The sequence below is a fragment of the Plectropomus leopardus genome, chromosome 17 (assembly GCF_008729295.1).
Source record: "Plectropomus leopardus isolate mb chromosome 17, YSFRI_Pleo_2.0, whole genome shotgun sequence".
Classification (NCBI taxonomy): Eukaryota; Metazoa; Chordata; class Actinopteri; order Perciformes; family Serranidae; genus Plectropomus; species Plectropomus leopardus.
Window position 1 is genome coordinate 26,539,689 of NC_056479.1, and position 121,896 is coordinate 26,661,584.

General features: G+C 39.2%; 7 protein-coding genes across 13 annotated transcripts; 6 read left to right on the forward strand and 1 right to left on the reverse strand.

Annotated features, from left to right (window-relative positions):
- Positions 1-3,548: 3,548 nt before the first annotated feature.
- On the forward strand, positions 3,549-23,122 carry zmp:0000000896 (caspase recruitment domain-containing protein 10). 4 transcript variants are annotated; one of them, XM_042505868.1, is made up of 24 exons: positions 3,549-3,602; positions 8,765-9,007; positions 9,930-10,067; positions 10,833-11,019; positions 11,659-11,797; positions 13,135-13,350; positions 13,461-13,580; positions 13,697-13,822; positions 13,988-14,167; positions 14,260-14,364; positions 15,332-15,368; positions 15,495-15,532; positions 15,618-15,706; positions 15,814-15,860; positions 16,118-16,238; positions 17,343-17,520; positions 17,734-17,857; positions 18,002-18,242; positions 18,982-19,048; positions 19,162-19,264; positions 19,404-19,562; positions 20,227-20,339; positions 20,549-20,664; positions 21,949-23,122. In XM_042505868.1, exons 1-24 carry the CDS (start codon positions 3,566-3,568, stop codon positions 22,154-22,156), a joined length of 3,132 nt encoding a protein of 1,043 aa, XP_042361802.1. In that variant the 5' UTR covers positions 3,549-3,565; the 3' UTR covers positions 22,157-23,122. The 4 variants fall into 4 exon arrangements, with proteins under 4 accessions (XP_042361802.1, XP_042361801.1, XP_042361803.1 ...); XM_042505867.1 differs by lacking the exon at positions 3,549-3,602 and adding an exon at positions 5,344-5,444 and having other exon boundaries at positions 8,705-9,007; XM_042505869.1 differs by lacking the exon at positions 3,549-3,602 and adding an exon at positions 5,344-5,444.
- A 1,317-nt stretch (positions 23,123-24,439) lies between these two features.
- Positions 24,440-47,817, forward strand: LOC121956140 (trinucleotide repeat-containing gene 6B protein-like). Its single transcript, XM_042504263.1, has 21 exons — positions 24,440-24,719; positions 27,339-27,426; positions 28,050-28,071; positions 29,043-29,489; positions 30,799-33,612; positions 34,152-34,304; positions 34,462-34,652; positions 35,275-35,337; positions 35,575-35,730; positions 35,915-36,052; positions 37,743-37,952; positions 38,166-38,282; positions 38,913-39,120; positions 39,349-39,501; positions 39,720-39,887; positions 40,905-41,051; positions 41,259-41,351; positions 41,615-41,830; positions 42,041-42,111; positions 44,526-44,665; positions 45,771-47,817. The coding sequence occupies exons 2-21, from the start codon at positions 27,370-27,372 to the stop codon at positions 46,366-46,368; spliced, it is 6,162 nt and encodes a 2,053-aa protein (XP_042360197.1). The 5' UTR covers positions 24,440-24,719; positions 27,339-27,369; the 3' UTR covers positions 46,369-47,817.
- Positions 47,818-50,802: 2,985 nt separating this feature from the next.
- LOC121956210 (casein kinase I) lies at positions 50,803-66,151 on the forward strand. Its single transcript, XM_042504343.1, has 11 exons — positions 50,803-51,020; positions 56,470-56,560; positions 56,783-56,893; positions 57,906-58,054; positions 58,764-58,992; positions 62,076-62,246; positions 62,452-62,600; positions 62,771-62,966; positions 63,080-63,219; positions 64,094-64,159; positions 64,265-66,151. The coding sequence occupies exons 2-10, from the start codon at positions 56,485-56,487 to the stop codon at positions 64,124-64,126; spliced, it is 1,254 nt and encodes a 417-aa protein (XP_042360277.1). The 5' UTR covers positions 50,803-51,020; positions 56,470-56,484; the 3' UTR covers positions 64,127-64,159; positions 64,265-66,151.
- An 871-nt stretch (positions 66,152-67,022) lies between these two features.
- LOC121956852 (transmembrane protein 184B-like) lies at positions 67,023-85,372 on the forward strand. 2 transcript variants are annotated; one of them, XM_042505255.1, is made up of 10 exons: positions 67,023-67,474; positions 71,888-72,121; positions 75,475-75,640; positions 78,428-78,518; positions 78,644-78,719; positions 80,032-80,123; positions 80,494-80,663; positions 81,098-81,292; positions 82,259-82,285; positions 83,276-85,372. In XM_042505255.1, exons 2-10 carry the CDS (start codon positions 71,888-71,890, stop codon positions 83,503-83,505), a joined length of 1,281 nt encoding a protein of 426 aa, XP_042361189.1. In that variant the 5' UTR covers positions 67,023-67,474; the 3' UTR covers positions 83,506-85,372. The 2 variants fall into 2 exon arrangements, with proteins under 2 accessions (XP_042361189.1, XP_042361191.1); XM_042505257.1 differs by lacking the exon at positions 82,259-82,285.
- A 2,256-nt stretch (positions 85,373-87,628) lies between these two features.
- LOC121956193 (probable ATP-dependent RNA helicase DDX17) lies at positions 87,629-99,663 on the forward strand. The gene is made up of 13 exons (XM_042504329.1): positions 87,629-87,988; positions 88,916-89,075; positions 90,358-90,454; positions 90,557-90,690; positions 90,791-90,856; positions 90,988-91,129; positions 91,232-91,392; positions 91,567-91,739; positions 92,038-92,148; positions 92,452-92,513; positions 93,228-93,287; positions 96,937-97,173; positions 98,368-99,663. The coding sequence occupies exons 1-13, from the start codon at positions 87,939-87,941 to the stop codon at positions 98,868-98,870; spliced, it is 1,956 nt and encodes a 651-aa protein (XP_042360263.1). The 5' UTR covers positions 87,629-87,938; the 3' UTR covers positions 98,871-99,663.
- Positions 99,448-110,371, reverse strand: LOC121956192 (ADP-ribosylation factor-binding protein GGA1-like). Its single transcript, XM_042504328.1, has 17 exons — positions 110,302-110,371; positions 108,862-108,946; positions 108,358-108,433; positions 107,938-108,036; positions 107,283-107,406; positions 106,998-107,098; positions 106,739-106,819; positions 105,736-105,873; positions 105,540-105,621; positions 103,973-104,086; positions 103,700-103,849; positions 103,506-103,579; positions 103,179-103,366; positions 102,459-102,691; positions 102,201-102,370; positions 101,924-102,034; positions 99,448-101,063 (listed from the first exon to the last, which is right to left on the reverse strand). Exons 1-17 carry the CDS (start codon positions 110,342-110,344, stop codon positions 100,953-100,955), a joined length of 1,980 nt encoding a protein of 659 aa, XP_042360262.1. The 5' UTR covers positions 110,345-110,371; the 3' UTR covers positions 99,448-100,952.
- Positions 107,442-121,357, forward strand: LOC121956191 (MICAL-like protein 1). 3 transcript variants are annotated; one of them, XM_042504326.1, is made up of 15 exons: positions 107,442-107,836; positions 112,820-112,868; positions 113,513-113,654; positions 114,267-114,355; positions 114,468-114,610; positions 114,872-115,488; positions 115,630-115,675; positions 116,823-117,372; positions 117,485-117,607; positions 118,389-118,515; positions 119,064-119,154; positions 119,305-119,378; positions 120,630-120,744; positions 120,848-120,894; positions 121,081-121,357. In XM_042504326.1, exons 3-15 carry the CDS (start codon positions 113,570-113,572, stop codon positions 121,203-121,205), a joined length of 2,232 nt encoding a protein of 743 aa, XP_042360260.1. In that variant the 5' UTR covers positions 107,442-107,836; positions 112,820-112,868; positions 113,513-113,569; the 3' UTR covers positions 121,206-121,357. The 3 variants fall into 3 exon arrangements, with proteins under 3 accessions (XP_042360260.1, XP_042360259.1, XP_042360258.1); XM_042504325.1 differs by lacking the exon at positions 107,442-107,836 and adding an exon at positions 111,793-112,300 and having other exon boundaries at positions 114,270-114,355; XM_042504324.1 differs by lacking the exon at positions 107,442-107,836 and adding an exon at positions 111,794-112,300.
- Positions 121,358-121,896: the final 539 nt, after the last annotated feature.

The following is a 121,896-nucleotide window of genomic DNA, read 5'->3' on the forward strand; positions in this document are numbered from 1 at the left end:
ATACTCTGCTGCCATAGTTTTGGGAAACAGGGTTACTTATTGGCTGGCTATTGTTTAAAGCTTATGTTTTTGATATGTTGATATGAACCAGTAAAACCTAAACTCAATAAAGCAGTTTTCCACATTGAAAAGTCAGGTTTTTTCCAATGCTCTTGTTGCAGAGGGGATTGCTAACTATGGCATGGTTTGTCTGTTCTGGGCTGCTGTAGAAACATGGCGGTGCAAGTATAGGTTTGGATGCAGTACTTGTACTTGTAATTGAGTATTTTAAAGGATGGTATTAGTACTTTTACTAGGTCCACCACTGCTGATTTGTATCAAGAAGGATCAGGCACATCGTCTGAGGTTTCTTTATCATGGCATGGCTTCAAAAAATATTCCATGCAGCAGTTCATGAAAATTAAACCTTTCTTTTAAAGCTATTCAAGTTCATCTGATGATAAATAAAAGTGGCCTCTGGTTTAAATGTTTTCATATTTTGGTCCCAAACATTGTTTGTTCAAGCAGCTTGTTTGCTTCAGTTAGAATTTTTCTCTTCATTGTGACCCTCTGGTGTTATTAATGTTGATTCCATGTTAAACAGGAAACTGCATGGACTTACTCTAGGATATTTATAAGATCTCATTAAGCTGCTGCTATTGCTATACATGACATAGTTGCAAAGCTGAAATGAAGAGGATATATTAACTGCAAACACCACAAGTAGCATTTTCAGCAGAGCTACCTTACAATTACATCTTCATCTGTAAAAGTGGAGAGGGGGAGAAAAATATGTATATTCTTTGGTGCTTGATGTTCATTTCTTTCTTACAATTTCAACTTTGTCATAAAGCATCAAGGGTATCAATCTTACAAATGAAGCATAAATCACATGGTAAGATTTAAGTCTGTCTCATGCTCCCATCCCTCTCTTTCTCTGCCTCTGTTTTCCAAAAAAACACTCAGAAAAGACACATTCTTCACAGACACAAAGGGGCGATTCTGTGCAGCCGCCAGGCTTGAGTCATAGACGGAGCCACGGGGGGTCAGCTGCTGGGTGAAGAGCCGGGCCTGTTGTGTACCGGGCAGGACCGGAGTGGAACAAACATAGAAATGAAACCCACAGACACTGGTGCTGTTAAGCTGTACATTGTTAAATAGTTACACATGAAGGCGGGTGTGAATTCATTCTGATCATGTGTTGAAGACTGTTGCATGTGGGGAAGCCTTTTGAAGAAAACAAATCCAGCACTTTGTCGAACATGCAAACAAATACACAAATATGAAAAGCAAATGTAACTTGATTATTCTACTAAGTGCAGCAGAGATGGTTAAGAGTCCCATCAAGTTTATTTGCCTTGAAGCTGCAGGCCAAACAAATAAACAACTGGATGAAAACTGTCCTCAAGCATTACTCAAGACAAATCACTCAGCTACAGTGGTGAGTATTTCTCATACAACAGCCTTTCCTTTCCAAAAAGACACTGAACAGCTGCTCAGTCATTTGTTGTCTTGGGAGAAAAACAACAGAACTTAAAGAGCTACACATTTAATTGTGCAATGCACTTAAAGGGCCAGTTCACCGCAAAACTGAAAATGCATATTTTTCTTCTTTACTTGAAGTGCTCTTTATCAATCTAGATCATTTTGGTGTGAGTTGCCAAGTTTGGAAGATATCAGCAGTAGAGATGTCTGGCTTCCCTTCAGTATAATGGAACAAGATTGCGCTTGGCTTGAGATGCTCAAAGAACCAAACGAATACATTTTAAAAACTCAACAGCAATGTCTCTTTTGAGAAATTATGAATGAAACTGCTCACAACAAGGTCCGCAGATTGTCTTGAGTAACCACGTGATCTTTTTAAAGAGACAGTGCTGCTGAGATTTTTAAATGTATGTTTTTGATGCTTTGAGCACCACAAGCTGAGCACTATATTTTAGAGAAAGCAAACATTTCTACGGCAGATATCGCCAACACTCTGCAACTTACACCAAAACAATCCAGATAGAAAAACAGCACTACAGGTAAGGAGGAAAATGTGGATTTTTGATTTTCGGGGGTGAACTGTCCCTTTAAGCAATTCTGCACTGTCTATTTCTGTGTGATCGAACTGTCACGATATCACACATTCCAGCATGAGCAAACTGTGGGGGTCCAGTGCTGCCGTCAATGGCCCCTCTGTGCCGCCGTCACCTCAGAGACAACAGGAATGCTCATCCACTACAGTCTCCCATCCCTTCCCACAACAAGGCCTGGACTGGCCCGCCAGAGGATGGATTGGTCTGTCGAAGGAAGAGGCGAGAGTAGATGACAAAGAGTGAGGCAAAGAGAGGGAGAAGAGATGGAGGAAGAACAAAAGAAGAACAAGAGGGAGCAATGAGTTGTGAATCATAACCAAAGACGGAGCCAAAAAGAGACACAATCAATAATGATACAGCACAAAATACGACATTTTATATATGTGTGTGTGTGTGTGTGTGTGTGCGTGTGTATATATATCAGAGGGATCAGAGTTATAGTACCCTGCCCTATTTCCTGGCTGTACATTCTCACATTTAAAATCAATTACATACCAGATAAACAGATAAAAGGTCATAAAATCACACCGTTAACACTGCACAACAAATTTGTTAGGTCTTTGTAATATTCATACATCTACAGTGAGTATATAAAATGATGTCATGCTATTTTTGTACAGCCTACCAACCACACACTATATGTGGCAAAGGCCTGATGCAAAGTCTGTATTTATTTTCGCACAAACATCGACCGAGGCAGTTTATTCAGAGGACATTTACAGAGAGAGCATCCTCACGTAACCACACATCCTGTAGTGTACGGGTAGATATGAGAGCATCATCTCTGTCTGTATTAACCCACACTGTAGCTACGCTGCAGACCCCAAACAAGAGGCCTGTTAATGCAGGGGAGGCCCAGAGACAAAGGGCAGGCTGACATTTCCTGTCCATATGCCAAAAAATAGACACATTCTTCTGCTGGGTACTTTGTACATCCTGTCTGCCTTCATAGCGTGAGGCAAAACACATAAACCCTGTATTAGGTTACATCCCACACTCAAGAGTTAAGCTGCTTGAAAGACAAAGAGGAATGATAAACATCCATTTAGTTCATCATTTTAATATATATATATGTAATTTATACCTTTAAACTGTACATAATTTAACCCCTGAAACACCTGCATCGACATCAGTTTTCTTGCGCTACATTCAAATACCTTTACTTAGGATTTAAACCTCTGAAACCTAAAAAAAAAAAGGTTTGATTTCTTTCAGAAACATGGGAATAAAACATAATGAGCAACTTGGCAAGAAATTGCCTGCAAACTGTGAAATATTAGGAAAAAGTAGAAAGGAAATTATCAGAAAATTAACTGGCTTTGTTATATTGTTCTATTCAAAACTTAATATGTAGGATTAGCGGCATCTAGCGGTAAGGTTGCAGAACTTAAAATTCTCTGTGGAGCGAGCGTGTACAATAACTACTAAAGTGGCCGATGCGAAAACGTGAACGGCCCTGTCTGAAGAAAGTGTGTGGTTTGTCCCTTCTAAGCTACTGTAGAAACATCATGGAGGAGGATGTGGAAAGAAAGATCTCATTTAAAGGTAACAAAAACGCGACAGTTCTTACTTTCAAGCGATTATAAGACGAATGAAAACACAGTTAGGAATATTATATTACATTTCTTTCTTTATCAATACCCCTAAATCCACTTGATATTTTCATACCCGGAATTTATCCACTCATGAGATGAAGAAGTTAAATTCCCTAAAAACAACAGCAAAGTAACAGCAAAACTACATTAACTGTTCAAAGGAAAACATGTATTACCAAATTCATCTGTAAGACTGAGAATATGATAATTATAAATCTCTCTGGGACCGTTTAAGAGGTTTAAAAGGTGTGTCATTGTGTTTTGGTTTCCTTTGGCAACGCTGGTGACTAACCCGCTCTGCTGCCACAAAGTCCTGCAGCACAAAGCTGTCTGTCTGTCTGCTGCAGATTTACGGGGTGAGACACTATTCTTTACTCCTCACTGCAGTAAAACACCTGTGACTACTGAGACATTCACAGTTCATGAGTCCTATTTTTATTAAGTCTTTGACCTACCTCTGTGATAAGCCTTCATGGCCAAAACTTACAATTTAAGAAACAGTCCTGAGAGTTTGGGGCTCAGGGACTGCTCTTTATTTGTCTTAGGAGGGGAGTAGCTTTTCAAAAGCTACAAATATTTTTATATATTATTTTTGTTTTTGTTTTTTTCTGACGTCCCTTTATAATGTGCTCGAGAACTATTTGAAATTTCAGTTTAATTCAGCTTTATTGTCATTTTGCTATGCATTTACAGGCAGAAAGGCCGTTTCTCTGAGACTTCAAGTGCAATAAATAAAATATATAACAACATTAAACTCCATAAACATCCTCACTGTCAACAAAAACAACCCTAAAACAAACACAGTCCCTAAAACTGTTAAAATAGTTAAAAAGTGCACAGTACAGATATAGATTACATATGCAATGTACAGTTATGGGAGTTAATATTATGGGAAACTCATGGATATTTCTCTTTTTAAAGTCTCTGGCTATGATAAATTGTGTAATTCTAATGATTTTCTTTTAAAATTGGTGATAAAATGAATATGAAATACATACATTTACATTTGTATGCCCCTCCTTTACACAAAATTAAAACATTAAGTCCCTCCCCAATGCTTAAAAACGAATTAACATGCCTTTCCCTTTGTGCACCATCCTCTCACCTCCCATAACTACCAAACAGTCCCTTAAAGCACCTGTGACTATCACAGTGACTCACTGTGATAGTCACAATGAGTCACTGTGATTTTCTTGAAGATATTTCTGTGACAAGCCCTTATGGAAAGATTCAAAAATTAAAATACAGCTCTGAGATGAAATAAAAATAATGATAATAATAATAATAATAATAATAATAATAATAATAATAATAATAATAATAATAATAATAATAATAATAATAATAAAAACAGTATTACAGCTCCAATGTAATGCGCTTTTAGGCGACAGGTTTGAGTGCACAATTATTGGTACAAAGCGCCATCTAGTGCTTAAAGACTCTATCATACAGACATTATCGATTTATTTGGCGCTTCCCTGCACAGTAAAAATTGAGAAGAAAGTTTTAATAGAGGAAATCCGCTGTGATGAGTTTATCAGTGGGACTTTTACCCAGTGGGACTTTTACCCCTGTTCTTCTCAGCTGCTGATTGGCTGGTTTTGGTTGACTGAGGGTGGAGGAGCTGAAGGTGTGCGTAAAGGAGGACGTCCAGTCAGGTGGCGCCCACACACTCTGACCTCACTGCTCAGTTTCACTGGCTCGTCTCCGGAGCTGGATGGGATGTAGAGGACTTGAATTCTGCGATTTTCTCCTTTTCAAAACACACTAAAGGAGGTTTAAGACATGAGTGGTGAGTAACACTAGCTGTGCTGTTTGCGATCATATTCGAGATGTGCCTCAGTGAAATGACTGGCAGCTGTTTTATTGGTCACACAGTCGTTATAAATAGGCGCTAAATTGCAGCAACGCTGTGCCATGGCTTTCATATTATCAGTGATAAGGTTCTCAGGTTTTTTCCTGTAACAACTGCTCCACAGGGGACACACAGAGCTACACATGTATGAGGATTGTACGTAATGTGGTAGATTGTTTGAGATGTAAGTTAAAAATGCAGTTTTTATACTTGAGCTTCAGGAAGTGTAGCAACTTAAAATGTAATAAAAGCTCATAGCAAACAATGTAGTACTTTAAATCACATTGCAACAAATTAGGTGTAATTAAAGTATATAATATAATAATTTAAATGTAATAAAATCTCAGACTGAAATAATTTTAATTTAGTAAAAGCTCATAATGTAATTGAATGCAATTAAACTCATAATGTAATAATGTTAATATAATTAAAGGTCATAGTGAAATGAATGAAATGCAATTAAAGCTCATTATGTAATAAATTTAAAAAGTAATAATTTTAATTTAGTAAAAGCTTGTGATGAAATTGAATGCAATTGTAACAATAGAACTGTAAGAGGGGCTTATACTGCAATAATGTAATTAAAGCTCATAATGTAATCAGTTAAATATATTATATATGTAATCAGTTAGATATATTATTATTATATTATATATATTGATAATAATAATATAATAATATAATATTATATATTATATGTTATAGTTAAATGCACCTAAAGCTCAGTGTAATAACTTAATTGAAATAAAAAGCTAATTGTTTCAACATTTAAATGTAATAAATACTTATTATGTAACCATATAAATGTAATTTAAGCTCACAATGTCATGAAATAAATGAAATAAAATATCATAATTTAACAATTTCAATGTAATAATAGCCCATAATGTAATTAAATGCAAGTAAAGCCTGACAGTGTAATCATTTAAATGCTAAAAGAATCATGTATTATGCATAATTTAAATTTTAGCCTAATAATAGCTCACAGTGTTTAAATATTGTATGTCAGGTTAGTCCTTCAATTTGTTTTCGACCACTTTGAGTGTAAGGAGGAGGCGATCGGTGGTAATCACATGAGAACAATGTCTCAGTGGAGGTGTTCATGGGTAATGACCGAGATTCCAGAGCATCCAGACCTGCCTCGACCTGCCCGTTCGCTCAGATGATCAGCTGCACAGAGCAGCAGGCGCCTGACGCTCATCAGTGGTAAATAACACTGAGGGTAAATACTTAAGGAGTCATTTTCATGCCCTTTAAAGGCCCTTATCTGAGAAAAGAGGGATGTCTTAACATTTCTTTGTTGAGGCTGATCAGCAGCCAGAAAACCCCAAAGCATTAAAGAAACTGGTGACCTGGACCTCTCTGTGATGATCAGTGCATTTGTTAAACCAACAGATGTGACACAGTGGGTTCAGCCTGTAGAATCAACACAGCTTTGTGTTTTTATAGTGCGCCTTGTTCAGCAGTTTCTCACTGGATTTGGAGGGCTGGTAAAAGTTTTCCCCTCTTGCATCACTGACATGGGTGGATTATCAGAGAAAAAGCCCTTGGGCACAGATATGCAAAAGACCACACTACCTCTCCTACACAGGAAAAAAGAAACAAACTTTGTGGTGGTTTTGCCTCATTTTGTTGCTGTTTTGCATCTCTTTGTAGTCATCATGCACCTTTTTTGTGGTTTGTTCTGTGGCTTTGCTGTAATTTTGTGTCATTTTGTGTTTCTTCTTTTAGGAAATTTTGTCTTTTATGGTCATTTCATGTCTTTTTTTTAAGGTAATTTTTGTGTGTCTTTGAGGCAGGGCTGGGAGATATGGAAAAAAGTCTTATCGCAGTAATTTTTTTCATATCAGTCAATATCGATATATATATCACGATGCACATCAAAACACTGTTTCTGTCAAGCTAAAAGGTTCCCTTTTACTCATAAGTGAGATATGAACAGGCATCACCAAATGGCGGACCTATTCAACTAAAATTCAAAGAGATCCAGTTACTACAGTGTCCTCCTAGCAAAGGTCCGAACCTCATACCTTAAATCAATCTCACGATGAATTGAACATTTTACTTCAGTTACGATAAATGAAGGATTATTTTGCTTTTTGTTCATTTTATTTTGTTATTATTAATATTAGATGTAGTCAGAAAATAACTTGCAGTCAGTGTGAGTAACTGTTTTTTTTTGTTTTGTTTTTTTTTTAACAAATTCCTGTTGTGGCAGAGTTATTAACTTTCTCCCATTGTCTCCTCCACTGTGTGAAGTGAATGGGACTGAGAAAGCTTTTGTCTGCAGTCCACTGATGTGTTTTTAGGTGTGCGTTATGAGTCACGTCAGTATTTTCATTCCAGCGCTCTGAGACACAGACCCATAAAATGTCCTCCTCATTTTAGTTTATGACCCTCGTAACAGCAGACTCGTTGCTCCACAGGGATTAAACTGCTGCTGTTAAATTAACTCCCACTGGGTGTAAAGTTAAGTTTTTGTTCATTCATGCAAACGTGTATTGGCTTTCAGCTATTCAAGCTGTCCTCTTTATGTGAGATTTAACACCATAACTGCTCTTCATGAGGGAAATGGTATTTTGTATGGAGTAAATCCCCCTCAGCATTCCTTGGTAGATTTCCAGTAAGGCGCTCCATGACTTTACTGTCCCGTGAAGCAGAAAACTCAGTCATGCATCCTAAAAATGACTTCTAATATACTGTTTGGCATTTATAAATAAATAAATATGTTTATTTTTACAGCACTTGAAAACCAATGTTACAAAGTGCTTTACACTTAAAAACACAAGAAACACAAAGGGAAAATCTTAAAATACAACACAAAAGAAAAATATAAAAACAACACATGGAGAAAATTTAAAGAGCAAAAAATACAAGCCAAAAGAAAAACATGGAAACATCTCATATCATGTAATGAATCTTATTTAAGAGGAATTTAAAAATATTTTGCATCAGATTCTGATGTCTTATCTTTGAGAAGCAGACGGACTGCAATTGTTTAGAAACAACAGTAGCAATATGCTGAAATGACCCACTTTTGATGGTTGAGAGCTGCAGAGATGCAGATAAGGGCTGTCAGACAAAAACAAATTTCAGTGGAATTTTCCTCCTCGTCTCCTCTTGTCTAGGGCTGGACCGTAGCAAAAACATTTCTGGACTCACTTAAATTTTGTCTTCTTGTCTCCGTCTATGCACAGTCCTTTTTACAGAGCTCACACTTCCCTGTAAACGACCTGTAAATGTCCGGTCCCCTGCAGGTGTCACAGTTTGGGCAGAGGACGGGGATATCGCCCAAGAGGAGGCGCGTTCTTCTCCCCCCTGGTCAGAGGAGCGCTGTGAGGAGCTCTGGGATCGGGTGGAGGGGGTACGGCACAAGCTGACGCGCATCCTCAACCCGGCCAAACTCACCCCATACCTGCGGCAGTGCAAGGTCATTGATGAGCAGGATGAAGACGAGGTGCTCAACTCTACACAGTACCCACTGCGCATCAGCAAGGCCGGTGAGAGGAGGATAAGTTCAATTAAAAACATCAGTGTATATTTGCTCTCTGCTATTTACTTAAGATTATGTTGTTATTTGATGTTACGTGAAAGACCATGCAGGTGGTGGTGCATATGTTACCTATCAGTACAATTATGCTCTTTTATATACTCCTTTAATCATAGTTTAAAGTCATGAAACTGCAGTTTGAGATCAACTTTCAGAAAATTAAACCTTGCTTGTGATACTCCACTACAGTTGAGGCAGTGATGTCATGAGGTATAAGCTTAAAACCTGAGAAAACTGCCTTAATATTTATTTTTTCAAAAACATGGGAAGAAGGCATGTAAAGACAGACAATTGGACAACATGCAATATGGTCTTTTCTAAGATCAGCCAATACAAATAGCTCCCTGGAAGACAAGAAACTTATCTGCAGTTGTACGACATGCTTTGGAAATAGGAGTAGTACAGTAAAACTTCCAAAGAAGAAATGTGTGTGATTGCGCAGTAGGTTGTCAGAGAGAAACAGATGTCTGAAGATAAATGTTGCAGTGAGAGAAACAGGCAGGAACTAAGGAGAGAGTAAGATGAAAGACGAGGCTGAGTAAAGGGGAGTGTAAGACAGACAGAACGAGGAGTGAAAGACGATAAAAGATGAAGATGTTGCAAGTAAAGACTGGATGATGACAAACACCTGAACTCCCAGTTCATATCGCTGTTGTCTCATTTCCAGTGAGTTAGCTCATGCTGGAGACACTCATTCATCACGCTTGTGTTTGAAATGCCGATGTAACTACAGCGTAAATGACACTCACATCAAAGAGAAAGCGTTTTGTGGTTTCAGCTTTGATAGTTTACGGTACCAGAATGCTTACGCTTGCTTGCACAGGTTTAACTCTACAGCTTTACAGACTTTTTAACCCCTTTTCATTACACAGGTCGCTTGCTGGACATTCTGCATGGTCAAGGCCAGCGAGGCCTTCAAGCCTTCATGGAGTCACTGGAGTTTTACCACCCAGACCAGTACACACAGCTGACGGGACAGCAGGCCACGCAGCGATGCTCCCTCATACTGGGTAAGCAGGGATTTCTCTGAATGGAGACAATGTTAGAGATGAGTTTGACTCAGTCCTTTAAGGGAAATTTGTGTATTTTTTAAGCGGGACCACATTTCCCCATGTTTTTGTAAGTGGCTAATATAGACAACCGGTTTTGAAACTGGTGCGGTATTAGGCGAGTGCTGCAGTGCTTGTTTATGTCACTGAGAGGCTTAGATTGTTACTGACAACATAATTATGGAAAGGATCCCTACAAAGACATAAAATAGTTTTCTGTGCCTTAATCTGTTCTGTTTGTCTCACTGACGGAAAGATCACATTGTCAGAATCAACTAAATGTGTTGCTGAGCACAAAATTCTTTGTTACTATGATGCTCAAGAGTATGGAAAGGAATGAAGGGAATTTTAAACAAGCAGAAGACATTTGAGACATTTGGCTCTAATGTTAGAGCCAGTATGAGGTACAAGGTACAAGTTAGATTTATTAGTCATTTTTTAAACGTATTTCAAGTGGTGGCAGGGTGAACACACTGTGGCTGGCAGTTTGGGAACTTCGGGAAAAAATCTTTGGACAAAAGTTCTCTCGGTAGATTTGGACCTTTACTTTCATAAAGAAAACAAAAGTTTTTAGTGAACACAGATGTTTATCAGTGTGAATGCTTGGACTAAGACACATATAAATACACCTGTCCCCCCTCCTGACACACACTCTATGCATGTGATCGTACCCTGTCCATTCAAGATATTAAGCATCTATAATCTCCGCCTGTCTTTACTCGCTAGATGAGGAGGGTCCGGAGGGTTTGACACAGTTCCTGCTCCTGGAGGTGCGTAAACTTCGAGAGCAGCTTCGAAACAGCCGCATGTGTGAGCGACGCCTGTCTCAGCGCTGCCGCATGGCAGAGGAGGAACGCAGCCGTGCTGAACGCAAAGCTCAGGAGTTACGTCAAGACAGACTGCAACTTGAGAGGTTTGTCTCACTTTGTAATTCCTCACTTAGCTACTTCAAGGCTGCATCCTGCTGTTCTGTTATCAGGCTGTGAATGAAAAATGATCCTTCTCCAACTCATGATAAGAGATGAGTCATGGATGAGTCTTTCACCGACTTTCATTGAACTGAGTAATTGTCTTGTTCAATAGCTTCAAAAGGGCAGTGAGAGGTAACATTGGGTTTCTACAGAGAGCTTATCAGCTTGTTATTGATATTTACAGGTTCAGTTTTTCACTTTTTTGGGCAAATATTTCCTTCAGTTTAGAGAATGAGATCCATTTAGAGTGGGAATCTATTTAGCCGTGGCAAATTTTTCTATAGGCGGGCACCAGAATTACCCACATATTTATTATTTAAAAAATACTTATATAAAAAATACTTAATTTAGCACAAGGAAAAACGCCATGGAACTTCTATGTTCTCAATAAAGTAATTATTATTCTTATTAATAATAATAATAATAATAATAATATTGTTGTTTGTTAGCTTACTGTCTTGTGGCAACTATGTCGGTCCGGCACTGAATCCAGGATTTAGTCACTTTGTTTAAATCGTGTTGCATTAAAATGAAAAGATAAAGTAAGAGAATATGTGCACTTTATGACTTGTGATCTCAAGGCTGCGGCAGGACTGGGAGTCGGCCAGCCGAGAGCTGGGCAAGCTGAAGGACAGGCACCTGGAGCAGGCTGTGAAGTACTCCAGGGCCCTGGAAGAGCAGGGCATGGCCTCCACCCGTGAGAGAGAGCTGCTGAGGCAGGTAAGTCGGCCAGGAGCCACATAAGTAAAAACAAAAACTGTACTGCTTCTTAAGGTGGTCTTAATTAACCTCAGATGGGTTTAAGAGAGTGTATGTTTTGTTAACCTTAGTCAGGTTTTAAAATCAAACAGGAGTTACCTAACACAAAAGGTCCTTCACCGAGAAAGAGGATGAGTCATTCCCTTTCTACCACCACATTCCTCAGACTATCGTGCCTCTAAAACAGCTGTCACAGCTGTATTCCTGCTGCACAAAGCGTGAATTTGCTAATGACAGTGATCGTCTCATTACAAGTCTGTTTCCCCCCGTTGCTCTAAACTGAAAAGTGCTTTGTTTGGACCAGAAGATGCAAAGATGTAGAGGCAGGTTGTGCTATTTTAAGTTTCAAGAGATTTAGGGCAAGATTTTTTTTGTTATGGATGGTGAGATAAGCCAGCAGACTATGGCACCCAAGGGAGTCCAAGTGAAACTGCTGAAGCTCGCATGCAGCTGCAACCAGAGAACTGAAGTGAGCAATCCAAAACAACTGTGTAGATATTATAAGCCTCCCTTTTAATGAGTTTGTGTCCTGCCACAACATGTCGATCATACCACTGTGGTATCAGCCACTTTGTTGTGAATACCTGGGAATATTTGTGGTTATATAACCCTTAAAAGATGGTTATGGTTAATGACCCACTGCATTATTTGCACAAAAGCCTTGTTATCTCGTGTAGTGGGCATGCCAATATAGGAATGTCAAAGGTAAAATAAACATGTTTAGTTACCTTTAATTTATCCTTAACTCGTCGAAAGATAATATGTGTTTGCACCACATCTTTTTTTAACAGTCCAACATTAACAGCTTATTGTTAGTTATAGTACAAATTGGGGCGCCTGGTATAGAGGCTGTTTCCTCGCCACAGCGACTGCAGGTTCGATTCCAGCTTCGGCCCTTTGCTGCATGTCATCCATGTCAAAGGGTGCACGCTTCTTCTGCACAGTAAGACAGGTGGCGGGTGTAGTTTACTACAAAGAAAATAGTTCCTACATGACACTGCTCACTACAAGGTCTGTGGATTATCTTGAGTGACCAGGTCATAATATCTAGAAAGAGGCATCGCTCTTAACGTTGTGAAATCTATTTTTTGGCACTTTGAGAACCACAAGTTGAGTGTTGTCTAGTTCTGTTGTATTGGAGAGAAGGCAAACATCTCTACAGCTGGTAGCACACACCAGAACAATATAAACTGATAAGCATTTAAACATGTTTTACAACAGCATAACTAATACCTGGTGTGGAAAATGAAAAGCCTATATTTAAAAAAAAATGGATGTTTTGCTTTTTCTCTGTACAGGTAGAGGAGCTGAAGTCCAGGTTGGCCGAGACAGAAAAACAAACAATCAATACTCCAGGGAATACCACGCCAGCAAAACGGAACAGTTTGCTCTCTAATGGAGTAAATGATTCTCCGCCTGCTTTACCAGAAAAGCCGTTGCATCGTATTCACATTAAGAAAGCCGAGAATATAGAAGCTCAGATGAAGGTCTCAGCTCCCACCAGTGGAACCGTAGTATGTCTACAATGTTTATCATTTGAAAGCAAATGTTCTTTCTCTTTTTGTGTCTGAATCAACTGCGCTGCTTTGTCCTCATAGTTTTTTCCCTCAAAATTTTCCTTCAGGCTCTGATGGATATCTTGCAGCAGGACCGCAGGGAGGCTGCAGAGCAGAGGCAGGAGCTCTGTGATATCATCACCAGACTACAGGGGGAGCTACAGAGCACTGAGGAAAACTGGGAGAAGGTGAACAGTTGTCAAAAATGAGCTTAATGATGAGAAGACTGATTCTTTTCACTTTACGGGTTTCTTTGTGTTTTATGTCTTTGGGTAGCAGTTATAATGATGAACTGTGTTTGCAGCTGGAGTCGCAGTGCGAGCAGCTGCAGCTAAAGGTCAGAACTCTCCAGCTGGACTGGGAGACTGAGCAGAAGAGGAGTGTGTCCTATTTCAACCAGATCATGGAACTGGAAAAGGAGCGAGACCAGGTCAGTGAAAATGGTGGGCCAACACAGTCTAATATGAACTTACAGAGTGCATCGAGGCACATTTGTAATTAGATGTGTTGTAGTTTAATTAAGGTAACTTAGCATCCCTGGCTGACAGTTTTTACACCATGCAAACTTCTCTTTCTTTTTCCATCTTTTCACCAGGCTCTGCGCAGTCGAGACAGCCTGCAGCTGGAGTACACAGACTGTCTGCTGGATAAGAACCGTCTGCGTAAACGCATTGCAGAGCTGCAGGCCAACCTGGAGCAGCTGGAGAGGGAGCAAGAGAGAGAAAGGGAGAGGGGCCGCGAGCAGATGGAGCAGAGCAGCACCTGTCTGCACTGTGTGAGCTAATATAAGAAGTTATGAATACAGCACTGTCTGTCCCACTGCAACCACAAAATATTTTATATTATCCTCTGCATTTGCTCCCCAAGTCTCACCTGTCCCTGTGCAGCGAGGACCAGTGCTACGGCCCCTGCTGTTCCCTCGGCCTGGACCTCAAACCTCAGGCCAATAGCACTCGCCCGCTGCTACGAAAGGTCAGGCTTGGCTACCACTACCACTGTTTTACTCACATTCACAATAGAACAGTACACTGTAAAATCTGATGAGCTGATTTTACTTAAAAAAAAAAAACAAATTAGGAAACCGACTGCCTTGGAAAATGTAAGTAAATATAAATAATAAGCGTAATTTATGTATACTTTATATCTAATTGTTAAGTTTAAGTGTAATTGTTTGTTATCTTTACTTGATTTTGTGTAGGTGTTGCAAATTGAAAATGACGAGTTAAATAAAACAATATGTCTAGGTTTTAGCAACTTTAATAAACCAAGTTTATCATATATATCATATCTGTATTCTGCTGGTTGCAAACTAATCAGTTATATTTGTATTTTCTTTAACATGCTGACAGAACAGAACTTGCAGATCTCCTAATTTCATCATTGGCAAAATTATCTTTTTACGATCAAGTCAGACTAACTTGCTTTACTGAAGTTGCCAACTTCATTTCACTCATCACTTTTAAGTTGCAACAACTTCGCAAAGTAAAGCTACAACTAATTCTGAGTAAGTTAACAGTAAGATATAAAGTAAAGATAAATTAAAATTATACTTTCCTCACTTTTTCAAGGCAGTCATGTTCCTATATTACTGTAAGATCAACTTGTCAGATTTTACAGAGTAGAATAACAGTCACCCCAGTCATGATTTAAATCAGAATTAGTAAAAACCTGGTGCTGTTTTTGTTGTGTAACTACTTCTTTGTGCACTGTAAGAGATCATTTTCATCTTGTTATGGACATGTTTTCTCATGTTGTTGTAGCTGTATGTGAGGAATGTAGCTTTTGGAATGCAAAGAACATTTCTGCAACTTGTCTTATATCTTATTATTGTCTTAAGTCTGAGATGCTGTAAATTCTTATGCAATGTGTAGCCTGTTAGTACCTGCACAATACCTCTGACTAGGTCATCATATATTTACTCATCTTTTCTGTACTACAGACGCACTCTAGTGGTCAAGCTAATGAAAACTCAGGGGGTAAGTTGTGTGCACTGACACCTGGAAAATGATTCTCAGATTTTGCACAGTAGAATACTTGTGCTTATGTACTTTATTTACTACACATGCTTTATTTGTTAAAATACTCTTTCTGCTCCTTCACAGATTCTCATTCCAACTCCGAGGAGAATCTCCTTTCATCAGTGAGTATCACAGCAAAGACCGAACAAATGAGAGAAAGAATTAGAGTCAGAATCAGTGTATTCATATTTATTTCTCTGCCCACAGACAGAAGACAATGAAAAAGAAATAAATCGTCTCTCCACATTCCCCTTCCCGCCATGTATGAACTCTATCAACCGCAGATTCAACACAGAGTGAGTAAATTAGCCCCAAGTAACGTTACACATTTTCAGTCTGTTTTTGGTAGTTTCTTCACCTTTGTGTCATTTTCATCAATATTCATTTTTTCTGCTCTGCAAAGGTTCGACTTGGAATCGTGGGGCAGTGATGAGAACGATAACATTACAGGTATATTTGATTCTGTCGGGTTTTGCATGAACAGTCATCAGTCTTTTTTGCGAACGAAATAAGGTTGTGCTAAATTTTTACAGTTTTCTGAGTGTTTTCTTATTGTTTTAACCGTTAATTAAACATCAGGGAAATAAGTCGTTCAGAACATGCTGGAAACAAATTAAAGAATGCAGTTACTCCAGTTCTGGTTTTCATTCTTTTGCACGTATATAATCATTGTGAGCCCAAGTTATGAGGCTCTCTGGTGTTTTCAGGTGAGCAGAGTGAACCCTCTCTGTGGGATTCCTGTAACTCCTTACACTCTCATCTCTTCCCCCCTGACTTGGTTAACCTGCCTGCAGTCTCTTCACACCAACCCAATCCCAGTGTTCCCAGGTACAAACTTTAATGAGGGTCACGAAATATATTGCTAAAGCATTGATATATGTGGTTGTTCTTTACCTAACAGCCAATAATGTCACTTATACACAGCTTGCTGCAGCATCTAATACTTTCATAGAGAAGATAATGTTTATGCAGCTGAAAGTCCTGATTTGCAATCTACACTATAAAACATCTGAGGGAATTTATTTGACTTTTTCTACTTCAAATAATCTAATTGTGTCGGTACATATCATTAGTACAGTTCCTTTTGTCTTAGATGTCTTAAATGTTGTTGTTCTTCACCATATAAGAAAAAAACACATTGTGTGCATAAAAATTTAAGTGGGTAACAGGACAGATATGACTAATCACGTTCAAGCATCCACATATATAAAACATAACCATAATTGAAAAGAGACAATACAAAATACCTACACAATAATTTTATATTTCTGTTAATATATATAAAGTATATGGTTTTTCACATAACAATAATACACTATAGATTTTAACAGATTAAAGATAAGCCCAGTTCATAGAATATTTGTGTAGTTATATAGAGGATGAATTTAATAGCTCCTTTTCCGACCTGTTAGTAAGAGGTACTTTAAAGGGGGAAATCAATTATTTTTAAGGCGTTTTAAACTAAATTAAAAGTGCCATTTTTTTTTGTAACAATGTTTCGTTCTCATTGATTCTGTGAGTTACCTTTGTCCACACTATAGTATAATCTTTACTGTTTTAGCCCTTGTTTACCTTGGGAGGTTCCAATTTTTTTATTGTCTTGTTATCTGCTTGAGCACTGTAATTTCTAAGAAGCAAAGTTACGTTTACAGATTTAATTTGTTCATGGAAGCCTCAATATGCATCGAAATTTTTTTTTCTAGAAGATACAGAAATAAGTGATTTACATCTCATTAAACATTAAGAACTTGGTCACACTGACAACGAAATGTGAATATATAATTCATCGAGTACATAGCAAGTATAAACGTTAACTTTTTATTATATAAAGTGAAAAAACTTTTGAAGTTGTACTGCTCTCTGCTAAATATTTTCAGAATGTACATGTCACACTATCCATATCTATTGCTGCCCATTCTTGCCTTCCCTTAGGATACCCTCCCGCTCCCCATCCTCAAGCCCCCCCATCTCACCAAAGCACGGGAGAGCAAGTCTAGCTGACGATATCACGATAGTAGGAGGAAACCAAACAGGGATCTTTGTCCGCCATGTTAAAGCCGGTTCCCCAGCTGAACAGTGTGGACTGAAGGAGGGCACTGAGCTGCTGGAGGTGTGTGTCTGTATGGCAAATAAATCATGTGGAGGACTCTGTGTATATGCATATGTCAAAAAGAGAATGTGTGCTTCAGCCTGTGCTTATTTTTGTAGATGTGTGACTTTTTGCAGGCTCCTTGATTGCAAGATTTGTAAATGAAAAAAAGGAGAGAAAAATTAACGTATTAAGCTGTAACTTAAAATGCTGTTTTCTCTTTATGTTGTTTAGCTGGAGCGTGTCCTGTTTGGTGGGGGCAGCGTGCTGCTGGGCCAGTGCACTGCTGAGGTAGCCCATTTTTCTCTGCAGTGGTGGACCGAGCCTTCAGCACTCAAACATAAGAGCAACCCAGAGGGTGAGTCACTTTTCTCACACATTTTAAATATTAATGTTAAGCAGTGTGTTCTGGAAACCTCCCCACGATACACAAAGCCTCCTGTTTATTCATGTCTCAGAGAGGTGAGACTAAGCTGTCCCCTCTCCTGCTCCCTGTCCTCAGCATACTCCAAGCTGTGCTCCCAGCTCTCATCGCCTACTTTTATGGGCGCTGACTCCTTCTATGTGCGTGTTAATCTCAACATGGAGCCTCGGGGTGACCCGCCGTCTCTGGGTGTGTCATGTGATGACATTATACATGTCACAGACACAAGGTACAATGGAAAATATCATTGGAGCTGTTCCCTGGTGGACCCACTCACAGCTAAGCCTCTGCAGAGAGGAACCATGCCCAACTACAACAGGTACGCCTCTCAGACCCTCATTTGACTACTTTATTATTTAAGGTCTCATTCTGATTCTGAAAGAAAGGACTTTTTTTTTTAAAGTGGCTTTAAAAGATCAATATTATAGAATGTAGTATGTCAAAAGGAAGCTAGTTAGTACCATATTTGGGTGTATAGGGGGAAAAATTTAACTAATATATACCGCCATTAAACTTACATTAGGAAAATTGTTTTTTTTATTACAATTTTTAATGCAAAAGGTTATAGAAATCAGGCTAGACATGATTTATAAACAAACCTTTCTGTAAACATCTTCAAAATATAGGTAGGAATTAGGTTTGGTATGTAGAAGCTCAGAGTATGAGAAAAAATCATTTGAGAAAATGGTCCTTCAATGTATGTGTTGTAAAATTCAATGCATTTTTTAGACAAAAACTGGCATCACCATGAAACTTTCACAGTTGTTTATTGGTATTAATAAAATTAATTTATTGTTTTTAAAGTGAAAATGTATGTCTAAATATGCAAGCAATGCGTTATCTAATTCAACATGTGCATTTTGTAAGAAACTTGACCCAAGTTAACACCTAAATGTGTATTTTTGATGGGTTTTTTTCCCACTAGTTTGAAAGAAGACATTTTATGGAATCAAAATAGCCCAAAAACTAAAATTCATGAAAAACACTGTTTGCACCTGTAGTGTCTCTCCTTAACAGAGTTTGGAGTGTAAATAACAAATAAATATTTTCTATCTTAGGGCCCAACAGCTGTTACTCGTCAGGCTACGAAAAATGGCCCTGGAGCAAAAGGACTTCAAGAGGAAGGTAACTCTGCTCATATCAAAATGACATAAACAGAAGGCTAAGTTTGTGCTTAACCAAATGCATCTAGGAACTGGTGACACAACTATTTAATAACATTTTTTTCCTACATGTAGTTCTTAAGGAAAGCATCTGGGCGTGTACGGTTGGTAAAAGCAGTGGACCCCAGTTGCCGTGGGTTTGGTTCCACACAGCAGGTCCTTTACACACTCAGCAAACGTAAGATCCCGACATAATGTTAATGCAATGCAACACTAAATCTGTGTGATGATCTATGTGATAAATCACATTTCAGTTTTCTTTGACAGTCCATGTAGATGTGCGCTTGCATTAATGTGACCCTCGTGTGTCCCCTCAGGTCACGAGGAGCACTTGATCCCATACAGTTTAGTGCACCCGGTGCAGGTGCAGACTAAGCGGCCGGTCATCTTCTCCCCGTCTCTCCTCTCACGTGGTCTCATAGAGAGGTTGCTGCAACCAGCAGAGTCTGGTTTGAAGTTCAACACCTGCCCAGCAGGTACACACACTTTTTCACACACACAACGCCCCAAACACTGATGAACTCAGTGAACAAAAATGGCTGATGATTCTTTGTTTGACCATGACATGATACACCACAGTTAAGTCAGATATATTTATGATGCAGCTGAAGCTAGATGTTTCAGGGAATATGTGATTTTAAAATCCTGTGATCCAAGATGTCATGACAAATAAGTACAATACAAATGTGAAATGTTGCATTTTGTAGTTGGTGGTTGCAAAACAAATTTTGTTTTAGCTCAGCTTCTTTTACAGTAAAATGTAGTTGTACATTTCAAAATGTTCAGTGATAGAAACTGTACTCGTCAGTGTGATGTATGATTTCCCTTGTTGATTTAATAGCTGGGATTGAGGCATTTTATTTGATTTTGAGGGTAAAAGAAGTAACGCGATAGGATGGTAACTACAAATACATCATGCAGGTTGGACTCAAGAGCCTGCCCACTCCGGATGCAAGTTATCAATAAACAAAAAATGTGTGCAAAGTACAAATGGCAAAAAAAACTTTCATAAGTGAAAAACTGTAGAAGATGTTAACTAAAAATTAGGTCCTTTGTTGATAGGCATTGTTTAAATTCACAAAATCATCTGCTGGCCTACCATCTGAGTCTCTATTTTCCTCTCTTTCCTGTGATGTGCAGAGCCAATCCAGGCTTCAGAGAGGCGAGACAAGAGAGTGTTCCTGTTGGATTCCTGCAGTCCAGAGCAGGCTCTGGGCATACGGCTGGAGACAATACAGGATGTCATCAGCCAGGTAATGCAAAAAAACAAATCTTTCTTGAAACCAGGCGGCAGGCCAGAAGGCAGGCACAAACATGTAAACAGGAGAAGTAAGGATATTTGTGGGTGAAATCAATAACCAATCATAGCTAAAGCCTATATCACCTGTTGTTTTTGGAAAGAGAAGATGTTTGTGGTGATTTTAATGAGCGCACATTGTCTCAACCTTTATTTATGCCCCAGGACAAACACTGTCTGCTGGAGCTGGGGCTACCCAGTGTTGAGGGCTTATTGAGACAAGGGATTTACCCTATCGTCATCTATATTCGCCCGAAGAGCAAAAAGCACAAGAAGCTAAGGTAAAGACGTGTTCCTCTGGTTTGCAAATACAGTCAATTTAGTACTACAGTAAGAACACATCAGATCACAGCAGCATTGGGTGTCTGCAGGTCCTTAAAAAGTCAATAAATGTCCTAAATTCAATTTTACTATTATTATAATAATAACTGTATTTATATAGCACATTTTAAAACAAAGTCTCCAAAGTGCTTTGACAAACAAGGCAAAGCAGAAATGGGATACACAGATGGTGATACAACAACAGAAAGACAAACAGTCCAACATAACACAAGCAAGACAAAACAAGGGTAGAGTTAGGATAAAATCAAAAACAGTGGACAAATAACGCAAGATGCAAGATGACAGTGTAAAATAACAAAAGAAATAGACCAAAAACAACAACAACAGAGGCAATAAAAGCAGTAAAACCACAAATAAAATAAAATAAATAAAACATAAATTAAAAAAGTAAAAGAAATATAAAGAATGTGTCACATAAAAGAAAATTTATAAAACGAGGTTTTAAAAGTCATAAAATAGTCTTAAATTTGAATTTGGGAGGTATTTTATCCATCTTTTAATATATTTTTGCCATATTGAGTCAAGCTCTTCTGCATAAAAAGTCCACATTACTGATGTTAAAAATCTTTTAACCTGCCTCAGAACTGAATACTGTCTTTTTACCATATATATATACTTACCTATTTGCAAAATGTGGAATAGTCCAACTTATTCAAATAACCATATTCCCATGTGAAACCAACCTCTGCACAGGACCACAAATTATAACCTTTAAACTTAATTAAAGGTTTAGAGGTTGATTTTTTTCTTTAAAGAGGTCTTAAAAAGCTTTAAATTCATTAAATTTGTAACACCATCCCACTTTCTGCTTTTCCCCTCTCCTCCTTTTAGCCTTAGCATTTTGAGAAAAATTTCTTCTTAAAGATATTGTAAAATTCCATACATTTTTAGACGAAAAAATAAGACCCCACAGGTGAATATGGTCGAAATTTAAACTGATATCGCCATGAAACTTCCCCAGTTGATTACTTATATTGAGACAATCATTTTTTGTATCTCAAATTTTTGAAAATGTCTGTCTAAATACGCAATTGAGGTATTAAATAATTCAGTATGTGCTTTTTTGCATACATTTCCATGGCAGAAATCTGAACTAAAATAAAAACGTATGGGTGGTAAATAAACGTTTTACTCCTCATGTAGTGTGATGTGCAAAAAGTCTTATTTTGGCTGATATTTTTTGCTCTAATGTGCTGCATATGACCTTACAATACTTGAAACAGGAAGTTTTTTCCTCGGTGTGGAGAGGACAGCGTCATGGAGGAGGTGTGCCAGGCCGAGGAGCTGCAGCTGGAGACACTACCCCTGCTCTACTACACCCTGGAGCCCAGCACCTGGAGCTGCACTGATGAGCTGCTGGCAGCCATAAGCAACGCCATCCAGAGCCAGCAGAGGGCGGTGGCGTGGATCGAACTGGACAGGTTGCAGTAGAGGAGAGAAACTGAAAATGTATATTCACAAAGAACACTAGATTCTGCTGTCTTTAAATAAGGATCTATAGAGGATTTAGATGCAGTGTTGAATCATCCTACTACTAAGTGAGTTGACAAAGATCAATTTGGGAATTACTTGTAATTTCAAAAGACACTTAGCTCTATGTACATGCATGCAAAGATAAATGTCATACTTATGTCCTATATAGCCAAGCTGGACTTGCTAAAATGGGCGGATAGTGAAAACATTTACATTAACCCACACAAGAAATGTCACATGACCTACTGGTTTACCTGTTTTTATTAACAAGAATTATGTCATGTTACTGTTTTCCATTCAAACTAAGTTTTATTGAATAACTGTACTTTGAATATATTTCTCATGGGATCACACATTTTAAAGGTATTTGAATCACTGGTCATACATGAGTATAAATGTAAGCTGTGAGGTCACAAAGAGGGGTGAAAGGTATCTAGATATTTTTTTTATGGCTGCATATGACAGAGTCAGCAAGTCTTTATTTACACTACATTGTACAACAGCATGGAGGGGAAAAATGACTATCAATAGATGTATAAATACATAAGTAAATACCTAAATAAATTTTGTAACATATGTTGAATTAATTTATGTTCAATTAAAGCAAGAGATAAAGGATAAGTGCATAAATAAAAATAAAAAAGTTAATAAATAAAATGAACAGAAATAAATATAAACTAAAATGTATTTTGGCATTTTTGGACAACTACATTTCTTATGTATGTTAAGGGGTTTGGTGGTCCTAATCTCAGCATTTATTATTTCCATCTTCATTTTGTTCTTTTATTTATTTATTTCTGAATATATTTATACGTCTATTCATTGATTGATACTTAAGTGACTTTTAGCCCTCCATGTAACAGAGGCTGCATCAGTATGACAAAATTATCTTGTTTTTGTATCTGCCATTTATTTTCTTGTGTAACCACTTTCCAAAATAAATGTTATACAATAGATTTGATCTATTGATTTCTTCATTCATTTTTTGAATATTACACCAGTGTTCATTTAGACATTAATGCTGTAGCTAGATTCAATGAGGAATTTTTACAAATAATCTCTAGGACAACTATAATTGAGTTAAAGAAACAGAAAAGAAAAATAAATTGTTTTTCATTCATTTATATAATGTTATGGAATACACAGCTAAAACATGGAAAAAGACTCACTGTGTCAATATACTGCTTTAAAATTGCAGTTCAAGGAAAGAATCATTTATAAAGCCACTTCCAAGCTTCAAAGGTTTGTTTTTTTGTTTTCTGCCATTTTATTTAACAAAAAAAATTTACAAAGTAAGTCAGGTAAAAAAGAACACAAACATACAGGTAACTGACATTCTACAAAGAGCATAAATAATACTAATAAAAATAAACCATAATATCTATACATAAATCAATAAAAATCGTAAAATAAGAAGGAGAATGGACATGGACAGAAACAATAGCAAATGAAAAAAAACCCTCTTTCTGTCTTTTCTTGATTGATTTAAACTCAACACTTTCCTCTCTTAATCTTATAAATAAAAACAAAAAAGTTTTTTTTAGATTATTTGAGTGATTTTATACAAAAATATATATAGAATATTCCATGTGCAACATATTTACATTGTTATTTAGAAAAAGAAAAAAGTGCAGAAGATAGAAATAATAATAATACTAAGAAGAAGAAGAAGAAGAAGAAGAAGAGGAAGAAAAAAAGAAGTGCTTCAAATCAGTGCAACACCATACATTAATCCCTGTAAACACCTGGTGACTGTCAACCCCCCGTTTTGCCCATGTATCTACAAAAAAAATCTTTAACTCTGTTTTTAATCTATTCCATAATTTAACACCACAAATTTAAACACACACAAAAAAATTCTTTGTTGTACGCACCCAGTGAATTTTAAAGTTAGAATTTCCCCTCAGTTCATAACCCCCATCTCGATCACAGAAAAACCTTTGAATATTAGTTGGTACTGAATTATTGTTATTATTTCAAAAACTTATTTTGAGAATGTGATATGAATATGTATTATTTTTGTTTCTGTCTGGATTTTTATTTTTATTTTCTTTTATTTTTTTGACCCGTTTGTTTACTTATTTGTACCCCCGTGCGTATGACGTCATGTTTCCATTGATAAAGACGCCCTCTGGTGGCCGGTGCCTGCACGCGCCCCGCTCCTCCTCCCCTCCGTGATCAACAACCAGCCCGGTGATATCATATGCTGGCTAAACCTCCACACAGAAGCAAAATGGCCGATAGTAAACTAACCGATCATACAGCGTCTGACAGTCATCAAGGGGTTATGCATGTTTTGTTTACAGCCTGAGAACTATAGTCGCTCAAAAAGGATACTCGCCTTTCCTCGTTTTTTTCTACGATTAACATTTCGCCTTTCGGTGATGTCATTTCTTATTCAATTTAGCCTTGAAAGCCTCGAAGAACTAGCTCGCTAGGCTAGCTGCCTTGCTAGCCTGCTAGCGGTAGGTCTACAAGAATTTTTGCACAGAAGCACTTTATGTCCTATGTGATTCCCGAGGTGAGTATTCGTCGTTATTGTTATGAGTTTCGGCAGTTTTTATAAAGTGTGTTTATGTCGATACCGTTTGTGTTTTCACATTTACACGGCTAACAACGTTTGGGTTTCTCAGTTTTAGAAGAGCTTGTTACGCGATGTAATGTTGAAGAAACGTCACTGAAGTTCGTCGTTTAATTTGGCCCTGTCGACTGTCGTTACTGATAAAACACGCTAACACTCTGTTCGCTGACTTATTCATACTGTAAAGTTAGTAATTATAACTACAAAGTGTATAAATCAAATGCTCTGTGTTTGAAACGAAGGGGCACGTCGTTGGCTAACATGACGTGCCTGATGTCTGCAGTTAACTGCGTAGAGGTTAGATTGGTCGCGCGGAGCTACAGAGACACCTTGCGCTGGGTCTACAGCCGCGAGCTCAGGTCATGGCACGGTGCTCACCAGCTGCTTTAAAGTCGACTAGCATTAGCTGGTTGCTCACCCGAGTCAAGCTCCTTTAGGGGTCCATAATAGCTGCACAGCTATTCCTCACTGGCCCGTATATTTACATGAAATCCGCACTGTTTGCTCCCAATGCTGCTGCAAACACCTGCCTTGGAGGGGTTTGCATGCATTACATAAACCGATTACTGATGGTCTTGTCAGCCGGTGCATTTATAGAGGTTACAGTGAAGGGTTAAAGCTACAAGTTGTCCAGTTAGCTTGCAATAGCGCAGTGTGACATGATGCTAATTACGTGCAGCTTAGCTAATAGAAACACAGGGCCCAGCCGTATTTACAGTTCTCTGGTGTCAGAGATCCCTTTACGTTTCCACACAAAACTTTTTTTTCAGCCCACTGTGGTATGTTTGGCTCTCCACAAAAATAGGCTCACATGACTGGGGTATGAGTTGTGTATTTGCATTTTGCATATGTACTTTTGGCAGTGTGGTGTGTAAAGTGTGTTATCCAGAATAGCATAAAAAAGTCATGGTATGTCGTCCAGAATAGCATGAAGCAGGTATAGCATAATATGTCAACCAAAAATGTATTTTAAAAAATAAAATCATAGTATTGTAACGTGCATTAAAAAAACGTCATTTTAAAGAATGTCATCCAAGATAGCATGAATAAGTCATAGTATAGTATGTCAAACAAAAATGTGTAAAAAAAAAATCATAGAATCATATGTGGTCCAAAATAACACAAAAAAGTCATAGTATATTATGTTGACCAAAAATGTATTTTAAAAAAATCATTGCATTGTATGTAGTCAGTGAGAGTGTCATTTTCTCCACACAAGTTGCTATCTGTGTATCATGCTGCCATTACAATCTCGACTGTAATGTAGAAGAACTTGACATTTTATTGAGTAGGATCACTTTGCAAAAATCATCATCAGCAAATATACACAGACAAAGAAATTATTGGTAAATGTACAAATGCAGCATTAAGATAAACAGCACATTTACAAAACTAATATAGATGGTGTTCTCCCTTAGGATGAAAAAGAAAAAAAAGGTTGAAAAAAGAAAAGAAACAAAGCCCCTAACATACACACCCAAGACTAAATCAAGGGATCCTACATTCAGTTGATAGCAACTTTTGCAAATGGCATTACGCTGTTGTTTTTTCAAATATTGAATACAATTTTGCCATTTCTAATATATCTTAACCTCTCTAGATGAAGAGTTTTGACCAGATTATCAAGCCACATTTTAACATAAGGAATGCTTTTGCCCTTCCACAACATCAGTGAGCATTTCTTAGCTGTCATAAGAAGATGAGTCATCTTAGAGCTGATGTGAGGTAGTCAAAATGTCTCAGAAATATTAAAAACAACAGTTTTTGGCTAAGGCTTTATTTTTGAAAGTATATGAAAAATGTTGCACCAGTATTTTTTGAATCTTATGACACAATATATATGAGTTAGGGTTGCAAATTGAAAGCACTGTCCTTAATTGGATATTGTAAGATATTGGTAGAATATTGATTAATTGATTGTTATTTAATTTTTTTTTTTTGGTATTTTCACAATACCTAATGGGTTTTTTCCTCAATCAAAGCTCACAGCAACATATTGAATATAATTTGACAGCATTGCATAGCCATAGTCAATTAATTGATTAAATTTCATATGTTGATTATATTTCATATGTTCAAATAAATTCTTAATGACCAATTAATCGATTATTGATTAATTGTCATCCCTAATAGGAATGTATTAAACTGGCTTCATTAGATTGACACTTGTCGCACAGAGAAGAGACAGACTTTACTTGAGTAAGAACTTGACTTTTTCTGAGATGTTGGAGAGTTGGAAGTCACTTGTTTGTTTGGCTGCTGCCCGTGTTGTCTGCTGGTTGGAATTGCAATCGTTTGCTGGTTAATGAATTATGCAATGAGAAGCTAGTCTACCAAGGGCTGTTGTCAAGCTGTCTGCCCCTGGTTAACATTACAGTCTTAAAAACATAAACTGTGTAGGAGAATACTTGGGAGTGATCTGATGAAATGTATATTATTCATTTTGAGTCAAAGTCTATACATGTGTGTGAAAGGGTATGCTTTTGTGAGCATTAAATTACTTTCGGTGTGCCATGAGGTTCAACATAAATAATTGAATGTGTACATTTCTCTTCGCAGACAGGAGAATCAGAAAAGGGAACAGTAGTTCATGGAAGACAAGAAAAAGAAGAAAGAAGATAAAAAGAAAAGGGAAACCTCTCAGAAGGTAAACAGTGTCTCGAAAAATTCACAACTGACTTTGCCTGTATGTTTTGCAGAGAATCTGTGTGATTCTCCTGCTTTCATATTATTGCCACATACTCAGCCAGGATTGTTTATTGTTGAATTTGAATATGTTAAGTAACTAAAGTTTGGAAGGACTTTTTTGTGCTTGTAACATGAATATCCACCCACTGAGCAATAGATGTCATTAAAAATCTTCCCAAAGCTTTAGCCCTGTTACAGATCAGGATTTATCAACTAAATATAGCCCAATTTCAGACCATATTTTAAAATAATCATTAAGTATAATAAAAATACAATTAAAATCTGTAAATAATTAACCTTTTTTTGTCATTTACTCAAATACTGTTTACTCTTTAATATAGGTTTAGGCTACGCGTCTTCTAAACTTTCACTTTTTAACTTTGAATGAAATCTAAACATCTAAATATAAATAAATCTAATATTATTAATATTTGTTTAAATAGTCCCTTGCTAGTATATTTCTCAGTTAAAGTGGCAAGACGAAAGCCTAGTAAGATTACAATATACCTTTTTTTAATCAATTTACCACCTATAAATTATCCTCCTCCCTTATATCTGACTCACTTATTCTTTCTGTTTTAGGTGCCAGAACAGAAAATCAAAGGTATGTTTTCTTCCTTTGTTGTGGTCATCATCAACACCTTTGTCTTCCTTTTATTGCTTACTATACTATATGATCATGTCTGTCATATGACTTCTCTGTCTTGCTGTTAAATGTCCTTTTAATTAGCTGTATCATGTTGTTATAATAAACTTCACGTATACTGATGACCGTGAGAATTAACATGTAGAATTGTCAATAATGCATGCTCATACTTAAGACACAAGGTCCAGACACACCATATTGACACCAAAGAATTAGAGGTGACAAAGGCGCCTCATATGGCCTGTGTCTCAGCCACAAAGTTGCACCTGCACATACCGCAAAAACTACAGCCAACGGCCAACTAGTATGTACGCTCTGCACCTGCGTGAGAGGAAATAACTCTCCATTGCAGCAGGCATTGGTAGTCGGTATTATTTATTCAAAAAGGGAAACTGGAAGCTCAGCAGGACAGATTTAGGATGTTAGTTAACCAGTTAGCACATTAAGAACACCTGATGTTGAAAGTAAAAATAATATTGAGGGTGCGCTAAAGAACAATAACAAACAATGACAAAGTGATAAAGAGCTCAATGGCTAAAACATAATCCTGCTATGGTAACAAGTTTGTTTTAATTACCCTTCCTCTTGAATTAATTCATTTAATTGCTTTTCTCACCTGTTTCTGTTCTGGTGTGCTGAGCTGAGCTGCCACTGAGAGTGATTTTATTTACCAGTGGGCTCCACAGTCTCTCACGCCAATTTCACATGCCAAAAAAAATCAGACCAGGTCGACTCATGCCAAAACTAGGGTGATAGATACTCACCAATGGCTCCACATTGACCAACAGTCAACCGTCGGCTTGGTGTTTCAGGTCCTTAAACTGTTGGCTGTAGAGTAGCAAACCCAGTAACATACTCTCTCTGTTTTTCTCTTTTCATACTTACGTCTACCACAAGTTCACACACTTTTCATTATCTGTGTATTTCAGTGCCAGAATCAGCCAAGCCCTCGTCCTCCCAGCCGCTCGCCACCCCAGGCTCAGTGTCCCCCAGCCCTGGCCCTGTCGCCCCCTCATCCCCCAGTCCTGGTGCAGCCGGGGTTTGTGCACAAGTTCCTCCTGGTGGCGGGAACAATGCAAAGCAGCGGACTGCTGTGGCCAACGGACAGCCCTCCTCCTCCTCTTCCCCCTCTGGAAGCCAGACCTCCCAGCAGCAGCGATACATGTCCAGAGAGGTTCCACCGAGATTTCGCTGCCAGCAGGACCATAAAGTGCTACTGAAGAGGGGCCAGCCACCGCTGTCCTCCATGCTGCTGGGGGGAGGCGGAGGGGAAGGGGGCGCAGGAGGAGTTGGAGGAGGGAGTGGCTGGGCAGCCGCCCCATCTCTTTCCTCACAGGGAGGAGATAGCCCCAATGCAAACACAGCTGGAGGCACAGGTGAGTTAATCAGTATGTTTACATGCACAGTTAAGTGGAGCTACAGTTAAAGCTGGATAAGGCCATTAAATTGGACTACTGTCCTTGTCCCAGTATACAAGCACTGGGGGAGAATCCATGTATTGACCAAAGTATGTCCGCTGCAGTAGGTGGCGATATGCCCCCTTTCAGCTAGTTCCTATTGGACCTTCTTCCAGTTGACCTTTTATATCACATACCAAACAAGTTAGCAAGCAGCAAAGGGGTTGCATGTCAAGCGGTGACAACATGGATACCTTTGTCTTGTTTTGTTTTCTTCTCTTCGTCTTCTTTTTTCCTCCTGGCTTTCATCAACAAATTTAGGCCATGTCCATATGGAGACGAGTTTAGGTGTATCCGCAAAAGTTTTTTATCATATGGACGTTTCGTCCACAATAAAACCGGATCCCAGAGGGAACAAATGTGAAGACGCCACCCTTGCGTTTCCGTGTTTACAACCCATACGCATCTTAACTGTACTGATGACCCTATAGCCCCACCTCTTCCTTAACCCGCATGCTCTAACCCCGCCAACAACAACAACAACAACATGGCGGATTCATGGTGCAGAAGCTACTGAGCATGATATGGCTTTTACAGCAAAATCTTCTCCACACAAATGTCTCCTTTCTAGCTCAATTCTCCGCCATCTTCTTCTTAGTGTGTTTGTTTACATCGCACAAGTTTTATATGCATGCTCCATGTCTTATTCTCGGTTTTTGGTGTATTTCTGTGGCAGCGTTACAGCGCCACTTACAGGCCTGGCATATATACTACAGCGTTTTCAGTGGTTTTGTGTGGACACACACATTTCTTGAGACGATTCTGTGTTTATGGAAAACTTTTTTAAAATGAAAAAGAAATAGATTGGTTCTTTCTCTGTATGGACATGGCTTTTTATTGTTCAATTTCCGGGTCAAAGCCCGGCATGAGGACTATGGAGCATGTGCAAAATGCTTAGGCCAGTTCAGGTTCAACTGAGGTGTTTACATAATGTGTCCAGGTGTGTTAGTCCGACTTTGAAAATTCGATGTAGTGCAAATTTAGTTGAACAAACAACTTAACATGTATTTTTAAAAGTCCAGTTTTAGTCAGACTAACACCATAATTTGATTTTTTTTTTTAAATCATGTAAACATACTGGTTGTCTCAAGACAAAAAAAACACCATCAGCTTCAGTATGTAGCCCACTAAATACCACATTTTCCACATGTTTAGAAACAGTTCTGCAAGTTATCATTTAATGCTTAAATTGTCAGTTAAATGAATGCTCTCGCTTTTGTCTGTATAGATTCCAACCTGGGTTCATCCTCCGCTTCACCCCCAAACTCCTCTTCATCCTCATTATGTGTCGCTGCTCTGTCGTCTTCTTCTACTACTACTACTTCAACTTATGCAAATTCCACATGGGGGGCAGGCTCTGGCAGCCAGTCCTCTTCTCAGGGCTGCGGGAAGGTGATTGTGGATGGGACTGACCTGGGGGATTGGCCTAGCATCCTAGGAGGGGCCAAATCGAGCTCTGACGGGGCTGGAGGAGGAGGAGGAGGAGGATCGCAGGAGCAAGACTGCCCTGGTAACAACAACAACAGTAGTGCCTCATGGAGTGAGAGAAACATCCAGCAGAAAGGAGGAGCAGTAGGAGGAGGAGCAGGGAACATGGACAATCCTTCCTCACCTCGTTCTTCTCCTCTTTCCTCCTCTTCCTCGCTTAATGAATGTGTTCAGTCAAGTGGCAGCGCATGGGGCTCATCCTCCTCCTCTCAGGTGGAGGCGGGGCTAGGATCAGCAGCATTTTACAATTCCAAAGTCTCCCATCTTCTTCCTGGGCCTCAGGAGAGCCCTGTGGGTGGCAGCAGCAGCAGCAGCAGTGTCTCTGGTGCCAACTTCAACCCCAACGTGAACCCCTCCGCCTGGCCCGCCCTGGTGCAGGGTGGGACGTCAACTACGGCCAGCGAAGGCCTTCCGCTACACTCGTCCATCACTTCAGCTTCCTCGTTCTCTGCCAGCACCACACCCATCACCACTCACTCTCTTTCATCTGTGAATCAAACTGGTCTCCATCAGCAGCACACTGAGACAGCTGTGGGAGAACAGCAGCAGCACTTAGGAAACGTAGGGCCAGAGATGGGTTCAGGTGGGGGAGCAAGAGGACCAAATCAAGAAGGCGGTGATGAGAGGGACTGTGCTAGTGTTGAAGGAGAAGGGAGCGGCAATCTTTCCGTCTCTTCGTCTTCCTCCTCTGCCGCCTCTTCTTCTTGGAGATCCATGCCTCCAGTGTCGGCTGACCTGTGTGCGGGTGCCTCACAGGCAGACGGGTGGGGTGGGGGAGAGACCGGAGCTCAGGGGCAGGAAGGGAATGTGTGGGGATTTGGAAGCCAGGGTGACAAGGCTGGGTGGGTTAGGGGAAATGATGGTAGCTCAAATACCCCAGTGGTATCTCAGGGAGCGTGGGAAGGAGGCAGTTCAGAAGCAGAGTGGGGTGGCACAGCGGGAGGTGTAAGTTCGAGTAACTTAGCAATAGGAAGTGGAAGAGGAGGAGATGGGAGCAGCAACAGCAGCAGCAGTGGAGGCAGTGGAGGTATTGGCGGCAGCGTCTTACAGGACTCTGCCTCACCAAAGTTTGCAACTATGACAAAAGCTTGGGACAATCAGAAAGGGATGGAAAGTGGGGATGGGGCAGTTGGTGAGTGGGGTGCAGGAGGAGGAGGGCAGGGTGGAGGCACTGGAGGTGGGGCACCTTCATCCTCTAGTGGGGGAGGGTCCATAGCTGGAAGTGGCGGAGGAGGAAGTGACAGCGGACATAAGCAGAAGCGAGCATCATCCGGAAACCAACCATCGTCCGACCAGACCTCCAATGCTGATGTGGCCTTACTCAGCATGCTCAATCGATCTGACCTGGATCCCAGGGTTCTGTCTAACACGGGCTGGGGGCAGACCCAGATTCGACAGAACGTGGCGTGGGACCTGGACGCAACAACAGGAGCAAGAAACAGGAATGAAAGAAGCACTTCATCTTCCTCTGCATTCTCATCAGCAACCATGAACACTACCACTAGTCGCGGTCCTGGGTACCCATCTAACAGCGGTTCAATAACTAATGATCCATCTGCTGGCAGTCACACGAGCAGCCTGAACTCTGGCCCTGTTACAGCGAGGGATGGCTGGGATGGTGGTGCATCACAGTCCACCTGTGGGCCTCACATGCCTGGTAGGAAGCCAGGAGCGCCAGAAGAGGATATGGAGAGCAACCAGGGGAAGGCAGCTGGAGGCTGGGGTGACCACCCACCTGAAAACCCAGGCAAAGCATGGGGGAGTGAAGAAAAAAAATGGGGTGATCACAGAGGAGGAAACTGGAGAAACTTTGGAGAACAGGGTAGTGGGTGGGGAGATGGTGCAGATGATAAAGGGACAGGGGGATGGAAGGGGAGTGGAAGAGGGGAGGCAGGTGGTTGGGGAGGAGACTGGGGACAGAGAGACTCTATACCTGGAGACGGGCGAAGCAGAGGTAACTTGGATGAGAAGGGATCTTCCTGGGGTAATTTGGATGAAGGGGGATCTCAGCGATGGGGAGGGGGAGATGTGGGTGGAGGCAAATCCCACCAGGACTGGGGGACTTCCAAGCCCCACACAGCAGCAGCACAGATACCAAACAGCCAAGTGGCACCAATGAAAGCCCCAAATCAACAGCAGCACCAATCACAGGGCCAGCAGCCACAAGGAGGTCCCGTTCAAGGAGGGTGGAACAGCCGGTCCAACGTTGGAGGTGGAGGTCCACCATCCAAGAATCAGAACCAAAGTTCGGGCTGGACCTCTGGCCCGATCCCCCAAATCTCTGGGGGCGGGGGTGACTCCCTGGAGCCCAGTGGCTGGGAAGAACCCTCCCCTCAGTCCATCAGTCGCAAAATGGAAATCGATGATGGCACTTCGGCCTGGGGAGACCCAACGCGCCACAAAAGCAAGAATGTGAATTTGTGGGACAAAAACAGTGTTACACCTGGCCAAAGCCACAGTCAGCAGGCCCCACCACCATCCATCCAACAACCACCAAGAAGGCAGCAGGGGATGCAACACAGCAGGGACACAAACCCTGGCAATGCTGCAGTGGGTAAGCAGGAGTTTTGCATTTGGCAAGCCACAACCAAAGTAGATAGATCATTAGCATTTGTCTTAATTTTTTAAGTGTTTGTAAATTATTACAATAATTTGTTAAACTTACCTAGTCTTTTTTTTTTTATCAGAATCAAACATTTAACTTGCTATTTTTCATTTGCATATTCTAAATTAGGGTTGCATAGATACAATGGTTTTAAGGTATACTGTGATATCAAAGTTTTCATACCATGTACATTTGCTTATCTGCAATGTTGGGGGGGGGGGGCAATTGTACGGAGAATAGAAATTAAAAAGGAGAATTTTTACACATACCTTATTTGGAAAATGGTTTTAAGTTTCAGTTATAGTAAAATGTTTGTTCAATCAAGACTAACCCTTTTGTTTACATTCCTTTAAGGGTCATTCTGGCTGACAATAACAATAATTCTGTGTCACTGTGAAACTGCAATATTTTGAGAAGGTTGTCATTTTATGAACATCATACCATTGCAACCTTTTGCTAAATGTTTTTTCCATTTCATCCATATCTAGGTCCAGGCATGTGGGGAGGAGGTGCACAATCTGTGGATAATGGTACGGCTGCCTGGGGCCAGTCACCAGATGCAGCAACAGGTTGGGGTGATCAAGATGAACCGGCGAAAGCATCTGGCTGGGGCAACCCTTCACACAACCCTGGTAAATCTGGTAAGAAGAGGAAAAAAATGTTATGTAAATGAAATACATTTTCTGCTTATTATTATTTTGAGACATGAAGCTCAAATCAAACAACATTTCTTAGTTAAAAACAGAAAGTCTACAGAAACCTACATTGTCATAACCATCTGCTTTGGTTTCGCTGCAGGCTCCAAGTCAATGGAGAGCTGGGGTGGGAAGGGAGAGGGCTCTGTTGCAGCCTCCCGTCACCCCAGCTGGGATGAGGATGATGACGGTGGTGGAGGGGTCTGGAACAGCACTGGCTCCCAGGGAAGCAGCTCCTCCTTCAACTCTGGAGGCTGGGGTCAGACTCATGGAGGAAAGAGAGGAAACATCAAGGTAAGGAGAAACAGTTCTAAGACTCTCTCTCTCTCTCTCGGTTTATTGTATCAAGACAGAGTAGCTCTTGTTTTCCTAAAGATATACCATGCAGGATTTACAATAAAGATTCAATTTGATTTATTTTAAACAGCAAAAAGAAAATAGTGACAAAAGAAATAAACACATGATGACATGATGAGTCACTGAATTTTAAATAACCAGCTTCCTTATTAATTTAAACCTATACTCTAATTAACTAAATATATATGCATATACCCACATACCCAAAATCAAATATCTAAGATTTTTCATAATCATTTGCATAAAAAAGAGGAAGATAAACTAGGAAAAAATAAATATTAAGTAACCAATTAAATAAACAGTAACCCCAGTAAACATCAGGTGACTCTTCATCCCTGTACCTAGTGAAAATCATGTTTTTATGTATTATTTTAAACTGATTTATGATTGGACATTGTTTTAGCACCACATTAAAACTGTTCCATACCTTGAGATTGTTTTACAAAAACGAAACATGCACACATAGAATACCTGTAAGTAGCTTTCTTCAAATTTGACAATAGTTTGCATTGCATTTTATGTTGTTTTTTGACTGAGTTATATTTAATTTTTCCTAAAGAGTGGAGGAGGGGACAGCTGGATGAACCCAGTGTCGCGCCAGTTTTCAAACATGGGTCTTCTGGTAAGATATTAATTCACTAAAAAATAATCTTAATATTTCCACCTATTGCAAGCAGAAACTTCAATGTATTATTGATATGTTACTTTAATGTTATATATATCATATTGCTTTTTTTCCCTTAAGATACTTGATTAAAAAATGTCAACCATATTGATAATGGTATCACAATGGATTGACTATCAGTAAGTCCTCTGTCACTGTCCTATGAACGTGTGTGTCTATGACTTTGTCTTTTAGGGTGATGACCCAAGTCTTGACAAAAAGATGGAAGGAGACAAAAGAGGAATAACTGACTATAATGGAGAGATGCGGAGGGGAGGAAGAGGTGGAGGTTACCGCATGCCTAGTTCCAAAGACATGGGTCCTGTTGACATGGGGCCCTATGGTGAAAAGGTATAAGTCTATTTATCCTTTAATAACATTTATTTTCACAGTTAGCAGTATTATTTCAACTTTTATGCCAACAGTACCTGCTACATGGGTTGAGATAAGGACTTAGGTGAAGAAATCTGAGAAAACCCATTCCAAGTTACATCACAAAATAGATTGGTATTTTTGTGTGGTTTCCATTACACAGATGGGTGGCCATGGGGTGTTTGTTGGCAGTGGCGGAGGGATGCCTCAGCCTCGGGGGATGCACCAGCCTGGCATGCATCCAATGAACCCCTCCCAGGGGTTACGTGCTCAAGTGCCTCATCAGTTCCTGTCTGCTCAGGTTTGTTGTCTTTTGTCTGTCATATTTTTAGTTATAATAAATGTTGTATTTAGGAGAGACTGAGGGTCTCCTGAGTCCTGCCAATGTTATGCCAACTTTACATAAAGGTTTTGACTATCTGTTTGAGGCTAGAAAGTAGCCTTTAATCAGCCATTAACACAATGTTTAGACATTAAGGAATAATTGTAATGCAGTAATAGTAAACAGTCAGCACTAGTATGTAAACATTTAAGTATTTGAGAAATAAAGTATATGTAATATTAATTAGTATGTAAGTTTGTAAAAATGTAAATGTAAAGAAATACAGTTTATTTGATGTGCACTGTATGTTTAGAGTTTATTTTATTGTTTCATTTTACAACATTCCTCGGTTCTCTGTTTGCCAGACATCTTGTAAAATTGCCAAGCAGGAGATGACTCATTATTCCTCTAGTTCATCTGGCCTTAGACAGTAAAGCAACATTTATCAAAGTTTATATAGACACACAGTACCATTACAAATATAGGTTATAGGCTCTCACCTGGGGAAAAAACTGCCAATTAAACGGGACCAGCAACTCTCTGGTATGCATGCAATTAAAGGTCAGTGAGCTCTCCAAATATAAAAAACCCAATATGATACTGTGCTCTTCAATCTGTAAGCATGTATAGTGAATTACAAATATTAAAGAAAGTAGGTTAACAACACTATAAAGCCCTCAAGGGACATTAGATAATCAGCAGGCCCATATTTCGGAATGGAGCCTATAGTCTTCAAAAAGTAGAAAAAGTCTCTAAAAGAAATTTAAAAATGTGTTACAGTCACAATACTTCAAAATATTTAATATCAATGGGGAGGAAATACCACACAGTGTATAAACAGGTATGTATGGTAAATCCACAGTAATACATTTTTGTTTTAAAATGCAAAACTATCTCTACAAATACGTCTACCATCCACACTTCTCTGTTGTTTTAGAACTCCTAAAATTGAAGCTGTTGAAAACGCTGTTTCAGTTTGGAAACTCTAGGGTTGTGTTGCATTCTGGATGGGCAAAAACTGAGACTTTTACATCTCGGGAAGACATCCCAGTTCACTTCCAGAATGGGTTTTCTCAGTAACTGCTTGTCAAAACATCATAGCTAGGTCTACAGACCTTTTATGATTTTATCCTTCTTGTGTGGGTACTCCTTTTCCGATTGCCGTGACTTTCTCCAGAATGGATAATACTTACTGTACCTCTCTAATATGTTGCGCCGTGTTTGCCTAGTAACAACTCCCAAACTGTTTTCCACCGCCTTGACCTCCTTATACTCATGGTCACTTTGAGTAACAGCTCCACCTCGTTGTCGGTCCAAGCAAAGACATCGCTGGTCTTACTTATACTGTTGGAGTTTCTGTAACTAAGCAACGCAACCGCAAAGTGGACAGTCTGCTTCCTGTTTACACTGGTACATGTATGCCCAGTGTACTTGAATGGCCATTTGATATGTGTTTTCAGCATCAGTGTTGTTTTCATTTAAAAATGCCATTTGAAAAAGAAAATGTATTAGTGTGGATGTGTGTGAGGGCTTCCCAGTCAATAGGTTTTGGTCTTTCATCTGTACCTGTCACTTTACATCCTTATGGTGTGCAAGAACATTTTTAAAACTGTTAACTAAATTGAAATGTGTGAATTGATTCATATATTTGGATTGAATGGACATGCAGGTGCCGGGTCCTATGCTGAAGCAGATGCCCTCTCCTGGTGGCAGCGTGGGTGGAGTGGTTGGAGGAGTAGGAGGTGTTGGTGGCGTCGGAAGTGTCGGTGGGGTCGGCGGGGTCGGTGGTGTTGGCGGAGGAGTGTTCCCTCCTCAGATTTCCCCACAGCAGCTTGCTATGCTCAGCAACATTTACCCCCACATGCAGCAGTTTCATCTGGTGCGTGACTATAATGATTCATCACATTTAAATAAATATTTCATTTTGTATTTTGTACAATGGTCCGCCTTTGTTCAACTTTGTACTGTATAACCTTCAGATAGACAGTGACTTGCAATGTAATGACATACTCGGAGTGTCTGTATGTGAGCACTAGCCTATGAATTCTTTGTTTACCTCCATCTTTGACCATTTCTGCTCCCCATCCCACAGGCTTGTCAACTCCTGCTCCAACAGCAGCAACAGCAGCAGCAACAACAGCAGCTCCTGCAGAACCAGAGGAAGTTCCCTCAGCCTCAGCCGCTCAGACAGCAGCCAGACCCACAGCAGGTGACCGTCATCATGTTCTATAACATACCATGCACTGTCATCAGGACAACATTTGTGTTGTATTTCTGTGCTGCAAAAACTGTGCCTTGTGGGTATTCTCAGGGTAGCCGCAGATCCTTAAAAAGTCTTAAAAGGCATTGAATTAATAATAATCTCAAAATAGGGCCTTAATTAGTATTAAACTGTCTTAAATCAGTCTTTGAGAAGTCATAAAAAATGTTTGGGATTTGGAAAGTAGTCTAGTGGAAAGTATGAATCCTTTTTTTATGTACGATGCATCGTAAAATCTCAAAATAATTGATAACATATGTCTCTATATAGCTTTGATATCTTTTTTTTCTTAAATAGTTTACCAAGTGCTTGCTTTAACTTTAGGCAGATCAGGGTAGTGGAACTGTCAAAAATCATGTTTTAAAATACAATAAACGTTTGGGCAAAATTGTCCATAACCCCAGTTTTTGTTTTTTTTTTCTCGTTTGTTTTATTTTTTTGGTTATTGTAAAATTGGTCTTAAATTTAATTTAGAAAGCATTAAAGAAGTCTTAAAAAGTCTTAAATCTATTATGCCTTAAGCTGTAGGAACCCTCTATTCTAATTGGGATTAATTTTCTTGAATGTTTTCTTTCTCAGCTGGCAAGGATTATGGCTATTCTGCAGCAGCAGAGACAGCATCAGCAGGGTGGAGTTGGAGGAGCAGCAGGAGGAGGGAGCTCCAAACTGTCCCCCTCTCACCTGGGAGGAGGCCTATCCAAACAGCCCATGGTGGACCCCCTTCCACATCCTGGAATGGGGGGACCCTTATCAGACCTTCATGCCAAAACACAAGGGATGTACTCTGGTGAGTCCAACAGATGAATTGTTTGTGGGTTAAACTCCACAGGCTAGATGAAATGTGATCAAAATTGCTACTGGCTTCATAGCACTCTTTTCTGATTCTGATAGCGAAGGAGTCTGATTCAGTCAGTGCCGAAGAAATACAATTACCAGCTCAGCCACATGCTGTTTTTAACTAAACATTTGTGGAATGCAATGTGCTCATGAATGTTTGTGTTTTTCTGCTTGTCAGGTCTTGCCCCTGGTGGTAACCTGTCAGGACTGGAGCTCAGTCCCATGATGGGAGGGATGAAGGACACAGGAGGACAGCAATCCCGCTTCAAATGGATGATGGAGGGACACTCCCCCGCTCCATCTCCCCCTGACACAGCCCTTCACAAGAATGGTAGGTCAACAGATGGTTTGGGACAGGATTTTTGCAAAGGCAAAATTCCCAGGTGGGAAAGCACACCTTCCAGGCTGCTGTCAATCTGGTTTTAACTGCCTCAGTAATCACCCTCATTCACAGTGTATCTAAATGAACCACTGCAGAACAAAGTGATTTGAGACATATTCACCCCAATCTGTTTGACCTGATTTTCTCTCTTGTGTGCTGTTCCTAAGGCCCTTTACCCAGTGCTATAAAGGTTAGAGGAGGATCCCCTTACTCCCAGTATGAAATGCTGGGCAGTGATGGTTTGGGGATCCCTCCTCAAGGCTCTGCAGACAACTGGCACCGGACCCCTGGGAGTAAAATGGGGAACAAACCTGCCACATCCAGCTGGCCTCCAGGTGAATGCGTCTTTCTTTGCTACGAGTTACCAAAAGACGATGAAAGATTACAGAAATAGATAATAGAAAATGTCAAGTCAGGCTCAAAGATACAAAAAGCCATATGTTGATAAGACTGATGTCAACCTGTCCTGTGTTTGTGTGTGTGTGTTAGGCATGTCACTATACCACAACAAATACCATGCACTTAAACATACATTGAAATGTATTTTATTTTAAATTTAAATGTTAATCCCTGATGATCCACCTCAAACAAAAACTACTAGTCCGCGTTGGTTTATGAGATTTTGCAAGCAAAGAAGCAAATTCACATATAGCCTGCAGCACATCAACATATTTCTCCTTCATCCTTCTTTTTGTTGTTCTGCACCCCTCTTCCACTGTGATTGGACAGCTCGGTAAAATGGGACAGTGATATGTGCAGAATTTTACACAAAGTAGAGCATTTTTCAACGCTCAGTGACATGCAAAAAAACCCAAACGTGCAGTGCTCAGTGCCTCGTTATGCTGCTGGCATTTGTAGCAGAGTAAATACACGGCGCTCCCATTGCGAAGAATTGTGAAAAAAAAGGAAAAAAAACACTTTCTTTTTCTTTTCTTTTTTTGAAGAGTGGAGGCAGAGCAGTCGATGCAGCTGCACTCACCAACTTCCACATGTTGTTCTTTGGTCACATTTTCAGAATTTTGGCATCAACTAGCTACCAAAGTATAGGTTTCTTGTGACAGCCCTAATGTGTGTGCATTCTCACTCAAGACTTCTCCATCTCAGAAGCTATTGTGCTGTTTTCATTTGATGCCATGCCAAAAAGAACAAAGTAATGAACTTGTTTTTATCATTACCGTGTGCGTACAAATGTTAAGTTAAAGATGAGGAGTCTTAATTAACTTGTCCCGAAATAAATCCACAACAATAAAGAGCCAAACCAAAGGATTCCAGTAATGGTTATTTGGTGTTTGGTTAAAAAAAAATAGCATATCTTTTCAATCTTGTAATACTTTTTTGGTCTCATATGACAGAGTTCCAGCCCGGTGTGCCCTGGAAGGGAATCCAGAGCAGTGGAGACCCAGAGTCTGACCCCTACATGACCCCTGGTAGTGTTCTTGGCTCCCCAGGACCCCCGAGCCTCAGCGACTCTGACCACCAGTTACTGCGAGACAACATAGGTATTTGACTCAATGAGCCAAATATTTTGATGAGCCTATCAGTTGTTTTTACTTGTAAACACGCTCCTGTGCCAGGTATTGACGAAAAGTCCAAGGGCAAAGGTTTGAGCCTCACAGGCTCTGTCTGCAGTCCAGCTGCACTGTGGTTGCATTGTCTTGTTTATCGCAGGATGTGTTACCTTTGGATGACCTTGTAATGTTTTGTAGGGCCAAACCCCTCCCTCAACACCTCGCTGCCTTCACCAGGTGCCTGGCCCTACAGTGCCTCAGACAGCCCCCTCAGCAATGCACACAGCACAGGTTTGTTTTGATTTGTTTGATTTTTTTATGTCCTTTATCCCTGGTTGAATTTTGAATCTCCATGTTATTAGCTCAGTCGTTATTTGCTTTTCAATTTCTGTTGTTAGTGTTACTATTATTGTGTTAGCACTTGGTGTTCAAATTCTGCCTGTAACGCAAACATGCCAAAGGAGTTAGCTGTACCTCCCCACTCCCATTTCTGTGGTCTGTTTGTCAAAACTCATTTTCCCCCTTTTTCTCCCACCTCCCCATTTCCTCTTCAGGAAAGTACTCGGAGTACAAGCCCAGCTGGCCCCCAGAGCCCATCGGACAAAACAAGTTGTGGAAGACCAATCGCAACAGCTCACAGCTGCCGCGCCCCCCTCCAGGCTTAACCAATCAGAAGCAGGCCTCGCCCTCCCCCTGGGGTAGCGGAGGCCCACGGTTGGCCCGGAGCTGGGGAGGGGGCGGGATGAATCAAGAGTCAAGATTTGGGCCAGGTACTGTGTACAGGATTTGGATTACTTCACAACCATTCGACAAGTTATTACATAACTTGCTTTTATTATCATGAAACCTGGCATCAAAGTTGTTTTTTTGTTAATAAAGTAATCTCTATTGTCATCAACAATGACTTCCTCACTAATTGTTTTGTCTTCTTTTCTGTTTGTCTCTGCTCCTCTTTCCTTTTCTTTTTGTGTTTTTAATAGGCTCAGCTTGGAGTGATGGCGTTGCCTCCAGAGGCAGCTGCTGGTTGCTGCTGAGCAACCTGACCCCTCAGGTAAGAAGTGGGAGAGGTTGAGGGAGATGGCAATCCTTAAAAGTGACTTATAATCTAAACGAACTACTCTCAGGGTAGCAAAAGCAACATATTTAAAACATTAACTATAGCTGCGATTACATGGACCATGTTTCTTTAACGAAGTCAGTTTGATTAGAGATTCTAACTTAAGTGTTTACATGGACACCAAATAAAGTGATGGGTTTACATGCCCCAAAGTTTTTAATTGGAATATAACTTAATTGATTTGTGCAACATGGTTTCACCCACTGTGAAGCTTCTGATTTGCCAGAAATATAACAGAAAAAGAAGTTATTTTCTGAGCTTATAAAAAGAATGAGTCCTTTGTTAGCATTTCAGCACCTCCAGTTCCCTCGTCTCAGTCACTTGGTTTTGAGAATGTTTTTTTTTAATTAGAAGCCTGAAGTAAGGTCTGTGGTTAACACAAGCTTAAAAGATGTCCACATTTTGTTCTAGGACATAGAATACATCCGTAAAAAACCCAGTAGTGGGCTTTTAAGCCATTGCTTCTTAAAAAGGGCAGTTGCTAACAAGTAGCTGAACGAGACTACAAAACATCATCACGCCGCACAGCGTTATAGCCTTATTGTGGCGGTGACGTGAAACAATGCAACTGTGTTGTTTGTTTGTAGCCTAACATTAGCTTTAAACTTCTGGCGATTGCATTTAGGCTTCAAAAATGTGTTATTCATTTGTGAAGATCTTGCTTAAAATTGTGTAAGTATCATAAACATTTGTTTTCTACAGAGCTTTTTTTTCCGATCTTAATTCACTCAACCCAGAGTATATAAGGAGAAGAAGCTGTTTTGCCTCTTTAAGCTATTTTGCAGTATGTCATCTAAATGTAACCCAGGCTATTTTCTGTAGCTATTACAGATGTTCCCTTAATACCTCAAATGTAGTTTCTTGGTAAAAATTTACAGATGTTCTGCACATCTCATCTCATACGCAATTCTACTGATACTGGTTGCTATAGACACTTTCAGCCTGTAGCAACATTACATGAGGCTACTGTTTCAAAGTCAAATACATTTATTTAAACTCACCCCGTATCACCATCTGTAAAACCAGATGTCTATAAACTGAGATCAATCAATCAATCAGTCAGATCAGTTGAGTTTAACTTCCTTTGCAGATGCACTATAAGAGGATGACATCTTTCCTAGTTCAGTTCTGATTTGGGAAATGTGAAGTAACAAACTATTCTGTGACTGAGTACCCAAATTATGTGACTTCAGAATCAAGAGGGATGAAATATAGGGAGGGAGCATCTGTTTCAAGGCTTGATAGATGAATAAAAACCAATGCTGGTCCCGCCTCCTGCCAGCCAAACTTTTGGTAAAGATGGCAGTGGTGGGTACTGTAAGGATCGCAGGTTATGAACCTTAGAGCTGAATGGTACGCAGCATCCAGTGACTATAACATAGAGGCAGCAGCTTTTCCATAAGTGACATCCCCATAATCTAAAACAGATTTAAAAAAATGGATTTGACTATTCTTTTCCTGTATAAAAAGGGGAAACAATTTTTATTACTATGTAAAAAGCCAGCTACAGTTCTCAATTTATTAGTAAGCATATCAATATGACGTTTAAAGTTGATTTTATCGTCAAACCAGATACCAAGGTACAGTATTTGTACTGTGCTACTCTTTCTGTGGATGTGCCATTTACAGAATGAATATTAAAAGACTGAGTTATTAGCTTTGGTGAACAGCATCCAATTGGTTTTGTCTGAGTTTAAAACTGAAGTGGAAAAGATAGACCAGGAGTAAGCTGTGTAAGCAATCTGGAATTGAAACTTTCTTACAACCCTTCAACACAGCAGAACTGATTATGGCTGTGAAGTAAAACAGCCGTCCAGACAGATTGGTCAGGGTTTGAATTCAAAAACATTGAGTCGTTGCACTCATTCATCTGTATTCCCCTTCAGTCTGTCTTATGCAAATGAGGCAGAATGATGCGTGACCCAGCTGTAATTGGATTGTGAAGTTGGATGAGCCATTTAATCAATTAGGGCTTACACAAATGACACTTGCATGACACTGCTCTGGGAAAAGCATAGAATTTAAAAAAAGTTGATGTCTAGACAGAGTTTTGTTTTTGGTTATATAGACTTTTTTTTCCAATAATCCATTCGGCTTAACTCGTGTACAGCATCTTGCACAATTTGTCAGTGTGACAGAGTTACAGAGTGATAAAGACACAGTGTACAGTCTCACTGCATTATTTATTGATACACAGTTCTTCATACACATAACCAGTGTTGTATAACCTCCCAGACTCCTTGGCCTTTCTCTGTCCCTATAATTGATGGCTCAGGATTCTCGACATTTACTTCACATCACATACACACTATCTTTTACACTTGGACTTTTTCCTTTTTTCCCTGTAGATTGATGGCTCCACGCTGAGAACTATCTGCATGCAGCATGGACCCCTGCTGACCTTCCACCTTGGCCTGACCCAGGGCAGCGCTCTGATTCGCTACAGCAGCCGGCAGGAAGCAGCCAAGGCCCAGGGTGCACTGCACATGTAGGTTAAAGTAACTAATACACATACACCGATCAGCCAAAACATAAAAAAAAACAGACAGGCAAAGTAAATAACTTCGATCATTATATTACAATGCAATTTTATGCTGGGAAACCTTTGGTCCTGGTATTCATGTGGATGTCACTTGACACACACCACAAACACAAACACTTTTGCAGACTAAGTACACACCCTTAAGGCAATGGATAATATCCAAGCACGATAATGCAACATGCCTCATCTCCAAAACTGGTCAGTTCTCAGTTGGGTTTGAAGTTCAGGTTTTCTCCTGCGTCCTGTTTGTACTAGGGTTGTCACAATACTAGATTTTATGACTTGATGCCGATACCCAGAAAAATGCACGATACTCAATACCATGGGAGGGAAAAATGCAGAAAAATTTAAAAATTAAAAGGCATAAAAAATGTTTTTAATTAAGACAAGAATGAAAAATCGAACATCAGTGACAACAATATTTTAAAATTGACTCAGGTAGTGTAAAAAAACCCAGCAAGCAATATTTTAGTCCCCCCTAAAAAAGCACTGATGATATGCATATGTACTCCGCTACATCCCTGTTTATTTTCTGTGCCTATGGTGACTTGGCACAAAGTTTTTGTTGCTGATCAAATAGAGTCGGTACGGAAGGCTGTGGAGTTTCTGTCTACTTGCCGGTCGACTTTTCTCAGCTTCAGTCTGGGTCTCAGAGAAACATTACATGTTTCAGACACAAATACTTGTGTTAACATTACAATTAACATTATAGATGGGCAGGACTGATAACTTTGGCTGCCTTACTCACACATTAACGTTAGTCCTTTTATTATTAGCTATTAGCTAATAACCCTAATTTGTACTCTAGAAATCTACTGTTCCATGTTTGCTTTCAGTTGCACAGGAGTTGTGTTAAGGTACTGCTAATAAAAACAACATAATTTCCTTATTTTGCTGCTTTACAATAAAGTCGTTTACATGCTAAATAATAGGGGACTTTTAATGTGAAGAATCTGTCAGGGGTTTTAATATTTTTGGCTGATCAACGCATACTCATTGTTGAGGCTGCTCCTGTTGATCTAAAAAGCCTTGTCTTGTCTATTTCTCACAGGTGTGTTCTGGGCAACACCACAATCCTGGCGGAGTTCGTGAGTGAGGAAGAAGTTGCTCGCTATTTTGCACATTCCCAGGCCGGAGGGGCAGAGGGGGCCAGCTCAGGAGGGTCAGCAGCCAGTGGGACGCAGGGTTCATCTGCAGCAGGCACAGCTGTGGCCAGCAGTGGAGGTAGCTCCCCGGGGAATGAGCGGGCAGCGGCGGGCACAACTTCAGGCGGAAATGGAAACAGCGGAGGAGGTGGAGGTGGAGGAGGAGGAGGAGGTGGTGAAAGTGGAACGGCGGTTCTAGGTAGTGTGAGGTCCTCCGGCTCTGCCTGGCAGAGTCTCGATGGTACAGGCAGTTCTTCAGAAGTGCCCTCAGCCCAAGGACCCGGGCTGGGGATATTTTCCCAGTGGAGCACCAACGGGGCAGGAGAGGGAGCAGGTGTCGGGGGAGTAGACTCTGGGAGGTCTGGGCTCTGGGGGGGCATGACTGCGGGATACCCCAGCAGCAGCCTGTGGGGAGCACCGCAAATGGAGGAAAGGCACCAAATGGACAGCCCTGCCGCATTGTTGCCTGGCGACCTGCTGGGGGGAGGCGCTGACTCCATCTGAGCCCCCTCCATTTGTATGTGTAGATTTGGACACACTGATACAAAAATACACTGGGATACATATGTACTTACTATAGCACACACACACACACAAACACATCTACATGGTATGCATATAAATGTAATACACATATACACACATGTGCATCCATGCATATTAATGTGCACACACATCAAGCAGAAATGTGAGACATGCTTACACACATTCTCGTGGCCAGACTTAAGCTATTATATAAACAAATGCAGGGACTGTTAGATGTGTATACAGCCTTTTTCCACAGATGAAGATTTCAACTGCTTAGACTTGAAACCTGAAAAAGAATGAAAAGTCAGTTGGTCTCAAAGACTTGACTGGATTGCAATGTGCTTAGTAAATAGGGGACTTTTCAACAGATTTACATACACATGCACACACCAAATACAGACAAGCCTTCAGACAGATGGGCACTGTAAACAGCATTACCTTCATCGTATAAGAGAACTTAAACTACTACATGATGTGAGGTTAAAGTGCAGTTTGTATTCACGTCCCCTTAAAAAACGGAGACCGAATCCAAACACATGCAAACAGCTCTGATTGAAAACAGAACTGTATCTTACTGTGTATGTTAAGTTTGTTTTTTTCTGTTTGTTTGTATGTATGGTTTTAATTTTTTGAACAGTGAAAATATTGAAAAATGTCATTGTTCTGTTTTCAAAAATGCTGACCTCCTACTGTTGTATCTCACGCACTCTTTCTCTGTTATTCTCTCTTGAACATGTTTGTTACTGTTGCAGTGATAAATGTTAAATTGCTGGCAGTTTGAGGCTACGTTGCATTTCTCCATGTGTCGACACTGTGCGAGGTGTTGTACACACTATATGGACATGAGTATGAGTGAGACTGAGACCAAGTAAGTGGATTAAACCACCACAGTTGTTGTGTGTGTGTGTGTGTGTGAGTGTGAGGATAATGTGTGTGTGCATGTTACTGCCTGTCATAATGTGGGCAAGGCTGCTTACTATACAGAAGGTCTATACAAAAATGTTTTGAGTGCATTCGGTATACTGCTGACTGTGTGTTAAGAAATATTGGCACTAATGCTTTTTTTCTCTCATTTGAAGTTGTTTTTTTTTTTTAGCAGACTTGTCTTTTTTATTGTCCGACCTGCAATAATAAAAAAGAACATTTTAATGACACAAAGAGCTGAAGGCATATGCGTGGAGAAAATGGACATGCCAAATCTTATCAAACTGTGTGGAGTGGGAGGGAGGGGTGGGACGGGTTGTTTACAGATGCAGAGTAAGAGTTACCGTACGTTTTTAATGTTCTGTTGTTGTGTATTCGTTTTAAATTAAGACAGGCTTTAACACTCCTGTTCAGTGTTTTCGTTATGAGATTTTACAAAGGAAAAATTTATTTAAACAAATGAGAACAAGATTAATAAAGATGAAAGTATTGGCTTCTAAATTTGTCCTCGTGGTCATTTTTGTGTGTGGGAAGTTAGGTTTCTGGATGGTGATTAAAATACGGAGATGGGATTTGTTTCAATATTATTAATGTGTGCAGTTTGACAACGTGTGTAAATGAGTCATCTGTAAATATAAAATAACTTCCAAAAACAAATAATACAATATGGAAACTCAGATCTAAAGATAGATTTGCTAATACACAAAATAATTTTATAAATTAAAATAATTTAAAAATACAAAAAAAATAGTGTTCATGAAATGCAAATCGGCAAACATAGAATTAAGTTTCACAATTAAAAACTGTATACAGAAATATTTGTTTGAAAGCTGTAAATATAACAAAGATGTTCACAAATGTTTTTCATTTCTTTGTAAATTTCACAAAATGTATTGACAGATAATTTCCTTTGTGGGATTTGTGTCTTTACAGCTGTGTTTTATATTTGCAAAATAGTTTTGTGAGTTTACAAAAAAAATTGCAATCATAAAACATAAATACAAATTCCAAAATTTAAAAAAATTGCAAAAGATGCAAATTGGCAACCGCAGAACTGACATTGACAAAAAACTGGTTTCACAAATATCTGTATAAAGTTGTAAATGTCAGATAAAAATTTTCAATTTGTTTTTGTTTATTTGAGAAATAAATGACTATTTCTGATTTGTTTTTTTTAATATGTGTATCCTAAAGCTGTGTTTTATATTTGAAAAATATTTTTGTGAGTTTACAAAAATATTAAACAGTGCTAATACACAAATCCCCAAAATAAAATTTAAAAAAATGTGATATGCGTTAGATGCAAATCCTCAGATGTAGAATTGAGATTCACAATAAAAACTGGATTCACAAATATCTATTTCAAAGTTTGAAAGATATTCACAAATATGTTATTTCTAATGTAATTGTGTGTATTTGCAGCTGTGTTTTAATGTGCAAAATAGTTTATTGAGTTTACAAATTTACAAACCGATCCCAGTTTGAAACTTGTTCTTCTGCTGAGGTCTCTGCAGATTTAGCACCAGCTATAATGCATCTGTGAACATTAAGCACTGCACAGTATGATGACTGTGTAACAATGCTTTGCTCATGTAACAGCGAAGACTACGACAAAGACATCAAGGGACAGACCTACAGGCTGTTCATAGACAGGGACACAGAAAAACAAGCCTGTGTGTCCATCTGTCACCCTCTCATTACATCTGCAAACCAATCCTATTTAACACCCACGTCATTCTACAGTAAGCCACTGCGTGCTGTATGAAATAATTTACCTTCTCTCATGCAGTCATGGGCTTTCGTTGTCTTCAGTGGACACACTGTTGCCATCAAAACTGTTATTAGAAACCATTTTTTTCCCCACAGATATAAGCCCGGGTTTAAAAGATTTTCTAACATTATGTAAAGGAGCATTTTCTGTCATGTGCTGATGACCAGGCTGAGCCCTCTGAACATAACCGCAATTTGTAGGACGCAAGACGTCTTTGGCTCAGATTTTGTCACACAGAAAATGTAGGTACAGCTAGACACCTGAGAAGGCCTGTGGCCCCCACAGACATGGCTGGACCCCTGAAAAGGTCCAGTGATTGGGCCCTCTGCAAACAGGACAGGTTTCTACAAATCACACAAAGTGTGGGGCCCATAAAGCCAGTGCACTAGAGACTTTTTGGGGCCAATGGCATCATGTGATGGACTCTGACATTGTAATTCCACATTTTATTTGTTCAAAATCTGTTTCAGAAGGCTGCTGCTGTCCCTGGGGGCTTGACTGGGTCCCATAAAATGTTCTCCCTTTTCTGTACCTGCAAGGTGGAAAGCTATTTTTTACAATCTGTGGTGGAATGTGAGATTTCCTGCTTATAGGACATTTTCTGGGAGAAACTTAATATTTACTAACTGATATATAAACGTAACTACTCATGGGAAAAATAATATTATTTACTGACATTATAACATGATTGTGTTATTGCCAGCATAATAAACACAGCCAATCAGGGGTGCAGCAAGAAATTCCCTTTCCAGGCTCTTTAAAATTTATTTTGATTTTCTATTTGGACTTTTAATTTGAATTATGACCAAAAATATTCTCCATACAAGAAACTCTACAGACAATAATAATGTTGAACAACTATGTTGAACAAGGGCCAGACATTTTTGAAAGGAGCATTAAACAAGTGATTAGAGGCAGAAACATTTTAGAAAAAATACAACAAAATAAAGGCAGTAAACAGAAAATGTTAATATTAATATTAATAACTATAAGCAGGATCAAGACAGAATAAAAAGACAAGTTAAAAGAATTTTTTTAAAAGATAATTTAAATTAATTGTATACGTACCTAGTTTCTTTTTAATTTAAAATAAAAAAAAATACAATAACAAAATAAAGGATGTAAACAGAAAATGTTATTATTATTATTATTATTATTATTAGATGCACGATCACGGCAATAAAAATATAGTTTAAAAGGCAAATTAAAAAGGCACTAGTTACGCATTCCTTAAAATACAGAAAAACACTATAAAAATAAGGGCAGTAAACAGAAAATAATAATAATAACAATAATAAGCATGATCATGACAGAATAAAAAGATAAGTTAATAGAAAAAAATTAAAAGACAAATTAAAAAGACACTAGGTACGTATACCTTTAAATACAAAAAGTACAATAAAAAATAAAGGCAGTAATAATGATAATAATAATAATTAATCATGATCAGATGGACCAAAAAGGTAAGTTGCACACGTATATAGATATATCTATTTTTATAATCTATGTTTTCTATTTTTACTGTTTGGAATAGTGAGTTGCATTGCTGACTGTGTGTAAACTTGCATATGACAAATAAACGAATCAGAATCTGAAGTTAAAAGAAAAAAAGACAAATTAAAAAGGCAGTAGGTGCGTTTTCCTTTAATGACGGTGCCCTGACATCCACAGAATGACATCATCGACGTTGTGAACGGGCGCGTTGTTAAGTAACGAGAGGGGGAGACAGACTCGAGTGGAGGACGGCCGCTCGTGCAGCTGGAGCTTCTCAGGGACTATCAACAGGGAGTGCAACCGACGACAGAGCGCAGAGCTGGGGGTATGAGAGTCGCCAGAATCCGCTCCCATCCTCCTCTGCCCAGGCCCCTGTCCGACTGACAACCATCGGATCAGAACCTCCACGGAACCAGCTCTCGGACGAACCCAATATCGGGTGAGTGTTGGGTCGGGGAACCGGAGAAACCAAGGGGGAAAAGGGGCCTGATTCGGCCGAATCAGAGTCTCGTATTCACGGCTTACAGGAGAGGGGGAGGGGGCGCGTAGTAGGGATGGCTATCTACACAAGCTAGTCCAACACATACATGGGTGCGGTTTTAAGTGTTATACAAAAACAAAAATGTGGCGAAATGAGATAACGTTGAAGCAGACACATTTACAGCTTTTTTGAATTTGAACAATAATCATGGTGCAGTAACGCTCGTATCACGGCTCGGTTATCGCCACTAGCTTAGCTAACAGGGAACTAAATGTCTTCCGTTGTTATTTCCACCAACGTTATCGTCTGTAAATACACAAACTGGTCTTTTTTTTAACCATAATAGCCGCTATTAGATCATATAAAAATATTATTAGCAACAAATATTGTAATGTAAAATCATATCTTACTTGCTAAAATCAAACTGCAACCCAGAAACAGCAACGGTGTCTAATATTGCCATTGTAGTGAAACGAAATATTGACTTTATTTTGCAAGTTAGGTTTGTATTAATGCGTGAATTTAGTTTGTGATGATGTTGGAGTGACAGCTGCCTGAGTGTGAGAGGCGTAGCAGTACTCTGTTGTTCATGTGATTGTGAAATCCTCTGGTTTTGGGTCTCTGACACTTGTTTTCTCTTAATTTGACACTTCCATGTATAGCACATCCTGCATAAGTGGGCCTGATAACACACAAAGAAATATAGTATATAAAGGAATAGAAAAGTATTGCACACTGGAGATTGGTGATTATGGTTAAAACCACAGTTTACTACTGATATGGCTGAAAATGTTATCAGGAGTAAAATGTGAAATTAATAATTATCAAGAAAAATGTAAAATCCTTGTTTCTTTTGAGTTTAAAGGCTTAGTTTTTCTCCTGAATGAAAGCTTAAGAAGACATACAGTCAATTGTGGTTGAAACTAGGGATGCACAATGTTAGATTTTTGCCAATTTCTGATATGCTGATATTTTTTAACTTAATATATGTAGATGTGGCTCTCCTTTAGTAGAATTAATGTATTTTGCCCACTCTTTTCTTTTCAACAGTCAACTTAAAAAAATGACAGGGCTTTTCAAAATGTTCACATTCACTGGGCAAAACAAGAAATCTACTTTAGCTTAAGTAACAAGTAAAACATGTGATATTTGTTCTTACATAACAAATTTTAAACAACTGGAAGTCATCCTACTTTGACAGACTCAGGTGATGATGTCCCTCAGACAACTCTGACAATAGTCTATATCAGGGCAATTTTACCTCTTTCAACTAATTAAAATTGCGTTATTAAAGTGTCCTCTTATTCTCCTGTCATAACTTGTCAATACTTCATTTTACTATCTGCCACTGCGGGGCCAATATTATTGAGCATCCCTACTTTAAACTATTAGTTATTGTCAAACTATAATGACAGAAGAACTTTTTCTTTTAAATCTGAGGAATATTAAAAATAAATAAAATAGCAAATTCACAAATATTAATTCTGGTCAGCAGCATGTCAAACTCTGCTTTAGCTAACAATTTTAACAAAAAAAAATTGAAAAAAAGGTTGGTTTTTTAGACCCACAGTGTGTAATTTGTGCTGTTTTTTAATCAAAACAGTAATAAAGACAAACTTTGATGGCTTCCTTAAGCAACATGGGGTCATTTATTGCAGATAAAAAAATCTAGCTGACGTGACTCAGGCTGATGTCATGTCTTTGACACCTCACTTAACTTACCATGAGAATTAGATGATTCCGCTATAACTACTGTAGCTGTCTTTTAAAGAGGGCACATGGACACTTCCGTGTACTGGGACTGATAACATACAAAAATATTTATATTATATATAATATAAAATTATTGCACAATTGGGTTTTAGGTGATTATTATGATGTATAGATGTATACACAGTATACCATCCTCCCTCTTTCAAAATTTATATTTATATATTGTAATTATTTTTTTTTTTATTATTTTTTACTATTATATTGTTCTTTTTATCCTCTACCTAATAGCTGCTGTAACACTGCAAATTTCCCTACTGTGGGACTAATAAAGGATTATCTTATCTTAAACAGCTGATATGTACTGTAGAGTGTTATCCAGTCCACTGTCCTGCAGACTTTACTACCATAATATCACATGGTGCAGCTCCAGGTGCAATGTGCTTGACTAATGGACTTGCATCACATCCCACATGCCATCTTTTAAACATCACATAATGCATTCTTTACATTGCTGCTGAGTTTCCTCTGTACATGTCTCGGCAGTACCGAGCTCTCCCTTGCCAAGCTCTTTCAAATGACCACATGCATGTAAATGAAAACCACATGGATCCACTCTTAAATATGCGGCGAAATGCTGCACAGTTTAAAATTGTGTGTCACCGTTCCTGTACCGTGCAATTAATCATTGGCACTTGCGGTGTAGCCTTGTGATTAATGTTGCTCCCGGAATCGGGTCCCCTGGCTGCAGCACATGAGACACCCTCTCGGTGTAATGAAACCTAACCCTTTGTTAACCCAAATCCATCTGCCTCCATCACATCCACTATGGCAGGTTGTCCTCTCATCAAAGCGGGGGCAGGGATACTCAGCTAGCTTTGCCCGGGGGCCACTTCTGTAAAATGACAGGTTTCCAGGAGCCAGTCAGTAAACAAGCAATAATATTTATCAGTATATCTAATAAATAAATTGCCTGTTTTCAACCTGTAGAGGTTTGCTGTACATAGAGGTATTTCCAGGAGTTGAGGACATTCAGGACTTAGCCTGTACCTCTGTCAGGCAGTTTGGTGGAAATCCACCCTTGTGCTTTTTTTGGGATAATCAAGCTATATTTTAATGCTTTTCATGCACCTTATTAAATGCAATGCACAGAAAAAATTCCAGTGTGAATCAATTAATTTTCATCGTGAATTAGAAAATGGTCACCATGTCGTGGGCCAGATTTTGCCCACAGCCGAGAAGCTGCAGATCCTTAAAAAGTCTTTAAAGGTATTGATTTATTAATCTAAAAAAATAATTAATTAAATTAATCTTTCACAAATGTTAAAAATGCTCAGTCTTGGGAAGTAGGATTTTATATTTTTTATTTCTTGAAGTTGCATTGTAAAATCTCAAAATAATAAAAAAAATAATACTAAAAAAATTCCTCATCTTAAACTCATCATGATGGGAATCCAAGCAGTGGAATCTCCCATGCAGGTTGAGAAACACAGAGCCACCTAGAAAAAATATATAATTATAATATATGTGCCAGAAATGGCACATATATTATAGAAATGGCACATATATGACATATATTATAATTATTGTTCTGTTGGTAAACCGAATAGATTGTTTTATGTGTTTCCCCCTAAAAAGGAGTGTTTTTCCAACATTTGAAATAGATAATATAACTTTTCCCTGAAAAGGTCTGTGTTGCAATAAACATTTGGCAAAATAGAATAGTCCTTCAATTTGGGTTATTAGAAAACTGGCCTTAAATGTAATATTAAGTGGCATTTAAAATGTTTTTTAAAAAGTCTAAATCTTCTTTGCCTTAATATGGAGGAACCCTGAAGTTTGAGTACTGGTCTGGGGACTACATCTTACAGTATGTTGGTTAAATTGTTATTTCACTTGAAATCGGGGCCGGGCAATGCAAGTGGCTTTTGTGATCCAAGACGGTAGTACATCAGCCATCGTCAATGTTTTGTAACAGCTGGTCTGCAGCTCTTCTTTTTTTAAATCTAACTGCTTACAATCAAGCAAAGTAACTTCTGGGATTATTTGTGTTGTCTTCTGGATAAAGCAGACCGAATGCAGAGGACTAGTCCTGCAGAATTGATGACACTTCTGCTCGCTTGAATTGGCATGTCAACAAAACTGAGGTTTCTGGGAATGTGTTTTGCAGTTTCTGAGTTGTCATGAGACTCTGTCTAAACAGGGTGGGAACTGAGGCAGGAATCAGTAGCAATCATGGTCTATCCATGTATTTTCTTGTTGAACTGTCAACAGATCACATGTCTGGAAGAATTATTTGAAGGTGCAGCAGTGCTACATTTGGAATGAGGGTCCACCGTTGCAATAAAGAGTTCAGTTTGTTTACATAGTGTTCACAAATTGGTGGCGAGGAAGCAAATCTTGTTGATAAATGATGCTCTGAACTGATGCGTTTTCTGCAGCACTTTGCCATCTGAAGTTCATCGCACAGAATTGTCTGAGGGCCTTGACACAGATAGAGGCAGCCAGCGCTCCGTGGCCACTCATGCCTTCCCTCCCCTGGCAGCGCTAGTACAGAACAGTGGAGAGCTTAGTCTTGCTTTTGCACTGGCTGCACAATGTGGCGTGGTAGAGAGCGCACTAAATAAATGATGATCCTGCTCCAGCGTCACGTGCAGCTCAGCTCAGGAGATGCACACCATTTCCTCATGTGTGCCAAGTCTTAGTGCTCATGCTGATTCTGCAACACTCCTGATCCAAGTTGCAACTGGCATTTCTGTGCAGCCCTAGTTTTGCTGTATTTTCCTCCTCCCTCCCTGCTTTTGCTGATCTCACTGCAACCACCTCCCCCTCCCGGCTACCCTACAAATCTAATCGTGTGTTTCTGGAGGCCAGACAGCTGTTTGCTGATCAGCTAGCCCTGCTCAGGCTACATTCTCACACAAACACATGGTCAGTTCAGTTTGTCTGGGATTGACGGATCATCATGTGAGCAGCTGACTGACTCTTGACAATACCTCACTCTGGAAAAGTTGAGGAAATAAATAATTCTATGTTATACAGGTTCCAGTGGATCCATAAAAATCCTAAAGGCATTGTATTCATTAATCTAAAATAAAGGCCTTTATTGATATTAAATTGACTTAAATGAATTTTTCAAAATTCTTAAAATTGCTTAAACATGAAAAGTAGGATTTTATGAATATATTTTTCTGACGTTGCATCATATAACCTCAAAAAAAATTGGTCACATCTATTTATTTTTTGTTAAATAATTGAAATCCATTTCTTAAAGTTATTATGAGGCGTATACACGCAGTCAAATGTCACATGCAGATTCAGAAACACAAAATTGCCAGAAAAACAGCCAGAAATGCCAAATATATCCCACTTCTGTTGGAAAACCAAACAGATCATTTTATGATAATATCATATATTAATTGTCTTTAAGTTTTAATATAACTTTTTCACTCACAATAACCATTTAAGATAAGTAAAATTGTCTGTCTTCAATTTTGACTATTAGTACATTGGTCTTAAACTTAATTTCAAGTGGCTTTAAAAGAAAAGTCTTCAAATGTCTTAAATCTACCTTTCCTTAAGCTGTAGGAACCCTGTTTGAATACAGTTCAGTTGTCCTGAAACCTTTCCTTGTTAGTGGTGAGTTATGGTGGCATGTGTCTTCTGCCTAATCATCTCTTACTTCTGTTGGTGACAGTGACGACTCGCAAACATGGAGCTGAGAGTGGGGAACAAGTATCGGCTCGGGCGAAAGATAGGGAGTGGTTCCTTTGGCGACATTTACCTTGGTGAGTGTTAACAGACACTGTCCTTTTTGTATTTGTTTTTTTACATGCCATACGCAACTTTCCACATGTCTCCTCTTTTAACGTCTCTTTGCACGCTGGTCTCTCTTTTCATACTGTGCCATTTATTTCCCCACTTATCTGGGCACCAAACCTGATTTTCCTTCATATTCATCCATCATTTTCTATGGCTCTTAAAGCTGTTGTCGTATTTTTGTGCCTCAGGTGCCAACATTGCCACTGGCGAGGAGGTAGCCATAAAGCTGGAATGTGTGAAGACCAAACACCCACAGCTGCACATTGAAAGCAAGTTCTACAAGATGATGCAAGGAGGAGGTAAGGAGTGGATGCTGCTTTGACAGGCTGGGCAAGATTTTTCAAGCATTCCTTGTCATATTTTTTGAACCTTGTAATATTATACAATTAATTAATTAATTAACATAACTTTGACTGAATGACTGTCATCTTTTTAAATCAGATATATTTATTTTCATTTTTATTTATTTATTTTATTCAAAAGGGACCATGTACAGTTTAAAACATAAATGTCACCATTTGATGTGTTGCACCAGATTATAGTTTAGAGCTAATTCACATCAGCAGGTCAAAACAAATACACAGCACAATGACATGATAATATAAAGTTGTACAAGAAGAAGGGAAAAAAAGACACACACAAGACAAAAAATACACACAATAGCACATGATATGAAGTAATACAAAAAAACAAAGACGTAAGACAGATAATACAACATAAAACTACACACAAAGCACATAAATTACAAAACGATTTTCGTTTTTATTATAAATGCATATCGGTTCCAAATATCAGATATCAGTCTCATTAACTACTAATAATTGGTATCAGCATCAGCCCTGAAAAAAACAATATCGGTCGACCCTTACTGAGGAACTCATTGTTGGCTTATTATTTTTAGATTTAGCTGATTAATTACTGTCAGTTTGCAGGATTTATAAGGCTGCTGAATGCTCACTGTAAACATAAACTTTAGCAGGATTGCTGTTGAAACTCGGCTGTGTTAACGCCATATTTCAACATAGTTAGGACGCCCAGGAATATACAGCCCAGGTGTAAATGCATGGACTATTTTCACTCAGGGTGTAAATAGCATTGTTGGCTACAGACAGCTGGGTGCTTGCCTCTGCTATGATGCTATATACACCCGGGTGTAAATAGCCACTGCAGCTATTTCACCTCAGGGCACGTAGCATTGTTGGCTACAGACATACGGGTGAAAATCACATCTGCCTGATATGAATTGTGATAACAGGTTGTACAAATGTTACGCTGACTGTGTGTGTGCTTCTGTGTGTGTGTGTGTTCTAGTGGGTATTCCATCGATAAAGTGGTGTGGTGCAGAGGGAGACTACAATGTGATGGTGATGGAGCTGCTTGGTCCAAGTCTGGAGGACCTTTTCAACTTTTGCTCCCGGAAGTTCAGCCTAAAGACCGTCCTACTTTTGGCAGACCAGATGGTATGACACAAACCCTCATGTTAAGTCACGTGTGTTAAAATTAGGACAGATCCACAATCCCCTCGGTTAAGATCCCACTCTGAAAAACAGTTTGCTTAAGAGTAAAATACACAGACGTAATATTTATGATCCCATTAGGTCATGTGCATGACCTACTTGACTTTTATTTGTGACCGCTCTCTCTCTCTCAATATATGAACATTGCACATGATTCCCCTAAGGCTTCTTTAAGATTGTAGATGTTTTGGTCTCTACTGCTCTCGTCCATTCCAGTGTACTTTATAGCGATGGCCTCCTCTCAGTCTGTGCTGGCCTAGATATTTCATTTGATACGTAACTCTTGCAAGCACAACTCATCTCACCTTTTGTTCTAACTACAGCCAAGTTGCTGTGTCAGTCCTCTATACGGGCGTTTGACTCTCCACTTATAGCCTGGGGTCACCGCCTTTCTTTGGCCGTTCTCCATATATCCTGTTGTCCTCCCCTGTCCTCCTTTGTGCCATAGTTTGCTCAAGATATTGATGTATTGAATGCACCTACTGCTGCTCAGTGACTGAAACTTTATTAGAAAACACAAGGACAGTGCTGGTCTGACAGCATGTAAAATGTGATAATGTGACCTGTGACACTGTGTCATTGTTTTAGTATTTATGTTGTGTGCTGCCGAACCTGACAACTCTTTGTCTTTTTTTTTCTTTTTTTTTTTTAGATAAGTCGCATTGAGTACATTCACTCCAAGAATTTCATCCATCGGGATGTGAAGCCTGACAACTTTCTCATGGGGCTCGGCAAGAAGGGCAACCTGGTGTACATCATTGACTTTGGCCTGGCCAAAAAGTACCGTGACGCCCGCACACACCAGCACATCCCTTACAGGGAGAACAAGAACCTGACTGGCACAGCTCGCTACGCCTCCATCAACACACATCTTGGGATTGGTAAGATACACTTGGAGCATGTACACTAATCTGACTTGCTGTAGGGTTGGGCCGGGGTAAATATTTCCAAACTGGTTTGATATTTAGCCAAACACCAGACTGGACGAGTACACAGAATTTCCCCAGAAGGTGTCCAACTTTCACGGCCACTCCCAAGTGCATCATATTGACTGCCTGTCCCCGACAGCAAACGAGCGTCTGACTGTGACGTTGTACCTTTTTTATGGCATGTAAGCAAACGGGTACCAAACAACTATGTGCTCGAGATAAGAGTGGAGCCACAACCCCTTAAAAGATGAGCAAAGTACTTGCCATCTTCCTACATTTGTACTTTTCTTTCTTTTTTTTTTATTGTATTTTCTTTTGTGACTTTTACAACCACAGCAAAAAATACATTTTTTTTCAATACTTAAAATTATAATGCCTGTGGAATTGCATTTCTTTTCTTTCCTCTAGTTTTGTTTCTTTTTTTGTCCTCATTGTTTTTGTTAAATGACCTTTTAATTCGGCAGAATATGTGGTAGTAAAAAAAGCAGGTTAAGGCAGTTTGCATTGAATCAGTCTAAGCTCATAAACCAGACATTATACTTACTTTTTAAATTTATTGTATGTTTTAATGAAAGCTACTCTCTCTGTGTGTGTGTGTGTGTGTGTGTGTGTGTGTGTGTGTGTGTAAGAGAGAGTGTGTGTGCGCGCGCGCGCGTGTGTGTGTGTTGGTTATCGAGGACTGGTGCTAGATTAGTTACTTGTCATGCAGAAATATGGATTAGATCAGCAGAAAAGTGCACTGCTGTTGGTACTGCACCTCTGTTATTCACACACACGATGTCAGGCAGTTCTGTTGCAGCCCGATGTGAAGAAGCTCTCTAAGAAAGCCCCAATTAGAGTTGTGATTCATGTTTGTTTACATTCTATGCACTGCTAGTGTCTAAAAAGTATTGGAAAAATGATGACTAAAGTAAACCGACATACAGGAAGATAAGCTGTCTGACAGAAAGGAATGAAAATATATATTTTTTGTAGAAAGTTGAACTATTATCTTAGAGTATCACTTCACGGGAGTCACATTTCATTGTATTGAAAAGAGCGTTCAGCCCCTGTGTTACAAAATTTTGCTCCATCAGGGTCTCACTCTTACTCCACTTTGAAAGCTGTCTCTAAACACCATGGCAAATATGATTTATCAGAGCTGGCTTATGATGATATCTCCCTCTGCATGACATCCATCCCGAGCAGGGAGCTGTAATGGGCTATACTGTGGGCCGTTTTTTTTTTCCTTAATCAGTCATGTGTCTTTTCACTGTGGTTTAGTGTCTGTGTCAGAACATAACAATGGTCTTAAAACCTTTTAGTGTTTTTGGTTTTTTTTTTTGTAAATCTGCAGCTCCTGCCGGTGCATTACTATTTTTTTCTACCAGTTCTAGTGTACCCAAAAATTTCTGAAAGGCTGAGCGCACCCAAAGAACAGAATCATCCTTGTACTTCTAGCGCTGTCTGCTGTAACCCTCCAAAATTGCAGCTCAAGTTACATTGCACATGTGTCATACCTCATCTTAGACCCCCCCGCCCCCATGGGGTCAGAGCGTCTCCCAGCCCTCATATTATAGCTTTGCTCTCCTCCTCCCACTGCTTTATTTTGGACATGTCTTCACTCTGCGTCATCTTTTTGTTCATGCACAGTCTTTCAGATTATACAGAGGATGAGTGGGGAGGGGGCTCTTGAGAGAGGAAGAAAAAGGAAATGTTGTCCAGAATGGAAAACCGCTCTGTCGTGGTGTTGTCACCTCAGTGCTGCGCTCTCTAAGATACTCTGCAGAGCGGTTTTAAATGGCTAACCATATATATACATCCACCATCTCACTGTAGTGTTTAAGCCAGCCCCTATATGATGTTGCGATGTTGGTGATTACAACGATTTATGCAATTTTACCAGTCCTATGAATTCTGCAAGACCTTGATATTTTGTTCTGTCATTGCATCTTCATCTCAAATTCTACCCTATCTCTCTCTTGTCACCACACTGTTATTTACAGGTTTAACATCAAAGTAGAGCTGTTTCGGTGTTGGTGTTAAGATTTTTGGGACAGTTCAATGGCTAAGTGCTGAATGTTGTGTTAGCTTGTGCTGTGCAGAGAGCAGCATGAGAGTGTCTCACAGAGACAATCCTTCAGCACCACATCGAACGGCAGCAACAGCTGATCAGCGGCGATCAGCTGTTGCTGCCCCAACCTCCCAACCCATCATCACAAATAGATTCTAATCCTGAAGGAAACACTGAATGCTCATAATAATAGTTACTGACTCTAGGACAGCACTACAACTATTTTTGCAATTTTCACCTGTCCCCACAATTTTACTGCAAAAAACCCTACTTAAAAAAATTGCATTTTTTAAAGAAAAGCCCTGAAATCAGGCATTTCAGGCCACAACTAACCCCAAAACAGTGCCCGAAATCCTCGAGGGACCCATTATCTGAACAGTTGCAGCCCCAACAACTTATTGATCTCTGTATTTTGATTAGATATTGACCTTTTGTTGCATTTCTCCTGGATGGTGAAACATTCATGGAAAAGTGATAGTAGTCATGTTTCTGTTGCAGTAAGTAATCTTATATGTGCTCAAAATCATTTCATTAAGTAAGAGACTTGTTGAAGTTTTTACTGCATGTATTTAATGTAAAACGTGGATCAGTAATGGCGGTTATAAAGAGTTGTGATGTCCATACCGAGCTCCTTCTTTAAGTGCTTGGGAAAGCATTTTGTTTACTTTGAGTAAACATAAGAACTGCTCTGTTGAGTGTTGTCTGACTAACAGGTAACACATGTTTCTCAGTAAGAAGTGACACTCGATTGTCTTATTTTGTTGGGTTAGGTGGTTAAGAAAATCAGCAAGCGATGATTATTGTGTCAATTTCAGGCCACTATAAACTGCGACTTGTTTCTTAATGAAAACAGGCAATTAAGAGAGATGGCAGTTTATAATTTGAAAAGTGGAAATAGGACCTGGGTAAATGATCCTTTGTTGAAGCACTAAGCAGACATCACTCAGTTTCTCATTCTTGTGTGCACTCTTTCTGTTCACAGAACAGTCCAGACGTGATGACCTGGAGTCCCTCGGCTACGTCCTCATGTACTTCAACCTGGGCTCCCTCCCCTGGCAGGGCCTCAAGGCTGCTACCAAGAGGCAGAAGTACGAACGAATCAGCGAGAAGAAGATGTCCACACCCATCGAGGTTCTTTGCAAAGGATACCCTTGTAAGTGATCTTTCACTGGGGCAGCAGCATGCCTGTAGCTCTGAAATAATCTGCTGCTGCGTTATTGGGTTTTCTTAGTATGGAATTGATCACTAACAACGCATGTTATCTAATCACTGTACTTAGCTTGTTTTGCTTGCTGTTTTGTATTGTGTGTATTCTTAAAATTTTTCTCCCTACTGTTTTGCTGCTTGTTCTCCTACAGCTGAGTTCTCCACATACCTGAATTTTTGCCGTTCACTCCGTTTTGATGACAAGCCGGACTACTCTTACCTACGACAGCTCTTCAGGAATCTGTTTCATCGTCAGGGCTTCTCCTACGACTACGTCTTTGACTGGAACATGCTCAAATTTGTAAGTTCACATCAAGTGTTTCTAACTGAAGTATTGATGTTTATTTGGCTGCCACTTTCATTGCAGTGCTCAAAAATCTCACATCCGAACAGCATTACTTATAATACAGCTAATTCAAAGCCACAATTTGTTAATGGGAAAGCTTTAATGAGGCTGATGTCACCTCTCAGGGTGCCAGCCGGACAGCTGAGGATGGGGATCGAGAGAGGAGGACGGGAGATGAGAGAGATGAGCGAATCGGAGGAGCGCCCAGGGGGTCTGCATCGCGAGGCCTCCCCCCAGGTCCCAACCCTGCAGCTGCCAACAGAGTCAGGAACGGGCCGGAGCAGGCCATCTCTAATCCTGCCTCACGGGTCCAGCAGTCTGGTGAGTTTTCTGTCTCAAACTGCCTGCCTTTACAGTGTAAAACTGTGCTGGAATTGCAGTGTTTTTTCTTCTTGAATATCTGCAGCAGTTTTAAATGTAATACGCCATTTCAGGAAACACGTCGCCACGTGCAATTTCTCGTGCAGAGAGGGAGAGGAAGGTGAGCATGCGACTCCATCGTGGGGCTCCCGCCAACGTATCGTCCTCTGACCTCACAGCCCGTCATGACCAATCCAGAATTTCCACATCACAGGTTAGAAATCACTCTTGTATATCATTGTTCTCTGCTCTAAATTCAGACATTTTTGTGGGTCTATGAATGCAGTGCAGGCGGAGCTCATCATGAGTACTGCGCTCTGCTCTCCAAGACTATAATGCAGTCATCAACCGAACGGTATATGTACTCCGACAGCGCTCCTAATAAATGTTTTGCTTCAAAAATATATAGTCAATTCTTGGCAGCAGATGTTTTGATTGCGGAGGTCCTCCACAAATAAATGAATGTGTGAGAAAACCTGCCTCATTGCATCTGAGGCAATGTGAAGCAGCAGAGTACCCTTGTGTGTGTTTTCTTTCACCTTAAAATGAATCAATAAAATCAATGAATCCTGTAGTTAGGAATGAACCTGTTAATTCAACACCAGTTAATATAGTTTACATGTTTTAAAACCTTCCATAACCAACTGCATTATCACTTAGCAAAATGAAATACTCACACCTTAAAGCTGGCAGCAACCACACGTCTGTTCAGCAAGTAAAAACCCGTTTCTGCTTACGTGATGTGTCTCAAATACCGTCATTTCAGTTACTTTGCATCCCTCTGCTGACCTGAACTACAATGTAACCAAGTACATTTACTCAAGTACTATACTGAAGTACAAATTTGAGGTTATTTTTCCCGTTACTTGAGTGTTTTAATCTCATACCACTTTCTACTTCAACTTTTTACTTACTAATTTTTGATAATTTCTGTGCACTAACCAAAAACAGAAAATACTGCTGCATGAGGCCCATACTGTAGTAGTAGAAGTAGAAATAGTCATGTGCTTTATAAAATGATTTAGCAAAATTGTCAGAGCAGTTTTGTTGTCATTGTCCTCTAAGTCTTTATTCTATGTCCTCTGCAGGTCAGCGTGCCATTTGAGCACATGGGGAAGTAGAACTCTGGCTCTGCATGCACATCAACCTGACAGGTGAGGTCATACTTCCAGTAATTTATTCCTGTGCTGACTGCAGAAATACACCGCTTAGCAATACTTTGCCTTCTCTAATGACTGTCACTCCTCTTGTTATTGCAGGGCTGCAAGGTCTATTCATTGCTCCAGTTTATTTTCCTTTATTTTTACCTTGTCTTATGAAAAGATGGCTGCCAATGGACACATGGATCTTTGGAGAAAGGACTTTAAATCTTTTTAAGGATCCGGGGAGGTACACGACAGTATCCACCACGCACTCTTTCATGAACTTTTTTGTTTTTTTTGTTTTTGCTGAACCGTGGACCACCACCACCACAAATACAAAAGCAAATGAATGACAGTCCGACACCATTTTTACTCCATGGTTGCTCATACCTGCTCCACTCCTCAAAACATTTCCCTCAGTACCTTCTGTCTGACAAATGTGAAGAACTGTTGGCATCAAGACGCAAAAAGGTAACAGGGACACGCGCATGTTTCTCGTCAAAGGTCGACTTAGTGATTGATATAGGCTTAGTAAAGACTTCTGTTTTTTTCAGTTCGACACCGCAAAAACTTTTCAATGTATGTCATCTTTTATCTTTCATGAGGATATCTTAAATTGAAGCTTGTTATGAGTTTCTTTTGCTTTTTTTGAGAGAATTAACAGCTAAGAGATGATGAAATGAGGTAGGTGAGAGGGTAGCAGACAAATAGAAAGGCAACTTCGAAAAAGGACAAGTAAGTGATGTTTTAGCTGTTGTAGAGTAATGTTTTCTGGTGAAGTAGCAATTTGGTGCTTGCTTGCCCTCCATCCATGTCGTGATGATTTTCTGTCCCTCAAAACTCAGCCACCAAAACCTCCACCGACCCTTTTATTTTGCCTGTTTCGACTTGTTTTCTTTTGGTTTTTAATGCAAGCGGGTAAGGTGAAGAACGACCATAGATATTGCAAAGACACACTCCAAGTCTTGAGGGAAGCTCCTCAGGAAATTCTATTTGACCAGAGACCATAGCTGCCCGTTTGGCTAACAAATAGTGGCTGCAATTTTTATGATACTTCTAAATGTTACCTTTTTTAAAAAAAAATCTTTTTGTTATTGGAGGTCATAGGGGAGTGGGCAGGCTTTGTTTGGGATGACTCTTAGGGGGATGGGACATCCGATTTTTTTTTTTTTTTTTTAATGTTTACTTCACTGTAAATATTTTTTTATTTTGATGTAAAGCCAAAATGTGGTTATTTGTTTTAAGGCGTAAAGTAGAAAAATGCATACTAATGACATAAAATTGGGGCTGGATTTTAAAGTACTAAATTGTGGGATGGGCTATACTGTTACTTTGCCAGCTGGGTCATCCAACATTTTGTGTGTGTGTGTGTACACGTGTGTGTGTGTGTGTGTGTGTGTTAGAGAGACACAGAGAGAGAAAGACTGATATGGTGAATCCCTGCTAAGAATACAATATTCATTTCGTCGTTGTTTGCAGATTGTTTTTATCTTCCTTCTCTGGTATTTATGTTAAACTATTTTTTATTTCTCGAAAGTAATTTTGTCCTTTGTTCTTATTTGTGTCATTTCATCTTCATGTAACTTATTAGAAGTAGCTTGTTTGTTTTTCTGTTTTGCGTCAAAGGTTGTCCACCTCACATAATACATAGGGCTTTTAATATTCCCTCTGCAAAAATGATATGCGAATAGTTTGATGTCACCTTTTTTGGATTTTAACCTCCAGCAACCTTGATGATGTCATTCAAAAGAAAACATAACTGATGCAATTGCAGGGATGTGTAAATAGCGGTGTACTGTGTGTGTAATTACCTTTGTACAGGCCACCATGACCCAGTGGCATCGTTAACTGTCGGGTTGGGAATGGTATAGATGAGGTTGAGGTGATAGGGGATTTCACTTTATGTATTGTGTACTGATATCTTGTACAGTTCTTTAACACACTTTATTTACAACAGTATTTGTGTATATTTTATGAAGTAATAAAAATGAATAACGTTGCTCACAAGTTTTTGCAGACTTTTTCTTGCTTGTATGTTCCTTACTGCTGCTTAGATAAGTTTTTAAGGTGGTGATTGTTTTTAAGTGAGGTTTTTAGACATAAAAACACCTTAGTTAAGTGAGTTAATTTACAGAAATACATACACAAAAAAAACAAATGAGCAGACAAAAACTAAAGCACAAATGAAAATTAACATTTATATTAAATAATGACAAACTAATGACTATTTTGTATTTAACTTCTGATTTAAAACATCAACAAAAAAGATTGTACAAAAATAATACAAAACTGAGGTACTTGTACTTTACTTGAGTCTTTCCTTTCCACTTTATAATTTCAGTCCACTACATTTCAGAGGGAAATATTGTACTTTTTTTACTTCAGTACATTATCTGTCAGGTTTAGTTCTGAATTGGATAATTTGGCAACTATTTTAATAAAAATGTAAGTCATTTTCTTTTTTTAAATTTGTGTTTTATTTTTCTGTAATGGGTACTTTGGCAGTTATTTTAATCAACATTTAGGTTATTTTCTTTTTTTTTTTTTTTTTGTCCTTTTTTTTTTTAAACACTCAAATGTGGGGGGATATTTTTTTAGTTTTTCCTAAATTGGGTACCTGTACTTTTTGTACTTTACATTTTCCTGTTTACACTTACTTACTTTTACTTTTGTAAGATTTGTAATGCAGCTCTTTTACTCGTACCAGAGTATATTCACAGTGTGGAATTGGTACTTTTACCTAAGTGAAGGAACTGAATACTTTCTCCACCATTGACTACAGTTTGTACAAAGTTACATCATTGTAAACAGCAGAGACCAAGGAAAATGAAACCGTGACTGCGCATGCGCCAACAGCAGAGTTTTCAGTGGCAGCTGCTGTTGGTTCAGTGAACTGCTGGTGGTGATGTGGACGAAATAACGGTCCCTACTTCATCACCTCTGGACGCGAAATGACGAGATAAAACCAGCCATTTAAAATATTTTCTTGGTGTAACTGCGTAATTCGCTTCTCATAGGCGCGTTACATTTCTTTGCTTTGTTTTGACTTTACAGCGAGAAGCAACAACAAGCTAGCTCCAGGCTAGGAGGGCTAGCTAACGTTAGCTAGCAGCGTAGATATAACGCTCAGCTGCCGACACTTGAAGCTTTATTTCTAAAGAAAGAGGCAAGTTTCTGGGGTTCAAACGACAATGCAGCGATTAGATAAGTGGCTGGCTTCCCTGTGAACGTTGGCCAATTAACTTTGTCTGCTCCAAAAGGGTTGAGATGATGAGCTAAATTGATGCTTTGATTGAAACCAGCGCAGATCAAACAACTGCAGTGGAGGTAAGTAAAACAGCAGGATGGAGTCATCACTAAACACCATCTTTTTCTCACTTTAGCGTGTTTTTGTGCACTCGTAGACTGTTAACATATGATCGAAATCATAAATACGCAGGTAAATATTGCCCCCGATGGATTTTCATTAAACATGATGTCATCTATGTATGTATATATCTATTGAGAATACATACTTAAATTACTATAACAATGTAAGTATGGTAATATTACATGTTTATAGAAGACAAAATAAATCAACATAAGAGTTATAATATATATATATATCCATGGTTTATAAATTAAATCATATTTTGCAGGACATATTTGGTTACAAATGATATATATTTGTATGTTTATGTATGTATACATGTCTGTGTGAGTATATATCTCATATCTATTTATGTATTCATATACGTTTAAATAAGGAAGCATATGCAGAATTATTAACTAATGAATAATGGAAAGGGTGTGGGATTAGATATATTCACACTTATTCTCACTCCTTTTTGAACATGTAATAAGAATTGACTGTTGTTTTATGCATTATTCTTTTGTTGGTTTGTATGTTTATGGTCTTAAAAAAAAGTTTCCTCCAGAAAACAGCGCTGATATGTTTAAACTGTTGTGAAGGTTAGCAGCTGGGGAACCTGCCCCCTCTTTCTTTGTGGGGTTTGTTCTCGCTACACCCAGAACAATTGAAATGAGTTGTGGTCACTGTTAAGTAGCCCTGTGGTCCTTAGTGAATCTGTTTGATTGAAGACAACCTCAGTGGCTGGATACTTTACTATATGTTTCAGGCAGCTGTCCCAGCCTTTGCCTAAGGACATACAGTATGATGGTCTGTCACAAAGACAGCTGATTGGATTGAGGTCAAAGTACAATGCATGTTTTGAAACCTACCCAGGGGTGCAGTCAGCAGGACTGACTGGTTGCCTTTCTCTTGTCTGTGACCCAGCGGGAAGCACAGAGCTCTGTTTTTGTAAGGTGCAAGCTGGAGCTAGTGATTTTTTTCTCTCCACAGCTTTATTTAACAAAAATATGTCAGGCAAACGAAAACAAACTTGAATGCACAGATAACTGACATTCTATAGAGGACATAAAAAATAATAATAAATAATTATCAATACATGAATAAATAAGAATCTTTAAAAAAGAATAGACAGACAGAAACAAAAGCAAGCAAATAAAAATAATTCATATTCATATCACATCAGGGGGTTTTGACAAATACAATTTTGTAATAGTATAAAAATCTTTTACTTTTTTGTTATTTGTAAGAGCAAGAGCGGAAAGCGTTAAGTTGAAATCAGTCAAGACAATATAAAAAGAGGAGTATGATCCTAAAAAATGTTGTTTATAGATATAGAATTTAGCTGGAGCTTGTGATCAATGGTATTGCTTGTTTGCAATGAACACTGTTCAAGTGTGCTCCATATTTTGAGGTATTAGGTGATTTCCATCAGGCTAGGCGATGTGGCAGAAAGATACCACAATCTTCCCACAGTTGCAGTATATTTCATGTGTTTGGACACAGCTGTTAAATAGTCTGCATTTCTGTTACCGAAAGTCAAACTGTCAAATTTATCAGCTTTGTCAAAAATCTTTGTGCAAGAAGTTTGACCAAGTAATGACTTTGTAATAAATAAGATAAAATAAATGATAAAAAATTAATATACTGCCCATCCATAAGTTACACCAATTTAAAAAACAAAGAAGTGAATTCTCAATCTGGTATTTCTTTCCCAAAACTGTCCAGGTAAGCAGAAAGCAATGTTGCTGATGTTTCTTTGGCTTAGTAGTTTAAGGTGAAAACGCAAATGGCCTTTTCCAGAGCGGTGTTTGGTTTGTCTGTTCTGGGCTAATAGCAGCATAGCCGACTCTGTGAAAGAGGACCTGCTACCTATGAAGATATAAAAAGCTCATTCCAAAGTAATAAATACACAACAGTTCTTATTTTCAGATGGTTATACACTCATAAAAACATAGTTATGAATTTTAAATCCTATTACTGCCAATATTCGCCTCTAAATGCTACACACTGGACCTTTAAACGTATTGTGTTGTGTGTGACAGACTGACGTCTCTCTAGTTACTGCATTGCCACAAGCTGATTGGGGCTTTGGCAAGTAGCATGACTCATCCATAACCACATTGGGCGCCAGCCTATATTTAGCAGGTACACAGGGGGTTTGAAAGTCATTGTGAAATTAGTTTTCTCTGTGAATGATTAGATTATTGCCTTTCTAGAATCCACACCAAGAGACTGGTGTATTTAGAGAGAGATGACAGATCTGCATTAATTTGATCATGCGGGTGGTGGCGATGGCACATGGAGCATCTTTCTGGATGCTTTTGATGTTGCAAGCTCCAGTTTGGCAAGTTTTGTGTTTTTTATTAGTCCAAATTAGTGCTGGGTAATTATGTGATGCACACTTTTTGTTTTGTTTTCACTTCTTAGAAATCATTTTTGAAAATTTGGACATGGGTGTTTTCCAGTAGAAGTGATATCTTTCCATTCTGTTCACGTGGCACAAGGCAGTGTAAATATTATGATTGATAAGTACAAACCCAATGAAGTATTCAGTGGCGTTTGGATTGTGCAGCTCTGCACAGTTGGCTGAGCTGTGTGGCAATGAATGCTAAGAGAAAGTGAGGCACAAACATGATACTTCAAGCTGCTCAACACTGGAAAAAGTTATCAGATTCAGTAGGCGGGGTTCCATTAATCCAAAAATTGCACACCTGTAAATGGGGATTATAAACCACGCTGAATGTCAATTTAAAAAAAACAAAACAACAACTCCCATTTATTTCACAAAGGTTTTTTACGCTCGCATGAGGTGCAGCAGCAGCAGGTGCTACAAGAGGTGTTATTGCATCATATAACTCTTCAAAAGCTAAGCAGATCATCCAGAAGTTTTTAATCGACAATTCCTCTGTGAAATCGTGGACTATCACCTCATAGAAATCCCTCATATGTGGCTGCTCCCACATGTAAGGGGTTTGCCTTTCCATTATCGCTCGCATAACATACCTACATCACCTTCGATTAGAAATAATGATGGCAAATGCAGTAGCTGAAATAGAAATAAACCTGGCAATTTTTTGAACATACATCGCCATGCTTCTTTGAATGTTATCGCATGAGGAGAAGTCGCATAACATCATTCAGTTGAAATGCAGTCATCTTGTAATTGTGTTTTATAGACATTTCAGTGCATTGCTTAAGTTTTGCGCAAATCTTTAATGAAAACCCGCTTAGTGCTGCACTGTTGCATTTTTCCAGATGCATTTTTCATTTCTGGCATTGCAACATTATTGCGTGGTTTGGAAATGTGTGCTTATCTCGAATGAGATCGACCACAAACATTATCTCTGCACGATCTAATCTGTAGCATTTCATAACTCACTGTCATTGAGCATTTTGAGAAGACTTCTCTTATTTCTTTGTCTTTCCACCTCTTTCCCCTGAAACTCCTCCTCTCCACCCGAACAGTTTTTCATCTTCAGAGATCTCTTACGGGCCAACATGCTTTGTGAACATTTTTTTCTAACTTTACCAGGATGTACTTGTAACTGTGAGGCTAAATTCTTATAAAACGTCATAATTCCAAGAATTTGGTCACCAGGAGCTTTGTACTGGGAAGCTTTGTGAATGCGGCCGTGATATAATCATGCCTATCTTTTCATTAAACAGATTTGTAGAGTAGAATAGAAACTGAGAAGAACACCTTTATCCACATAGAGAATATGCATATGGATGAGGTTACATTATCGTTTTACTCTTTTAGCTCCGTCGCTGGAGCCTGAACTTTGGTACTAATTTGTGTAAAGGTGTTTCATTATTCTAAAGAAATATGTCTGTGTTTGGCGTCATTTCCAGCTACACAATACTTCCTCATTCCTCAGCAGAGCACAGAGAAAAAGGGGGAGAAATTGGGTCAGCAGCCCTCAGCTCATTGCTGTCACACTGATTTGTTGTGTTTGACTGATCCCCCCACCCCCATGTGTTGGTGTGTGTGGTTTTTACGCTTTTTTAACAGCCTCTCCTCACCCACCCACCTTATGCCTCCTCACTCCTTCTGTTTTGATCTCGCTTCATTTGTCTATCCACGCTGTCTCTTTTGCACTGTGGATCTGTGCAGTGTCCTACTTTGCTCTGCTCTGTATCTTTTTCTGTTTTCACATTCTAACATCAGCGGATGTTGGCTTGAGATTTAGGTCTTAGACTGTGCAGGCCTGTTGAGATACATTTACACATTGCAGTGATTCATTCAGGCTTTGGAATGTCTGGTTGTGCAGCTACTTGATATTTCTCATAGGCTGCTGCTTATTCAATATGTCTAAGGTAAATTATCTTGCACCACCTAAGGAGCATCTTCTTTGATTAAATCTTATATCCACCCTTTGTTAATACAGATGGGTCAACTGTGGCGGCGAGACATCACCCTCTCAGGGAGCTTGGGGAATGACTCTCCTGTTGGCATTGCCCCAGGGCCCCCAGCCACGGTGGCTCCACAACAATCCAACACTTCCTGGGTACCAGAAGCCCCAGTGGTCACAGCAGAAGAGCCAATTTTCCTCATGACCTCCACTGCCCAAACGATATCAGGTTTTTTCGTGTGGACGGCTCTTCTGATCACATGCCACCAGGTAAGAAGAGCATGACATTTTGTGGTTGCAGATGATCTAGTGGTCTGATCACTAAACTTATGACTTCAAGGTTTCAGGTTCTGTTTCAGCAGCTATTTTGTTCATTAACATAAAGAAGAAGGTAAAATATGACCTAGGATGTTAAGTTAGAGTCAAGATTTTTTGTTGGAAACATGCAGTCAGACAACCCATTGCCAAGTCAAGGCAAGTCAATTTTATTTATAAAGCCCATTATCACAAAACACAGTTTGCTCTAAGACCCTCACATCGTCCAAGGAAAAACTCTCCAAAAAAACTGTAACGGGAAAAAAATGGAAGAAATCTCAGGAAGAGCGACTGAGGAGGGATCCCTCTTCCAGGACAGACAGACGTGCAATAGATGTGCAATGCTGTGGTCTTGTGGAAATTAATGACATTTTTTATTTATTTATGCTGCTCTATTAGCAGGCTGGTCTTAGATTTCGCCATCTCCGTAGTATTTTCTGTCACTTATCAACCAAACGCAGAATGGACAATCTGCTTCCTGTTTACGCCAACAAGAACATGTCCAGTGTGTGTGAATGGTCATGGGATTTTTGTATTCAGACGTGTTAGTATGGACTGAGATTATTTCTGAAACAGTGCTAAAATGATCATATTTGTTTAAAAACAAAACCCATTAGTATGGATGTGTCTTTCTCATGATGAGTCTACCCACTGTTCTTCCTATTTTTAACCCTCACACACTGAAGGTAGGTTTGTTGAGTACAAGTAGCTCCTTTTCACCAAAAGCAAAGAAAAAAAAACTGTTACATTCACACCCAGGAGCATTTTTCCATGAGCCCCTGTATGGCTCTGTATATGCATGCTCACACACTAAACACATGTATGCACTCACAAAGTTTCACATCCTGTGGGGAGAAGGCTTCTTCCAAATACTGACAGATTTTCCATGTAGCTATTCCATGCTAGTTGTTGCACATTGGCTTAAATTGAGCACTTACACTGGGATATTTATTCTTCATGCACATTTCACACTTGTATGAATGGAATGAGACAGTTTTTATTAACCAAATCCTTATGAATGACAAAAGCTGGATCAGCTGTACTTTTTTTAGGGAAGTCTACCATCAGAATAAGTAGTTCCTCTTATGCCTTGTTTCCACATAGCTGTGTGTATGCAAGTAAGTCAACTGGAAGTTTGTTCATCCCTACAGGGACCTCTGTGATCTCCAGTTTGTTAAACTCATCCTTCTGTTTTTTTGTGTGTAATTTGCCTCAAGTATGTTAAAAAAATTGAACTTTTGTGACAGTTTTCAAACAGACCATATGCCCTGTGCATCACTATCCTCTATCAATCTGTAAAGAGATGCATTTTTTGTGCAAGAGGAATGCTTCTACTGCTAGCTCACCTAGTACAACTGAGCTAGCTAATGTTACAGCTCAGCCGAGGAGGACAACATTAAGGCCAACATTAGAGAGATGACAGGAAATGAGTAGGAAAGATGAGGAATGATGTTTAACGAAAGGTCTGGTAGGGATGGGACGATATATGATTTTATTACATAAAATTGATAAAATACACCCACAATAAGTCCACTACCAGGACATTTGTGATTATTGGGTTCAATAGCACCTTAACAGTATACTGTGCAGCCAACAGTAAAAGAGACTGCCAAAATAGGCTACATTTGCACCAATCTCAAAAAACACAAACAAAAAGTCAGGCATATTTTAGCAGCATCTTAAGACTTTTAAACATATATTGATTATTATCGGGATAATTTTATAAATTGCAATCATTTTTATAATCTTGACATGAAATTTTCAGATCGTCCCATGCCTAGTCCCTGGCTGATCGAACCAGAAATGTGGCAATGCCTAGGCCACCAGCAAGCCGGGTAGTGCAAGATTGATCAACTGAGGTTGTCTATGCCCCCTGAAACTAACAGCGTGTGCTGCCTTAAGTGCTGCTTGTCTGTAGCCGGTTGAAGGATCTACATTAGGTTTAGAATATAGCAAGTAGGAGTGGATGATCTGAGGAAAAACTAGGGGAAAATAAAGATGAAAAGTGACACAGTCTCCTGTGTTTTGAAAGTTAAGAGAAGTTTTTTTTTTTTTTTTTTAAATTTAGGTGTTAGTGGTGCAGATTAGTGCATTGTAGTGCATAGAGGCTGTTTGCGTCAGTTCATCAGCCCTCATGTTACAGTGAGGTATTCAGTAAGCGTCCCTTTTATTTAAGGGGAGATCTCTTGTACCTCGAGGCTTAGGTTAACGATTTGTCCTTCATTGTTCGTCACATACCGGCTTAAAGAAGAGCACTCTGTCACTCTGGCAACAGGTGCTCCCAGCTCGACTTCAACATGAAAGAATAGGGGATGGATGTGTGTGCGTGGAGGAGGGTCACCTAGCAACAAGCCCTGTGAGCGGAGTGCACCGTCTCGCTTGGTGTATTGTCACCCACTGTTTATTATTTTACCAAAGGTGTGTGTCTGTTTACAGAGCAGGAAAGGTGATATGTTGGACATTGTGTAAGTGGAAAGGAGCCGGATGGAGCAGACAGAGGTGCTGGTGACAAAAGGCAATAGGAGTGATAAAAAGCCCAGTATCAGTTACGAGAAACAACCCTGTGTGTCAGTGCTTGCACACAACACACACCTTACAGAAACACTGTACTCCAATGCAGTATACTATATTCTGACCCGTACTGACAGCCAAGAGCCTGATGAAAACACATATACATCTTTCATGACGTAGCAATTAGTTAGAGGAAGCTGAGGAATAGTCCACCCACAGTTTCTGTCTGTTTTTTTAATGTGGCAAATACAGTATGTGTTGCTGTTTCATGTAAAAATAATCTATGGTACAACAGTTTTTGTAAGCATGAGGGTTGTCACAATACTGGAATTTCTATCTTGATACCAATACAAAGAAAGAAACTATTTTTGATTCCTCAGGGGGGTTGCATAAAATTAAAATGCATAAAAAATGTCATTTTTAAGTTGCCTCAAGTAGTGCAAAAAACACCAGTAAGCTTACTGTGAGCTATCGCGGACAACAATATTTTTATGTTGTCTGAGGTAGTGCAAAAAAACTAAAATAAAACAGCAACTATAGGTGGGTTTCCATTACAAATTTGCATAAAAACATATGCAGTATTTTTAAAACGTCATTAAAAACAACTGCATTTCCATTAAGTGATGTTGTGTGACTTCTGTTGTGATAACACGGATATTTATGATTCACTTGTTAAAGCATAAGTAATAAGCACACTTTTGTTTTAAGTTATTTCAAATAGCTTGTTGAATAATTGTTCCTTTCATTGGAGTATTGTACAAATATTATAGACCTTTTCCCTTTCTCGTTTCTTTCAGATTTACATGCACCTGCGTTACTACAGCTCTCCAAATGAACAGAGGCACATAGTGCGGATCCTCTTCATAGTCCCCATCTATGCCTTTGACTCATGGCTCAGCCTTCTTTTCTTCACCAATGAGGAGTATTATGTGTACTTTGACACAGTTCGAGACTGCTACGAAGGTGAGTGGATTGAGAAGCGCTGTGCAATGAGCTGCTACACGAGCATTTTATGCTGCAGGCTGGATTATATGCTGCAGTATTTGGCATGCAAACGGCAGAATAGCAGTGGGAGCGAGTGTTTTGTGATGTGTCTTTTTACTCCCAGTAGAAATAGGGGTATGAGAATTTATGTGTGGCGATACCCCAGTGGCAGATGGCCTTTGTAGTGTCTTCACTTACAAAGGTTGCCATCTTTGTCCTCATGTCTTTGTGGCCCCTAGGGATTGCAGGGGAGGGGAGACCTGTTTCCTAGCAACTGTATGAAAACGAGCAAATCCTTGAGAAGGTTTTTAAAAAGCATCTCACTTGTGTGCAGATAAATCTTAAGCTCGTTCTTTATGTTACCAGACTGTAAGTCATCTACTGTCACTGGAATTTCTTGCAGTGTCCATGCAGGTTTTAAAAATGATTTATTGAACAAAGTATACTATGGTTATTTTAATTGAAATTTCCATTTGTTATTCCATTGTGTGTGATTGGAATAAACCTGCTCTCAAAATACTTTTTTAAAATTATTTTTGTCTGCCAGCTGCTTTCAAGATAAAAGCAGCAAAAGAACACTTTAGAGTTAAAAAATACTATATGTGTATGTATGTATGCAACATTAACAAAGCCAGCACTGTGCTGCTGACTGAGTTCTGGCAGTAGCTTGTTGGTGTGCTGCGATCTTACTTTTAAACTCAGCCAGTTTAAACAGTAAAGAGAGCCGAGGCAGTGGGGAGCTGGTGTCTGTGGGTTACCCTTAAATTAGCCTGAGAACACCTGGGGCAGCAAATGCAAAAACATTCTGCTCTCTCAGGACCACCAATTACTGGGATTAGTATGCAGTCCAGTCAGGTTTATTTAAATTTTTACTTCTCAACAAAATGTGCCAGAGCAGGTTGTGATTACCATTGCATTTATTAAAAAGGACCTATTTTTCTTATTTCCAGGTTCATACTTGCATTTAAGGTTTCTATGAGAACGTGTTTACATGCTTTAATTTCCAAAAGACATTATTTTCCTCATACTTTTGTGCTAGAACATCTATATTCGCCCTCTGTCCGGCTCCTTAAGCCCACTTCCAGAAAAAGTCCAGTTAAATCTGATTGATCAGTGTTTCTGGGGTCCTCTATATGTCAGTGCCTCTACACCATCATTGCAGTCAGAGTAATGATTGCAACGGTGAATAGCACCACTTTCTACCATGAAAGATCACCTATAAATGATCTTAACACAAACAAACATGTTCCAGCAGGAATCTGATCTGAAATTGGGGTGAAATCTACAACATCAGCAACCAAGATTAGTTGTTGCTCTGATGTCAGCATATAGCTACATGTGGTGGTGCACTTGCATCCAGGGAATGACTGTGTTAAGTTGCACTATCTCACATTAAAAATTTACAGTAAAGGATCTTAACACAATCATACATGTTCCAGCAGGAATCTGGTCCGATATTGGTGAGAAATTAACAACGAGACAAGATTACATGTTTCCCTGATGTTAGCATGTAGCTGCATGCAGCAGGGGTATGTAATGTAAACACTTGAAGTTAAGTGCCTGGAGGATATGACCATATAAGGAAATCTGTCATGATCTGACATCATCTTGTAGCCAAAGGTTTATAAAAAAATGTAATGAAACAGAGTATTAAGAACAGTCTGGGATTACTTCCACATACATTTACGTCATTATTTGAAACTTTGGCCACATTAAATATGACCACCTGACATTGTAAAATCATACATGTGACAGAAAATAAGAAAAAGGATATTAGATCCCTTTAATTAGCACCATCCATGGTTACATCAAAAGCAATCAGTGTAGCTGGCTGCATTGATTTTGTATCAGATGTGTCCAGAGGATAGAACATAAAGAGATTAAGACCCATCTGCTGTAGCTTCACATTTAGGCCTGCAATGCTGTGGAAGGATGATATAAAACACCACATGAATGTGACTTTATCCTTACTAGCAGTAGTTTTGTAACACATTACATAAGTGAATACCAAAGCCTTAAAGGTGTGCCGTTTACTTTACTTACTTTACTGTAAGATCTGTATTGTTTATCTGACTCATTCGTATTATGTGACACTATTGTGTGGCAGTGTGACACAACCATGACTTTTTTCAGTAGTTTGCTTTCTTCAGCAATGTTTCAACAAGCGTCCCATTATCACAGGGCTTTTCTCCTGTTCTCAGCAGTCAGGAACTATACCTTACAATTATGCTTTCGCTTATAGCTCACACACAGCAGTACCCAATCATTTCTAAGCCTGCTGACAGGGGTGAATCACCTTTCTGCCATGAGATGACAAGCTCAGCAGTTTTGAAACAAAACCAACAAAACATTACTGTAATTATGACAGTTACATCAAATGCTGACAACACTGTATAACCAACTGACTGGTGCTTTAACTACCATGCATCAGTATGATATTTGAGTCTGTAAGAAACATCCAGTTAGGGCTGTGCAATATGATGAAATTATTGTCGTCTGACGCTAAAAAGAAATCCATTGTTTTCTATAATGCTTGTTTATTTTGTTTACATCATCTATATATAGATGATGTATATATATATATATATATATATATGTATATATATAGCCTAAAACTATTATGATCTTGCCCAGCACTACATCCAGTATTACCAAACCCACAAATGTACATTTATTATGGCTGGTTGATAGAGTGTTGGAGTGATTTTACAGACACGAATGTGCAGACTAAAAAAAATCTCCTTATTTCTGTGTGACACCCTTCAGCCTTTGTCATCTACAACTTTCTGAGTCTGTGTTATGAGTATCTGGGAGGAGAGAGCGCCATCATGGCTGAGATCAGAGGGAAACCCATCGAGTAAGTGTTATCAACTTCCCCTTTTTTCGCCTCCATTCTTTCTTTTTGGTATGAAAAATCATGGTAAAATAGCTGCTGACTTTTCCAAAAATGTTTGCCTTGTATGAACCTGCACTTCACTTTAGGTCAAGCTGTGTGTATGGGACCTGCTGTCTGTGGGGAAGGACGTACTCCATTGGTTTCCTCAGGTTTTGCAAACAGGTACAGATGGCTCATATATCGTGCAATGTTTAATATTACTCAAAGGGTGTTATGATTATTTTTTAGTGTTATGCTTTGTAGAAAGAGAAACTGTTCACTCTCATGATTGTATCAGTTTTAAACATTTTTTTGTTTCATTTTTACTACAAATTCAGTATGATATAGCCATATTCATTTCCATATGGTAGGAAAACTCATTTCCAGAGAGCTTATTCAAATAACTATCATGTCAATTTTTGATACCCAAATACACTTTGCCAGATGAGATGCACTTCTAACACTTGTTGAGTCATTCTTTGAAGGTGTTATTCATAAATACTTAATTGAAGAGAGTTCTGACTTTTTGAATTGGGGTTATATGAAATACTTATCCATAGTCCGTGTATCACCTACAATAGATGTCAGTCAGCACATGCTCAGTTTGGAGAAACATGAAAGAGTATTGGCACAAAAAGTGTACGCTATGTTTAGAGTATTTTTGCATCTTAACCTTGTCGTCATGCAGTGATTTCTGATGGGAAATGGAAGCTGTTATATTGCTCTCTGCAAAGCCAGACTTCATTGATAAAAATAGTAAATTAAGCTCACTAAACAGAGCAGCTGCTGGTCTACAGCTGCCTCAAAAAATTATTTTGTTGGTGTTATTGTGCAACTTTAGCATTAAAAAGGGTTTGTTCAGATTCCCCAAAGTCAGACAACGTCACACACTAACTACTTGTTCGAGGAAGCGGTAGACCAGCAGCCCCCGTGTTCATCAAGCTTAAATTACAGTTTTTTTCAATGGGGTCTAGTGGTTTGACAAGAGCTTGAGTTGGGAACTGAAGCCAATAACGACTTCCCAATCATAAAAGGTTGTATGATACCAAATTAAAGAGGTGAAAATTTGTCTAGATCTAGCATAAAATTAGACTGATATGGATTTTTTTTAGGTGCCTAGGATGCGTTTAGTTGCTGCCCCCATCCACAGAAGTACATTGCTTAGCTTCCATGTTGATACTCCTCTAAACTGGGGGCACACCGACCAACATATACTGTAAATACTACACTGACTATGGATAAGTGCCTCATACAACCCCACTTCAAATGATCAGAACTTTCCCTTTAATATGTTTGTCATTGAAAATCGCTTGCTATCAAAAGCTTTACACTCAGTTTAGAAACTTTGATGAAGACTCTGGGACATAATGAAACAAGCTCATGTTGCATTGCTGATTTTTACTGACCTGGTTCTCCTGATAACATTATTCTCTTTTTTCCTACCATGTTTACTTCCTCTCCTCTCACTCACTTTCCCTCACTCTCGCCTCCTCAGGCAACTCTGCAGTTCTGTGTGGTGAAACCCCTCATGGCAGTGATCACTGTCATTCTTCAGGCCTTCGGGAAATACAGAGATGGAGACTTTAAGTATGTTTCCACAACAACTTACCCACTGTCATTCATCGCATAGACATCTCCCTGAGCAGGGATTTCTTGTGTTCTGACTTGGTATCATAACAGATGCGACTTCATCCCTGAAGTCTTTTCAGTTGAACCTGCTTTCTGAATGCAGACAATGTCTATTTTTAATGAGTGAACATTTTTAAAAGATATGAAATCTTTCGTTATCTCTATCGTGCAGTACTCAGTTTATTAATCCATAATGAGGGACGAGTGCAGTTTTACCCATTTGATGCATTGTTTAAGTGATTCCAGTTTCTTTGATTCCTCACTCAGATATTAGCTATGCGTGTCATCACTACAGCACAGTCTTTTTTTCTGCGTCTCTCTCCTTTAGCGTTGCGAGTGGCTACCTGTACGTGACCATTATCTACAACATCTCTGTCAGCCTGTCGCTCTACGCTCTCTTCCTCTTCTACTTTGCTACACGAGAACTGCTTGTCCCGTACAACCCTGTGCTCAAGTTCTTCATGGTCAAATCAGTCATCTTCCTCTCCTTTTGGCAAGGTGAGAAAACCACCTTCTGAAGCTGTTAACAGCCAGGTGCACACAGCTTTTTTTGACACACAATATCCAAGGACAATCAAAGAAAACAAGCTGACGTATAGAATTTAAAATTAAACTTATGTATAGAACATAACAACAATGGGGGAAAAAAATGGGAAAAATGCTGAAATAATACTCATAATAACTTAAATTTGAGGAAGTTTTTTAATTATGGCATGCATGTTTATGTGTAACATTGTGTGTGTGTGTGTGTGTGTGTGTGTGTGTGTGTGTGTGTGTAAGGGGGGAAATAGATATTCATTCTCTGTTTGTAATGGGATTTTTCAGTTTTAGGGTCTCCAGTATCTCATGCACAGATTCAGAATGCAGTTTTTGTGCTTATTTTCTGTTTATGATTTGCATTTTCTCACTCTGTCTCTCTCTTTACGATTCAGGGATGCTGCTGGCCATCTTGGAGAAGTGCGGAGCCATCCCTCAGATCAGCTCGGCTGACTTCTCTGTGGGCGAGGGAACAGTTGCCGCTGGTTACCAGAACTTCATCATCTGCATTGAGATGTTCTTTGCTGCTGTTGCTTTGCGCCATGCCTTCACTTACAAGGTCTACATGGATAAAAGACTGGACTCATATGGTAAGGGAAGTGAGTGTGCATGTATGTATGCGTGCATATATGTGTGTGTAAGTGCGTGCGTGAGTTTGCAGTTAAGACACTGATGAAAGGTGTAGGCTGGTTTTGAGATCTGAAAACTGTGCAGATAATAACAAAGAGAGTCTGTATGCTATAGTGTGCATTATTATCTGCTCTGATATGGTTCTCGACACAGACTGATTTCTGCAGTTTTACAGAACTGCTCTTACCTCACTCTTTGTGTCCAAACTTTTATACTTTGATTTATTATCTTTGACGCTCTCTTTTAGGGCTGCACTGAATAGTTTGAAGGTTCATTTATAACATTTACATTAAATTCTAAATGAGCATTTAAATGTTGCGCATGTTTTCTTGCGTATCTATTCTTTCTGCTGAAACACAGTATTTGTGCACAGATTCATAATAGAATTTGAATTCAGTGGCAGCGGCAAAGGATATTTTCCAACTTATGTGATCCAATCATGTCCAATAACTAAAATTCTAATTTAATTTAATTGTATTTAATTTAAAGGCAATAATTTATTGCCATTTAGCTTTTCAGAAACTACGCTCAAAAAATTTTTGCTCTTCAGCTTTATGCATTAAAAGGGAAGCATGTACCTGTATTAATGGGGCACTCAAACAGCACCTAACATTTATTCATCCAAGAAAGTCAATTTAACTAGAAAAGTCTACCTCATTTAATGTGATGATTAACTTCACTCAAATTGAGGATTTTAGGGACATCATGAAATATGACAACAGACTTTAAAAGCATGATTTGAAAACCTAAATAGAAGCTTTGAATGTAAAACAAAATGACATTAAGTGCAGCCCTACTCTATATATTTCAATTGTGTCTCTCTTCTGCTTTTCCTTCATTTTCACTTGACTTTCTTGTTCTTCCTTGTTTCTCTTTGTCTCCTTTTTTTTCCTTTTCCTCTCTTCTTCACTGTGCTGCACTGAAAGGCTCATTTCCTATCTATGGACAATACGGTAGGTCTGATGTTAGTTGTGTTTGTGTATGTATCTTCCTCAGTTCTGTATGTTTTCCTTCATGACAATGCTTTTCTTTGCTTTTTGTGGGTTTATTTGTGGTTAAATGTCCATTACTTTTAACTTAACTTTTTTTTAGTTCAGCATGAACTCAGTTGATATATTTAAAATTGTGAATGTGTGGCTGTCTTGTTTTGTTTTCTTATGTTCAATTTGCAGACAGTGAATTCAGTATTTTGTGTATTTTTCTCACTCATCTGTAGGGATGGGGATCGTTAATTTTTTTGATATCGATACCATTATCGAGACTCCTTAACGATCCAAGTCTTTATTGATACCATTGTCGATATCTTTCTATTATTTGGTGGAAAGCCAAGGCTGGTTTTGCGTTTATTGCTTAACAAGTGACTGTTTCTGAACAGAAAAAAAATGTGTAGCCTTCAATAAACATGGCAAACATGACTGGCAAAAATATATCTGCAGCTTTTTCCATCTCTACTATCCATCTTATATTTATGGGGAAACAAATTTCTGTATTATACAAGTTTCTCATGAAAAACTAAAATTTCTTTTTCTTAATGTTACATCTGAACACATCTTGATAACGTTTTATTTACTTTTGCCTAATGGTCATTTTACTGAACTGACTTTGAACACATCAACCTCAACCTTATGCAGCCTCCTTTATTTAGCTATTTCATGCTTATCCTGCTGATCTCAACTGGGATTTCAACATTTGATCACTATTACGGGATTAGTTACAAAGTTTGGGTGTGATTGCATAAAAAGTACATGACTCAACTCAAGATATAATGTCACATTACAACAGTATTGATAAGTTCAAATTCAAAGAAAAAGCAGAACTGGGTCCTCAATAGAATATGGTTTCAGTCCCCATCTCTACTCATCTGCCACTTTCACATGCCCCTCCCTCTCCATCAAGTTATTACATATATCTCTTTATTAATAACGTCTGTACCTCTTCTCCAGGTCGCTGTGCCCCCATGAAGAGCATCTCCAGCAGCCTAAAGGAGACCATGAATCCAGGGGACATGGTCCAGGATGCCATCCATAACTTCTCCCCAGCTTATCAGCAGTACACGCAGCAGTCCACACTGGAGCGAAGCGGGGGGCCACCCCTTTCCCGCAGCCACAGCAACCTCAGCACCCGCGGGGACAACGAAAAAACCCTGCTGCTCAGCTCTGACGACGAGTTCTGAGACTCACGTTACTCCTGTAGCCCAGATTAAGTTTGTATCAGCCATGTGAGACAAATCAGATCTTTTGTTGCCACCTTTACAGGAAGATTGAGTTTTCTTTTCTTTTTACATTTAGAAAACAATAAAAAGATTCATGTCAGAATTATGAAACTGTGGTTAACAGACTGGGAGAAGAGTGTTTTTACAAGGAAAGAGAGGTTTTAATTGGTAGAGTAGGAGAAGAGGGGGCACAATGGGTATAGAGATGTTAAAAATATAGTTTGGAAGAAATAAAGTCAAGATGTTTAGACATTAGGTTTATTAACCAGTCAAGTTGTCATTTGTTTTGATGTCATAGAGGCCATTACTGACAGAACTACCATATCATATGGGTACAAATAACCGTGCCTGCATATAGAGTCCTCATGCTGCACTTTAAACTCCTCAGCAAAAAATTACATGACAGATTTAAGGTGTACGCTAGAGCAAATAAGTGCCATCTTCATCTGAAACACATGGCCTCCTCCATCTTTTAGTTTTTATATCTATTCTCAATCCAAACTCCTCCTCACCCCTCTGCCAGTTCTGCCTCGTACCGAAACATTGCCAAATATAGGGAGTACCATGTGCTCTAGTTGACAAGACACTGTCTTAAAATTTAGAATTGATTTATAGTCAAGCAAAACTAAGGAGCCTTTGAATTGCCAGGCTTCGTTTTAATATATAAGAATTTAATCTTTTTTTTATTTAAATGTTGTACGACCTTGAAGGTATAACTCATTTAAAGAGTAGTTTGTTGGAAAATTTGTTATTCCAGATATGTTATAAATATTCCGTGTTTGTTTTCATTTTGTTGTTATGAAGAAGTGACTCTAAGGTGTAATTGTATGACTCTGTTGGCCTGACTTGGATCTCCTCGTTCATTGTCGTTTGTGGAGCAGTGAGGGAACAGCTGTGGCAGAGGTTTTAAGCGTGGGCAGGGGAAACTGACGGAAGGACAACACCCTCGCAGATTACAGATTACTGAAGAAGCAACACTTCCCCGCAGATCCGGCCCAGCTGTGATGTGTTGCGGATTGTAATCCCATAATTAAGGGCATTACGTGTAGCACGGATCAGGCTTGCATCTGCTGGTGGTGTTTGTAATGGCATCACTGCTGTAGTTCGTCAGGACCTTGGTTGCTACAGACTGATAAGGCGTTGCAAAGATGTGTCAGTGCAAACAAGGCTTTAAAGGTCCCATGTTATGCTCACGTTAAGGTTTATTCTTTTATTTGGGGTTTCTATTACAAAATGTCTACACAATTTAATGTTCAAAAAACACTGTATTTCTTATAATGTCAGCCTGAAGATACCTGTATTCACCCCCAGTCTAAAATGCTATGCCTGCCTCTTTAAGACCCCCTTTATACAAGGTCTAGTCTGCTCTGATTGGTCAGTTCTTTCACATTTACACTTTATGGATTTGTAAAGAGAACTGGATACGGCGTTGGTCCCAGGCCCTTGTTCATTTCTAGGAAAGTTTGCCAGTGGTGCATGAAGCCAAAAAAAGATTGATTTCTGCAGGATGAAATTACCTGGATGTACTGCAATGTGGGGCCAATTGAGCAGGTGCACTAACAGTGGCAGAGAGGCTAATTTCTGGTTTAGTGCTGTGCTAACTTGAATGGGGATAAAATGATTTAATTGTGCGGCTCTTCTAGACATATGAAATGTTATTGCATCGAATGGATCGGTAGTGAAACAAGTCTTTTTTTTAGGAGTTGTAACCCTCAAAAAATGCACGGACTGTCGGCATTTATCTGTGGATTGAGCCTTTTGATACTTTCACACTATTTATTTGGCACCTTTACCTGCTTTATAATAAAAAAAAGACTTGGAAATCTGACTTTTTACCATATGGGACCTTTAAATCAGACTGGACTCACATCTAGAAAAGGAATATATTGACATTAAAACTTGGTATGCAAGATGCGCTTACTGTAGAAAGACACTATGGCAGCGATGGAGGGAAGAAAAAAACCCCGTGGGAGTCAGAACCTTTAGGCCTTCCTGCCATCTTCTGTTTCTTATTAATAAGAGTTAATTGTTCATACGTTTTCAACTGATGTTTAATATGCATTTTAGCAGGGGCCATTGTAGAAGCTGCTTGTGGTCGTGATCGTAAATGTTTGATGGCAGAGCACAGTGATTTAAGAGCTGAATAGGTCCTTTTGACAGGTGACATTAGGCCCAATGCTGCCTCTAAATGTGCAATCATCATTTTCTTCCTCTTGTTATGTTAAGCGCAGACTCCAAACCGATTTTTACAGATGGGACTCAAGTCTGTTGACTGCAGCTAAACACAGTGAAGTCCTCGTGAGTAATGAATGTAGTCCGGATCAAAAATTAACAGTCAAATCGATGTACATCCTCAAAAGCAAAATTCTCTTATGAGAACAGATAGAACAAAGTTTTGAAAAGTGTGTGCTAATCCCTATACTCAGTTATTAATGCATCACCTTTGTAAGTGACTTTCCACTTAACCTGTATATGGTTAACCCTTAGAAACCTGGATTGACATTGGTTTAATATCTTAAAAAATACAACAAAAAAACCTGGGAAAAAAGGGCAAGAAAAGTCCTGCAAATTGCAACAAAAAAATTAGTAGATTCAGAAAATTATTTTTAAAAAGCTAGGGGAAATTTTAAAAAACAACCCTATATTTTTAATTCTAACAATTATATGTTTAAAATTATTTTACAAAATTGTTATAATTTTAAGCAGTTTTTTCAGGTCTGTTTTTTTACATTCCTGTTTGTTTTTTGTTTGCTAGGGGGTTTTTGTGCTAATTTTCAGGTAATTTCCTTGTACTGTTTTACTAATTTCATATTAATTCCTGGGTCATTTTTTAAGTTACTCATTGCCTTCTCCCCAATGTTTTGAAAAAAATCAAGGGATATTTTTTTATGGTTACATGGACTAAAATGTTAAATTAACTGCCTTTTATTCTGCCCCAAGTTAACAGCATATCAAGCATCTTGATAAAAAAAACACTGTCAAATGATAATTTTGTTACTATGTGATTGAAAAGCTGGATGTCAATCACAAGGGTGAATATATTTAACCAGGAAATGTTATACCAGAGAGGGAGGAATGCTGTAAATAAAGTTCAACTAAGCACTGCGAAACATTCATGATGATGACTGTAATGGCATTGCTTGGTATAGTGCTTTACTTTAATATTTTAATTTTCATACATTCTCCTGTTTTATTTCTATTGTACACTTTTTAATTTGTATATTGGTAATATCTTGCTTTTATGCTGTATTGGTTCCTGTTGGTGTTGAAAAGGAAATAAAATACAAGTGCAAACAAGATATTTCTGACAGGTTGTTGTAGACACCATCACTGCAACACAATGTAATGTTTTTTGACAGTATAGAATAATTTCTCCTATGAAATACACTCTAGAAATAAGAGGTGTGGACTCAAGCACGTGACGTAAACTCAAGTCAGACAAGTCACAAATTGGATGACTTCAGCCTCAATTTGACAACCAAAAAAGACTTCTGACTTGCTGAACAATGACTTTGTCCCACTTCTGCTAGAAATTACCTACCTAATAGTACTCCATCCAGTGAATACAAAACTGGAGGGCACCATCATGAAACCTAAAATATACATTTCTTGCTTTTAGTTTCTCATGTTTTGATTTTAGATTTTTTTTTTTTTACATTTAAAATATTTGACTATCAATTTAAGTTTTAAAAAAAAACCCCAAACCCTAAAAGAACAGAATAGTCAGCAGACAGTATTTCATTTCCAAGAAGGAGCAGGGACAAGTGAAATATCTTCTTTTTTTTTTTTTCAATAAACCTAATATTAAACAGAGATGTTCGTTTTTTTCTTTCTGATCATCTATGAACAGTAATAAATAACAAATAAATAATTATTATTTATTATTATTTTTTCTTCTTCTTCTTCTTCTTCTTCTTCTTTCTTCTTATTATTATTATTATTATTATTATATTAATTATTTATTATTATCATTATTATTATTATTATTACATTAAAAAAGGACTGAAACCATGGGGCTGTCAATCATAGTTGGAGGGCGGGCTTTCACGAGCAGCCAGCCAATCACAGTAACTTCCGTTCGCCACCGATGCTAACAACAACATAGCTTGCTACGGCTTGTTATTGTGTCAATTAAACTTAACCCAAGTTGAAATCAGGCACTCCAAAACACGAGTTGCTGTTATATTTGAGTTTTCAACGAGCCTTTAGCAAAGCGACAGTTTCTTTAACCAACTAGCGCTCCAAATTAACGAGAGCATTAATTAGCTAACGGTACGGTGGTGCGTTTTCGAGCTTGGCCTGCAGCGGTTAGCGAAAGCCAGGTAACCTCCCTCGAGAAAAAGACTCCTCGCGTTAAATAACTACGTCTCCTTTCATAGAAGAGTGTCCTCAAAATGAGAGGTTCATACGGAGACAGAGACAGAGACCGTGGCCGTGACAGAGGGTAAGTAGCTAACGTGAAGGCTAACTGTTAGCATGCGAGCTAACGCTGCTGTTTTTATAGTAAACGGCTCTGGATCGATTGTTGCGAATAAAAGTGAACATAAAAAAAAACAGCTTTCTTAAATTGTGTGAAACTAGTTAAAAACAATTAAACAAGCAAAGTTTCCATTTAACAGGTGCATTGGTAAATACAAATGAAAGCGAATGATGAAAAAAAACATGAAGTAAAATAAAACAAGCTCGAAACTTGCTAGGGGTCAACACTAATAATGTGAAAAACATACCTGAAACCTGAAATTGGAAGCACAGTCTCACGGTTTTGATAGCCTTCTTGTTGGTTTAACAAGGTTATTGTCGTAATATACATCTCAATGTCTTTCTAGTAAACATGAAAGCAAAGTTTCGTTGCAGCAAACTTATATTTATAAAATGTAAACCTTTGCAAACTATATAATGAGACAGATTAGAAAATATTTTCTCTCACGTCATTGTGTTGAACTTTCACCCTTTGAAACCATGGTGAGTTTACTTTATTTCCTCTAAAAACATGGGAAGAATGCAGTGAGCAACTTAAGAAGAAATGACCCAGATATCAAGGAAGAAATTACCTAAAAGTGTGAGAAAAATACGAGATAAGATTAGCAAAAAAAAACAACAAAAAGAAAAACAAACAAAAAAAGAGAAACCACAAAACAAGAGAATAACGCAGGAAAACGTCCTAAAGGTTATAGTAATTCTATAAAATAATTTAAATATATATTTCGATGAACATTTTCCCCTAGCTTTTTAAAAAGTAATTTCCTAAATCTACTAATTTCTTGAGGTTTTGACCACATTTTGGTTAACAGTGATTGCATTATGTCCTGCCCTAAGTGAATTGTAATAAAGCTAGCAAACATTACACAACACGTGTCTCATCATATTGCAGCAGCCCTCGTTTCGGTTCCAGCAGAGGCGGCCCACCACCGGGGAGAAAGTTTGGGAACCCTGGGGAACGTTTACGAAAGAAGAGATGGGACCTGGATGAGCTTCCCAAATTTGAGAAAAACTTTTATACTGAACATGCAGAAGTGCAGCGAATGAGCCAGGTATTCCTGTGATATCACAGCCTGATCTTTGAAGCATCTACCTCATGTAGACATTTGATTTGGGCATCCAGATAGAGACTATATAAGCATGTCCAGCCCTCGTGATGTTTTCTGCTACCTTTTTTTTTAATAACGATTATTTCCTGTTAGTCTTTAGCTTAGGCCATAACAAGACGATAATGAGCACTCCAAACCAGTGTTGTTTGGTCTAGCGGGGGCCCAAAATCCAACTTTGGGGACATGTTTTTGGTAACATGATTGCATAGGCAACAGCAAGGGTCATTTTCAATAGGGGTCGACAGATATTGGTTTTTCAGGGCAGATACAATAGTGATTATTAGTAGATAATGAGACCAATAACAGATTTACGGAACTAATATGCATTTACAATAAAAATGAAAATCTTTCTGTCAAAATTTAGAATATGGAATATAACAAACTCCAACACAAAACTTTGTTTAAATACCTTTAGAAAATATGAAATTGAAACTGAAATGTTCAACATTATTTACAGCAAGTTTCCAGCAGCAACCTTTTTTAAGAAAGTACAGTGAAAATTTAAATGAAAAATGACAAAATAAAAATGCTTCCCTGAGATTTTACAAAGTCAACATTCCTCCCATGCTGACACTTTCTTTGCAGTTTTTAATTAATTATTTTGGCGGTCATTAAAATAAAGTGCCAGAACAGATATTTGGCAAAATGCCAAATACTGGCCCTAATAATCATCCAGGCCGATAATCTGTAAACACCTAATTTTCAAGATTGAGAGGTTATATGGGCTCACATTAAAGCTTATAAATTTAAAAAGTTTTCTATTTATATAAGTGAATGGTTGATATTCACCATAGAAAGATGAAAAATTACCAATTTTGATACAAATTTGGCAAGCAGACTTATTTTATTTTTTTGTCTTTGTGTGCATTTTATGGGTGATATTTTAAAATAAAAGCGAGCACCTCAATATCATCTTTTTACTTCACCCTTTGTCTCAGGATAATGCTGCCTGCAAAATCTCATACTTGGATGACTATTTATGCCATTGTTGTACACTGATATTTGCATTTGCATCATTTTACCAGTAGCATGTCCCAAAAGGGGGGCTTTGGCCCCTTAAGACCAAACAGCCCTGAGTTTGGTATGCTGGTGATCATCTTGTGATGGCCCAGAGTATAAACTAAAAATAATAAAGGTAGCATAAAAATCATATTAGAAAAATGCTATACACTGATGTTTAGTTTATATTAGTTTTACACACTCTGTTGTTGCCTTGTGCTTTCAGTATGATGTTGAGGAGTATTGCAGGAAGAAAGAAATCACTGTTCGAGGTTCAGGCTGCCCAAAGCCCATCACCAGCTTCAATCAGGCACAGTTTCCCCGTAAGCATATGCAGTCATGGATATCTACACATGCACAGCAACTACTAAACTAAATCTGTTACAGAAATGACCAGAATAAATATTTTGTATCTATCTACCTAGAGTATGTAATGGATGTGCTGATGCAGCAGAATTTTAAGGAGCCCACAGCCATTCAGGCACAAGGATTCCCTCTTGCCCTCAGCGGGAGAGACCTGGTGGGCATAGCTCAGACTGGCTCTGGGAAGACCTTATCGGTGAGACACGTGTCTTAAACCACCTGTAATTTCAAATAAATGAATGCATAACTTATTAATGAATCACACAGAAGCATAACCCACTAACCTTTTTCTGCAGTACCTTCTGCCTGCCATAGTGCACATCAATCATCAGCCCTACTTGGAGCGTGGAGATGGACCCATTGTATGTAATGAGAAAATAATTGCACAAATCACTGAGTAGTCTGCTTCGAGTTATCAGATTAGCTTAAGCACATTAAAAAATCTAATACATGAAATGGTGAGTTGTTGTGGAATTATATTTGTGCTTTGCAGTGCTTGGTTCTGGCCCCCACAAGAGAACTGGCGCAGCAGGTCCAGCAGGTGGCGTACGACTACGGAAAGTCATCCCGCATCAAAAGCACTTGTGTGTATGGGGGTGCTCCCAAGGGACCTCAAATCAGAGACCTGGAGAGAGGTCAGCAGTGTTTACTCTTTGGATTGATGCAGTTTTTGTAACATTACCAGGTATTTTTTCTCACTACAACTATACCTGCTATACTAAGTTTATCTCTCGTAGGTGTTGAGATCTGCATTGCTACTCCAGGTCGTCTGATAGACTTCCTTGAGGCTGGAAAGACCAACCTGCGACGCTGCACATACTTGGTTCTGGATGAAGCCGACCGCATGTTGGATATGGGTTTTGAACCACAGATTCGTAAGATTGTGGATCAGATCAGGGTAAAATGAATACATTTATATTCGTTTTTATTGAATATTAACCTTTTTATACAATATTAGTGTTTTTAGCAGCTTATGTGTCACATGTTAGTATGATGTTTTTCTTGATGAAGCAGTTGTTTTGGTGTCAGCCATTGCTTGTTTTTCTTCATTGTTTGTTTGCTCTTTGCCCAGCCTGACAGACAGACCCTGATGTGGAGTGCTACCTGGCCTAAAGAGGTCCGCCAGCTGGCAGAGGATTTTCTGAAAGACTATGTCCAAATCAATGTCGGAGCGCTGGAACTTAGCGCCAACCACAACATCCTTCAGATAGTTGATGTCTGTATGGAGAGTGAGAAGGACCACAAGTAAGTAGCTGGTCTCAAGCAGATCCTTCTTTTCCTGCTTTGTTTTAGTACAGTTTGTTTGAATTTTTTGTCTAGGGCCCTCTTCCTTTATGATATTCCTTCCTTTATTTGCCTTTCCTCTTTTCTTATTAACTTCATCTCTTTTCTTTCGTTAAATTTAATTGTCATGGCCTCTTTTTTAAATGAGGTAGCTTTACAATGTATAAATAGTACATAATATATAAAGATAGCTGGTAAAGATGAATACAAATAATTATAAATATATATATCTAGTAATTATGTTTTTGTCCTTTCTCAGGTTGATCCAGCTGATGGAGGAGATTATGGCTGAGAAAGAGAACAAGACCATCATTTTTGTGGAGACCAAGAAACGATGTGACGATCTCACACGCAGGATGAGACGTGATGGGTGAGTAAAACTGGATTCTTTACAGTTTGGTCTGTACAGTTTTTATGCATGAACATATTCATCACGTCCTGTATCTGACCCAAAAGTTCTGGGAACAGAGTGGACTGCATTTCCTTTCAGGGATAGCAAATGGATCACTAAAGATACAGTATGCAGTATTTTCAGAAAACATAATGTATAGACTCACTCACAAGTTTTCCTTCTCAGTCATCAGTTATGACCCACAAGAATCCTGCGTAAAAAAAACAGATATTAACTGGTCAAATCAACATGTATGTGACAGATTGCTTTTCTTTTTTCTAGGTGGCCTGCAATGTGTATTCATGGCGACAAGAGCCAGCCAGAAAGAGACTGGGTGTTAACAGGTACAAGAAACGCACTGACAGTCAAACAACAGTGACATATAGAACTGTTTGGCGGCTTTCCATTAACCCTCGAATTACACAAATTAAAACTGCAAATATAAAATACACCTGGAAACACGTCAGTTTCAAAGAAACTCACATTTATTGCAAAAAAGTTTTTACACTTGCATGAGGTGGTATTTCAGGTGATTCAAAAAAGCCATATTTTGCAAAATTGCTCCCCCAGGTATATTTCAGCAGGAGCTACAAGAGCTGTTATTGTATTGCATAACTCTTCAAAAGTTGAACGGATCATTCAGAAGTTTTGAAGCCACAATTCCTCTGTGAAATCCTGGACTATCACCTCTTAGAAATCCCTCATACATGGCCGCTCCCATGTATAAGGGGCTTGCCTTTTCATTATTGCTTGCATAACATGCCCACATTGTCTTCATTTGGCAATAATGACAGCTAGTACGGTGGCTGCAATAGAAATAAACCTGTTAATGTTTGAACATCCATCACCATGTTTCTTGGAAGGATATCACAAGAGAAGCTGCAGAACATCACTCAGTGGAAACGCAGTTGTCTCACAATTGTGTTTTATTGACATTTCAAAAATATAGTTTGGTTTTTGCACAGATCTGTAATGGAAACCCGCTTATTGTTTCCTTTTCTCCTCTGTTTTCTCTTTGAAAATGACGATCAGCGTCTGTTCTTTGTCTCGTGTTGCAGAGTTCCGTAGTGGCAAAGCTCCCATCCTCATCGCTACTGACGTGGCCTCGCGTGGTTTGGGTATGTCCTGTGTGCTAAAGTGCAAGTGCAAAATTTCCTCAGTGTAAACACACACTGATTCAAGATATCTGACCATTTAATATATTGAATAATGATAACAACACTAGTCATTTGATCAGATGCTTCACTGCATGTTTATTTAAAGTAGATTTGTTATCAAAAGTCAACCACATACATATACTTCTCTTCCAAAGAACATATGATGCTTCTCAGATAAAATGAGTATCTAAGAAGTTTATCATATTTGAAGGTTTCTTGTGAAGATTTAAGCCCTTTTTGCTCTATTGAATTACACAGAAAAACACTGAATGTAGGAATGATGTTGAATAAAGTGTGAAGATGTAAGGGGTGAGGCTGGTAAAGCACCCCCTTACAGGATGGCAGTCAAACTTTAACCTAATTCTATGTTCATTTGTTTTCTTTTCATTTTGTTTTTCTTTGTTTTGTTTTGTTTTTTTTGTTTCCAAGTCTCTCCTCCGGCAACTAGAAGCAGACAGGCCCTCGGGAGCCTGCAGCCGGACCTAGGCATGACAAATCGAAAGCTGACTTGGGGAGAGAGACGGCCTGATTAATCAGTCCCAGACACAGCCATCTCTGCTGAAAACCTAGAACAGAGCCCACAAACAAAACTCTCCCCCCTTTTCCAGGACACTGGCTGCCTGGGCGACGAGGGGGGGGCGAGCGAGCGCGGGGTGCTGCTGGGCTTCCAAATTTGATCCTAGGGTCGGGGGCGGCTGTCAGGTGAGAGGGCGAAGAGGGGGGTATGGAAGAGGGTGGGCTCCCTTCAGCCATGCCATCATCACAGTGACGCACCACAACATTTGCTGATTAAATTAACTCAGAGACTTTTTATCAAAGATTCAATATCATTTATTCTGATGCGATATGGATTAAGAAAATGTGCATTGCACAGTCCTTGATATAAACTTAGGACAGCAAAATTTTTACCTAAATTGGCCCTGCAGATAATACAGTTTGATAAATGACACTCAAGTTTTGCGAAGCCGAGATACAGTGGTGCATCACAAGAAGACAGAAAAAGAGACAACTGCCAGGAAGTGAGGGTGGAAAGCAGCCAAAGCCGGGCATGGACGGCTATGCTGGAGGCTCCCCTCTGAACTGCCCCCTGATGCCAGCCCCTGACACCCCCCACCACTGGCTGTGCCGGCCGGCCTCTCCCTCTGCGGACGTCATGTCTGGTCCTGGCTGGCAGGAGTCCTGGCCTGGAGGAGCCACCTCTCTATAAACGATTTCCCTCCCTTTCGATCCTCTTCCTTTCTTTCAGTCCTTTCTCTTGCTCTGCCTCACACTCATCATCTCTCTTTTACTGCTGTCATTTTCTGTCACCCCCTTCTTTTGCTAATTTCTTAAATGTTTCCTTCTTTCTCTCATTCATCTCTTTTCTCTACCTCCTTTTACCACCCGAAACCTTTTAACTTCCTATTCTGATCCTCTATAACCTTCTTGTTTGTTTCTTTTAACCATTGCTGACCCCTGTCCTCCTTGTCCTTTACCCCTGTCCCCAAATCTACTGTCCGTCCTGCTTTTTCCAATCCCCCTCGTCTCTTAACACGTAAAACATTTTTTTTTTGTGAACATCATACCAGACCACCAGTCCAGCCTGTAAATAACTCACCAGCTCATGGATCTTGCTAAATCCCTCCATGAGGACTAGCACAAACTGTCAGGACTCCCTGGCAGAGACCACTCTCAGATCCCTCTTACAGAAAACGTCCACAAGGCTTCTCCTCAAAGTCTGTTTCTTGTTACTGAACTTGAAAAGCTGGCCTCGTTGATATCACTGCCATTGGAAGTGACCTGGAAGGCATTTGGAACAAGCAACACCAATCAAAGACCTTAAGAAAATCTCCCACATCCACAGCTCTACATTGCGATAAAAAGTTATTTGTCACTGCCAGAATATGTCGTTCTTACAAGGACTCGAAGGGGATCTTCTGTATTTCTCAAACTGGACCAATGTTTTTATGTTGGAGCAACAGTTCTAAAATGTGTGCGGTGCTGAGAGAGGGCTGCAGCTGGTGGTGGTGAAAAAGGCTGCACTGTAAACACTTTGGACAGGTGCGCCCCATCAATTTACACTGACTAAAAGTGCTTGTCTTTGCTAGCAACAGGCTGAGATTGCTATTATGAGTGTCTGACAACATCACAACAGGTAGAAAACAACAGAAATGTCAGTGAGAGTTGAGGAGAGGATAATAATAACTACTGTCATTTTTCAATCCAAGTGGAGTCTCACATGCAGACAAAATCACACAGAAAACTGGCCATAAATGATAGACATTTCCCACTTCTGTTGGCAAACCAAATAGATGCTATTATGATACTATTATATGTTCATTGTGTTTCACTCTAAGACTCTAAAAAAGTCTGTTCCCCTCTAAAAAGTTTATTTTTCCCAACATTTGTAGTAGATAATCTGAAGTCACTTAATGTTACAATAAACAAACAATTTTGGTTATTAGAAAATTGATCCTAAACTTAATTCTGAGTGGCATTAAAAAAAGTCTTAAAAGGTCTTAAATCTACCTTGCCTTAAGCTGTTTCAAAAATTGTTGTTTCCACGAGTCACTAAGAAACAAAAACATGCGAAAATATGGTCCAGGTTGAGAAATACCCGAGTTTACAGACCCTTGAGAGTTCCATTAAAGAGTCCAGTAAAGGAGGCTCCACATGTACAGAAACAGCATAAAATCAGCAGTAGTGTCTCCAGGCTGAATGACAGGAAGAGGCACAGATTAGACTAGAGTAGGACCCGCATCCTAACTGGAGCTCTGGCCCAGACAGTTTCCAGCTTTGGGAGTGTTGTGGAGGAGTGGCGAGGTGGGAGAAGGGACTCCTTCAGTCCTGTGCGCTCTCCTCCTACCCCTGCAGACCTCCCAGGACTGGTGATGGGTGGGGGGGACAGAGGGGTAACTTTGTAAACCATCACTAAATCTCTCATACAGGGTAAGTACTGAACCTCAATCCCCCTTCCCCCTTTTCCCTATTTTCTCCTCCGCCAGCCTTCATCATTAAGCTTCCAAAATAAGAATTGTTATTCCTCTAATCAGCAGTGTTTTCGGAGCCCTTTGTCAACTGTAATGAGAAACAGACCTTTAATTGGTTTTAAACAGATTTTTTCTTTTTTCCCCGAAAAGAAATTACTTTTTTTATTTTTATTCTTAAACCATTAATCAGCAATACTTGATCTGGCTCTTAAACAAGGATCACAAATTTTATGCTCTCTTACCCCTTAATATTAGTTCTTTGCTTAATACTCTTTGGCAAGCACAGCAACTTTTTTTTCATCACAAATTTCAGTCGATCTTTATTTGCATGTATGCAAGAACTTTATTATTTATAATTATTTGAGCGCAGTTGTGTTATTGGCATGGTAAGTAAATTAATTTTCTAATTCTACATTGTACAAATAGTTGATCCTCAGCAGGTAAGTGAGAATGATGGGTGTCTTGCAGGTATTGTCTGTCTAAATGTTCCCAAAGCACAAAACTTAAAATTCATGAATGGAGTTAAGTAATTTCTCAACCAGTGTAAATTTTGTTCTGACTTTTATTTTTGTCTTTTCCACCCCTGTAACTGATCCCATCACACCACCCCTTCTCTGCCACTGCTGCTTCAAAATATCAAGACGTGGAGGATGTCAAGTTTGTCATCAATTATGACTATCCCAACTCATCGGAGGACTACATCCATCGCATCGGCCGTACGGCCCGCAGCACCAACAAAGGCACAGCCTACACCTTCTTCACTCCGGGAAACCTCCGCCAGGCCCGCGAGCTGATCCGGGTGCTGGAAGAGGCCCGACAGGCTATCAATCCAAAACTGCTGCAGCTGGTTGATACTGGACGTGGAGGAGGCGGAGGAGGTAAGGGACACTTTTATTTAATGTATGGAATTCTCGTATTTGTCCTTCCTTATATCTTAAGTAAAAACTTTTAAATTGGGGTTGTATGAGGTACTTGTCAGTGTGTTACCTAGAGTAGATGTCAGTTGGCGTCCCTCCAGTTTGGAGAAGCAGACAGGAGTACCGCCACAAAAACTAAGCAGTGTGCTGCTGTGGATGGGGGCAGCAGCAAAGCATGTTTAAGCCGCCTAAAAAAAAAATTAATATCAGTTTAGGTGTACACTATGTTGAGAATATTTGTACCGCGGGTCCTGTGGTTTGACAGAGTTGGTATGCTTTTTAGAAAATATTGCAAGTTTCAGGCGTGTGGGCTTTGACAAAGCAGCTCTCTGAATAAATTTTAAACTTAGAGAGAAATATTGCGCAATAGTCCACCCTCCACCTTCTCTCTGCGTCTCTCACACAGAAAGCAGCTTTTTCGTCAGCTTTTGTTTTTCAGCTTTTGGCCAGGAAAATAGGTTATAATCCAACGTTTTAATTAATAATTTTAATTTAATGTCCAGTTAAAATATTTCCCCCTGCAACCATGTAGGCCTACCAACTAGAAGTCACTGCATGCATAAGCGTTAACAAATGTTCTAAATACAGTAAAATATTGAGTTCACTTCAACCTATTTGAGCAGTTATAGTATTACATGGGGACCTCGTGTGACTTCAAAATCATGTCTGTATTTATACTAAGTCTAAGTCACTGACATGATGGAGACAAATACAGGCATGGCAGATTTGCACAGGATTAAGACACACAGACAGCCTCTGCAAGTGTTACAAATCACCAGGGGTCCCCAGGTAATACTAGTACCATGTGAATAGAGCCTTAAACTGTTACTGATTTTTTTAGTTGGCAAGAATATTTTTTGCTGCTGCCATCACTGTCCACAGCAGCACGTTGCTTCGTCTATGTGGTGGTACTCCTGACTACATCCTCAAATTGGGGTCGTGTCGACTGTCACATTCTGTGTATAATATGGATAAGTACCTCATATAACCCCACTTCAAAAAATCTAAACTATCTCTTCTTTAACCTAATTTGAAACACAGTTGATGATGTTTGAGAAGAGTTAGTGTTTTATCCCCATAAAGAAAAAGTAGCTGGTCTGATGTTCTCTGTTTGTCCTCCCTCTCTCTCTCACTTTTTTCCTTTTCTGTGTCCAGGTGGCCGTCCCCGTTTCCGTGGCAGCTCCAATTCCAACAACCCCAACCTCATGTACCAGGACGAGTGTGACAGGCGAATGCGTTCTGTGGGTGGCGGTGGCAGCAACAAGGACAGCCGCGGCAGCGGCGGCAGCTACAGCCGTGACAGCCGAGATAGCCGCAGAGGAAGCAGCCGGGATGGGGAGCGCTCCTCCTCATCTTCCTCCTCCTCTTACAGAGACCGCAGCAGCAGGGATGGAGGACGCAGCTACAGCTCCAGCTCCAACTCATACGACCAGTACCAGAACAACAACGGCAACAGCAGCAGCAGCCAGTACAGCAGCTCCAGGGGCAGCTCCGGGTCAGGGGGCAGCGGAGTTGGGCCGACCCCACCTTCCTCGTCAGGGCCCCAGCCTTTAATGGCTCAGCAGTTCAACCCTCCACAGCCCATGATGGGCCTCATGGGGCACTCACCGTTCCAGTTTGCTCCTCCACCGCCACCGCCTTCATCGGGCAGAAAGTAATGTGATCCGTGCACACACTACACGCAGTCACACAGACACTTAAAATTAGTGACAGGGATCGAACCCTGTGCAGTGGACCACTGTAACAACATCTCCGTTATGAGCTTTGCGCTGTGCATTAAAGTTCTTAATTTCTTCAACATCGACTTATTTAGATTGGTCCAACGTTTTAGTGGTCAATGCCTTTTGTTTTTGACTTTCTCTTTAAAGTCAAATTATTTAGCATTAATTATTTAGTTTGACAGAAGCTTGTGTGAGTCATGTGACAAAGTTCAGTGTTCTTGAAAAACAACTTTTTGTACAAACATGATGTTTTTGTATCGTGAGCTGCTACAGTGGGTTTGAAGAGCATCGTTTTTCCACTTTAGGTGTATCAAAGGTAGCTGCAGACGTTAGTTCTTGTATATTGGCTTATTTCTGTTTTAGGTTTATTATCTTAGTTTGTTTTTGTGAGTTTGAGCCCCAAAACCAGAAAAACAAGAAGATTCTGGTGGATCTTGACCAAAACTAGGGCTTAAAGCATATTTTTCCTTCATTAGTTATTAATTTCGGCCATGTTGAAGCAACTTTGCAGGCGCTTTGTGTAGCCATGGCAGCAGTTAAAGTCACATGCATATAAATAAGCTTTTCCTTCACATTTCCAAATTCATGTGGTTTGAAATCTCTTGCGACCCACCACAGATTACCCTTTTTTTTGTTAACTACCAGTATGAGCAAGTCTTTGCAGCAGTGATGATTGAAGTTTTCCTAGCAAATAGGTCATTTTTACAGTTTAATAAAGCTCTTCAATGTATCATTATGTACTCTTTGAATCATTGATGCTGGAGGATGACGGTAGCTTTAGGTGTGTAGTTTCTGTGTGGTGAGAGGTAAAACTTGTTGAGCAACAAAAATGATTGCACTTCAGGTCACCAAGAAAAAAAACTTTATTACCCATTTGGAATATTTTACCAGTGTTATGCTCTTGCACATTGCACAACTCAAATGTACACAAGAGGACCGCCGTCATTGGTATTTACAAAGCAGTCGAATTGGAGATTAGTGCAGCGGAATGTGATCGAGAGCCTGTGGGGGGGAGGAAGTGATCAGCGTGGCTCACATGCATCGCAGACTGTAGAAACAAGTTGAACATGTTTGAGAGAAACTGTGTGCTCGAAACACTCAGGTTAATCTCAGATTGCATGTGCTCAAGTTTTCCATATTCACCCAATAAATGCTGAAATATTAACTTAAATCACAAGCTAAAGAAAAGATTAGTCAAAATTCAACTCATACCCTATTGAAAATGCTTTGAATATATTAATTTAAGGTTAGTCCGTAGCTGATCTGTATCCCAGACAAACATAATATATCTGTAACAGATGAGAAAAACAAACTCACAAGTAGTTAAATGTCAGAACTGCAAAATAGGCACATATGGCAGATGATACACAACTCTGATGTTACAGTAATTTTTTTAACACAAGATGAGGAAAAGACAGAAAAACAGTACAATCAAAAAATCATTCTCTGTGCAAATCAAAAAGTGGACTCTGTCATCATTCATCACAAAACACACCACAAAACGTTGATTAAGTATAGCTTTGTCTTGCTAACTAAAATGAGCTGTGTCTATGTAATTCTTACATCCTTTCTCTCTTTGTGTGCTGGATTTTGCAAACATTGTGACCCATGTTGGAAGTGCATGCAGAAGTGAGGGTAAACGCAACTGAAAATTGATTAAAACTGACTTTGTTCCCCAAATTGGAAAAACATCAAGGAAACCAAATGAGCGACTATGCGCACATTTGATGTAGTTTTCTTCCTTTGGAGCACTGTCTGTTAAACGATACAAGTCTGCAACAGCTTTTGCAGGTTTGTTTTGAAGCCGCCACACACAGCAGACTAGACCTAGACGCACATTTAGAGCAAAGCATACGCACGTGACACTGAGCATGAGCGTAATCCAAGGAAAAGAATCGATACCAATCAAAGAAAGTACTATGTGTTTACAAAGGAAATCGGGCGTATGCAGTGTTGAGTTGGAAAGTTGGTTTAGGAAGTCTGAAAGCAGAGTCTGTCAGGTTGTGGTTGGTTTAAATGCTATAGGTTCCCCCACGTCTCTGGGGGAGGAAATTGTTCTAGACTGCCGCTCTCGCTGTGCTGCTGCTCTCCCATGGTGAAGGTTAATCTGTACTGCAGCTGCACTTTCTCCTAAAACACAAGGGATGAGAAAGGTGGATTGAATTATGGTTAAACATCCAGAGAGCCTCTGTGCTAATATCACTGTCATGAGTCAGAAGAACTACTCAGAGAGAAAAGACAGGGATCCCTACCGACTTAAAACAGCCAATACAGTCTGTGTGACTTTCACAGTTCACTTCCAGGTGCAGTAAAGTTTTTAGTAGCATTATTCTCTCCTCAGTCGTTTTGTTATTACAAGTGGTATGATTTCTTCTACATGATTTTGTCACTTTTATAGAACATATCTTTGAGGAGGTTTTCACGACGACAGTTCTTGCATGAAACGTTAACTTTTGTCGCGGTTTGGCCTTTCTTTCACATGACAACAGTGTTTTAGGGGCCTGAAAACACACTTTTGAAACTGGGTTCCAGAGGGCAATTTTTTGAAAAGGCCACCCCTTCTGTCGTATGGATCCTGTGAAGACAGTGACGTCATGGACGCACTTCCCAAAGGCATGTGGTGTTCTTCTATGGTGTGTCATTACAAAGTTACACCCCCAGCTGCTGGCCTGGCATCATGCAAACTACAGTGGTTTTGGTTGTTTTTGCAGATCCGTGTACACAAGGATCATTTTCATAATGTTATCTTATGAATGCAGATTTTTTAAAAACATAAAGGAAATACTTTTCCATTTTAGTTGGCTTGTCTTACTTTTCGCCCACGTTATGACCTGTTCAACAAGTTAATGTGGAGTTGGACACACCCTAAATGCACCAACGCTGTGAACCTCAGACCATGTGCTATAGATCATTAAATAGGGTCCAAATGGTAGCTTAGTGGGTTTTTTTTAAGAGGAGACCTTGAATGTCTAGATAAAATCTTGGCTTACCTTGTTTGGGTTTGCCAGCAGCAGGATCTGTGTGACAGCAGCAGGTGGAAGGATGGGGTTAAAAGCCGGGAGCTCTGTCCCTGATGGGGGCTGCAGCTTCACTGCCATCGACTAGAGATGAAAAACAATCAACATTCTTTCTTTACTGAGATGGTAAAACCAGCTGTAGCGGTTTAATGACAATGTCTTGAACCTTATATGTACAGTTCTCTTATCAAGAGCAATCTGGTCGACTGAATGTAAAGGGAGACGAAAGCCTTGAACTCTAACTGCTGACCTTTGGAGCCGTGGTCTGGAAGTTTATGTCACTGACGGGCACAGGAGCAGATGACAACATAGAGATGATCACCACCAGCACATCAGGACGAGACGGAGGCGAGTCGCGAGCAAAGTGAAAGAGAACCCTCAGACTGTGTCCGTCAAACACAGTCACGGGTAACAGACTACCTGGAGAGAGAGGAGGAGGAGGAGGAGAGCATGTCGTAAATCTGTACTCTCAGGTGCACTGAAGCGGGAAGCCATTAAGTTCACCTACTGGGCTTAATGGATTCTAGCGGTACAAAAACATCAGTCAGGGTGACTTCTGGAGGAGGAGGAGTCTCAGCGTGAGTGGGAGACATGTCCAACAACGTTGCTGCAAGGCTGGGCTGAGAGTTGAGGAGAGGTGCGGGTTGTTCAGCAGTGAAGGTTGGGATGGGGTTCGGGGTAATGCCGGACCCAGACTTGCTCTGGAGATCTCTCAGAGTCGGTTTGCACTGCTGCTTGTCCCTGAAAGCAGAGAGATTGACATTGCATCTGTAGGTGGGTTTCCATTACGGATCTGCACAAAACTGAGGTGATGAATTGTGAGATGATTGCGTTTCCATGGAGTGATGTTCTGCCACTTCTCCTCTGGCAGTTATATTCCAAGAAGCATGGCGATGGATGTTCAAAACATTAGCAGGTTTATTTCTATTGCACTCGCTGTCATTATTTCCAATCGAAGGCTATGTCGGCGTGTTGTGGAGCGATAATGGAAAGGCAAATCCCTTTTATGTTGGAGCTGCCACGTATGAGGGATATCTGGGAGGTCACGATTTCACAGAGAAATTGTGGATTCAAAACCTTCAGATGATCTGCTCAACTTTTGAAGAGTTATGTGATGCAATAACACCTCTTGTAGCACTGACTGCATCATGCCAGAGGGAGCCAGTTCTGACCGACAAGCGCATACTGCAGTGGTAACGTGACAGCGTTAGAATCATGTCATAAATACCATTTGACCTGCAGGCCCTCTGGAGGCAGGGACTGCTGCATCAGTGTCTTCCCCAGCAGGTCCAGCTCGTCCAGGGCCGAGTTCCCGGGGGTGGAGCCAGACGAGAGGGGCTGAGAGTGGGAGGCTGGGTCTGGACTCAGGAGGAGACTGGGTGCTGCTGGGAGGTCTGCATCTATGCTGTCAGAGGACTGGAGGTAAAAAGTGGGTGCATAAGAACATTATGATGTCTCCGTGATTAAACTGTAGCTTTTGAATTTCAAAGAGAAGTTTGAGAAATGAGGTCAGCTTCACAGTTCTTCATGAGAAACAAACCTTCCCTCCGCTCACCTGGAAGGAGTCCCAGGCTGTGGAGTCCTCAGGCTGTGACGGAGGGTTGGAGGTGTGCGTACCTTCACTTAAACCTGCGGGGTACACAAAGAGTGGCAATAGTAAGATTTAGGACTGAGGTTCAATTTCTCGAGAGCTCGCAACAATCACAGTCAATATCTCGCATGTAGCTTATTGTAGAGACGTGCTGTTACCGAGTGACATGAGCTCATCGTCGAGCAGACTGATCCCCATCTCTTGCGAGGGGGCGTTGAGGCTGTCTGTCGGAGTGGGGAACTCTGGGAAGGACGGAGGCGACTGTGGCGATGTGTCCAGTCCTGACAGATCTAGCAGTGCTGTCCCTCCTGTAAGAAATAGTTTGACTCATTTCAAATGGACTAAAACAAAAACTTTTTGATCTATAAATGTTGCTGTTAAATCTACAACCATCTGTTGAGAACTCCTTCTGTGCTCAGTGCTTCACCCACCTGTTTGTTTCTGAGCGTTTAATGTGTTGTTGCCGTTTACGATCTCCCCCTTCACCTGCTGTTTGTACTGGTTGATGACTTGAGTCAGGCTGTCGTTGGCCTGCAGGATCTCAGCTGTAAAAAAAAAAAAAAAAAAAAAAACATGACAAAATGCTTGTTATTGTCTTCACAATGGCACGATAATATTCAGAAGTGATGTCCATTCTGCTGGGCTGTGTGGTGGACAAGAGCTGAGAGAGCAGTTTATATGCTGGTGGATACGAGCATAAAAAATATGTGCAACATATGCAAGAATAGTTCCAGCTGAAGAGAAGGGACAATGTCCAGCAGCTTCATTGGTGTGAGTAAAAGCTGACAGCTTTCTTCCAAAAAGACAACTGTAATTATCAAGGCTAGCAGATATTCTGTATTTAGTTTTACTGTATGTATTTGCTGTATTTTTAATTATTATACACTTGCAAATGGCTCTAGACAGGTGACATAACTTCCTCACACAGTAGAAAAGGGCAGTTCTGGATTTCAACAATTTCTGCAGGATTGAAGCGGAGAAACTTAATGTGTTTGCAGAGAGCAGTTTGCTGTGTGGCAGCTATCATTTAACACTGACTGGCATCAGCTTTCTATTGTTCGCTCCTTTGTTTTCCGTATTTATTGAGAGGGTGTGTCTCTGGTATCAGCCACAACTTTGAAAGAACAAGGGAAGCTGAGTTCAGTGTCCTGCGGGAGGCCTGAGACAGAAGAGAGGAGCTGAGAGATGCAACTAAAGATCACGGTGCAGGGTTCCAGACCCCGCCCCCAACTTTTTTATTTAGCTGCACCAGCAGATAACTTGGTTGCTCTCCAAATTTTTCACTGTGCCTTTTGGTGCCACATAAACACTGGTAATTTCCCAACTAGGGGTGTAACATTACACAGAAGTCCGTGTTCTGTTCATGTCCTGGTTTAGAAGTCATGGTTCAATGCAAGGAAAAACTGATTTTGAACTGACTGTCGTGAAGGTGTCAAAGATTGACAAAATCCTCCCCGAGGGAACCTTTTGTTCACTGGCAAGTTTGGGAAACTATTTTCACTTAAAAAAACAAAACAAAACAAAACAAACATTTCAAACACTTCTGTATTAGACTATACAGACACTGAACAAACACTTTACCTAAACAGCTGACAACAGCCTATAAAATGTGAAATAAATGAACTGATAAAAAGATAAAACTTGCTCATTACAAGGACTGTTGTGATAAGTTGAAGCCTGGCTATAAGCCGCTATAAATGCCATTTTCATCAGAATTTTTTTTAATTCTGTGCTGCTTTTGTGTCTAAAAGCTGCATTAAAGCATCAGGGATAAGAAGTTAGGCTCCAGTTCGTTTTTTCTTGGATTCAGTGGCCGGCACATTTAGGTCACATGTGCAACAAAAAATGGTCACACTTTGGAGCCCTGGTTGTGGGATTGTCTTTCTCTTGCATGATGAAGATTAATAGAGCTTAAAACATTTCTGCGGTGAATAAACAAGAAGGGGTCGTTCCTTTTTGAATCATATTTAATAGCAGATGAAAAAACATAACACTCACCTAGAGCTTCATCGTTGTCCTCCGTATCACTTGCCAGTCTGAACAGTGTAGGTCTCATTTTCTCACAGCGCTGGTACAGGTCCTGACCACACAAAACACACCATGTTAAACACCTGGTATTAAGTTACTTGCTTGCTCTGTCATAGCTGTGTGTGTATACACATTGGACAGTCTAAATCTCCCTCTTCCAGCTCACCTGTATGAGTTCAGCGTTGCTCTGATTGTCTGCGTTGCTGTCATAGTCCTGCAGAAGCTGAGTCAGCAGAGTGACGCTCTCCTTCACCTCCTGAATGGCGTTCACCCGCTTCGACACTTTCTCTGCTCGCTTCTGATCCTACAACAGGCAAGTCACAAATTCACAAATGGTGCACACAGCAAGGTGTAATCACAAACACGTGTACATGTAAGTAATGATACATGGAGCAAGCTGCAGGAACATATAATAAAAATACAAAAACATAGCCAAAGGCAGGACTGAGGAAGTACAGCAAGGTCAGAAAAAGGCCATTAGAAAAGTCAGGGGAAAGCAAAGAGCAGTTCCTATTACCCCTCAAATCAGGACAAATTTACCCTGAACTCCTGCTGAATCACTCTGCCAGTGACACACAAAACCCCCCAGGGCAACCGACCCATTCCCTCCTTCAGTTAATGTTCCTGCAGGAGTGCTGCTCTCTGGTATTTTACTCCTTTTCTCACAAATCTTAAGACTATCTGCAGTGCTTATTCTTACTTGTGTATATTTGTATTTATGTATCTGCTGTACATTGTAGCATCACACACATATTTCTATTTTTAACTAGAACACTAGTTTTATATATTGCACTGAAGCATGAGGCACAGTTTTATATTTACACATTTTACACACTCAGCACCTTATAAAGAATCATAATTTTAAATATTCACATACTAGTTCTAATTGTTTATTACTGTACATCTTTACATTTTATATTTCCACACACTTATTCAGCACTTTATACATACTTGTATTTTTAAATATTTACATACAAGTGTTCAATTGTTTAACCATTACTGTATTTATATTTTGTAGTTTCATTTTTTACATATTTTGTGCTGGTACTTAATGAACCACAACCACAAATCCAAAGTTGTACTGATTCTAAAACCAGAGACGCAGCTAATGCATTACAGAAAGGTGTGATTTTATGAAGGCAGTAAGAATGAGAAGGAAACCAGCTTACCTCTTGGACCATTTCCTTGATGAGTTTGTTGGCGGCTTTCAGGTCCTCGGGGTGCGAGCTATTCAACAGGCGGGACAGCATCTGACAAAGCAGACAGAGTTTACATGAAGGAAAAGAGTGAACAGGCTTCATATATCCCAAAGGGGGACGAGACAAAATCACGGCCAGAAGAGAGTAAACACAGTGGGTAAAAATGTAGTCATATTTATTTTGGAAAGCATCTTTTTAAGTGACTTTTTAAAATTTAAAAAATCCTTACTTTTGACTTTTCTTCGTCCTCAAAAATGGCATTCTTGGGTCTGGGTGGGGGAAGGTTCAGTAGTTTGTCAGGTGGCAGCTCTGGATCTTGTTTAATAATACCTGATTTGCAAACACAAAATACAAAGTAGGAAACGAGTGAAATGCTTCTAATGACACTTGTTACTTTGTGAAAAATTTTATCCAACTTAAATCTATAATATGAGCTTTGGCTGCAGCTTTTAATGCCTGCTGACAACTTAAGATGTTTTGATTTCCATTCATCTGACAGCAGACAGCCACTCACCTTGTTTCTTCAGCATCTGATAGGCATCGGAGATCTTGGCCTCGTCCGGTAATCCCAAAGTCCAGCTATAGATCAACTCTAGAACCTTCTTTTTTACGGGCTCTGGTGACCGTGAGCCCAGGTACTGAGTGGGAGATTTCGGACAAATATCAAGTGAGTTTCATGCCATAGATGTTGTTGAAGCCATTTCTAGCAAGCCCTTATAATTTCCCTTTTTTTGAGTCACTTGAATGCATCACCTGACCTGGAATCTTAGGATCCTCGTTAAAGGCAGGTGTGCTAAATTAGTCGAGCAGGAAAGACAGCAAGAGGATTCAGTCTTCAGCCACCGTGTGTTTGGTTAAATCTCCGTTTTACTGTTAGATAAATTTGTTTATCGCTCCATTGATTTGAACTTTGTTTTTGTAAATGTTTGTTTATTTATAGGGAATGTGTTTTTTTCTCTTTCTGATGTGATAATCAGTCAAATCAGTTTAACCTCCTCAAGCGACTCTCCATACATCCTGAAAAATCAATTTAGACCTGAAGCACCCTCGACCCTCATCAAACAAACAGTGAGTACAATTACGAGTGAGTATTTCAAATTTGTTTAGAAACCACGACAGACATGTACAAAAAATGTCTGAAAAACTTGAATGCAACCCGAAAATCTTACCTTTGGAGAAACTACTTTGATGAGTTCATTGAGAAAACGGAACTTGCCCACTTCACTGTGAAACCTTTTCCCACAGCTTTTCATACACGTCTCCAGAACCTAGAAAAGAAACGCAATAAGAACAAATTAAACTAAATCTAAAAATAACCAACACTATGTTCCAAAAAGTATACTACTTCAAATATTTATTTTTTTACTATTTTCAGACAAATTTCTGTTACATTACTGTATTTTCATAATAAACTATGAAAATTCCAAATATAAATTTTACATGTTAAAATGTAAATATTCTGTTTAAAAAGCAGGGTAGAAAATAAGCAGAGTTTTTTAGAGTTTGAAAAAAAACTAATGAGACATAAAAAATGCAGTGAAAAATCAGTATAATGAAGAAGGAAGCTCCTGGCTGAGATCTGAACTCACCAGCAGGGCCTGCATGGCCTCCCACTCCTGTGGAGACTGGATCTTGTGGGCCAGGAGTCTGGTGGCCAGCTGGGGTCTGTAACACAAGTCGCAAACAAAACTGAATGTCAAGAGCCCTGCATGCAGCAAGTGTGGTAATTTGTACTACAAGCAGTGCTGAGCAAGATTTCCATGTCTTTTCTTTTTTTTTTTAAAAAAACGTTTTTCACTACAATAATTTAGTGGGATTTTTATAAATGTTTTCATTGTTTAATGTTAAATTAATATTGACATGAATTTCTAAATCAGATAAACCCCAGAATAATTTCTAAAATAATTCAGAATAAATGCAGAAAAACTCAACAGGACAAACAGAAACCTTGAATTTTCCACACCTAAAAAGAAATGTACCCCCTTTTTTAACAGAAATTATCTTTACAGGTGTTGTGTGCAGAGATGAATATCATTTGTATTTAATAAAAGTCATTTGCATCCAACAAAGGTGACAGATTAACCTCTTCTTACCCCTCCAAATCATTGTTGAGCTGGTCGCAGAAGGCATGGATGCTGCTCCAGTCTGTGTCTCTGTTAAGTGGGTTTGTAGCTCTGTCTGAAATGTTAGCAAACAGGATGTCAGACAACAGAGCTGATAGATGTTACTTCGGTATAGGAGAAGATTGGATCACTGTAAAAAAAAAATGTCTCTGAATTGTTTTCAACCTGTTCAAATCATTTCTACTCTTAACTGTCACTTCATCTAATGCAGTCTTCTTGCATCAATATTACCAAAATAGTTAAAAAGCCTCTTAAATACAATGCAATACAATTAAACAACCACAACAAAAGCTTTATAACCTCCATGAAGGTGAAATTTGGGCAGTGATATTCAACGTATAGCCCACGGGTCACATCTGGCCCTGAGTAAGGTGCCAGATGACCCCAAAACTTTTTTTAATTCATAATAGAAATGATTCACACTGAAAGTTGTTTATGTGCTTTTAGTATATATGAAGAGCCAGAGTGCATAAAACAGCACCAATATAGAGCTGCATTATCAAAAAAAAGTGCCAGTGGAGGATCTCCTGCAGCCCTTGACAGAGGTCCTAGCTAAGCCTCTTCTGTCCTAAAATCCTAGAAATGTCCTAAAATCCCAGAAATATCTGAAAATCCCACAAATCCCAGATATGTCCTAAAATCCGAGAAATATACTGAAATTCCAGAAATATCCTAAAATCCTGGATTAGGGGTTATTGCATTACTCGTGATTTTTTTTCCTGTTAGTATTGTTTTAGCTATGAGTACCTAATAAACTGGCAACTGATGGCATATTGTTTATTTTGTCTTTTAGATCAAATCTTGAATGAGAGCATCAATATATTTACCTAAAATATCTCATTATTACAGAAACACATTTAGCCTGACATGATCAAGCCTGTTACTTACAGTAAAACTTAAGATAAGCAACTAAAAAACACAAAAACCCATGCTTTGAGTGCCTCCATAAATTAAAATTAATTATTTGCCACATAACCCCAGTGTGCCACCGCACACATAAATATGCAGCCCAGGTGCTAACACAGTGTCACGTTAGCTAGCATGCTGTCGGTAGTCGCACTGTGTCACTGTCTCGTCTAGAACTTTCCTCCGAGGCCATAGCTTCGCCGTAATCATAATTTAACCTCTGTGACTAAAAATGAGACTCTTTGATTTTGTCGTCCGCCACCCAGGTGAGCTATCGAGCCGCGGAGCTAACGCTACGCCTGGCTGTGTTGTGTGTTGACAGCTGGCAGCTCCGGAGCTACGTTAGCATCCTGGATGTGGCGGCAGGGTCCGAGTCCCCTCTGCGGGGTAACGCGCGGCCGTGGTGGGCTGTCATCTCGTCTACAATAACTCACGGATGATCAATTGCGAGTGTCCGGATCTCTAGGCTGCGTCTTCTCGGTAAAATAAGTTTAAAATACTCACTGATACGAGACTCCAAACTCTCCGTATCGGGCGGCGCAGCCATCACTGCGAGATTTATGTGGGGTTTCGGTCTCGCGAGGGACGCACGGACACGTAAAAGCAGCAGAGACACAGAACTAGAACACATAGAGAGAAAACGTCCTATTTAAAAACATGGTCATCTCGGAATATTTATACAACAATTACACAGTGTGTGTACACTTTACCGTAATTTAATATGCAAATATTTACTGAAGTGACTTTTTTTTCCCTGTGCATTTACTGATAATGATATTAATGCTATAAAAAGTTATTTTAAACAACAAAAAACAATGACAAATTATTTATTGAGCACTTTTCATACAATGAAAGCAGCTCTAAGTGCTTTAAGCTGGAAAAACAATTTTTATTTATTCTAATTATTTTGTGTGTTATATGCCAAAAAAATGCCAATTTCCATGACCAAATTTTGTATTTTAGCCACAAAAGAAATTAGAAATTGTAAACTTGAATGAGAATGACCAGTCTAGTTAAACCATTTCTACGATCATAGAGCTGCGTCATGCGAGAAAACGGAGTAAAATTCCTTCAAAATAAAAGCACGACATTTAGTGAGTGTGGCCAAAAACATGTTTATAAAGAAAATCAAATTAGAAACAACATACACTATAATTACTATAATGATTTTCTCCCTAAACTGGCCAAAATCATCTGGAATTATGCACAAAAAGGTACAAAAACAAACATTAAAATAAAAAAATGGGGTTTTTTGTAGCATAATCTTAATTTTTTTTATTGGTATAGTTTTCAGGATATTCTTTGTTAATGTTGCTTTACTTTGATTTGAGTTGCTTTACCGGAAATTCTGTTTAAACTTTATTCATTTATTCATTCATTTATTATTTTAGTAGTAGCATATCTTTAAACAGATACAATATATGTCACAGCAAATGATGGGCTTTTAAAAAACTTTATGAAGAACAACATCTTCCTGAAACAAGTCGGTGTGCTGTCCAATCATTACAAAACAATATTGTAGCCTAAAACTGAATATGCCCAGCAAAAAGTTATATTTATTACAGCTTAAGATCTGTTTGTAATGATCTGATGTTTAAAAAAATGAAATAATGAGCACTTCGCCTGTTTTAATAAAGCTACAATGCATGTATGTTTCGTTTTAAAAATATATGTATATACAACATCTTCCTGAAATGACAAGTCGGTGTGCTGTCCAATCATTACAAAACAATATTGTAGCCTAAAACTGAATATGCCCAGCAAAAAGTTATGGCTGTCCGTGAATATAAAAACTAGTGACAAGAAATGAAACAGTAACCAGAGACCTCCCTTTCCTAATTATAGAGAAGCAGCAGCTCTGTGACTCCCTCTAGCGGCAGCTATTGTGCATTTCACTGAAAGTGGAGCAAAACCAGCACAACAAGGACCACAGAAAGTAACGGGACTTGATTTAAGACACCGATTTCATTTAATCGACCAGGAGTCACGGATCACTTCACATTTTTGTTTTTGACTGGCAGAAGAGCGCTTTGGTGGATTATGCTGAAAAGTGCCACTGTTGCCGTGTGTGAGTGAACCCGTTTGAGACTTTACTTGTGGACGTTGTGAAATCGCTTCGTTATTATTTGATAAAGAAACATAACAGGCAAAACCTAACTTCCTTCCTGTTGCTTTACCAACTCCACAATGCGCAGGTCTGGCCGCAGGTTTTCTCCACCCAAAATATCGTTGCATGAGTGGTAGGTGCTCGTTTCCTGTTTCCTCCTCAAAAAGAAACCTGCCCAGTTTTATTTCACCTCCTGTAATTTACTATAAAGTGCCATGTTCAGCCAGCCCACATGTCAAATGTCACACAAGAAATGGCATCACTGAAGACTATACGAGACTGGTGCCGCGTCACATGCGCCAGTTACCCCAATGTGGAAATAAAAAACATGTCAACCTCATTCAGAGATGGACTTGCGTTTTGTGCCATCATCCACAAACACCGACCTGACTTGATGTAAGTAGTTTTACAGAGTTTTGTTGGTTGGTTGTGTTAACTGGTCCTCGGCATTGTTTCCTCAGTGGCACCAGATCTGCTGGTCTGGTGCATGATTGGGACATTTCTCACATTGTAAACTCATTATTTGTCCTTGTCTTTTGTCTTGAGATTAATTTATCTTCCTCACTGGGACTGCACCAGACTGACTAATGTGCTGTCTAATCTGGAGCAGAGCAGGACCTGCACACTGTGCCCAGAGCTAATCTGCCCTCCTTTTCTTAATCTCTCTCTGTCTCTCTGCTAAACCTTTTCTTGTCCAGTTTAATGGGATTAATCTGTTTGTTTTGCCTTTTACATACTATGATTGAACTTGACTCATCTAATTTAATCTCTGATATTGATCTGCATTTTGCTCATACAGGTTTTTTTGTCTGTGGAGTCTCTGTTATTCACCAAAAGGCAACTGCTTTGTTTATAATTTTTGTTCTTTCATCATCAATTAATCCCAGTTTCTCATTTTTTCTCTCTTTGATCCAGAGATTTCAGATCCCTCTCCAAAGATAATGTTTATCAAAATAACAAACTGGTGAGTCATTTCCATCTAGCTTGTGTTTGGTGTTTATTTACCATTACTAACACTGTAAAAAAAAAAACAAAAAAAAAAACCTCTAGGTAAGGGACTGTTCATTATGTATGAGATGGGAGTGGCTGGTGCAAAATGTGGGAGGCAATTAGGAATTTTTTAAGCTTTGGGGAGGAAGTCATGGTTGTTTTTTTTTTGGCTTACAGGATGGACATTCAACTTTAATTCTTTAAAACCTGAGAAAATTGGCTTGATTATATATATAAAAAAACATGTTGAGAAGGAAAGGAGCAATTTAAGACGTGGCCCAAATAAATACAGAAAAAATGTGAAAAAGTTACAAGAAAATAACCAGAAAATAGGCACAAAACAGGTAAATAAACTAAAACAAACATAAAAATGACATTAAAAAAGTGCTGAAAAAATCTTTCATATTCTTTATGTATTTTTTATGTGACATAAATTTAAATATAAAATTACTACAAGTTATAAGCAGTTGTTCTTTAAAAAAAAATGTTATCAATCAGCAAAAACAGCCACCATCCTACTCTGATAAATAAAGTGCAGACCCTAATTTGTATTCATGCACCTTCTTTTTTACAGTCGCCTACACTAATTCTCGGTTTATGTTTCCTGGTTTCCTGCAGGCGTTTGAGATTGCAGAGAGGGAGCTGGGCATCCCTGCGTTGCTGGACCCAAAGGACATGGATTCTACCAAAGTGCCTGACTGCTTGAGCGTAATCACCTACCTGTCCCAGTACTACTACTACTTCAACAGAAAGACCTATGGTATGCTGAGTATACTCTGTTCGGTTATCAGTAGCAACTTTTCTGTTATCAGCAAGCAGAGATTTATTGTCTTTATCAAGGTAAATCATTACTAAAAGACACAAACAGGCTCCTCATATTATATCTTTGATTTTTTTGGCTCTGTAAAAGATAAACAAATTCCTACTCTTGAGGGAGAGAGAGATATACAGCCGATATCCCAAACACTCGGCAACTCACACTTAAATAATTTAAATTATTAAATTGCACTACAAGAAAGAGGAAAAATATGTATTTTTGATTTTAAGGTAGACTGTCCCTTTCAAGGTAATTCCTCAAGCGCATGATTTTATCTTGTAAAGAGCCCGAAACATTACAGATATAAACCAAGGAGCCTATATGTGTCCTTCAATAATTATGTACCCTGAAAAAACGCTTAATAAAGATAATAAATCTCTCGTCCCTTTAAGTGGTGCCTGCTTTAATACCAGAACTTTACGCTTCACATCACGTGAATGAAATATTCAGACAGACTCCACCCCATTCTCTGCTCAAAACAACACATTTTCCTCCTTATATTTTTGTTTTCCAAACTTTGCTGCATTTGCATGTTTTTTTTTCTTGACTTTGCAGCAGGTCTTGCCAGTTGGAAGTCGTCACATGTCGCTTTCATAAACAACTTAACAAAGATTAAATCTCCGGATGGTCTGAATCCCCTGAGGGTAATTTTAATGCACCCATATGCACACATGAACACACCTGTTTTCTCATGTTCTTTGTCTTCTCAGCTGCTGTGTTACGGGTCTCAGCCACTGGTTTCTCTTCTCTTTTCAGAGCCCGACTCATCTGGAAACCAGCAGAGAAGATCGTCTGTCCAACACGAGGCCACGGACAGTGTGTAGTTTGTGTTTCAAGCCTGTCCACCTTATTCAGAGACGTCTGATTGACGGGAAGTTCTACCATCGCAGCTGTTTCAGGTAACAGTTCACAATGTAACAGCAGCTTTTTTTGTCTGTTAGTGTCTGCATCCAGATTTATTCAGGCTCTGCACATCCTGAGACGGGCTGCAGCTCACACATAAGTATGCGTTTCAAATGTGTTTCAAGTGACCACCGTGATCATCACATATAATTATAGCTGGAGCAAAAGAAGAGAACTGGGTTTTTTTTTTTGGTTTTTTTTAAGTGTCAAAGTATTTTCATGCTTTCACAGCAACACGTCTCACCTTTGTGTTTCAGGTGCAAAGCGTGCGGCAGCGCTCTTTTACCAGGGTCTTACACACAGGGAAGTGACAGGAGCTCCTTGATCTGCACTCACCACAAAACAGACAGTGAAACTCATCGTGTCGACCTCACACAGCAAGTTAGATCTGCCGAGAATCGGCCCGATTGTAATTTTCAGGCAGATTTTTATACTCTGAGTGGATTGGCTGTCACCAGCGTCCCTCATTACACTAAGAAAACAGAGTCACAGGATAGACTGGTTTGTAAAACAATAGAGACAGAGAGGGAAGAAAAGCAGGAGACGAGCAAAGAGGTGAAAGACGGGGAGAACAGAGACTCAGCTGTTGGATTGAAGGTTAAAAAGCCGCTGCGTGCTCATCTTCCTCCACCGAGGGTTGAAGAGGTCAAAGGAGGTGGAAAATCTGGATCTGAACCCACTGTGACAGAAAGCAACAAACAACAAGAAGCGACAAAATGTCAAGAGACCTCTGAGCTCCCCTCACCGTGTAAAGTGACAGAGGGAAACAGTCGGCCGGTCCCAGCACCCAGGCGAAATTTTAACTCTTCTGCAGCACCTGTTCCTGCACCCAGGAACAAAACAACCCAGCCCATGAACAGATCAGCTGCTGCAGGTAAATATCACTGTATTATTTTACTGTAGCTGCTCAGTTTTAATTACAATTACTGTCTACAAGTTTATGTGCTGATTTCTTTCATGACTGACTGGGAAAAAAAACGAGGAGGATTTTTTTTCTGTTTGTTTCTCTGTGCAGGTTATTCGTCCAACCGAAATAAATGTTCACCCAACTCATCTCGCATGTGAGTGAACATAAAGACTCTGTGTTCCTCTTTATCGTGTTACATTTTCAAACTTACTAGTTGACTTTTGTAATTTACAACTACAAATTGATTAAAGGAGTACTTGACCCCCCCAAATGAGCATTACTTACACTGTCGTATGCCGAATTTGTGAAGAAAACTGTTTTTCTTGCGTGTCTCCACAGTGAACAAAGAATACAAAACCAGAAAATTTTTGATAAATTTAGGTCAGAAGGTTTCAAGTTTAACAACAGCAAATTTTTAAAAATTTTGAGAAAATCCTGCAGTATAATCCAGTTCTCATTTATTCAGTCATATGCTCAGGACAGCCAGCTTTTTCAACGGGGAACTGAAGTCAAAGTAAAATTTATTGACGCTCTCTTCAATGCCAGACTCCACCGACAAAACCAGTAAGTTTACCTTATAAAACACAGGAGCTGCTGTTCTACCGCTGCCTCGATCAGTTAATTTCTTTGTGTTATTTTGTGAATTTTGAGGTTTTAATGGGTAAGTTTGGATTCTGAATAGTCACACAATAACACTTATAAACTAACTGATCAAGGCAGCGACCTTCATGACCTTTTAATGGAGTCTGTTTTTAATGAGAGCATTGATATGTTTCACTTTCTGTTCAGTTTTAAATACTAAGATTTTAGAGAAAATGCATGTGTTTGGGAAGTACTGAACATACGACTGGATAATTGAAATTTGGATAATGATGCGCAAGTCGTGAGAGAGTTTGTAAACTGATGTTTTGACATAGTTTTACTGTTAAACGTGGACCACAATGACTTCATTTCATCAAGAATTTCCCCGTTTTTGGATTCCTCATTCACTGTGGTAGCATGTGAGAATAACAAAATTTTCTTCACAAATTCAATGTCACACAGCATGAGAAAACACATGATAATTCGGGGGTGAAGTACTTCTTTAAGTATTGTCAAAAATCATATATCTTATATAAGAAAACAAATTATGAAAATGTTACAGTAAATAAAATAGAATCTATTTCTTTGCAAAATCTTAAACATCACATAAAAATATAATTTTTAAATTTACCATAATAATAGTAATCACTCATTTTCTTAGAAGTTCTTCCTCACTCGTGGACTCATCTCTTAAAGCACCTCTTGTCTTTCTGTTGTAGCACCAGCCCGACTAGAGGCAGCAGTAGAGTGCAAAGCAACCATCCATGGATGACCCTCATCCACCCCGGACCCTGGACACAGCTGCCTCCTGCTCCGCCTCCAGTTCCCTTTCCTCGAACCAAATCCATCTCTAAACAGCGGGAGGCGTGGAACAGACCCAGAGTGGCTCCAAATCCGTTTGCAGAGGAGGTGGATGAGAGCATTGAGGAGGACACTAAACCGAAACCAGAGCCTGCAGGGAATGGGGACACAGATATTACAGTTTGTTCAATTGATGCTGAAAATATTGCCGTTATATCTATATCTGAGGAGAATGTTGGAGCTTCAAGTGAACCAGCAGAAGATACCAGCAGTGTATCAGCTTTGGAAGAAACTGGAAGTTCACTCCCAGATGTGACTGATGCAGCAGCAGCAGCAGCAGCAGCAGCAGCAGCAGGGCTGCACGCTATCTCTATTGAATCTCAGAGCCGCATTTTACCCAGGAGTGTTTCTGTGCCGGCTATCACATCTGCAAATGAATCAGATCAGGTCATGTCATCTCAAAGTAAGGTATGAGAACAGATATTGATTTTAATAATAAATATGAACCACCACAATCCAAAACATAATATTTAATATAAACTTCCCAACAGTTTTTTAAAAATTTTCTTGATGTTTCCAGCTCGCCTGCAAAGAGAATCCCTTCGATCGAAAACCAAGGATGCTCAAATCAAAGAGCGTTCAGGCCCTGCCATCCACACGGGCCCCTGCCCCTGGACATGGCTTCCCACTCATCAAGAGGAAGGTACAGTGACCGTAGAAAATTCTCAAATCTTGAATTAAAGTAATTGATGACCGTGTTTAAAACTGCAAAACTGTATCACACATCCATTCACAAAATCTCACACATCTCAATGCTCTCCAGAGCCAGACTCCGTTTACAAAAACGTCATTTTACCTCGCTGATCACAGGAGCTGCTGTTCTCCTGCTGCCTTGATGAGCTGGTTTGTTTGTCACACAAAAACACAGTCAAACTAAGATGATGGAGGCAGATGTAGCCTACCAGCTCATGTGGTAAACAATATAAAATGACTGTTTTTGTCAATGGAGTCTGGCTTTGAGAGAGCGTAGGTGAGTTACACTTTCTGCCCATTTCCCCGTTGAAAAGGGCTAGATTAAAAAAGACTTGGATCATACTACATGAGTTGTGTGAGAGTTTTTTAAACTGATGTTTTGATATAATTATGCTGTTGTTAAACTCTTACGACTTCGATTCATCGAAAAATTCCTAATTTTTCTGATTTTTCGTTCACTGTGGAAGCATGCAAGAAAAACCAAGTTCTCATCACAAATTCACTGTATCACAGGATGACTAACTGATGTGCAAATCATAATTTGAGGGGTGAAGTTTTCCTTTCAATTGATCATTTTAAACATATTATTTAACCCATAATCACAGAGTTTGGTCATTGGGCATTACATGTAACTTGTTGTAGTGTAAATTCACATTTGGTTTTGCAGAAATTCTGCAAAGAACTTTTGCACAGAGATATTATTGAGTTAAGTCTTGCATGTTGCTTGACAGGTGCAGTCAGACCAGAATGTGTCCACAGAAGACCTGCAGGTGGAGATTAGAGAGCTGGATAAACGTCTGGAGGCACTGGAACAAAGGGGAGTCGAACTGGAGGGCAAACTGAGAGACGACAAGAATGGTTAGTCAAGTTGTTCCTACAGGTTTTAGACAAAATTATTCACAGTGTGCACAAATACTAACTGTATAATAGGAATGTTTTTGAGTCTGATTCTTTTTTAAAAATAATTATTCCTTGAATTGAGTGATTTGAATACAGTACTTTTTATTTTCAGTATGTTTCTTGTTTCTTCAAGAAATCAAATTTCATGACCTAATTTTGTTTAAGGTACTATCCGCAAATACACTGCAGTCATACACAGTTATCATCACACAAAATATTGTATCCCCACCCTCACAAATGTATACATACTTATTACGCACATAATCACAGAAACACACATAAGACATGAACACACACACAAAAAACAGACGCATCATAAACAAGATGGGTTAAATTTGCTTTGCAGGTTCCTGAGAGTTTCTGGGTGCTGGTATTTTGTGACTCAAATCTATAGAGCTTCATAAATTGAGCTCCACATCTTGTCAAAGTTTTTCACACATGCGCACATATTTTTCCGGTTTTGCATTTTGCTGTCTGTTACAATGACCTGTCCTTTTTCCTTTTAGATGAAGAGGAGGAACAAATGCTAATGGAGTGGTTCTCTCTGATCCATGAGAGACACATCCTGGTGGGCAGAGAAACTGAGCTGGTTTACCTGTGAGTAGACTGGGACATAGATTTGAGTTGCACCGTATGTGCTTTTATTTTTCACCTCTACTGCAGTTTGCTCTGCCTCCAAAGTGGGTTGTGAGTTTGCAACGGGAGGTTTCTCAAACTTTATAGACATTTTGTTTTTTTATTTTTTAGGACAAAGCAGCAGAAGTTAGAAGAGAGGCAGGCAGATGTGGAGTTCGAGCTCAGATGTCTCCTCAATAAACCAGGTCAGTGTGTTACTGTGTGCATCACTTTGTTACTTTTTTTCAACTAACATATCTGTCAGTAATAACAAATATTCCTCACAAGAAGATGGTGAATCTCTGCGGGGAAAATCTGGATTGATTTAAGCATCCCTTATCCTTGAATTGGGGGCCTTTAGACCCAAAATGTGTTGTTTCAATTCTAATGATACCACTTTTCTGACAGGTATATAAAGAGGTTTGCTTTTAAAGGATAACTTCTGTATTTCTGGGCCCTATATTCCAGTTCTTTTCTGTCTAAGTGACTAATGGTAACAAAAATTTTTGGTCCTGTTTTGAGTGAGAGGACTGCAGCCAGCAGCAGTGAAACTGTGTACCCCCTGCAGACAGTTGAGCACCATTAGTGTGTGTCCTCTAAGAGCATGTTTTTGCCACTGACAGGCTCAGATTATTATTCTAAGTTTCTGATAACAATATGGAAATAATCCCCTCAGAGACAGATCTTTTTTTTTCAAGAGTAAGACCCTCATTTAACCAGAAACGGCATGAAGTCACCATTGTCAAATCCACCAAACTCCATATAAATAAACACGTTAGTGTGTATAGAACCAGCATATTTTCTCATCTAACTGAATGAATTAAGGGATAATTTCAACCAAATCAGAGTTGTGATTGTTGGAATAAGAATGGTTTTCATGAGTTTTAGTTTGCCTCTGTTGACTTTGAATATAGTGTGTTTCAAGATGTTAAAATGACTGTTTACTTAAATGGCGTCTGGCACCGGCTATTTCTAAGCTGTTTTTGGTTATGCAAACAGGATCTCACTCTTTTGCAATAAAAGCTATATTGCTGTATGGATCCTTTACATAATGTTTTCAGACACTTGAAAATCTGAGCCTGTCAGTGACAAAAACAAGCATTTTTAATGCACATAAATTGACAGTGCTCATTAGGGCTGGGTTAGAAAAATCAATTTAATCTATTTGAATCGATTTGCCCAAAGGGATTCTATTTGGATTACTCTCGCTCAATACTTGACCAATTCAAAATGTGTTGTTCCAATTCGTCACTTAAACACAGAAACAGACACTATGGCTCCGGTTGTAAAATAGCAAAGTTACCCTTTAAGTTTACCCTCTGATCTGAAATGGACTTTGTGTTTGGGGTAATAACCAGTAAATCAAAAACATGACTAGGTACACATTCCCTGAATCTTCAAAGCAATTTGCAGCTCTTTGTGTTGTTTAATGTAACACACCGTCTCTTCACACTCAGAGAATGACTGGACTGAGGAGGATCGAGCTCGAGAGCAGCAGATGATGAGTGAGCTGGTCGACATCATCGAACAGAGGAACCAGATCGTCGGCAGCTTGGATCAGGACAGGCAGAGGTGCACAGACAAAAAACAAACAATCAAACAAAAAAAAACATGGTGCTTTCCCATCTTTTACGTTGAATAGTTTAAATGTAACTTTTGTTTTTATTTTGATTAGGGAAAGAGAAGAAGATAAGCTTTTGGAAGCCATGATGAAAAACAAAGGTAATTTTTTTTAAAAAATCACCTTATAATAGCTTGTTTGATACTGTTTGTGTTTCTTCGTCTGTCCATGTCTTTATAAAAAAGGCAGAGCAAAAGTAGCCTTGGGTTCTCTGAAATACGTCAATGCACGCTTACAAAAAATTTTGACGGCCCATGTTTTGCTGCAACTGTGATATCTCTTCACAGAGTTCCAGAAAGAAGGACTTAAAGATTTAAAGAAGTCAAAAGGAAAGTTCAGAGCCACAAAAATGTTCAAGCTGCTGAACCAAAAAGCAGAAAGCACCAAAGACTCCCTGGACAAGAAGAACTGATGTATGATTGTGACCCCAGAAACTCTCAGCAACATTAAACTCAAACTTAGAGCTGACTAAGATAAGTGTTATCGAGAAGTATACTGTGATCATCATATATTTATTAATTTTATGTTGAAGAACAGCCTAGACAAAATGAAATATCATTCTCTCAGTGCAATTTTTCTGTGTTTTCTCTTCCATGTTTCTCTGTTTTCCTTGTCTCCTGTATGCTATCAATATTTATGTTTTTTCATTTTATTATATGCCTGTATAGGTTGAAGTATGCAATACTGTACTTGAGAAAATTGTCTCTGCAGAATAATTGTGTATTTTGTGAATAAAAAAACTTTTATCTCAAACTGGAAAAAAAGGAAATTTAAATGCATGCAGATCAGTCAGATAAAACCAACTTATTCTGAGATGTTTGATAGATAAAAAGTTCAAAATTGGAGGTAAACTTTGGGCTAAAAATAGTGATGCATCTTTGTGATGCATTAACTTTAACTTTAAGTGGAATTGTCAGTTTTGTAGTAATTGGACTTCTTTTGTAAAAAGACAGCTTATTTAGTATAAAAGCTGATTAATTTTCCGAGCTGAACCTTTACAAGCTCTCTGGGGAGTCCTTTATTGTTTTTGGCTAAAATATTACTAGAAGTCTGTGGTAAACTGAAAGTGCTAAAGGCATCTGTTATATTATACATACGTGAAT

What these genes read in the sequence shown, in the direction of transcription:
- zmp:0000000896 (XM_042505867.1), top strand. An exon ending in CTGAGGAAAACTGGGAGAAG is followed by an intron (nt 13,581 to 13,696) that starts GTGAACAGTTGT and finishes CTGTGTTTGCAG; the next exon opens with CTGGAGTCGCAGTGCGAGCA. An exon ending in AGCTAATGAAAACTCAGGGG is followed by an intron (nt 15,369 to 15,494) that starts GTAAGTTGTGTG and finishes GCTCCTTCACAG; the next exon opens with ATTCTCATTCCAACTCCGAG.
- LOC121956140 (XM_042504263.1), top strand. Translation starts at nt 27,370, where the DNA reads ATGGAAGACAAGAAAAAGAAGAAAGAAGATAAAAAGAAAAGGGAAACC. An exon ending in ACACAACCCTGGTAAATCTG is followed by an intron (nt 34,305 to 34,461) that starts GTAAGAAGAGGA and finishes GTTTCGCTGCAG; the next exon opens with GCTCCAAGTCAATGGAGAGC. An exon ending in TTTCAAACATGGGTCTTCTG is followed by an intron (nt 35,338 to 35,574) that starts GTAAGATATTAA and finishes TTTGTCTTTTAG; the next exon opens with GGTGATGACCCAAGTCTTGA.
- LOC121956210 (XM_042504343.1), top strand. Translation starts at nt 56,485, where the DNA reads ATGGAGCTGAGAGTGGGGAACAAGTATCGGCTCGGGCGAAAGATAGGG. An exon ending in CAACACACATCTTGGGATTG is followed by an intron (nt 58,993 to 62,075) that starts GTAAGATACACT and finishes TTCTGTTCACAG; the next exon opens with AACAGTCCAGACGTGATGAC. An exon ending in ACTGGAACATGCTCAAATTT is followed by an intron (nt 62,601 to 62,770) that starts GTAAGTTCACAT and finishes GTCACCTCTCAG; the next exon opens with GGTGCCAGCCGGACAGCTGA.
- LOC121956852 (XM_042505255.1), top strand. Translation starts at nt 71,888, where the DNA reads ATGGGTCAACTGTGGCGGCGAGACATCACCCTCTCAGGGAGCTTGGGG. An exon ending in TCCTCAGGTTTTGCAAACAG is followed by an intron (nt 78,720 to 80,031) that starts GTACAGATGGCT and finishes TCGCCTCCTCAG; the next exon opens with GCAACTCTGCAGTTCTGTGT. An exon ending in TACAGAGATGGAGACTTTAA is followed by an intron (nt 80,124 to 80,493) that starts GTATGTTTCCAC and finishes TCTCTCCTTTAG; the next exon opens with CGTTGCGAGTGGCTACCTGT.
- LOC121956193 (XM_042504329.1), top strand. Translation starts at nt 87,939, where the DNA reads ATGAGAGGTTCATACGGAGACAGAGACAGAGACCGTGGCCGTGACAGA. An exon ending in AATCAGAGACCTGGAGAGAG is followed by an intron (nt 91,130 to 91,231) that starts GTCAGCAGTGTT and finishes TATCTCTCGTAG; the next exon opens with GTGTTGAGATCTGCATTGCT. An exon ending in GAGAGTGAGAAGGACCACAA is followed by an intron (nt 91,740 to 92,037) that starts GTAAGTAGCTGG and finishes GTCCTTTCTCAG; the next exon opens with GTTGATCCAGCTGATGGAGG.
- LOC121956192 (XM_042504328.1), bottom strand. Translation starts at nt 110,344, where the DNA reads ATGGCTGCGCCGCCCGATACGGAGAGTTTGGAGTCTCGTATCA. An exon ending in GCAACGCTGAACTCATACAG is followed by an intron (nt 105,622 to 105,735) that starts GTGAGCTGGAAG and finishes TTGTGTGGTCAG; the next exon opens with GACCTGTACCAGCGCTGTGA. An exon ending in GGACAACGATGAAGCTCTAG is followed by an intron (nt 104,087 to 105,539) that starts GTGAGTGTTATG and finishes TTTTTTTTACAG; the next exon opens with CTGAGATCCTGCAGGCCAAC.
- LOC121956191 (XM_042504324.1), top strand. Translation starts at nt 112,137, where the DNA reads ATGTCAAATGTCACACAAGAAATGGCATCACTGAAGACTATACGAGAC. An exon ending in AAACACCGACCTGACTTGAT is followed by an intron (nt 112,301 to 112,819) that starts GTAAGTAGTTTT and finishes TCTTTGATCCAG; the next exon opens with AGATTTCAGATCCCTCTCCA. An exon ending in ACTGAGAGACGACAAGAATG is followed by an intron (nt 118,516 to 119,063) that starts GTTAGTCAAGTT and finishes TTTTCCTTTTAG; the next exon opens with ATGAAGAGGAGGAACAAATG.